This window comes from Idiotropiscis lumnitzeri, chromosome 5, assembly GCF_059441095.1.
Source record: "Idiotropiscis lumnitzeri isolate Australia: NSW breed Sydney's pygmy pipehorse chromosome 5, RoL_Ilum_1.0, whole genome shotgun sequence".
In the NCBI taxonomy this organism is placed as follows: domain Eukaryota; kingdom Metazoa; phylum Chordata; class Actinopteri; order Syngnathiformes; family Syngnathidae; genus Idiotropiscis; species Idiotropiscis lumnitzeri.
Genome location: NC_142395.1, coordinates 9,691,469 through 9,830,208, shown reverse-complemented (window position 1 = coordinate 9,830,208; position 138,740 = coordinate 9,691,469). Strand labels below are relative to the sequence as shown.

Here is a 138,740-nt window from a genome sequence, read left to right as displayed (position 1 = left end):
GCCTTGGAGCTGTATAGTTCAGGTCTTATTTTCTCACGAGCACAAAAAAAAAATTATTTTTGTTTTTATGTCTTTATTTGTGTCAATGCTTCATAGCTGCGCTCAATCAGACCAAACACAGCTGTTCGTCCTTTGTATTATAAAGGAACTGTTGCTGGCGTGGCGCTGCAATTTATTTATGCTTTTTTTATGCATCTTGAGGCCAATGAGTACAATAACATCTTGTAATACGGTGATTCACAATTCACGTGAAAGGGCTGTTTGGAGGACTTGCATGACTGACCTGGTTGTCGTAGTAATCCCAGCCCAGTTTTGCAGTTGTCCAGTACGGTCAAAAGTACCATGAAGAAGTGGATGGGAGAAGCTCTAGTGAGAGCCCCGCAATCCAAACGGGTCATTTTGGCAGCACAGAAAGATGAAGTTTACATGACACAGTTAACACGGTGCCAAATGATAAATCAAATCAGTTCCATCGTGGCCCGGCCCAGCGTTCGCGCGCACACTTAAACTGCTCTCTGCAATTCAAGATGCATCGTTATCTGCTGCTGTTAGTGTACTCCTCGTGCTTGGCCTGTTGTTTGTCGGCCTTCGGCTTTGCTTCCAAACGCCAGTGCCTCCATCTACCTCTCGCCGACAGCCAGTGACAGCTTGAAAACTTTGCAAACTTTCGCAGAAGAACCACCCCCACAGATGGGTGGACCCAAGACAATGGGCTTTCTCTTCAACTCGACTGCAAGGCGTTTTAAAGGGGACTCCTCGTAATCGGAGCCTACCCAGATGCATATAGGACAAGGGCTTTAACGTTCATCTGTGGGTCACTTCAGGACTCCCGTTTTCATGCAACACGAGTTTCCCGGCGACACACAGCAGTACCAGTACAGTAAATAAACAAAGTGTCCGCAAATCTTTAATCTGCACTAACCCAGCCACCAAAAAGACAATATATTTGCATAGTTTAAAAAAACCGTTTAGACGTCTACTGTCTTCGTCTGCCATCTAGTGGAACAAAGGAGGAACTCTCCAACCGTCCGCCCATCTGTCCAGAGACCGTCTATCTTTCGATCGATCAAACTAGCCAACTTGCTATCTTTTGTGTCTGTTGATTATGCAGGTGGTGGAAAAACGTGGTAACTCAAGGCAGGGCGAAATGAAGACTGATGCCAATGTCTATGATTTGATTTTATCACTTTCAACATCATTTGTTACCATGCGTATAATTTGACAGGCATGTGTTATTTTACAGGGTGCTATTATAAGGCAACATACATGGGCTGTAAAATAGGTTTCGCATTTACACGAAGCCCTTCTATCTTTTCACTCTTAAACCATATGACTATACACACATTTTAATATGCAGTACTATGTATTGCTGTATATAACATATATGTATTCATAGCTACACTAAGGCTGTTTTGTTTAGTTGTTTTTTAAGTTTGTTTGAATCAAAGATCCACATTTGTCATTTGTCTCAATTAATTCCGTTATTTATGTATTTAAATGAACGCCGTTTTGAAGGACTTTCCAACCCATGCGCGCTTTTTACGCACACCCTTTCGCTATTTTAGTTCTCAATGGGAACGCTCTTTCTTATGCGGTATAATAATCCAGCATGAAGTGAGATGATGATGATGCGCACTTGTTTATGAAACCCACGATTCTCTTTACCAACCAATCGTGGCTCGGCAGAGACACCCAACCCAATAAAAGCGACGCTGCCGTCAGCTGTCTCTCAAAGAGAAGTGGCGATGGATAACAATTCTGACAGGTCCTGATCGAGTGGCATGCTTGGTCCCGTGTTGTGTTTTAGTTGAAGTTGAGGATGGATATCATATTAAACCTGAGTGATGTCTTGAATCAAAGCGCGCCTGACGAGGAGTCGTTCCGTTTCGATGACATCGAAGTGGGCGCTGACGGGAGTCCCTTCCTGAGGATCCTCATCTCGGTGGTCTACTCGGTGGTCTGCGCCGTGGGCTTGGTGGGGAATCTGCTCGTCTTTTACCTCATGAGGTTACGACAAGGTCGGAAGAAGTCGGCCATCAACTTTTTCATCATCAACCTGGCGGTGACGGACTTCCAGTTCGTGCTGACGCTGCCGTTCTGGGCCGTAGACACGGCTCTGGACTTCAGCTGGCCCTTCGGTGACGCCATGTGCAAAGTGGTGCTGTCCGTCACAGTGATGAACATGTACGCCAGCGTCTTTTTCCTCACGGCCATGAGCGTCACCAGATACCTGTCCGTCACTTCGGCGCTCAAGAGATCCACGTACAGTTTGTCGAGGTGCGTCAAATGGGTGTGCGCCGTGCTGTGGGTCGCGGCCACGGTGGCCACAGCTCCCACGGCGGTCTTCTCCGCGGTCACTGTGGTCGCCGGAGAAAAACTGTGCCTCCTGAAATTCCCGGAAGGACACGACTGGCTCGCCCTTTACCACATCCAAAAAATACTCATAGCTTTCATCATCCCTCTATTTATCGTCTCAGTCAACTACCTGCTGCTTCTGCGATTCATTAAACGCAAGAGCATGTGCACCAGCAACCGAAACAGGAGATCGAGAGTCACAAAATCTGTTGCCATTGTTGTTTTATCCTTTTTCTGCTGTTGGATGCCAAACCACGCCATCACCTTCTGGGGTGTTTTGGTCAAATTTAATGCAGCCAATTGGGATCGGTCCTACTACATGGTGCACGCGTACGTGTTCCCAGTCACCGTGTGCTTGGCGCACGCCAACAGCTGCTTGAACCCCGTGCTGTACTGTCTCATGAGACCAGAGATCAGAAAGATGCTTAGTGCTTTATTCTGGAGGAACCCCAGTCCATGCGCCAGCAACAACAGAAAGGGCAGCGGGGCGCCCTCGCTCACGCACGGGCACACCCAAGCCGTTCGGACTACTGACAATGTTGCGTTCAATTTAACCGCGGTCGATCACAAAGGATTTACAAGCTCCAGAATTAATGGATCCCTTTAATTCACGATCTGAAAGTTTACTTTAGAACGTTTGCGCACTGTGAATGTGATCATCGTGCGTAATGCTTTTGAAATTGGATTTTTAGCTACCGAGTTCACATCATTGGCGACATTTGTGATCCTGTAAATCATTTTTTAGACATTCCTACAGGCGACGCGATTTCAGTGCATTGTAGTTCCAAAAACTGTTATTTTGCCTGGAGAGGTCGAGGGGGAGATTTGTCATAAGGGAGATAATGACAAGTTACATTCTGAATGTGAAGGGAAAAAAAGAGGTACTTTTCTATTGATGTACACTTTGTAAATACAATATGCAAAAATAAATTACATTTTCATCTGTGGAAATTATTTTTCTTTACCAAAGAATATATTGAGCTCAATATCTTTGTCTGGGTTTTGCGTTTGTTGCTTTTTGTGGAAGAAGCATTTCTCAGGCCCAGTCATGAATGGGTTGATGCTAGGGCTGGGCGATATGACCTAAAATCAATATCGCGATAAATTAAACAATTTTACCTTGATAACGATAAATGCACGTTAAATTTCCGCCCGTGGACCAAAATCAAAATAAATGCAGGAAATGCATATTAACTGTTTTTTATTGACCAATTGGTACACATTACTTTCACTGAAAAATAAAATTATAATAATCATTTGTATAAACATTCCAAATAGCTTGCTTTGCATGACTTGAACAATGTCACAAAGAACAGGAGAAAAGGAGTACCTCACGCAAAATCTTTTCTGCAAATAGATTGCGCCAAGATGCTGTAATGCCATTTGCAAAGGCCTAAATTTGTGTAAAGGTCTCTTGTAAACAATATAAAAATGCCATGTGCAAAGGAGCAAGTGTGGCCGGCAAATAAAATGCAAAATAAAATGGGGAAAAAAGTCATTGCAAATAAACAAGTGTGCATAATCAGGAAAATGTGCTGTTGGACGCGCTGTTTTGGGTGCTTACGACGCACTTTACAGTTTGTGTTCTTTTGCTCAAACATTGTCTTTATGGAACCCAAAACATTCCGAAACGACAGATGTCGGATTTCTTTTCGGTACAAGCGCAACAGGAACAACTTCAACTAACGTTACTTCGTCGTCAGCCGCTTCTTGATTTGAATCGCCAGCTACGACCGCGTCTGTTTTCTTTTCTTTTTGTTCAGCTGGGTGGAGTCACGTGACTACAGCCGCTGTAGCCGTCTTAAAGGGGCATCAACATAGCCACAGACAGACAACACTTCTTTTTTTTTAAACACCGAATTTACCGACATGGGCAAAATGATGTCGGTCAGTGTATTAAATTTCGGTAACGGTAAATTTTCGGTTTATCGCCCAGCCCTAGTTGATGCATATGCAAATGTAAATTTTCTTCACAGAACGTGGTTTTTTTTTAAATTGAGGAACTGTCACAAGTCGTGGGTTCTTAAGATCATGGTGGTAAAACAAGTGGACCCAAGTGCGCGGAAGTAAGGGGGTTAAGGATGAAGTGCAGGATGTACTCAAACCAATTGTAGTGTATAACAAGGTTTGTCTAATCAAAAAAATGAAATGAATATGGGCCTAAGCCCATAAAACAAGACACAAAGTAGCAAACCACTACTGGAATAATGAATGGACTCCATAAGGGGAACACGATAGAACTTCTAATAGAAGTCAGAGAAATGACAAAGGGAAAGAAAGCAGGGAACTAAATATAGGCAAACTGACACGACAATGAGGAAAACCTGGAAAAGAGCAGATTGATAGATAGAAGGGACCAGGCTGACGAGAACAGGTGTACACACATCCCTTGCGAGACAAACAATGTGGAAGGAAAATGTGACAAAACTAAAAACCTATCAAAACCACATCAATAAAAACATAACAAGCTTGTGTTTACTTTACAGGCTTTTATAATTTATTTTAGAGTAGACCATGTCGACCACCTTATTGGCTATTCGTTTAAATATAAGTATTTGTAGATTTCCATAATGCAGAACGGCACTAGATCATCCATCACATGATATCATTTAGCTTCAGCGAGGGACAAATATATGACAGGTCAATCTGAAAAAAACAAAACAAAAAAAAAAGATCCAATAGAAACAGAATATACAAGCAGAATATTTGTACTGCTCTTGCATTAATTAGATTAAACAAACAAAATTATATTATGCACACTTCAAACCAGAATTTATGAAAAGCATTAAAATGAAAAGACACCTAAGCCGAGTAAAGGAGGTCTGTGTGCAGCAGATATTATGTTTACTTGCAAATCCAAAGGTCTGTAATTTATGCCCCCAGGCTTTTCTTTCATTCTTATCCAATAACTCCATATATTTTTAACAATATTCACGGCAGGGATGGAAACAGGGGTCAAATCAGCCTATTGTCTCATTTCAGTACTTCACCAGCCAATTCCACAACTGAAAAATGCGAGGGGGTGTTATTAATGCTAATATGGGGCAGTTGGAAGTCAAAAATTGCAAACAATTAAACACAATAATGGCTCATGAGTTCCATCCACCTTGTTCCGACGCCCCATGAGCCTTGGCGTGAATTATGTGGGCAACTTATGGTATGAACCACAACGTTTTTTTGGTTAACACGGTAACTGTTTGTGTAGTGAGTCCACTTTCTATGACTGTTACAGACTTAAAACAAGGCAAAAACACCAGTTGTTGCAGCTTAATAGAGAAAACATTTTAATCCTGTTTCCTGTCAATGTAGCGTGATAAGAGGATGACTTAAAAAAAAAGTGCCCAGAGACAACATGCAGAGGCATCTTTGGCAACTTTTTTTTATTTTTTAACTCTGTCACTTCAAAGTGTGAGGCAATGAGCAATCTCAAGCTCTGAGGCATATCAGAGCTTAAACAGTAATAAAATTGGTCGTGTTTTGTTGGAAGAGGTCAGACACAGTTTGAACTGAACTTTTAACTTAAGGCAGACGTAGGAACAAGCAAATCCCCCTCTTTCCCACTGCAATCCAACCACATGACCGCATGAGTTTTAACACTTGATGTCAGAAATCTGCCAGCAATTTCCTCCAACATTCTATCTATACTTACGTCGACTTGATACACTTGTGAGCACTCGGTGAATCTTCTCCAATAGTTTGTTGCAACGCAAACACAAAGCTCGACGAGCATTTTGCCCGTTCTCTCTGTCCACAAAAAAGAAAAAAAAAAATCACAGATTTGAGTCACTCAAATCTTGAGTCACTGCACGATGAGGAACTAATGTGAGTCCTTCCTGGTTGGTGCCTTTGTCTCTTTTCATTTTTCATTTTCAATTTATAAGAATCAGATACTGTAATGAGAAATGTCAAATATAACTGAATAGCAATATTCTTTAATGCCGAGGTCATTACCATGACAAAAATCATGGACTCATAGCTAACATTTGTGAAAGTGGTCGCGGATGTTAGGATGACTTGCTGTCTACGATATACAGATTAAATCTCCTCATATAGTACACTGGAGCACATTATATGTGTCATTTCAGAGTTGAAGAACAATTTAGACACCAATAATTTTGAAAAATGACATTTATTTTATAATTTATGTTTTCAAGAAAAAATGGTTAAACAATTCAGCTCACCCATCAATGGTCGACTTTTTATGAGTTTGTCATTGACCGAGTTCTCACACACCTGAAAACTACAACTTTAAGAAATACTTCTGAATAAATCCATTTTAATTAAACAGAGAAAGTCAATATTTAATTCAATACTATTTTAATTTCATATAAGGCGTGGGGACCGGAAACCTGGCTGCAAGTAACAGGGCTGCAAATCAATGCTCAAGTTCTTGCTCATGACTGGTCAACAACAGACTTAACTACTATATTATGAAAAAAAAAAACATACAATCTTGTAAACCCAAAGATATGTGTAACACAGTTACATCGGTTTGAGTGACATACAACATTATCATCGTAAACAATTGTGAAAAATAGATGACAGGACATAACTTCGGTCTACCCATTGTCAGAGTAATTCACTTACTGATGGATGGATGGATAGAATGTTTAGTTGTGCAGCCGTAGGCCGACTGCCAAAGCGTTCCCACAAATCAACAAACTGCCCTCTCCTCCTTGCAAACAATATTCTTATTATTGTGGTTGTAGTTTGTAGAACCGAGAGTCAGACTCAGATGTGTGTCTAATATTGCTCAAGCTCATATTGCTAAATGAGCCAACCAAAACCTTAGTGCAGTTCTAGGATAAATGCGTTCTGGGCATTGTCAGAGGCAACATTCTTTCTTACTAAAAGAGTCAGCGTGATTACTGCAATGTTGTACTTTATGGTCTTCCTAAATTATTCATAATTTACAATATATTATGTAAAATTCACCAGCCCATCTGCTAACAAGTACCAGAAAGAAAGAGCTCATTGCACCGGCCTTGGCTCCCTGCGTGCATCTGAATTGATTTTAAAGCTATTTGATTTGTTTATTCATCTTGGCCCATTTTATGTATATCGAAGTCATTTTTTTTTCAACCGTAGCCCTCATGGACTTTCAAGTTCGTTGCTGCCAACCTTTTAGTAATAATCAGATCAGACACAAGACCCACGGCAAGCTCTCAATTCACGTCTACTGACCTCTTCCGTGGAACAGCCTCCAGAGGAGCTTACGGCCCCAGAGAGCATTGATATTTTTAAGGGAACTGTGATCGTCTCTGACTGAGGAGGTTGCGGCACCGTGGGTAGAGTATGTATGATTCTGGGGTGCGGGGCTTCTTGCCCCCATCGGCCTTGGATGGGGCAGTCCTTGTGTGGCACTGTCTCTTCGGCTTACCGGCTGATGCTGACAGGCCTTCTTCACGCCACTTTGTGCTAAGAATTGAATGATATATTGATTGATTGATTGATTGATTAACAGATCTTGGGGACTTACAAGGAAGAAAATGGAAAGCAGAGACCTGGCTGTGCATGCCGCATTAACGGTGATGCCAACGGGTGAGGAGAAGCAACCCTGACCTAATTTTATAGAATTGATGGATTTCTTTGCACATCGTGCTGGAAGGAACGCATTGTTTTGACTGCATAAAAGTCAAGCCCACACTACCAATCGCTTGGTTTCAAAATAAAAACAAACACAATAAACACAAAATTCAACATGACATGAACACAACGTAAGTTGATAAAAGAGCGAAACAATTTTGTGTGCAGGGATGGTTTTGTTATTTTGTGAACTTATCAAAACAAGTCCATCCATCCATCTTCAAGACGGCTTTCCATGCGACCGAGGAAAACATAATAGCACTGTATTTAATTGACAGGAAAAAATACATTTGTAATTAGGTACATTTCCGAGTTTGCACCTCTTTTACGCAAGTAAAAGTGTTTAATCAATATTTCTACTTTTGCGCATCTCTCCCACTCCCCCAAATATGTCCTTTTACTTTAGTACAGATTTTGAATACTTTTGCCTCCTTTGGATTCAAATACACTCATATTTATCCCTTACAAAGATTTACTCTGCAGAGTGTTTCTGGCAGTATGGTATTAAAATGATTCCCACAAATAAATTTGCCATTTTCCCGTGTTTTTCAGATCCACAAATATATATGCTATTTTCATATGTATTTTGCAGAGCTACAAATATATTTGCGATTTTCATGTTTTGATTTCCGATCCACAAACATAATTGTGATTTTCACATTTATTTGATCAGATTCCTAAATACATGGGTGATGTTCATATCTGCGTGATTGTCAGAAATTCGGAGTCGGCTCCTATCTCTTCTTATACTTCCGTGCAGCAATGGACAGAAAAAAAGGTCTTCTGTGAGAATGCAAAACGAGCGCGAGGGAAACAAATTATCCTTGTATTTTGTTTCCCACCTTGTGTTAAATAAACACATAATAGAGGATTATACAAAAGCTTGTTCTCCATTTCCAATGTTTAAACGAGAAATGGGAAACGTCACATTCTCGTTCAATGGAGACAACAACAGCCTCTTAACAGACATTGGAGGGGATGGCTTTTCCAGTGTCAATTCCTGAAACCTGCGTGCGTATGAATATTTTGAAACGTTGTGACGTTTGATCCACAAATGCACATTTGACATTTTACAAACAAAATTGAATATTTACAAATGATAAGTCGTGCTAAATGCACACACTTAAAAAAAAAAAAAAGAAAAAAACGAACAAACGTGAAAATCATAAAAATATTTGTGAATTTGAAAAAGAGATGAAAATCAACAATGTTTATGGATCTGAAAAACTTAAAAATTGTATTTGTGTTGTGTCATCTTGCACACACTAACAAACATTGCAATAATCAGGAGTTAACAGGATATATAGGGTGCTGTTTGTTTATCACAGTCTATCAACCAAGTCCAACGCTTTTTCCACATCCATCCATTATCTGTACCACTTTTCTTCACAAGGGTTGCAGGGGGGTGCTGGAGCCTATCCCAGCTGTCTTCAGGCAGTGGGCAGGGTACACTCTGAACTGGTTGCCAGCCAATCGCAGGGCACACAATAGACAACTAACCATGCGCGCTCACACTCACGCCTAGGGGCAATTTAGAGTGTTCAATAGGCCTGCCATGCATGCTATTGGAATGTGGGAGGAAACCAGGGTACCCGGAGGAAACCCACGCAGGCACGGGGAGAACATGCAAACTCCACACAGGATGGCCGGAGCCGGGATCAAACCCACGACTGATGCTGTCTCTCACTGTGAGGCCATGGTGCTAACCAGCCGGCCACCGTGCCGCCCTATTTAAAATTAAGCCATATTTTCTGTACTTACTTGCTGTATTCTGATTTTGGATGCACATTTGGACAGTAGTGGTTTTCTGTTCTGAGAAAAGGGTTGAACATTGGTTCATTAGTATAAAGCAGCAACCCACTCTACATATAAAATGTTTGTTGAGAAAGTCAGCATCTCACGCAGCTCGGACTCATGCCACGCATCTTTGCTAATGATGTCTTTCTCTGAGTCTACCCAGACCTTTATGGTCTTTATCATCAGTCAGTGGTTCGTTTTGGGAAAATCAGTTGTTCAAAGACAGAAAGTCTTTGTCATGGACACAAAATCACACAGTGGAGGGCAGACCTCCACAGAACAGGCAGAACAAACCCATTTTGTATCAGTAGCCAATTTTATTTTCATCTCTAGTATAGACTTGTTTGTTATTCACCAAAGTTGCTTTTTAAAGTGTGAGACAGACCTCCACTGTGGTCCAACATTTCTTTTAATCCCTTGCAAATGTTAAAGGAACAAAATTATTGATTTTAGAGAGAGGCAGGTGTTGGAGGCAGGAGGAAAGAGCTGACCAAACGCACCTTTCTACTCCTAAGTAATTAAGGCAGCTCAGCTCACTCCTGTGCAAATGAAAAATAATAAAAGATTATCAAAGTTGTCATGGCATAAGTCACGTTTTAATTAAGAGACTCAACATTTTGCAGTTCCAATGCTGTGTCTTAAATTATAAAACAAAGATTTTTGATACTTACATTTGATATGGGCAAAAACTGTAATTCCAAAAAAAAAAAATTACTGGGAGGGACATGGTGCAACAAGGTGGGAATGCTGGAAAGGTGTGTAGAACCAGTTCTCAGGGCAATGAATTACAATTGGACAGTTCTGGTTGATTTATAATAAGTTCAGACCTAACACAAAATGTCACATTGCCCCAGAGTTGCTTTGAGTGTAGTCGAGGAGGGGTTCCTCCTTGGCCTCCGTCAGAAAAAAAAAAGTGAACATCGCTAGTCAATTAGTGGCAATCAATCTGCTCCTTTTTGGCTTGGTCCTGACTGACATTGGAAGCTGACCGTGTAGTGGGCTTCTCCGTCCCACAAACCGCAATGATGTAGTCCCACATTGTTTCTATTTCACCAGGCTGTTGGTGTGTCTGTTTTTTTAACTTGAACTTTATTTGGCAAAATGGGTAAATGAAAACAAAATCTTCACTTAAAAACCTTCAAACACACTGCCCGGCATGCAATCACGTTTGACTGCACAAGTGGCATTCATTCGGTTTCACAGCAGCATAAGATGACATTTTGCCTGTGGTGATTGTGAGTATGTGGCGATTGTGAGATGCAGCGTGGATAATGGATGAACGAGAATCCCTGGACTACTATCATGTTAAAAAAAAATATATAAAAAAAAGCAACCAAAAAAAAGCCTTGTGACAAACAAAGCAACCTTGGTTCCTCATGTTCCTCCGCCATTAACCGTCTATTCCAACAAACTGACTCACTAAGACAGCCCATGGAAAAGGGATCAGCTAGCAGTGTTGGTCAATTTTTCAATAGCAAGCTCACTTTACTTATTTGTTTCATCAGGGAAATTATATTAGCTAACATTTTCAATTGTATTGTATTTGTTTAGGAGAGCGAGGGTGGGCGACTGATTAGCACGATGGCCTAACAGTGCGCAGGTGCAGCGTTCGATTCCCAGCTCCGGTGTCGGTACTAGATGTGATCGGCTTTCAAGATTGTATCGCCGTCCTTTTTTTCCAGATATATTTCTTTGCCTCAGTGTTTTTTATTTTAACCCTTGTCTGTTTTATTTGTATATTTTGATTCACTAAATAAAAAATTGCAATTAAAAAAATGCATTACTGCCACATTGGCAAGGAAGCTCTTACGTCACTTCCGCCTATGCCCAAAAAGTCAATATGGTATGCTCCAACTGCCCTTCTTGTTAAACAAAAGCAGTGCAACGTTTCGCAACGGAACATTCACGTGATGTCATCGGTTGGCACGCAGGACACCGAAGGATGATCCTTGCAAAAGGAGCAGGAAATGAACTTTAAAAAAAAAAAAAAAAAATTAAAAAAAAAAATTATATATATATATATATATATATATATATATATATATATATATATATATATATATAATTGCATTATTTAGTAACTCCAAACATACAAACACAACAAACAGGGATGACAAACATGGAGGCAAAGAAATATATTACAAAAATATATTATAAAGCGTGACGTCATCGGTAGGCAACAGTTGATTATGGTACTCAGATAGGCGATTAAGACACTTGCAAATCCAAATGAACCTGCAAAGAGAGACATAGTGAGTCTTTTTAAATGAGTCAATCACTAAACCTGTATTGCTATTTGACCAGTGACAGGAACAGGCATGTGTATGCGCTGATGAAAGCCGTTTGAGCATACCGCTCGGGTTTATGAGGCGCCGTTCGGGACATAATTCAGGAATCGCTCTCACACTCACTAGTAGAATGCGCTCATACACATAGGTGAAATGTTTTCGCTCATACACACTAGTGAAATGCGCTCATACACACTAGTGAAATACGCTCATACACATGGGTGAAAATGTTGTCGCTCATACACACTAGTGAAATGCGCTCATACACATTACTGAAATGCGCTCATACACATGTGTGAAATGCGCTCATACACATGGGTGAAAATGTCGCTCATACACAATACTGAAATGCGCTCATACACACGTGTGAAATCCGCTCATACACATGTGTGAAATGCGCTCAGACACATGGGTGAAAATGTCGCTCATACACATTACTGAAATGCGCTCATACACATGGGTGAAAATGTCGCTCATACACAATACTGAAATGCGCTCATACACACGTGTGAAATCCGCTCATACACATGTGTGAAATGCACTCATACACATGTGTGAAATGCGCTCATACACATTACTGAAAAGTGCTCATACACACTAGTGAAATGCGCTCATACAAACAAACACTATGACACGCTCGCTTAACAATCCAACATTTAAAAAAAATAATAATTTATTTAACATTTAATGGATGGGCGCCACGGCGATCGAGTGGTTGGCACGTCTGCCTCGCAGTGCAGAGATCCAGGATTCCAATCGGGGATGCGGCCATCCTGTGTGGAGTTTGCATGTTCTCCCATGCCTGCATGGGTCCTCTGGTTTCCTCCTACAGTCCCAAAAAAAGTCTCCTACCACACCGTCGAGTTTCCTCAATGACCATGGTGCTTGGTTCTTTACGCTGGGAGGCTCGCCATCAATGCACAGGAATCTTCAATGAAGTTTTAATGCTTCCATAAGACATGACCTGTTTATTATAATTATTTATTTATTTATACCAAGACATTTGTTTTTCGTCTCATTTCTTTAGAAAAAGCTACATTTGTCTGCAAAAAAACAATCGACGTAGAACCATTTTCGATAATAATACAATATTACACAATTTTAGGTTGCAATTTCATTTAATAAAACATTGACAATTATCTTTTGAAACACCATGTATGACTCACTTTTCATTTGTTATTCAACAAGCAAAACAGTGGCGATCAAAGTCGTGCCAACTAAATGACATCTCATATGCATCTGACTGCAATAGTATCTCACATTCAAATTTACAATTACAGGTGATGGAAATGACTACTGGTGACCTCGATTCCACTGCATTTCAGTCAGAATACCTCAAACATCATAAAAATCAAAACGTTGTGTATTATTTCTCATTCTAAACGTCTAAAGAAATACTGTATAATGGCCTGGCGACGTTAGCATAGTTTATAGCATATAGCATAGCTTAGCTCGTCTGCATCAAGTGAGTTACGCGCTCTTTGACGCCGATACAGATCAAAATAAGGCTGTCTCCGTCTCACGGTCACTTCTGCTCACCCCAACAGCCTTCCCCGTTGCTACCACATGGAGATTCGATGGGTTTTTTTATTCGCCTCTTCAAAATCATGTCCGATGGTCTTCTCTGGCTCCCGTTTTAGCCTGTCAATCAAATAACGATGTAGGCGGGACTTCCGGTTCAAAATCGACCTCAGAATTTTCTCTATTTTGACATGACTTTCGTTGCAATTACATACTGTCGCATGAACAATTTGCTAACTAAAGCACTAATAATAATAATAAAGTAAAAAAAGAATGCTGTAGTGCGTTGCAACAGCATATGACATTCGTGTCGGCAAAAGAGGAGGAACATATTACATTCGTGTCGGCAACTCAAGAGATGTTTGAAGGAGAAACGATACGAACAAACATATCAGATTCCACGGTTACCAAAGACTATTGTAGAGATCTAAAGTGAAGCTTAATTCCCCTTTCCTTCTTTGCTTTTAAAATCTGCAGCGGACAACCGCGGAATCGGCTGGTCCGGTGGTGCAAGATAAATCAGAGGATTGGCATGCTTGTGTGTGTTTTTTCAGCAAATGTACCATTATTTACCCTTTTTGATAAAATAGGTACAAAATTGCGACGGTCATAAACAATGCGCACACGTCGTTCTACTTTACGTAGAGTTCCCATTTCATTATACTAAAAACAGCACACCCGGGAATAAGGAACACGTAAGGTATTTACAAAAAGTAAAAAGTCATGGGAGTTACTGACACCTAGGGGTAGAAACAGCGCACAGCTCTGGTAGAAATCTGTCGAGTCCGCCTTCAGCCCACCCAGCAAATAATTTATTTATGTATGTATTTAAGTTTAGAGGGTAATGGCAGCGTGACGTCAATACGTCGGTAGCGCGTCCTCGCCAGTGTGACGAATAAATGTTATATTCATAAGTTTGTGGGAAGGAAGTCATGCTTTGTTTCACTTACTAACGGGTTCAAGCAATGTATTTTTTCGTCCAGACATTATTTTAAACAGAAACCAATTATTAATTATTTGATCCAAACTTTCTGTATAAAGTGTATTTTCAATATTGACTTTCATCCCCTTAGCGTTTTGTTCTTTTTATGAGAACTGTTGAATGTGATTTTATTTTGTTGTATATTACATGTTAAATACTTTTTCAGAAAGGGTGTCTAATTTATGTACAAGCTTGCTGACGAAAACAATTCAGTATTGTATATGGGCGCATTTCAGTCTTGTTTATGAGCAAACCAATTTTCAGTTGTGTGGTTTTTTTTTTTTAATTTTCAGCGTTTCAGTATTGTAAATTAGTGCATTTCACTTGTATTTGGGAGCAAAACGAAATCAGTAGCACGTATGAGAGTGTTTCGTTGTGCGTATGAAAGCGTTTCAGTAGTGTGTATGTGACCATTTCAGTTGTGTGTATGGGAGGTTTTTTCACGTAGGTGTGTCAAAGGATTTCAGTAGATTATATGCGCACATTTCAACGTGTTGTGTGAGTGTGTTTCACTTGAGTGTGTGCGCGTATTTCACCATAGTGTGTGAGAGGTATTTATATATGACGTCATCGGAACTCCTTTCCTTAGTCTTTCAAAGTCAAACATGTCCGCTGCCCAAAAGTCATGAAGTGGCCGAACTCAAGCAATGCCATAACTTGGTGACATACTGCATAGAATATATATTTAATATAATCCATATTTGTGTTGATTATTCTCTTAAAATAACGCTTTTGCTCATTTAGTAAACATGCATGCTTTTAATTTGGAGGTTGCATTTTTTTTAAGACGATCGGGACAGCCAATAGGAAGTCGTGTAGTCGCTGGCGTTCATGTGACGTTTGAGGATGGGCATTCTTTTTTTAATTTATTATTATTATTAGTGCTTAAGTTAGCAAATTGTTCATGCGACAGTATGTAATTGCAACGAAAGTCATGTCAAAATAGAGAAAATTCTGAGATCGATTTTGAACCGGAAGTCCCGCCTACATCGTTATTTGATTGACAGGCTAAAACGGGAGCCAGAGAAGACCATCGGACATGATTTTGAAGAGGCGAATAAAAAAACCCATCGAATCTCCATGTGGTAGCAACGGGGAAGGCTGTTGGGGTGAGCAGAAGTGACCGTGAGACGGAGACAGCCTTATTTTGATCTGTATCGGCGTCAAAGAGCGCGTAACTCACTTGATGCAGAAGAGCTAAGCTATGCTATATGCTATAAACTATGCTAACGTCGCCAGGCCATTATACAGTATTTCTTTCGATGTTTAGAATGAGAAATAATACACAACGTTTTGATTTTTATGATGTTTGAGGTATTCTGACTGAAATGCAGTGGAATCGAGGTCACCAGTAGTCATTTCCATCACCTGTAATTGTAAATTTGAATGTGAGATACTATTGCAGTCAGATGCATATGAGATGTCATTTAGTTGGCACGACTTTGATCGCCACTGTTTTGCTTGTTGAATAACAAATGAAAAGTGAGTCATACATGGTGTTTCAAAAGATAATTGTCAATGTTTTATTAAATGAAATTGCAACCTAAAATTGTGTAATATTGTATTATTATCGAAAATGGTTCTACGTCGATTGTTTTTTTGCAGACAAATGTAGCTTTTTCTAAAGAAATGAGACGAAAAACAAATGTCTTGGTATAAATAAATAAATAATTATAATAAACAGGTCATGTCTTATGGAAGCATTAAAACTTCATTGAAGATTCCTGTGCATTGATGGCGAGCCTCCCAGCGTAAAGAACCAAGCACCATGGTCATTGAGGAAACTCGACGGTGTGGTAGGAGACTTTTTTTGGGACTGTAGGAGGAAACCAGAGGACCCATGCAGGCATGGGAGAACATGCAAACTCCACACAGGATGGCCGCATCCCCGATTGGAATCCTGGATCTCTGCACTGCGAGGCAGACGTGCCAACCACTCGATCGCCGTGGCGCCCATCCATTAAATGTTAAATAAATTATTATTTTTTTTAAATGTTGGATTGTTAAGCGAGCGTGTCATAGTGTTTGTTTGTATGAGCGCATTTCACTAGTGTGTATGAGCACTTTTCAGTAATGTGTATGAGCGCATTTCACTAGTGTGTATGAGCGAAAACATTTCACCAATGTGTATGAGCGCATTCTACTAGTGAGTGTGAGAGCGATTCCTGAATTATGTCCCGAACGGCGCCTCATACGGGTTATTGGTGGCCGTTTTATGTAAAAACCGGATGTCACTAAATAATCAGAGGCAATCATTGCTTTAACTAGAAGTGTTGTTGTTGTATCGCAGCTCTTTGGAACCCAACGGCCACTTCTCCTTACAATGTAATCATGGGTGATAAAGTAACAATTCATCCCATCCAAATAAACATTCGATTTCAAATGTAATTTTTCCGGTTAACTTTTTAGTAAGGGAAATAAGATCAAAGTGTCCCCAAACAGGGAAAACGTTCTCTTACTAAATGGTTCCAATTGCAGTGGTCAGTTGATAACAGTATTCGAATTACAAACATCTCACAAAACGCCGCTTAAAAACGAAACTGAACTTCTTGATGCGCTTCCTGAATTGGTCACGTGGTGCGGCCGATGTGGCGGCTTCGACCGTCATCACAACGTCACGACACAGAGGCCACTACAACGAGACGTGCGCTTCCTGTTCCAGCTGTCAAACTTGCGAGGAAAATTCGACGACGAAACAAAACGAAAGCCTCTGCAAGTCTTCACATGAACAAGACTCAACTTCAATCGGTTACTCCTTAAACGGTTTGTTTGCGCGCCGTTCAACACGCACACACAAACTATTTTCGGACAGGACAACTTGTTGCTGGTTTATTTTGATGTTTGCCTGCGCGGTTGATCCATTTTAAGGCTACAATGAACGACAGTTAAATTCAACAAAACCAGACACACATAGTCTCCAGTGTCATTTACCAGGAGGATGTCATTAAAAACTCGTAACAGGGCTGACTCTGTGCTACAAATCTTCTTGAAACCTGACTGAAAGACCTCCATGACGTTATGTTGACATCCAAGAAAGATTTTAACTAGATATGCACCACTTTTTCAATATTTTTTTAAATAAAAGACAGCTTGGAAATAGACTAAAATCTTACAGTACATCTTGATCAAGGCCTGTTTTTTTTAGCTAGGGTTTCACCAAAGCATGTTTAAATTGGTATGGCACCAGAAGACAGATTGGTGTTGATGATGGACAAGACTGTTTTACCAATACTTGGGAAAACCTCTTTAAAGAAATGCAGAGGAACAAAGTCGTAAGGGGGATGTTTGATAGCTTAATCTGTGCAAATCACATCATCTCAAAATGTCAAAGAAACTGTGGTGTTTGAAACAACAGTCTTAGCTGGAGAAACTTTATCAATGAAAAATGTGGCTTCAAAATGTTTTCGGCCACTCCCGGCTGAATCTAAAACAAAAACAATTTGAGTCTACACATGACACTCCTAACTATGCCTGAGGCAACTCCTCCAAGATGAATGCAACAAATCATCAAAACGCCAGTGGCATGCTAACGGCTAGCTTCCACAATGGCTGTGTCCTTTTGACGTTTGACGGCATTTGTTTGTTTGGTTCCCTAGGCCAAGGGAGCCAGCATGTCTTCGCTGCCGCCGCCGGAAATCATGTCTCTGTCTTGGGGTCGCATGACGGTGAAGGGGGCGCCGTTGCCCTACAAGGACTGTAAGGTTTGGCCTGGGGGCAGCCGGTCGTGGGACTGGCGCGAGACTGGCACACAGGTGGGCGAGTGTGTGTGCGTTGCATTGTGACGCGTTGCGTCTAAACCTGATTGGGCCTCTGCTCGCCAGCACCGTCCCGGAGTTCAGGTCGCGGATGTGCAGGAGGTCCTGGACAAGGGAGTGGACTTGTTGCTGATTGGCCGAGGCATGGACATGGCCTTGCAGGTGATGCAGACAGATGAAGCGCACATGAGGGAAGGAGGGAGAATTAAGATGAAAATTAAAAGTGTGTGTCTCTAAATTGCCCTGAGGTATGAGTGTGTGCGCGGATGGATGTTCGTCTTTGTGTGCCCTGTGATTGGCATGCGACCAGTTCAGGGTGTACCCCGCCTACTGCCCGATGACAACTGGAATAGGCTCCAGCACGCCTGCGACCCTAGTGAGGACAAGCGGTTCAGAAAGCGGATGGATGGATTTCAAGTGTATGTCATCAATCCGCTTTTTATGTAGAGTGGTTGCTGGGGGGTTTTGTGCTGTAGCCTATCCCAGCTGACTGCAGGCGAAAGGTACAATACACCCTGAACTGGCCGCCAGCCAATCGCAAGGCATACACGCACACCGTCACTGAGTGGCAATCCCACGCTGCTGGCACACATGTCAGGCGAGTGGACCGCTACACCAAAAGTGACTGGGTTTAAAAGTCCAGTTTTCAATTAGGGTTAGGGTTTTAAAGTAGGGTAAGGTCACGCGGTAGGGTTTCAAACTAGGGTTTTAAACTTTGGTCAAGGTTTACAACTAGTGGTGAGGATGCAATTTTGGGTTGGAGTTTTTCAAATGAGGTTTAGGTCCAAGCCGCCAGTCTCGGCAAAATGAATGTACTTTTTGGCATCTCTACCCGTCAATGGCAGTGAATGAGTTAAATGTCAAGGAGGTATTTGCAAAACTTCACGTTTTTTTTCGAGTCGCCTTCAGCATTTTGACCCTTCTTCATGGTTCATTTTTATTTTCAGGTTCCACCGTCCACGGTGGAGCACGTGACGGCGACTGGTGTCCAAGTGCGAGTCATGCAGACGGAGGCCGCCGTGGACGAGTACAACCGCCTGGCCAGAGGTGGAGCCAATGTGGGCGGAGTCTTCCACTCCACGTGTTGAGAGGATGCTGTTTGATGCCCGCCGCCATGCTTGGCTTTATTTGGTGAACGACGTGCTGTCGTCTCAGCTCAGTGTGACCGCAACAAAATGAAAGCGATGACAATTCTGTGCCGCCTTCAGTCACTTAACATTGCAAATTGACTGACTAAAACGAAATGAATGCAGCTGCCAATTTTCCATTCTAGAAAAAAAACCCTCTCCAATATCATGCTTAAAAAAACAAAAAAAAAGAAAAAAACGTACGAAAGTCCACAGTTTGTGCGTCATGATTTCATGCTGCTCCTTCTACTGTTCCCGTCATGGCCACCAGGAGGCACTTGTGTCCCATTCAGTGGCTTGAAATATCTTTGACGAGCAAATGCTAAATGTTAGCATGTGAGTGGCACTTTTAATGACTAGATTGCATTAATTGGGGCTTGTTTTTGATTGGCACGTCAAAGTGCCGTTTGTTGTCAAGTGAGTTTGGATCTCGAGGCCGCACGGCTGACCAACAACAACCACGTCCAAAGAATTTGCTGCTGGCGACAGCTGCAAATAAACCGACGATGTCATCGTTCCGATTTTCACGATGATGAGGGCGGTCGTCATTGCACCTCGCCGTCCTTTGGTGCTGCTCGCGTTGGCATTAGCTTCTAGCAGCCTAGGGCATGAAGAAGACTTTGACGGGCTCATTGAAGGCGATGGATACCGCCACGGTGCCCCCTGCTGGCAGAAGGCAATCCAGGCTGTCGTTCCACGCCAGCTTGGAGTTGCCCGGCGAGGAGGAGGATGACAAGCTGTCAGCCAGGAGGGGGCGCACCTCCACCTGCGAAGGCTCCAACGCAGGCAGCGAGGGAGGAAGTCACGCATATGCGCTCTCAACCACTGGAGCCTTTTATGTTACAGATAGGCCCATGTGTTATTTTTTTTTTTTTGCAGGGCTCAACAGTAGTAGTCAACGAGGCCGATAAGCGATAAATGTTTGAGGAAAAGAGATAAGAGTCAACATTTTGAAGAATACAACAAACACATGATTAAAAAATACTTGTGTTTCTTAAAGTGGAAGTCAACCCCCCAAAGTTCTTTGCAATAAAAAGTTTTATTCACGTTTACTACTCGAGACAGCATTCTGATTGATATATCAGTGGAGTGTGAATTAAGCAGCAAACAGGCCATCTTAGGAGCGTCCATTTTGTCACCTGACGATCCAAAATTACATTACAGTTATCAGGGCTCAGTTAACACGCAATCCGGCTCACCTCTTTTCTAAAGCTGAGCCGTAATTGGTCGTTACTTTGAGCAACTGTGACGTCATTTTCAGTCAACAGTGAGTGACCAAATGGCCACGTACTGAGATGTAAAAAAAAAAAAGGCTGGATTTTACTACTTAATTCTTATTCCACCAAAACAATATCAATCAGAATGTGTTTAGACTTGCGGTCTGCATAGAACTTATTATAGTCCAATATTTTGGGTTAACTTCTATATTAAACGGCTTTTCAGCTTTGGAACATATTCAAAGTGTTTTGCAATTCTAACCACAAATGCGGAAAGGGAGTTGTACGGCAGGTCTTAGAAATTTCCAGGAAAGCTAACCTTGAGCCAAGCGCCCAAGTCACGAGTAAAGCAGCACAACTGCTGCAGGAATGTCGTCCCATCGATTTGGGCGGGGAGGATTTTTCTAATCTGAAAAGATGTTGTTCCCGTGACCTTTTAGCCGTGTGCGCTGATTATCTCAATGCAGGGCAACACACACACTATTCAAAGCCAATGAAAGGCATTTCAAATTGAGTTGACGGCAAATAGAAAGCAATTTGTATGGTTGCCTGCAAAGTCATTCTGGATTATATATATATATATATATATATGTATATATATATGTATATATGTAGTCCAGGGAGTGATATCTGGTGAACATGTCTGGCCCATCCCTTCTAATCCACTAGTAGTCTGGAAATGTTTGATGGAGGAACCCATGAACATGCAGCCAATGTGGTGGTGCACTATCTTGCTGAAAAATGATGGTTGGTTGAAGGTCATTCAGTTGTGGAGCCACTTATTCAGTTAAAAGGTCAAGGTAAACATTTGCAGAAATTGATATCTTGTTGAAGAAAAATGGACCAATTATTCAATTGCACACATTCACCTTTGGACTATTGCACTTAGTTCATTCAACGTCACCTCTTTCACATACAGCAGGGGTCTTCAATCCTGTTCCTCGAGGGCCGATGTCCTGGCCGTTTTCCACCTCTCCCTGGTGCAACACACCTGAGCGATCGTTATCTAGCTTCTGCAGACCTTGCTGATTATCTGATCATTTGAACAGGATTGAGGACCCCTGACATACAGGATCCCTGAAACACACAAATGCAGTGCCATAAAAAAACTTAAATAAACACTGAATACAATACTAATCAATTGCATTTTAAATACATTTTTGAAATGGCAAAGACACTTTATGGACACCCTATATATATGTATATATATATATATACATATATATATTAGGGCTGTCAAAATTAACGTTCACTCAGGTGATTAATCCAAATTTTTTTAACTCAGTTAAATATTTTAACTCAATTAACTCAGCTTGATTTACTTAAAAAAAATGTGCATACTTTGCAAATATTGCACCATATTAGCTGTACATCTTCAGCAAGTCTCAGAACAAAACACCGTGTTCAAGTTCCCACTGGGCCTTGCTACACTGCTGGAGTTTGGTGCTTGTGGGCGGTTTTGAGAAACGTTTTGAAGAAAAATGCCTGTAAAGATGTCTCCATTTAGATCAATCAATCAATCAAATTTTATTTATAGAACACTTTTCATACATAAAATGCAGCTCAAAGTGCTGTACAATAAAAACATCCAAATTACAACAAAAAACTAAAACCCATTCCACCCAACATAAACACAAGACACATCCACATACACCCCTGAACTCGCATACACACAGAACACTCGCATTCACACAACTTAATAAACCATCTTAGTAGAAAGACAGAAAGACATGGCAAGGCATAGAGAAACCATATGAGAAATCCGCGCTGAGAGGGATGACGGCCCACGGCCACAGGGAGCTCCGCCAACACACAGACCCCTGGCTCAGACTGACCGGGGTAGACCCTACACATAGTGCAGAGGGCCCCGATCCGCCGGGCCTAAGGAGCCTCCGGGATGAAGCCCCCTTGTGAGAAGGCCAGCCACACCTCCCAGCGCAGAGGCCCCCCTTGAGGAAACACTGGAGCTAAAATATATAAAAGAAAATGATAATGCTAAAAGAAAAAGAAGCTAAAAATTAAAAGACAATAATATAAAAAGACGAAGCTAAAATATATAAGAAAAATTATGATACTAAAAGACAAAGAAGCTAAAAAAAATTAAAGACAATGATAATAGATAAAATGACAGTCCTGAATTAAAAGACTAAGATAAATTCTTTAAAAGCCAAACAAAAAAGGTGAGTCTTGAGCCTCCTTTTAAAAATATCAACAGTCTCTGCGGACCTGATGTCCTCCGGCAGGCTATTCCAAAGACGAGGACCAGAATGGCTGAATGCAGCCTCGCCATGTGTTCCAGTCCTCACCCTAGGAATAATTAACAGGCCGGTGCCAGAGAACCTCAGGGTCCGCGAGGGTTGATACGAGAAAAGAAGGTCAGATAAATAAGATGGGCCAAGACCGTTAAGGCATTTAAAAACTAATAGAAGCACCTTAAAATCAACCCTGAAACACACCTCCCTCAAGCTCTTTCCAGAGGCCCCCATTCAAGGTGAGGGGGGGACACGTGTAGTAATGATGTGGCTGAGGGAGTTTATTCAATCAGGATGGCCTGATTATGAGAAACAGAGAGTCAGTTGAAGATTTTTACCAAGTAAGAGGGGAGCTGTCATTGGTAGACGGGTTAATCACCAGAGGAAATCGTATCTTTACTCCCAGCTCGATGAGAAATTAAATCATAGATAAGATTCACGATGGGCACCAGGGGTTGGTAAAATGTAGAGTGTTTGGGAGGCTATTTCGCTGAATCCGTTTAGGTGTATAAGGGGAACAGGTCAGGCCTACAAACGGGCGGGCATTAGTGCAACTGTGCAGTCCTAGGATGCAAAACACACTACTACTGTGTTTTATCCAATGCTGTACTTAAATATCGACCAATGCTGTATTTTGTTTACCATTACAGTATTCTTATCATTACAGTACTTTTATCATTGCAGACAGACATTAGGAGTGTTTCCTTACACTTGTACATGTTGTGGGATGTAAGTGTGAATACTTGGGGATTTGTGTATATACGTATATACTGTGTATGTTTGCATGCTTTTTATGAATGTCTGCTGCTAATGTTATACATTAAGGGCTACGTTACGCCGCCACCTCTGTGTGATCTATATCTTTGCTGCTGTAACACTGCAAATTTCCTCACCGTGAGACTATTAAAGGACATCTTTTTTATCTTTATTGGTCAGAATACAGGTTCGTCTATGTGTGCCCCGCGATTGGCTGGCAACCATTTCTAATACCCGAGGATAGCTGGGATAGGTTCCAGCACCCCCGCGACCCTTGTGAGGAGATAATGGGTGGATGGATGTTTAATCTCTGCAAGGAATGTATCTGGATTGCAGCAATTGTGTTGGTTTGATATTTCTAAAGGCAGTTATAATTGAGTATTATCCAAATAACAGTGAAAAAGGAGATCAATGTGTTTACAGAAAAATTAAAACACCTTAAAAACCTGTGTGAGTTTGATGTTCATCGTTCCTTTCTTTTCAACACCAACACCATTACAGCCATTTATCTCAAAGTCTGCAGATTACTTTTGTAACAATTGCACTTGATCTCTCTCTCTCTCTCTCTTCTATATATACACACTATGTGCCATCTTGTTCATTGTTGATGTGTGTGATTTAAACAAAGCTGTCTGTCTAATTACTAACAAACAAGCTGTTTGACAAGAACATTGTCACCATTGTAAATAATTGTCTCGCACAGCTCTGATCATGCGTACATACAACACCTTCTGGTAGAACAGTGAAATGAACGCAAGACAGAGTTAACAAACCACACACATGGTACCCATTTCCCCTCATTTTAAAATGTCATATTTCGTTGCACAATTAAAAATGATCAGGCGATAAAAGGCAGCACAGCACGAACAGCCACATTGAAATGCATGTGGGAGGCTTTCCTTGAAATTCTGGAGGACTTTGAGAACCGTGCGCGCCGCCGGGAGTGTATTTTCAAAGAGCGTGCTGATCCTTTCAGTCAGAGCACAGAGTGGCTTCTCAGCAGATATCGCTTCCCCTGATATACACTGCTTGGTGTGTGTCGTGATTTGGGATCTATGTTGGAGCAGGAGACGAAACGCGGCAGAGCAATCCCTGTGCATAACCGCCCCCTGTCAACGATGGGAATTTTAAGCACCGAGACATTTCAGCTGGAGATTGGAGACGCGCGGCCTTTCTCAACCAACAATAGGCCAAATAATAGCAGCAGTGCTTTATGCAATTTTCTCTGGCTCCAACTTACATCAATTTCCTGGACAAACATCACCGTCAAGTCAATGTGAACAGGGCTGCTGCTACCCATGAAGTTGCCCTGAACTGAAAATACAATCCAATATACAATACAAGACGGATGCTCCCCACCCGGATATAACAATTTTTTTTTGTGGCCCGAATTTTTTTTGTGCATGTGTGGTGGGGGGTGAGGCCGAAGAAAACATGTGATTATGTAATGCAGGTATATGTCGAAAAAAAAAAAGGCAAAATGATGTTTCCTTTTATGTATTTCCCCGTTCTTTTTCTTTATGGCTGAATTACCTGACCACAATTCACATGCAAAGCACAAGAAATGTGAGGGTGACTCTGCTTTTTTTTTTTATACACAAAAATATGAATAAAAAAATGAAAGAATCATCCGCCTCCCCGATCGGGCCAACAGATTCTCTCGTTTCTGATTTGTTCGACCGCAAAAATTATATGCACCCCTAAACTTCAAATTCAAGAATGCAAAGCAGTGGGTGGGCTTCGTACCGATTATCTGAGATTGATGCTGGTTAATGAAGGCAGCAGTATCACTGCCTGTAAGGACTTGCACATTGGAAAGATACGGCTTTGCAACCTAGTATTGATTAAAAAAACAAAACAAAAAAAAAAACATTTTGCAATTTCACTCTGAATTTCTCTGAGGACGGCTGAATGTGGTTCTATGTGTGATGTGCACATGGGTGTCGATCTGGGGGTCCCAAGTACAGGGCCCCTGCGAAGCCCCCGTCAACACTCGACCTCTTCCCTCAACATGTTCCTAATAATACATTTTACATCAGAATCTGTAGTCTGTTTCATAAACTGAATTTCAAAAATGTGGATGGATCATAATGGTGGAGGGAACAATGTGACTATTGTCTCCGTCTCTAGGGGAGATTGCAAATAGATGTAGTCAGTCATGCTATTATGAAGAAATAAATAAAAAAAATCCCTCCATCCTGTAGGCACCATATTTCTCATTTCTTTTGTATTATTTGAGTAATCTCTTTTATGAACTATGCTACAGTTCCATGACTTATTGTGTTCTTTTAATAGATGATCAAATTAGTTTCCGATTACATTGCTAATCCATTCATAACACCAGTAAAGGAAGAAGGCAGTGGGCCGTAGCTGGGTCACCCAATTTCTTTTTGGAATTTAATAATCCAGAGCATTACATCTATGGCTCTTTTGTTTACGACGCAAACATGAGTTACAGCTGCCCAAATTTCTGATTTGATTGTCATATTCTCTCAGCAGAATTTAGATGCAAAACCTCCTCAAATGATCACAAAGCAAGTAAAATAAAATAGAAAATGGGCAAATGTTTACAACGCTCCTGCATGGTGTCAGGTCTTGGTGGAGAGGACCCAAATGAACGGAAGAGAGGCAGGAGTAACTTATATGGTCTTAAATTTAAGGAAAATAAAAAGGAAAACAAGACACTGCAAAACACTAAAAAACAAAGTACAAAACAAGGATCAAAAAACAAAAACTAGCGAAATAATAAAAACGAAAAACAGGCTGGCGAACGGACGACAAACACTGGACAGGAGGCATAGACATGGACGCTGACAGGAACGTTGAACCAACAAGAACTGAAAGCAAGCAAGGAACTGATTACAAACAAATTAACAAGACAACGAGGAGCACCTGGACAAGACACAAAGGGTTGGAAGGAGCGTATTTTAGGTTCAACTGACATAGACTGCTGTGTTACCTACACAATTAAGATGTGATTTTAGAAAAACTGTGAAAGAATTACAAGTGCCAACAAACAAAATGTGATTTGGAAAGAAAATGGACTTCAAAAATTTAAAAGATCCATGTGCTCCCTTGGTCCCAAAAACAAAATCAGAACATTTGTCCACCAGGCACAATAACCACCATTGTTTTATTATATTTTGTAACCTTATTTATTACGTGTTGCACCTGTATGACCCACTGCCTAAATCACTCGTCTTCAAAATGTATCTCTACTTATGCCCACATCAACTTGTAAAAATATTGCCCCAATATTTTGCCTTTTATGGATGTTTCTCTCATTAAATGACACAAGATTTGTAGTGTGCGAAAGTGAGAGGGAAATATTTTGTTGGTTTTATCTTTGAACACAGTTATTTGTGTGTGTAACTAATGCGTGGTTCATTTTGTGCACTAATAAAGTTTAAAGACGTTTTGAATTTGAAAAAACAAATTCCAATTGCGAAGGGTTGGGTGAATATGAACATTGCGCAGTTCATCACCTGCTAGCAGTTTAAAAACTGCCAACTTCTTTATATAATAAGCAAAACTAGCACTTTCTTTTGCAACAACGACAAATCCATATTGGTGAGGAACCATCTACTTCACCTCCAATCCAGCGGGAAAAGCCTTCAGGTTATTTCCTGGGTGGCTGCTAATTGTATTCACTGATATCACACGTTCACATGACCTCTTGAATAAACACAATTCAAGTGGGTCAAGTATACAATGTGCGTCAGTCAATCATTTTATCTTCTCATATTTCCGTTTACAGGGTATCTTGTTTTGTTTTTGAAAATGTCGGCCTCATCTTCCTGTCATGTTACTTCTGTCAAGACGATGTACGCAGTAGGCTTAGATTAACGGTCCTTGGAGTGAAAGTCAGAACATTGATTAATGGAATCGATCCATACAAAGCGAAGAAGGAGGAATTCTGAACTGACTATGAAAACTTGCCAATTATCACGTGTCTGGACATCATGAATTATTTAGTGAACACTCTAAGTGTATACACAAGGCTTACATATCACTTGAGTTCTGTACATCCATTGATTCTGTGGGTGGGTGAAAGATGTTCAAGGTCTGTGACAATGATGAAATTCTCATCATTTTGAAGGTAAGCCTGACATAATATTTCAAAATTAAAACAAACTGTATGAGATGTGCATCTCTTCATCAAAACAGACCATTTATTGTCAGCCAAGTCAAGTTAATTTTATTTGTATAGCCCTTAATCACAGATATTCTCAAAGGGCTTTACATAACCACAATCGACATCCCCGATCTTAACCTCATTAAACCTCATTAGGGGAAAAGTGAGAAACCTTGAGAAGGGACCACAGATGGGGGAATCCCCCTTCCAGGATGACCAGGCTGCAATGGATGCCAGCTGGGCAACATTTGACACATACAATGGTGCTATGCAATAATAGATGAGATAATGTAAGAGTCAATTGAATGAAGTGCTGCAGGAAGATGACTTCAGTGGAGTGGGTCCTCATCCAGGGCCGTAATATCCATGGCAGCATATCCGAAGATGAGCCTTCGATCTTGTACCGGTCAGTTGGTGTAAATTCAGAACAGCCACTTCCAAGTGAATCGCCATCACCTAATTCGGGGAATTAGGAACAGAAAAGAAAGAACAGAAATAGTGAACAAGCCAACAAGTAGTTCAACGAAGTGCTGAAATATAAGGAAATCAGAAGAGGCGCTGCATGAAGACGACTTCGGCAGAGCAGGTCCCTCCCTGGTTCGTCAGTGCCGTAATCTTCAAAGCATGTCCCCGTCACATAATTCCCAAGCAGGGGAAGAGGGGGCAGAAAAGAAAAGAAGCGGCAATAAACAGGCCAACAAATAATTAAATTAGATGCTAAAGTATATAAATAAATTGATCAAATGTCGCGCTGCAGGAAGACGACACTGGAACAGGTGCATGCCCAGTTGGTCAATGCCTTCAACTTCCTAGTGGGTCACCGTCACCTAATCCCCCAGCCGGGGGCAGAAAAGAAAAGAAAAGAGGAAAAAAAAACAACGGTAAACAGGCCAACAAATATTTCAACTAAATGCACAAGAGTATAAATGCGTCTTTAATAGTGTTTTGAACATTTCTACTGAAGTGGCGCCTCTAATATCTGAGGGTAGTGCATTCCAAAGCATTGGTGCCCGAATAGAGAACGCTCTAGAACCTGCGGACTTCTTTTTGGCTCGCGGGATCACTAAAAGACCAGCATTTTGTGAGCGAAGGTTTCGGGACGGAACATATGGTACCACGAGGTCAACAAGATAGGAAGGTGCTAAGCCGTGCAATATTTTAAAAGTAAGTAGCAGAACTTTAAAATCACATCTCAAGTGGACCGGAAGCCAACGCAAATTGGCTAATATCGGGGTAATATGATCAAACTTTCTCGTCTTAGTTAAGAGTCTAGCTGCTGCATTTTGAACTAACTGCAGACTTTTAATACTAGACATGGGGAGACCCGAGAGCAAAACGTTACAATGGGCGAGGCGAGACGTAACAAACGCATGGATTAAGATTTCCGCGTCACACGTTGATAGAATTGGGCGAATTTTAGCAATGTTACGCAGATGAAAAAACGCAGTTCGAGTAATATTTTTAATGTGCATTTGAAATGACATAGTTGCGTCAAATATAACACCGAGATTTTTTGTTGAATCCTTTTGGGTAATATTACATTTATCGATACTCAGAGTGGTGTCTTTGAAAAGGTACCGATGACGCGCTGGTCCAATGATGAGCATCTCGGTTTTATTTTATTGCTTGACTTGTGTAAACTCTAAGTAATATGATTATGGTTATACTTTTTTAATTCAATTAATTTACAATTTAATTTATTCTGGATAATAATGTCAGAATTCCACTCGCTCTGGTAATGCCGGTAGCAGATTGAGCTCGTACTCAACAGAGAAAATGTATTTGTTGTTTGTAAAGAAAAAAATCTCTTTTGAACCAGATGTCTTATTCATAATACACAAAATGGAAGAATGCCAACATAATAGGCAGGATATTGATAAATATCATCTCTAAGTATTTGCAACCATCTTCCTGATTATAGTCAACAAAATGCTTCGCGCACACTTTCATATATATTCAGATATCTTTTCGATTTATCACTGAAAGCCACGCGTTCCTCTCTGCTCACTGAATTCCTTTGTTCATTCACATTCGTGGTGTCGGAAAACTGGCATTCCAAAGAAGCTTCTTTTCACATCGTTGCCGCACCCGTGAATGACGGATATGAGAAACATTGCAAAGTGACTTTCGAGAAAAACGTCAGCCGCAATTCATTCTGGCGGCTGGACTGAACCGCTTGACCCATTAGAAATATCAGAGACAAATGTACATTTAAATACATTTTATTCATTGACGTATTACAGCTCTTTGCACCGCGCCCAAGAGGACAGAGTAGCATTCATTGGCAATACCAGAAGAATTGTGGCACACTGATTCAATCTATTTCATCATCTTATTACTTTTTCTCATGCATGAGAAAAATGTTGCTGCAGTGTTTTGTCCAGATGCAAGGGATGGTCGAAGGTGCAAAACAATCTCGTTCTCGTTTTCTTTTTACACTTAATGCCACGCGGAATTAAAATAACATTTTATAATATTTGAAAGGGTATAAAAAAAGTACACATTTATTTACAAATTCAAGTTAAATTTGTACAAAGTAAAAGTGCATCAAATATAAAATCATCCTGCATGTTTTCAAGGATGAATGGAATGAAAACAGGACATTCCGAGAAAAATAAAACTCTCTCTGTCTTACGTTAACATAATTAATTTTCAACTTAAGTTTTGGGGCGACTTTGGTACAGTTTTATATCATCATACATCATGATGAAAGTCAACTGCTGCTTTTAAATATCAAATTCAAAATACAACAATATATCTTTACATTTTGGCAGCTTTTTGGGTGACATGTTACCCTTGAGGTTTTTCATGTATTATACATTTACCATCAGAGTTAAATAAATATTATAGAAAAGAAGAGAAGATCCAAAAAGATTTCCGAGAAATTCTCCCCCCCCAAAAAAGCAGTCAACACTTTCTGTATTGTTCGTTCGAAATGATTTGAGAAAGCTCCAAAGAAAGAAGAGCCCCAAGACTTGTGAAGGATTGACACTGAGGACGGCGGGTTACATGGACCAAGAAGGTCCTCATGTCAGAACAGTGCAGTCAAACTGAGAGTGGCAGTGCTGACTGGTGGCGTGGGACACATCCAGTGCGCTATCACATGGAGCTGTCTCGAATGTTGGAGAAAGAAGGGGGCGAAAGGAAGACTGGTCCCTGAGTGTCGGCTCCCCTGTGGGAAAGGTGTCTGTTGAGGGCACCTAACTTGCGTTATCTTTCTTCAGCCACTTTTCCATTCATTTCCCGCTCATCCTCATCTCGCCGTTTCTGCCTCTGGAAGAAGCCCAACTGGGGGGAGAAATAACAAATGTTCACACGTACACTGAAAATTCTGTCGGGTCAGAAGTATTTGGACTCACACAAATAATTGGTCTTGGATGTCAAAAGCAGACTTTTGTACGATTTGTAGGAAGGAAGACATTCCTTTTTGCAATTATGAACGACTTCAAGCATTCTATTTTTCCGATCATACATCCTTTAACAGAAATAGTAATTGAAACTAAATCTGCTTGTATTGAATCCTATATTTTTTTGTATATATACAGTGTATATTGAACATCTATAAGTTTCACTTTTCTCTCCTTTAGTGTTAATTCAATTTGAATCAAGGTGTTAAATGTGATTTGCTTTTCTCTTGTATAGTACAACCATTATATGCATCCAATATACAACAAAAAAACAAAGACAAACAACCATTCACACAATCACACCTTGGGACACTTTAGAGGAGGGGTGGGCAAAAAAAAAATTGACAGTGGGGCCGGACCAGGTGCAGATGGATGGAGTGTTTTGGTAACCTCACCTCATCGGAGAAAAAAAAAATACATTTCATTTTAAATGAAAATGGACAAAAGCATTACAACAATATATAGGTCTTTGAAAAACCAGAGTATTGAGAATATAAAACATTATCAAGGTTTATTCATTAAATTTTTTTCAAGTTTGGCGGGCCGGATTAAAGCGTTTAATGGACCGCATGTGGCCCCCGGGCCATAGTTTGCCCACACCTGCTTTAGATTTTTCATTTAACCTGAATGATGTCCTTAACAGTCCCTCATAGATGATCGTGTGCAACGCATAACGTGTAATCTGCGCTTCAGGAGGGGCAGCCTTCGTGCACCCATCCACTAAACTAAAGTGTTAACTCCTTCTTCAAGGCAAATTCCTAACTAACCCTCACTACTCCCTTTTCTTCTCAACAGAATTTATTATTCTAGCCCAGAGTGGATTTTTAATGGCATTGAGTTTAAAAAGAAAAATCTAAATCATTCAATAATTTCATCGCGTCCCTGCAATGCCGGTGTTTCTGCACTAAATGGACCTTTTGTGGGTGTGCAGTTTCTGGCAAGCCACACCCACTGTCTTTCCTCCAATACTTATAATTTATTTACTTACATTTAGGTCAAGCCGCACAACTGCACAAGGAATGAAGATACCACTAATAACAATTAATTATTTGTTTTTGTTCCTTGTTTAACTTCCTTGTTGTTGTTCATTGCAGCGAACTTTGCTTCAAATTGTTTGTAATCTTAATGTGTTTGCATTATTTATTCTATATTAATTGTGAAACGTTATGTCTTTATTTTTACTCAATACTCTGGCTCATTTGATCATTTTGTTATGAGTCACTCTTTCAAAATTTAAATTCCAATGTGGCCCACAAGGCAAAACGTTTGCCCACCCCTGTTCCAGCCTAATGCAAGAAAAAAAATAAACAAATGATTCATAGTAATATTTTAGCAGTGAAAAATGTTGAACATTTGCTGTATTTTTCTCACTGCCGATTGCACAGCACTTACCTTCCAGAGTGCCAAACTGAGCAGAGCTAACAATAAGAGTCCTCCCAGCGTGCTCCCAAGGATTATCCAGGTTGGGATTCTGTAATCTCCCTCTTTTCTTACTTCCAGTATTATCTATCAATTTTTCACAAAAGAAAAAAAACATAGTGCTTTTGTTATTTGATTTTGCACGAGTTAGCATGAAACAACCAATCATCTTCTCAGCGTGATACTGACAAACAAACCTTAATCAGAACAGAAAATGGAAAATATTCTTCCATTTTGATTTACAATTACTGTGTTGGAGGTGATCCATCTCAAAAATCCCCATTACAAAGTCATTTCAGATATGAGCAGTCTGCACAAAATGAGGAAAAGCAAAATGAAGCATTGTTTTTTTTTCTGTGTGTGTTGACCAATAGATGGCAGCACAGACTTTTGCACGTAAGGACAGACTTTGACGTGTTGCGCTGTTGGTCCTTTCGGTCCCTGAGCACCACACGACAAATGAGCTCCTGTACCAGCAGTCACACTATACTTCTGTTTGATCACCAACTTCAAAATACAGCAATTGTGAATAACATATACAAAGAGAAATTATGAACATGTGTTAGAGGTGAGTATTTGTCAAAACGAAAACGTTTAAATGATGTTTAAAACACATTTGAAAAATTACGTTAATCCTGAATTAAACTGCAAAAAATATTTGACATACATTTGTAAGTGTTTTTACTTTCACATTTGCCATACATCCTGCACTTTATGAAGTTGGTGACCATAACAATTGTGGAAATAACATGCACTTTTGTCATTCATTAATTAGGGAGCAATCAGAAATCTAATCTAGCCTAAATCTACTCTGAGACTGTGAATGTTCCGAGAGGCAGAGTAGGCTCCCTTTCTTTAAAATCATGAATGTTTTGTGCCCACAACCGTCGTAACGCTTCCATCTTGCCCAGCCTGACACTCTGACTCTCCGTGTCCCCAGTCGTAGTGGCCAGACTGCGCTCGGGTCACCCCAGAGTGTGGGGCTAGTTTCTGAGTAACACAACAGTACGTTCCAGCAGCACTGTGAGATTCCGAATGGTCCCAGTGTAGCAGAGCATGTTTGGAGTGCATTTCTAAAGGCACCCTTATCGATACTTTATGAGCGTAGTTGCTTCCCAAATGATACTCAAGGGAGTATCACTTTATTGATACCACAAAATTAATTCGGCCATTGCTCTGCTTTTGCAGCCAGGAATGACGAGAGGAGAGATGGAAATTGATGGTTTCTTTGGCACGTTTAATGTTAATTTTTACAATAAAGAACTTATTGAGCCACCATGTAAGATGCTATCTGTCTTTGGACTGCTGACGTGAGGATTTAAGTCAGCTTCTTGGCCTGGCATTACGTAACACAGGCGAGGGTGTCAAACCTAACATTTATAAAAATGACAGAATATGCCATCAAAAACAATAAAAGCTATTACTGTTATAATGCAAAGGCACTAAAGAGATTTTGTGAGGGGGCATTCCTTTCTTAAATTTTTAAAGACTACTGTAATTTCCGCACTATAAGCCGCTACGTTTTTCCTAGATTTTGAGCCATGCGACTAATACAGCGGTGCAGCTTTTCTGTGGCTCTATAGTTCAGAAAATACGCTAAATATATCTTGATTTTTTTTTTCTTTAGAGTCTATTCTGTTTTAATACAGGGCACTGTTTTAAGAATCTGTTTATGTACCTTTATGTGCATTCACAGTACAAAATCATTCTGTACATGCAGTAAACAACTATTTTATTTCAACATAGAAAACTGCGTCCTAAAGTCTGGTGTGGCTTGTATATCATTTTTGTTTTTTGCTTTTGAGACCTATTAGTGTCTGTGGTGCAAAATAGTGCAAATATTATTGATGAAATTATATATATTGATATACGCTTGACATCCTTGACATCCTCTTCGTCATGGGGACATCAGCCATTCACAAGTTCCGGTCTGAGAGCATCTTTTTATGCCTAACACGGTTCTCGCCAGCCTTCTGTTTAAAGTCCAGTGTACACCTAAGCACTTATTTTGGGTCTTTACTGACTCTGTATTTCATGTTAGCGTACAAAATCAACCAACATAGATATTGGTGGTGTTGATCATTCAGTTACCCAGTATATGAATATAGTTGTATTGAATTTAATGTCATTCATCAATTGAATGTAATGCAGCGATTGCTAGTTTTGTATAACTCTATCTGTTTCATATCGAGCATTATCGTGTTTTGATAAATAATTTGACATGTCTAATGTAATTATTGTACATGTGTATTGTTTTGTGTTTAAGGCAATTATTAGTCAGGGATGAACTTTTGAATTGTACTTAGATGGTACTGTTCTGTACAGGCCAGGCATTTAATTGATGATGGGATCTAAAGAAAGGAAAGACTTCTAGCCCAAGCAGATTGAACTCAATTCAAGCCGTTGGAGATTCCTGCCAAAATACACACACACAACCTGCTCCGTCCGGGCCGGTAGGAGGCTCTCGTAGCCGACCCTTACGCACTCTTCTCAATTGCACTCTAGTCTATGACCTTGAATTCATTCGCACACTCTCTCCACATCCACTCATTATACACACATCCCTCTGGACAATTGAAACACCAACCTGAGGGTCATATGAACTGTAATTCTATCTAGTACAACTAAACTGACTGTGCTGAACTCAAATGGAACTCCGCCCTTTAATGTGATAACATTGTATTTTTCTATATTATTTTACTATTGAATCATTGGCACATTTTGTGATTTTTTTTTTCATTGAATGGTCATTCATTTCTTCTATTGTTTCTATATTATGTTTATTTGTTCACATGTTTTCTTCAATATAAGGCGCTACCACCATACATATTGGAAGTCTCTGCCTTCTTTCTTCCTGAGCCGCCTACAAGACTTTTGATTTGACATTAAGTCCATTATCTATTTTTATCATGATTATTATTACGAAATGCAGCAAATTGGCTACAATCAACATTAGTGCCTTTTCAGACAAGGAGTTTGTGCCAAGCAATTTTTTGAATATCAGGTCAGTAATTTTATGATCCCGGTTGTTCATTGTCATTCATGTGCGTTTATATAACCTATAATTCATTGAATGTATGTTTTATTTAACTGCCAGCAATCATTTGTATTTCTTTTAAATCTGAATCCGGACTGTGGCCTCCCAGTCAGATTCGCTTTATACAAAAGCCAAGTTAATGACATCTTAGTGACTTGCTGTTTAAGTACTAAGCTGCTGTGATGTTGATGTCCTAATGTGTGTTAAACATGTGACAGATCACGGGTTGCCCGTGTGACTCGAAGGATGGGATTTGCAAATGCGCCAAAATCTAATCCATGTGTTAAATGGTATAGTACTTGAACAGCACAACATTTTATTCACTCACTTGTCTGACAGGTCTCTCTTCATGTAAAAACATGTGACTGGAGGAGGGCAGCTCCACTGACGCACTGGTGACCAGTTCAAGGATTTTAAACTTCAGCTAGACAGGAAAAACAAGCAGAAGATGCTGTCATATTCTCCTTTTACAAAACTCTGGACATTCCAACGACTAACCGACAGACAAATTAGTAGAACGCTTTCATGTACAGAATTTGAAAAGGTGATTGAAATGGGATACTCACTGCATGTAAAGTATCTACTCGAAGTGCTCCTGTGATTCTGACTGTTATGTCTTTGTAGGAGGCCACGTTGACTGTGCACTGAATTGGCAGAATCAGGGTGTTGGTTCGATTCTGCGAAATCGGACATTTTGAATTAGGGACATGTTGCATCGTCATCTCTGGTGAACGAATTTTGGGACTGTACTCTACCAAGCGAGAGAAGCGGGTGAGGTCTTCAGGTGACGCTCTGCTCTGTGCCACATGCTGTGGTGGTACACAGTGTGTACCATCTCTCTGTTGCACATGTGAGGGAGAAGATTTGTTACAATCATACATCTGAAAATACTTCCCCGCTCTTCTTATTGCTGCAACAAATGCGACCTCAACTGAGCCAGTGAGTGTTTGTCATCAAATGAATTTTGTAGGACAAGCATGATTTCAAATTCAAATTATCAAACGTACCTGGTCAATATGCAAATTAGATATCTGCAGTAGTTGGTTGCCATTTTTGGTCATTTCTGGGACCGCAATGTTCAGCTGTAGATCTTTGACAGGAAAGTAGCCAAGATTCTGGATCTGAAGGATGGCAAGGAGTAAATTGGATGTTTGTGCACAAAGTTCTCAGTCACGGTAATTTAGTGTTGACTGCACTGCAAACTCACCTGAAAAGTGAAGTTAAAAGGAGGACCAATAACTCCAGGCTCCTCCAGCGAGAGCTCTGATTTGATCTCATATCGAGTTGGATTTGAATCCCTTTTGAAGTGGATATGAAACACATGAAATATGCATTGTGTGAGAAGTAATGAGCTTAGATTCATTGCTGGCACTTTTTGAGTATATACATATACTGAGTTGCATTTGAAAAATACAGTAAAAAGGAACCTTGTGAACAGAAGGTCTGCCTCGTATTTCAGTGAGTAATATATATCATTGAAGTTATCAGCTGTACTCATTTCCTCGCCATTGCTGTGGGGAGAAAAAGTTCAAAGCGCTGCGGACTGGAATGACATTTATTGAGACACAAGCACAATTTATGAACAGAATGACCTCACCTGCTTGCCTCGAGGATGACTCGAAGATGATCTAGGAAGACACTGCGGCTGAACTCAAACTCTAAACGAAATAATACCTATCCAAAACAAACACATTGTCAACGACTCTTGTACAACTTCAAAATAATCAAATGTCCTCATGTTTTCCGCGCAAACTCGCTCCTGACTCATGGTGTCTTTTGGACGACACGTCAGCCAGCGCATCCTTCTGATTGGTACGAGATGTCAAGTGCTGTCAGCGCAGCTGTCATTTTTTCTCTCTTTCCTCGAGATGATTTGGTGTTCTACGAATGCCTCGAATTGCAGTAGCACGCTATGTACATCCAAAGATTCCTATCCTGCAATAATGTGTACTTCCATGGAACATGAATTTCCTACACACAGTGAGCGTTCAGCGTTTGAGGAGGCGCACAAAAAGACTCAGACTAGGTTGCAGATTTGGATCTCGGCGTTGGTCTTTGTACATAAGGTTAATAATGATATATAATAAATCACTCCGCGTACTCCAACTTAGTCCCACTGTCCAAAAATATTAGGTTAACTGAAGAATAGAGTTAATGCTTTTCTATCAATAAGTATTATTTTTATTATAGCTATTTTCTCACCGGCTAGCCCGACTGGTTTGCACGATGGTCTCACGGTGAGAGACAGCAGCGGTCGTGGGTTCGACCTCGGCTCCGGCCTTCCAGTGTGGAGTTTGCATGTTCTCCCCGTGCCTGCGTGGGTTTCCTCCGGGCACTCCGGTTTCCTCCCACATTCCAAAATCATGCATGGCAGGTCGATTGGACACTCTAAATTGCCCCTAGGTATGAGTGTGAGCGCGAATGGTCGTTTGTCTCTGTGCGCCCTGCGATTGGCTGGCAACCAGTTCAGGGTGTCCCCCGCCTACTGCCCGAAGATAGCTGGGATAGGCTCCAGCACCCCCGCGACCCTCGTGAGGAGAAGCGGTACAGAAAATGGATGGATGGATGGATATTTTGTCATCGTGGGCAATTACACCCAAAGGATAAATTCCTCCATGAGTGACAATCCTCCCGACAATCAAGTTGCAATGTGTCAAGCTCCACCCTTCTCTATTCCTGCGGTCGCCTTGAAAACTCAGAGATGGCGTGGATCAAGTATTTTATGATTCTCAGCATTTTCTCAAAACAAATTGAACCTATTATTGCTTGGTCAAAGCTGATAATTGATGACAATGTCTTATCTGCACATTTCCAATTAGCATTAGCAGTGGTATGCAGACTTTAAGTTGCATGGAAGAATACAGGAGTCAGATATGGCCGTTGCTGTGAAGAAAAGGAAACTCCAAGCGGAATCCTAAAGAAAAACAAAATGAGCTCTCGAGTGCGCATGCAAAGTTGGGGAGACGGTGCAAGCATAGCGGAGAAGAGGAGAGTGCGGTCGAATGGCAGCAGGGAGCAAAGCTGTGCGTTGTTCGGGGTCCTTCGTGCCGTAATGAAACGCTGAGCAGTTTCATTTGAGCAAAAAGGAATGTAAAACAATATTTACTGTAGCTTCCCTCCTCCACATAGCATGACTCATCCCTGACAGACCACAGACAAAGTACATAAACAAACCAAGAACTCTTTTCCTCCAACCCCATCTAAGCTGTGGAAAATGACCCATGATACCCTGGAAAAAGAAGGCTTATCTTTTCCTTTTCGTGGCCCCCTTCAAAAGACTGGGATGAATGTGTGGAGGGTTCAAGCGGAGAAAGGAAAGGTGGAAAAACACTCAAAATGACACTTTTGGGTCATGTGTCTAAGTGACAATGAATCTTTAGATTTATTTTTTTGCCACACACAGATTACAAATAATTAGAGTGGGCTGTTGCCTAGATGCGTTAATTGAATTTGTTGTCTTACTGAAAAAGCAGTGGTAAAGTTTAGAGGAATTACCATTTTTACTTGGGCAGACCAACGATTTGGGAGGTTTGGCAACACGAGCAACGCATTTACAATAAGCCTAGTTTGACCCTATGCTGCATTCTGGAAGGTTCTCCGGATGAGAGCAGAACGCTATTGTGGCTCTGGATGTTGTTCAGAGTGAATGAGTAGATATGATTCACTGGAAGATTTTAACAGTGACAAGAGAGCCTCTCGGTTTAGTTTGCTGGGGAGTGCTTACGGAGAAATGCGATATTTTTGTTACCCAGGGGATAACTGCTGTTTGTGATAATAGTGTGGTTGGGACATTGCGTAAACTCTTTCAATCACTGTCTGGACTTCATTCCTAGCGTCTTTGTCAACACACGGCAACCATGTCCAGACATCAATAGAGTAGATGGCTTATGTGTAAGCTGCTTTCAGTTTAATATCTTTAATTGCCCCATTTGGAGTGCCATCAGTGTCATCCTTATCTAAACTAATTCAAACATCGCCTTCTTGAAAGTGAAACCCGACACCTTTTTGGAAAGCGCAGTGGCTCATAAATATACAGCATCAGATGTTACAAGCATTCAGAAAGACTTGGAAAGAGCAAGAATTGAATACAAGAATCAGAAACAGATGACGAGTGGATTTCATTCACTCTCACCTGATGAAAGAAACGTTGGAAAAATGGTTCCATTGAGTTAGATGTATAGTCCATGAATGTTATACGACAACAAGACAGTATAGGAATGATCTTTGTCATGGAAAGTCAGAAAGCGATTCAGACTCACATATGCCGATGAGTGCAGAAATGAAGGCAACTTGGCAAACAGTAAGTCGCACGGCATTCTCAAGCTTTTCCTTTCTTGCCACTGATCATGTCGATTCTTTTGCAATAAATAATAAACATTGGAATAAAAACATCGCCTCTGATGTTCGGCTTTGACCTTTGTCACACAAATCAAGATGGGGGCTCTTTCCCTACACCTTTTATCCATATATAAAACTATTCCATCTTTCAAAAATAGTACTTGCTCTCAAGTAGACACGTATATATGATATACTGTACTGTACAGTCGTTCACCACACTTCAACTTTATACACAAGGTCACATAATGTAACAGTAAATTTAAAATAAGTAACTGATGGCAAGGCACAGGGCCAATAAGATTTTTTTTTTTTATAGAAAAATCTTTACGAAGTACTTTTGTACGAATGGACTTTTACTGTAGAGTGAAAATGAATCGCTCGATAGTCCAAGAATTTGAATTGGATTCTATTCAAAGTCATATATCAGAAAATTTGTGCAGCCAGTGCGGGTTTATCATAATGTGCTCAATCCATGTGGGCTAAATAATGGCCAGTCATCATTTCATTAAAAATCCTGCTAAGAAAATAATTTATGCTTTTCAGCTCGTTAACAGATGTGATCAAGACCCGACAATGTCACTGATGTCAGAGGACATAACAAATTATATTTTTGAGTCGTGCCTGCGATTTGGCTTGATTTGTGCTCATTTGCGAAGTGAAGGAGACAGAATACTAGCCTTACTCATTCTTAGGCGTGAAAAGAGCATATGTGACAGCAACATGCAATGAGATCTTCATCAATTACTGCATTTTTACTATAGTTAGTTCCTGCATAAGAACGAAACAATAGCTCACCTGTGCATTTGACTTCATAAATGGAGAACTGACATTACAGATCTTCTCACGTTTCAGTTTGTCTTCAATGTAGCAATCAATTTTGATATCAGCATTGTCCTAGGATCAAGAACATTATAGTTGACAAAGTATGAGGAATTTTCCACACAATAAAAACTTTACCCGGCATAATGAGCACAAACCTTCAAAATTAGGCTTGAGAAACGCAGATTGGGGGAATAGCTGATATTGAGGCGAGCATTGTACGCATTTTCTCCTTTGTTCTCCAGACGAACATCAACCACCATTCGTCTCCTGTTTGCTTCTAGAACCCGCAGAGATCCTTCCGAACCTTCTTCATTTAGATGGCGGCAGAAGGCACCGCCAGACTGAACAGCCTGTGAACAGAACTGCCTGGGAGGCAGGAAGGTGAGAAAAGAAAACAGAAATCATATTATAAGTAAATCATGAATATCCATTGGTACCTTATGTATGTTGTGATGGATTAAGTGCGGCAAATAATTATAACATTCTTGACTTTGGATGTTTGCCAAGGAACAAATAAATCGTCTCTACTATCCTTTTTGCAAATCCTTAATAGTTTAAAGCCGCCACATGAAAACTCAAACCTTTACCACAATTCACCATGGTCTTTAAAAATTCCTTTTCTGCCTTGGCTGTATGTTTATGGCCAATCCAAAAATCCATTGACAACCCATCATCAGCAAGATCTTACAATAGACTACCCGAGAGCAAACGACAGCTATTTTCTACTTTTTTTCCTTCTCACCTTGCTTCTTGTAATGACTTTTCTTACCATTCCAGTCAACAATCCTTTGTGATTACGTTGCCAATTGTGGCAGAAAATGTATTAAAAGAATACATTGATTCTGTGTACAGGATTCTTTTATACACATAATAGGAGGCAGTTAGTCCATTGGAGCCAGAAATGCAATTTAAAAATTCGGTGACCATTCAAACTTCGAATATCAGCAGGCGATCAAAGAATTTTTCCCTCCACTGTATGAGTGTACTTACTTTTGAGTCATCAGGTCTGTCACACTATGCAGTGCAAGGTCTGGCATACAACGGTCATCCTCATCACAGCCGTTCCAAAAAGGCAACTAGAATCACAAATGTAAATATTAATTAAAAAAAAAAAAGCAAAAAAAAACAAAAAAACAAGAGGGTGAGAGAGTGCTCAGGTTTGTCTCTGACCTCATTTCTCGACACAGTTGGCCAGCTTTCATCTAGTACTGGTCCATTGTCGAGATCCCACAGCCCGACTTGTACGGCAAACACGATGGGCCTCGCGTAGTCAGTTGTCTCCTATAACACATAACATCATTTTGACAAAAGTCTCGAAATTTATTTTTATTTTTTTTTTACATAGCATGCAGAACAAATGATTTGTTATATGACTGACAGACATCAATGTGCGCAAAGTGCTATATAAGGTACTGCAAGCAGTCCTCCGCTTGTGGATTATGTACAATGGACGAAAGAATGTAACCCCTGTGAAGTGGGCACTCCGATCTTTCATGTCCGTTTGCGGGTATCCCCCCAACCGGCGAATCTGAATCAGTCTGTTTGTCGATATAAATATTGACAGTGATTGAAAAAAATATATATTTTTCCTGACCTGGTTGCCAGCCGATTGCAAGACACACAAAGATAAACAACCAACGGCGCTCACACTTATACCTGGGGGCAATTTAGAGTGTCCAATCAACCTGCCATGCATGTTTTTGGAATGTGGAAGGAAACCGGAGGAAACTCACGCAGGCACAAGGAGAACATGCAAACTACACAGGAAGGCCGGAGCCAGAATCGAACCCATGACTTCTGCATTGTGAGGCCGTCGTGCTAACCAGTCATCCACCGTGCAACCCCACACGCACACAATAGAATTGAAATAGAACAACTTTGAAATGAAGGGGTTGAAGTCTGTAGAGAACTATGAAAGCAGACCAGGAAGTGGACAGGGAGTGAGGATCGCACCTCAGTCCAGCATGGTTAAAACAAATTAGAATATATTATGACTTATTAAGTAATTTCTCGATTATTCTTTGCTATTTTTCTTGATAGTCACTCCTGACCCTCATTGTGTACTGTATGTGAGGGTGTACAGTGTGGTTAGTGTGGACAACATGGGGGTAAAAGTTTGAGAAGCTCTGCATTGGCAAATTCTGAAGTATTTAATTGAAATGTCATGTACAGGGTGTTGACTCGGGTCCGGGAGCAATGTAGAAAATATTGTATTCATAAAGATTCTCACTGACGTATTTTATGAGGACATTCTGACCAAGATGTTCAGCATCACCACCTTGATTCAAAACACATTTTGGAATTGTTTATTTAGCCTGCCGAGATTTATAGACTTGCAGAATCAGTGCGAAACTCCCTAACTGAGGCAGTTAGGCCAACTTGTACCTATTAACCCATCTTATGTATTCAATAGGTCTTGCTCACGAAATGTTATATGACAAAAGTAATATTGTCAACCATGTGTGCATTTATTTGTTTATTTATGCATTAGTGATTTTTTTTTTTTCAATTATAGTGGTCAACAGCAAATTTTAATCGGATTCATATCATAGCTGTTTCAGAAAAAAAATCCACCTTTATTCATATATTACTAAATATTTGGAAAACAAGAGAATTATTAAAAATTAGAACACTCATTGGAATTTTTGTTATTGATTGTTATTATTATTGATAGTGTAAAAAATAAAAATAAAGAAAGACAATCTTCTAGATGAGTGAACGAGTAAGACCCAATAAAAGTCAATGTGTCAATTTTTATTTTTCTTGTTTTCCAAATATATCAAAAAATTACTCGGGTAATTATGCTACAGTATGTAGCTGACGATATTATATGTTATAATGTTATCATGAAAATTTGATGTGCTTGAGAAAAAAATTAAGAGCAGATTCAAAATCAGCAGGAAAATTTAATCGAGAAAAGTTTACTTGAATCTCGGAAATTTGGTTTCCACGTACACTATCAACTGTTAAAGACATGGAACTAATCACAATCAAAAATTTGTCAACAGCAAGACATCTGCCTCGAAACAATGATGCAAAACATTCGTAGCACATTAATATCTGACATTTGGACTTCTTGCAATAAATTGGCCTTACCATGACATGGAAGTAAATGTGCTCACACGATTCATCTCCAGGAAGAAGAGTGAGGTTTTGAGGGTGAGTCTTGCTTGGGTTGTCCAAAACGGCTCGAGGATTGAAACGTCGCTCCCCAATGGAGACATTGTACCTGATCCCTAATGGGTCATAAAACGAATTTATGGAGTTAGTCAAGTTTCGAGATTATATTTTTCAAGAATCATGTACATTTATCAAGTGAATGTAAAAATGCCAAAATAAACCTCTGGTAAATGCAACAATCTGAAACCAACAATCACAAACTTCCAGAAATTATTTGGGTAAGATCAGACCGATCAGTCAGAACATAATTTAGAGGCACTTGACAAGATCGGCATTGATCCTCATTTTTGTGTCCATTTATATACATTGATCCTTGTACTATTTTGACTTTATTCTAGTCATATTTCTAAAGTTAAAAAATAAATCCATCTTATACAAGGAACTATAAACATCTCTTGTAGATGCGCTTCAATTTGGATAATTTAAAATTTAAAATATAGACAAATTGTGGCAATGACTAATGACATCACTGTGGTGGTCCACTGCAATTTTAGCTTAACACTGGATGACTGTGAGACCAATTTATAAAAAAAATATATAAAAAAATGAAATCCTTTCCAAGCCTCAATGTTTACACAAATTTCCATGTATCGTTTTGAATCTTCTTGGTGAATGGAAAAAGTGACTGCTGCTAAACTTGAAACTCGGCAAGACCCAAAAATTAAAAGCTCTACATAGACCTTGACTTTTTGAAAGCTTGCCATTGGCATTGCTATTTAGGACTGAAAGGGTATTTCTTAAGACGCTGTGTTTACAACATCACTTTGAAATACTCACAATACAAATTTGAATGAAAATTTCCTTACCTTTAACACTAATGCATCACAACTGACAAGCATTACTCACCAGCCAAAACAATGAGCAGCAAATCAAATAAACGTGTTTGCAACCTAGGAAAGACAAGACAACTCCCTCTATTCTCCTTCCACTTAGTTTTCGTCATGCCTGATTTATTTGAAAACGATTTATGGCATACAGAGGTTAACTGAGAACGCACTTCACCTTTATTTCCGCTTCCTAGCCATCTTTCCACATGGAAACAGAAACTGAAGATTATATCTCTTCAAATAAACTTTACGTAAAGAAGCTGAACCATCAGCAGTCTGACAGATTGAGCAAAACAAATTGACTTGGACCAAAGGTGAGATTAAAAAAAATTACATTTGGATGCAACCAAGTGATTCAGCAGTTGTAGGTGCAGCAACATACTTGGAGACAGCGGAGCGATTAATAGTAAAGCTAGCAATGATTTTTTTTTTTTTTTAGGGGATGCTACACACTGCGCAGGAAAGCACACCCTTAAAATCCAGATTCCGGCAGGACATTAGGATATACTATCCTGGGTTTTATGGTCTTTTCCGTTTGAACAAGCAATGTTTCTTCCTGTCATGTTTCATCAAGTACAAAATAACAGCTGACCAATGTGATACTGCAGCGACACAACAGAACACTCGTCAGCATTTTATTTTTCTCTCAGGAGCAAACAGAATTTGACTTTGTGTTAGACCTTTAAAGATTTTTCTCGAGTTTTAAAAAGTTTTATTTGAAAGCCAACCAAACCAACACAAGTGAAAAAAAACTGAGAACTTTACTAAAGCACTTGGACAGCAGTTGATTATTTGCGCTGGCTTACCAATTTCCTCGGTGGCATCAATGGCTGTCCTAGCGGTAATGTTGAAGCAAACATTGGCTGACATGCAGGTCACGTCCTTGCCACCCCTCTGACAGTCTTTCACAAAGATGTTGATTTTACTGGGTTCAAACCTGACAGTGGTATATATCCGGACAACACTCCTTGACCTGTGAACACAAACAGAAAATATATTAAGTAGTATAGACCACATGTTTCCAGAATACTATAGTATTTAAATTTATTTTTAAAAAAAAAAGCGCAAATCAGACATAATGAAGCATGTTATCCTGAAGAATACCACTAAAAATATTTAGCTTTTTTTGGAAATGTCACACGTCATGTAACTTTATATGTACAATAATGTTCATGTCTGATTGTATTGTCAGGCCTTCTGTGAGGATTTTCCCAACTTCATCCACCCGCATTACCACCATCCATCCATTCTCGACACCGCTTATCGACACTAGGATCATGAGCCAATCCCAGCTGAATTTCAGCGAGAGAGGAGGTACACTCTGAACTGGTTGCCAGTCAATCACAGGGCACAAAAAACAACCATAGACCCTCACTTTCACACCAGCGTACAATTTCAAGTCTGTTTTTGGAATGAGGGACGAAAATGGAGTCCCTGGAGAAATCTCACACAGGCACATGCAAACTTTTCTTTCACACAGGATGGGCTAAGAGACTGAATTTGAAGGTGCCAACTCTGTTCTGTGAGGCAGATGTGCTAAGATGCCACTCTTATCAGCTCTATCATGCTGCAAATTTAGAAACCATCAGTAGAAAACAAAACTAATGCTGACATCATCTGGAGAAGTTCGGAATCAATATTTGTCCTAATTTGACCCCCCAAAAAATTTAATAAAATACATCCGACTCAAAAGCAGTGTCGAGTATTAAATTTATTTTTTATTTCTGCTCATCGAACCTGGCTGTAACAGTTTAGCCCTGCTGGCGACCATTCAATTAGAGGACGGGAAAATGCTGGTGGTGTTTTTGGCCCGCAAACTGGTCCACTGAGGCCAATTTGGAATCTGTTTGGTTAAACAAAAATCATTGCTAATATTGTTTAGGATATGTCGGCCAGCACTACTGATTCTGAAGGCCATGGGCAGATTGGTAAATCTGTTGGACAAAAAAAAAAATCCAACTTCCCGGAATCATTGGAGCCAAGTGAAACACTGTGAAATAAAGCAATTAGACTGTGTGGGATAAGGGAAGATATTTTCATAAACCAAATATTGGAAATTTGTCCATAAATGAAGACAGGTACTCCTTAAAGCATTTAGAGCATCAAAGAATGTTTTACTGGACCTGACAAACGACGATTGCCATATTGTCATTCATGAATTTCTATTTTGTTAGTGGAGAACAAAATGCCAAATAGGAATTACCGTACTGACAGTTGTTTCATTAGTGTGTTTGGCATTAGAGGGGTCAACTCATTTGTAAATCTTGACGTAGGACTTTCCAGCAAATGTATTTCAGTTATTGTTCAAACTAATTCGCATTATATTTTATAAAACACTATCTCTTGCAAATACTAGACTGCATTAAGGCTTGGACACATGAAAGAAAGAAGGGAAAGAGGTTCAGCATTTGATGGATTTTGTGGGAGAAAACACGGAACAATCATTGAATTTACAATTGCAATTATTCATTTAATGTTTTGTTTGTGAGGGCAAAAGGAGAAAAATCAGGATTATAAACCGTAAGTTCCCATGACATCAAGGCTTTATCGATACTGAAAGTGATGCGTTTTTCAAAAGAATCACTTGGTGAGAGTATAAACATGTCAATTCATATCTTAATTTTAAAGATTTTTGGGAATCAGTGTCTGTACAGTAGATGAAGACACTAACCAGAGGAGAACAGCTGCACCAAGAGATCCCACTGCCAGGTCCACTAACCCATCATTGTTCATGTCCATCATTCCATGGATACTGCGGCCGAAGTACTGCAGACCGGTTGCCAATTCAGCTGCTGCTATCCTCTAAAAAGGAGAAAGAAGAGCAGATATGCACAACAGGAAGATCTAAATGTTTTTACTCTGATACACGCATTGTCAAAATTGGTGGTACCCTTCCTTAGAACTGACTCGGTGTCCAAAAAATATTATTTAAAATAAGCAAACAAAAAAAAATATTCTCGGTGTCCAACAAATATTATTTAAAATAAGCAAACAAAAAAAACTATTATGGTGCCCTTAATTTAATTTTCAAACTTGAAGCTGTTGAGACATTCACACACAGCAATCCAACAATTTCTGTAGCTCTAAATCAGATTTATGCTCCTGCTAGCATGAAATGTATCCATCCCCTCGTTATGATAAAACTGCTCCAGCTGCCTCAGATTTGATGTGTGCCTTCTGCAGCTGACATGTTTTAGCTCCTGCCACAGAATTTTCATTTTGATTTAATTCGGGGTTCATAAACCAAACATACAGTGTTGGTGAAAATTTACTCGGTATTAGTAATAGCTGTCTGAACATATTTCTTAATGTCGTGTTTATATTTGGATGAAGCGAAGAAGCTCCAGAAGATAACCAAGCCACCTCAATGTTAACCAGAAGTTAGTGATTTTTTTTTTTTGCGTTGTTCTTTTTTTCCTCAGGAAACATCAAGATGATGCCAATTTGCAAAAGACTCCAGTTTTGTTTTATTTGTCCAAAGGACATCCCAGAGGCTTTGTGGCTCGTCAGTATGCATTTTGGCCACGACCGTCAGTTTCAAATAATTCCACTAAGCATTGTGGGTTTTTCAGACAGAACCACGGTAACATACATTTTTGCAAATAATACTTCTATTGTCACAATGACATCTGGAATGGCATTTTGTGTTGGATTTCATTTGATTATGGTTGAATTTGTATTCTTTTTTTTCTCTGGAAGCTATACTTGATTCCATGTGTTTGTGTTTTACACGAACTTCTCTTCAAGCACTTTCATGACCTGATATTTTATTTTCCCTGAGAACTTTGATACAGACACCTTCCTTCAGTTACACGTGTCACATACCTCGGTGAGTAGCTTGACAGTGTGCTTACTTTGACTCGCACACCATAACTGTTCGGTCAAACCTCAAATTAATGTCAGGCTGCTCATTACTTTTGTGACAATCCAGGTATTTCATTAAAAAAGTACAAACACGTTTGTAATAAAAAGTCATCTAGAAAAAGCCTCCAAAAGGTAACCACATACTCTTGCCAAGTCGAGTGGGAGAAAAGCATAAACATTCTTTCAATATGTTTACATTATACATTTTTTTTTGTACTGCTGATTGAAGGGTTCCGATAAAACGGCTGCTCTGGCACCATTGTTTAAATGTTTTTATGTGCATGGCAAAATGACTTCAAACAACTTGACGTATCTACCAGTTCCAGCCGCTTCACAAGGTCAGTTTACCGTTAGTTTGTCTTGGATGTTTGACCTAAGTCTGTTTCTTGATGATTCTGAACAGTTGCCTCCACTTTTCCATTCCTAACTTGAGATCTTCTTTTGAACTGTCACCAAAGTCTTCAAATTCTGGAATACTCTCTCACTTATGACTGTGATTTTACGTTTCTAAGAAAATCTTTTTATGAGGTACCATAGATCAATTATATCATTCATTCAAACTGGCCAACTTGAATAGACACAAGGTAAAAAATAAATAAATAAATGTATATATATATATATATATATATATATATATATATATATATATATATATATGTGTGTGTGTGTGTGAAAAAACATGAGGCATGGACATCAATGTCAGAGGAATATTTCTAATTTTGTATTTTCTGGCACGGCAGTGCATGCCGCTAGCACGTCTGCTTCACAGTCAAAGGTTCTGGATTTGATTTTGATTCCGGCGGGTGTTTACTAGAAACCGCTCCAGAGTTCTCCCACAAAGGCAGCAGGGATAGCATATAATTGCTCAACATACCGTATATCATGCCATGACTCTAAGCATATATCAAAGTTGGGATTTTTTCAAATCAAAACAACATTACATAATCCATCACCCACATCAAATACACCAGATTACTGTCACGATTATAATTTGGTCTATTTCACATATTTTCACAAATCAATAACATTGTTCAGTCCCCACATTGGTGTATATGATGTGAGTGCAGTTCACATTACAACGTACCTGTTTGTATTTACGCAGAATTCTGTTCTGCTGACTGAAGAAAACATAGATTGCTCCTTTGTGATCATCTTCTAATGGAGCCCCGACCACCAGGTCACTGAAGCCATCTCCATTTAAATCAGGGACTGGTGCAAGGGACGAGCCAAAGCGAGCATTCTGGCCGCCATTATGGATCTCTAATGCACCCTCAAAAATGTAGCGGTTCTGAAAGATTTGGGAAATGAAAGTCATTTGTTATATCTCTCTGGTGTATTTTTAAGTCAATTAGAAACAGACAGTAACAAAAATAACCATTGGTGATGACTGGCTATCGATGGGACATAATGCTGACATGATCTTGAACAGGACGTGCATTGTCACTGCACATCAGGGGTTGACGGAGCAATTTGAGTTTGTACATTTACAGCCCAGCATTTCATTTCAAAGCCACATGTAAATACACTTTGAAAGCAAATTCTCTCATTGTAGGACTGTAGTCTCAAATCTAGTTTTGCATTGATGATTTCATGGACCTGAATCCATCTCTTTTTCATCCTTATGGACATAACCCACATTTAATTAATTCAGGAAAAGTAGCAGGTTTACTTATCTTCTATGTGAATTAACCGAATAAGAAATAAAAAAATCTTTTTAATTTGCTGCGATTTATTCAGACAACATTAAATCTGTCTGTTTGATCTTGAACTTGATGATTTCTAACATCTGTGAATACAATACAATACAACTTTATTTATTTGGCGCATTTCACAACTGTGAATAAATTAGGAGTAGTAAACACCATATTTTAGTGGACTCATTAACAAAAAACATTTAACGTGGTGATGGTATGAACTTAGAGTACCTATACTTAATCATCGACCATTCTTTTTGTCTATCAGCATAACAGTCTCATAAAACATCAAAACAGAACAACAGGAAATAGGACACATGGAAAAAGTCACATTACACTTTGAAAAGCACTTATGTCAGCGTCTGGGGTTAGTAGACTTGATGAAGTACAGCTACTGATCATGACGGAGATGAGGAATTACGTGTAGGCACCAAGAGACTGCAAATGATGAAATGCCTGAAAAGACAATAATATCTGTCTAGGTTCTTCTTCATCGCTTGCTCAACTTTTCCGTATCAAGATAGGTCAACAGCTTTTACTATCGGCAGAATCCAATTATTTACGCTCGGTTCTTTAGTGAGCATATCATGATGGAATGTATAGGAAGCTGAAGAGTTAAACAGCCACAAATGGACTTTTGTAAAATCTAGATCAAATTTGCTGACTAAACAAAGGGGCTGTTAAATCTGTTGGAGGGGGGGAAAAGGTCCGGAATGACTCCAAGTAGAAGGTCAGATGGAAAATACCCAAGTTTATGGAAGTAATTAACTGACTGGAAAATGTTTCAAAGAAAGCATTCTGACTGAATGGAGAAAAGTGCAACTCTACCAGTAGTCAGGCATGTCATTGCCCTACTTGGCTTTTCAGTCCATAATAAAATTTAGCACAGAGGAAACATGAGATGACCATTTTTTCAGTTGAATAAATGCGAATGAAGTTGATTTAGGAGGGCAGCTTTTCCTTCTCAGCTACCTGATGAGTATGTAGAGTGAGAGTGAAAGGTATATTCTGAGCTGGTTCAGTCATTGCTTTAGTTCAGGATGGTAAAAATCAGTTCAAAAAGTAACTTATACAAGTGTTTAAACACTGAATAGAATATTATTTTTGATCAGCCACCAGATTTCAATACGAAATTTGGAACGGACACGATAGTAGTCACATATCATTCTAGCATCCTTTGCTTTATATGTATAAAAAAAATGATAATAACCATGTTTAAACCAAATTGGCCAACCATCTGATTGGCTATTGTTTTAGTAGTATCACTTATCACATAAGTAAAAAATATTTGGATTGCAAATTGCCATCCATCTAGATTTCTCTGTTAAGTTACATGTGGTTGGTCCATACCATACATGCCCCAATGAATTTATTTTTCCAACGAGCAAGACAGACCTGGAACTGTAATTTCCTTCAATTACAGAAAGTTCTCGCCTTCAATGATTCGACTGCAACAGGTTTAGGAGGGACCAAATACTTTCCTGTTGAGTTCATTATGAGGCGTCGCAAAGTATTTTCCTTTTTGATCTACGTATTTGATCTGGTCAAAGTCATGGGGCAGATGTCTGCCTGCAGTTAACTGCAGAGCTGGAATGCTACAATTACAACTTGAAGCCGAGGTGTGTTGTGAAATGATGTCTGGAGATTGAACAGGTGTGGTCCCGTTTTACTAAAACAGTTTACTCGGCCTCAACTAGACGAATGCCATTAGAGTATGTGGTCTGGCTCTTTCAGGCTGAAGTATTTCCACCTACCAGTTCGGTCACTCTGTAGATGTATACTTTTCCTTTCTCCATGCCTCCACTGAAGAACATCGGTGCCGCCACCAAAAGGTTATCAGTTATGCCGTCTCCGTCAATATCCATTGGTGCAATCTCACTGCCGTAATAGGAGCCAATCTGAAAATATGACATATGTTTGAGAATATTTCAAGATGCACATCAACATCTTTATGTGTACAACTAAATAGTCTGACTGCTTTGTAGGTTTGTTAGTCTAAGTTGGCTCTCTGTCCTCAATATTCCAAGCAAATGTGGGTTTGTGTTTTGTGAATTTAGCTGTTATGACATATTTGTCAATGTTCCGACTCTGGGAGCATTACTGGATCAGTCGCTGCATGGAACAGTATCTAACTGGCTTTTGATTAGAAACATCTGCCCCCCCAAAATAAATAAATCAGTGGAGAGGAGGAATTAACAAGGTTTCTTTCTAAAATATCAACTGTTTGTGATGAGTTGCTGCTGCCGAGGTAAAATGTAAACTAGTTGAGGATCATGGTCTCATGCCAGCTTCGAGTGGTGAGCGGTCAAGAAGACATTGCCACATCCGCTTGAAAAAGTCGTTCTGATCATTTCATACAGTATGAGTTTACTGTCCTCATGACCTCTCCAACAATGACTTGTACAATTAAAATGAGTTTGGACATGACTTATATGAAGTATTTTAGATATTAGACACCCTGATATTTTTTAAATATCAGTCAGTCTGGTTGCCTTGCTGTCTGATCTGATCTGGTCAGATCCGATCAAATCTCGGCTGGAATATACTTGTGCCTAAACTCCAGTGACTAGAACAGGCATGTGACATTCTGGATGGAAATAATGTTATATGATATTTACCAGTAGGAATACTGCATAACACAAATTATCATTCTTCCGTTCACATTCTGACAACTATAAAAATAAACATACAGTAGCTCTTTGGTTTTCATAGCCAGCTGGCAGTTTCCCCAGAAAGTGACATCAGTTGAATCGTTTCCGCAATAATTTAAAGAACTTAACAGTGGTCAACCAGTCAACAAATGTTTTAGACTGTTGTGTTTTATCAACAGATTTAAATCGAAGTTAAATATATGAGAAAATGCCAAATATAAACACCACACCACTTTTCTTTGATTCAAAAAGTGTAAAAGAGTGCCACTTAATAATGTTGTTTACATCAAAAGGCAACATTTTATTTCCTTTTAAAAATGTTTAAATCATTTTAATCTCCAAAAATGTAAAATTTTGGGCGCAATTCGGTGGCTTTCAAAGCACCCATTGGCAGAGTTACACATATGCACATATACACAATGCACATATTTGAATTTAGGTTAATGAAAATAAATGTGATTTGTAGATTACCTTAAATTATTTATTTCATTCACCTCAAAAAAGTCTTTAAACTCAAATTTACATGTTTACTTGGCTTACTCCACAAAGAAGACATACTAGAAAAGTGACAGTATAATTAATCAAAGTTTAACTTTTGAAGCAATTTCTATAGTCTCCTGAATGGAATAAAAAAATTAGGCTCATTCGTAGTACACAATTCAGTGTAAAAACTCAAGTAGTTCAGGTTAGTACCTGCTGGCCTTTGAGGGAATGGAGGATGGTGAGGTTACCAGGGGTCTTCAAAGTGAAAATGATCACTTTGCCAGTATGGTTAAAGCGAGGCGCTCCGGCAACAAGTAGACGTCCATTTTTGGCTGATACCACTGATGTCACTGCGTAACCTGAGCAGAAATAAAACATTGACCATAAGATAACCTTTGAAAATTCAATAGCTCGGTCAATCTGCAAATCAAGAGACATTCTTGAGGCAAATCGCATTCCATACAATACATTCATATAGAAATCAGTTTTAAGGGTAAATTTAAACAGATGCTCATCGGATTCCCAGCACAGCAATGTGCAGAGCTGATATTGAACAAATACTCTGCTTTTTCCAGTATTATATTTTGTGTATTCCCACTGAAAATTCCGCTTGATCAACATGTACTTTTCCACCTCCATAATACCCCTTGTCTAGAATTTTACTTCCACCTCATATTACGACTCAAGCTACTTTAGCTGGCAGCCTGCTGGATAAGCTTAGTCAAACAAACCACTGATGGTAAAAACACCGGTTTTGTGGTGGAGGAGATAGATGGGGCTGGACGGGATGGAAACGACTGAGTGGTAGGGCACTGGGGTCCATAATAAAGACAAATCTGTATACCCCCCCCCCCCCAAAAAAAGGGGGCTCTTGATTAAGTGAATCTTTTAAAACTGAAACCAAATGGACCTCTACAGAAATTGGAAAGCATATTGTCATATGTCAATTCATAGCGAATTTCACTCTCACACATGTAAATAATAGAGACCAAAGATGACCAATTTAACGTAAATACAGTCCACAGAGTGTAGGTAAACATACTATCAAACTGAACTGAGTTAAATGCATTCATTCATGTCAATGGCATAGTTTGTTTCTAAAATAAAAAGCTGTGTATGTGAATTAATAGAATTGGAGGGATACTGACCCAAGTAGGCGCCATGGTTTTTGAGCTCTTCCGGAAACTCCTGCATGTAGGACGCTTTTGGAGGCACCACCTTCCCTTGTCGTGTTTCTTTTAGCACTGCCCCGTTCCAATCATAAGCCCCAACAGCTCCCACCAGAGTTCCATCCTTGAGGAGACATTTCATACCTTTGTCAAAACTGACTTCAAAAACTTTATAGATATATTCATTTAATTTGCGTATCGTGTGAAAAGAGAATAATACTAATCAATCCAAAAGCAATTGATTTTGCCTCAATTTTTCTGACTTTGATTGGTCGAATTAAATAGCAGTGTAAGGAATTTATTATGTTCTCTTTATAATACCCCAAGCAAATGATAAATCATCACACATTTCTTTGTTTCGCTCTTAAGTTCAAGCATCAAAACTATTGATTACTTTACAGCGGATGTGAAGACCCACCTTACCAATTTAAAAAAAAAAAATCACATGCAATCCATCCATATCCAAACAACGTTTTTTTTTTTACTCCAAGTTTAAGCTTACAAAACAAACAACAGCTGGATAAACCATAAATATTGATGTATAAAATGTCTGGTAGTATATGACATAAGCAGCTTGCAGTCTCGAGAAAAACATCTGGGCCTTCAGGACATTCCTCCTCTTTTAAATCCCAACATTCCTTCCGATAAGTTATCCTACTTTCAACCCTCAGGTTGACTGCTGAGGAGCATCTACGGAATCCGGCCTTGTGGACTGAATTCCCGACCTTTCCTGTCATCCCTCTGCAGATTCTCAGCTATTTTCAGCAGAAGTGGGATAAATGGATTTGTCTCTTGACAAATCCCACTGTGAAGGGAAACTTAAAAGCTAAAGGATTAACCCATTGAGTTAGCATAGAGGTACTCTATAGGTCCCTTGCACGGATCTCAGAGCAAGGCATTCTGGGAGGTCTTTTTTTCCTGTCGCAGCCATCATGGGTGGCTACACATGCGCTGCTTGCATGCACACACAGCTGTTAAGAGCGATCATTAATATGCTGATAACGCACGTCTGACTCCTGCGACTTTAACGACAGGGGAAAGACAGATTAATGAAATGGACATTGCACTGTTAATTTAACGGTGGCTTTATTCCATTCCACTTCAGCACCAAACAATTTGCTATTTTTGTATCAATAGCGGCTATCATGAAATTAGCTTTCGGCTAACGTTGCACTCGTCCGACTGCTAGCTTCTACTAGCTAGCTAGCAGAACTGGGCACTTGACGCTTTTTTTCCGGTCAGTCCACTGCCCTTCCGGCCGCTATGTTGTTGCCGTTCCTGGCTCGAACCTCCTGCCTGATTTATAAAAATTGTTGGCCCCTCTTGCCCCCCTTGTAATGGTATGCCCCAGTAGCGGCGGGAGGTGCGGGTTACGTGTTGTCAGAATAAGGAAATACAGGCACGCTTGAACGAACACTGCTGTCTCACGTCTCTTCATACATAAACAGTTGGTAGTGGCGCTTTTGACGTGTTCTGAGGCAATTTTTCTCGTTTTCCCATTTCGCAAGTGGGTTCATCAAACGCAAGCGGACTAAAAATCAACCTCCGACCTTTGTTAATCGAACCCTTTTTCAAAATTTGTCACTCCCAGTCCCCCGCCCGAAGAAATGGGCGTAAAGCCAGGCCGGAGGGCCGGACTGTTTCGCCCCTGTGTTCCGCCCAGCTCTGCTAGCTAGCTTGCTCATGAATCCAAAACATAAGCGGCTTGTAGTTTAGTATTATTGCATATGACATATTTTTATGGTGGTCTATACAAAATAATCTCTCATATCATTACAATTTTAAAAGATAAACAAACTGAGTGCTCACAAAGTGATTGCTGCGCACACAATCCTAAACTATCAATTGGCCATGGAGGAGGTCTGCACAGGAGATGTTACTCAGCCACTCCGCTTGTTGTGTTTTAGACATTTCTTCTGTTTCCTGGCACTGGTGCATAATTATCATTGGAAACATTGATCTATAACACCCAATGATGCAGGAAGATTGCACCATTTTAAGAGCCACCGAGAAGCCTATTATGCAACAAATGCAAACAGTCCACTTCCATCCACTCAAGATGGTGAGCTAAAAAAAAACTAATAGTACAAAGCGGAAGTGACTTCACGTGCAAGTGACTTATGGTGTTTCCAAGATGTGAGACATACCTCAACTCCCCCCTTCTGCTGTGTCACCCAGAAAGAGATTGCAAAGCAAAAAGCCATATTGCAACAAAACTGACTGTCTCAACTCCTCATCATATGTATCCCTGGAGAGAAGCAGTGTTTTATTTCCCATCCCTGCATGGCTGAAGTGGAAAAGACAATCTGTATTTTCTGCCAGGGGCCCCTAAATCAAGATCACCTAGACCTCTGGCACCTCTGAGGGGAAGTGAAAAGTGATAAATGGCGGAGTATGAGGAGGCGTTATGATACCATAAGAATTGAGACAATGCTCCATTTGATGACAGACGGTATGAGACAATGTGATAGCATAAGTACGACTAACCTCAACATTGTGGGCGGAGAATCCAGCTTGAGACATCTGGAGGCCAAATGCTGTTCCATTTTTACTGGTTCCTGTATAAACAAATACGTCATGAAGGCCTTTGAAGCTAGCACAATTAATCTTTCATATCATATGGATGTGGAGAAATTACAGTTGCATTTTGAATATCTGATTTTGAATCCTTGATATGTTCAATAACACACATGCCTACAAAGTGCTATGTTTTGATTATGAAAAACAACCTATTTGTTGTTTTCGGACAGGGGTGTCAAATATATGCCCCATGGGCCGGAACTGGCCCGTTCGGGGATGTAATCCAGCCTGTGGTATAAATTATGAAAGTGAAGAAATGCATGAAAAAAAACAAACATTTTTATTTTATTTTATTATTCATTTATTTTTATGAAACGCAATTCCAAAATGATCCACCAGGGGCACACTAATTTAGGAGTAGGGGAAGCAGCACTGAACAGCGCATGAAAACTGACGATAATGGTGTCCCTTCTGCTAATTAAGGTGTTGTCTAACCTCAGTTGAAAAAATGTCCGTCAAAAAAGTGAAAAGTGGATGCTGACTATCGAGTTTTCCAAGAAAAATGGACAGCTTACTTCAGGGGAAAATGTGGGCTTAGTGCGTAATCAACAAGTTTCATAAGGAATATAATATGCGGTGCTAATATGAGACTCATCATGGCGAAAAACTTGGCTGTTTGCATGGACGGGGAGGGAAGATAAATGGGATTGGTGGTTGGTCTGAGGAAACAGCTAATGAAATAGCATCAGCATCAAAGCCGTATTTACATGGTGCGTTGCGTGTGTTAAAACATTCATGCTGAAAGCAGCAGAACTTGTGTGCCCGAGAAGCGACAAGCCTCTGCCAACATTCGTCGGCCAAGGAATAATGTGGTAGAAAGGATTTTGGAACTCTCAGATTTGGCCAATACAAAGTCAAGTCATTTTTTGCTTCTGCTGATGAGAGCAGTGACATTAATGATGTTGCTCAACTGGCCATATTTGTGGAGTTAAGGAGACAGTGACAGTCACTGAGGACTTTCTTCAGTTGAGAACGGAAGGGAGGTGGGAGGAAGGAAAGAGGGCGGTAAAAAAAATAAGGAAGGCGGGAAGGAAAGAGTATGGAGGGATGAAAAGGTAGAGAATGGAAGGACCGGTCGAAACAGATTGGCTCAATATGGCCCATAAGGACAACAGGAGGAGTTCAAAATGTATTCATTATGAGGTTGTTTTAGTTTTTTGTATTTGAGTCGTAATTGTACAAACACTGTGACAAGATGTAAATGATAATCAGAAGCAAGTGGCACGTTTGCCTTAAAAAAAAATAATAATTTCTTGTTCATAATATAATTTTGGAAAAGCATATCTCGTTAAAAAATATAAAGGATTTCCTTATGTACTTCTTTTCATGAAACCAAAGGGAACAAACATTGACTTATTGTCATTTATACGTAATTATGCTATTACTAGCAGTCTGGCCCGTTTGAGATCTAAACAGGTAATATGTGGCCAATGATCTATCATGAGTTTGACAGGCTGACGAGAAGAGTGTGATTACCTCAACAAACCCAACTACTTCCACACATTTTTGTTCTCAAAGAAAATTGTAGGATGCTCGAATAAATAAAGGATCATCAAGCAAACCTTCTAAACTGAAGATGCGTTCGCCAAGAGCATCCACAATGTCCTTCAGTGCCGACTCGTCCGTCACATTAAAAAAGTGTTTGTCATCTGGGTCGCTGGCAATGTATTTGATCTCATTGAGGAATGCTTCAGGATTAATTCCTCTCCGGTTGTAGTAGCCAAGAACCTGTGAAGATGCGAGAGAATGCTCAGCAATAGATATAAGGAACAAGCACTTCTGGTCATGGAATATGCAATGCTGTTAACCAACCAAATGGAAGTTAAATTCATCTTGAGAAAGTTCTCAAAAAATGTCTTAAAATGAGGATGCGCTCACCAATTGCATTTTGTTTTTGGTCATTAACTCAAAGAATAAAATATGTTTTTAGCAACAAGCAGTAGAGGCCAACAAAAGAGTATTATGTGGTCTGGACCACATCATTTACACTTTTAATTGCATATCCACTCAGATGTTTTGGGGTTAATTGTTTTCCACTGTTAACATAAGATCCCGAAATAACCCGATGAGGTCATTACTTTTAAACATGCCGGTACTGCTTTAAAGCTGCACTCAAAACTCAGTAGCCACCAGACAAGAAACCTCATAAAATTGGAGTCCAAACCTAGGTGAATAATTGGTCTAGCAGACTCACAGCAATGGCGTAACGAGTGATTCCATCCTTCTCACTCTCCTCTATGGCTGGCTGCAGGTCAACACTATCATGAGACTCTCCGTCAGTTATCACAATCATCACTTTCTTGGCCCCACGTCGACCTCCTTGTTTGAAAGCTTCAGATCTGCGACAATAACATACAGGATAGTTTCACCAAATGACATTCTGAAAATGAGCGAACAGTAGATGGTGGCGCGTACCGTGCAATGTTGATGCCAAGAGCCGTGTTGGTCTCCTCTCCGCCCCGCTGGTCAATACTGCGTGCTCTCTTTACCACTTCCTCCACAGATTTAAAATCATTCAGTTTGAACTCGTGTACCACTTTCTCACCATACTGTACAACTCCAACCTGGTCGAAGAGACACAGTAACAAACCACAGTTAGCACAGGCCCAGTTCAACAACGTGTTCTGGAAATAAAAAAGGAAACACCTGAATTTGACCTGGTCCAATATAGAACTTCTGAAGAATGTTGATGAGAAAAGCCTGCACTTCATACCAAGGGTAGATGGAGTTTGAGCCATCCAGAACGATCACTATGTCCATATAGGTCTCACATCCTAAAAAACATTTCCAAATGACAAATGAAATAAATGCTGGATCAGCATATATCCGTACAAATAAATATCCCTCTTTGGGTCAGGGTGTGTTGGGTTCAAAACGTACGTACTCTGAAAGGCAGGGGCAATCGTTCTAGAGAACTTGAAGCTAGCATTGACTCTGGAACATATACCAGTGCTGTAGTAAGAACTGCCACACTCATAAGACCAAAGTGGGCCACAGGCCTGAAACGTCAAAGAATAATATTCAAGTCATAAAATGGTCCTATTGTAATCAATAATTGATGTTTGTCAGGTTATTTTGTATGGTATGTCAAAATACTTATCCCTGAAATTATTTTGACAACAGAAAAGGCAACAAATACATTTCTGAGTGTTCATTTAAAGTACAGTTGTCTGAAACTGGAATAAATAGATATCTTTGATACAATCAAACCTCGGAAAGAAAATGATGGTGATGAAGGAACTGCAATTTAGCAAAACAGAGAGACATTTGGACTGCCACAAAATAAGTAAACTCAACCGCTGGCATCTTTTTAATTAGTTTTGAGTCAATTGTCTCAACAAAAAAAACACATAAAATTGAGAGTACAGTGAACAAGAACATGAATTATCCATTTCTCAATCCATTATTTATGCTGTGTCTGGAGCAGAGCAGGTTTGTGGTAAACTGGATCCTGAGCCAGCTGAGGCAGGATCTTGAAAAAATGCTCAAGTTTCATCTTGCAGTTTTGAGCGTAAGAAAACAATTGCTCATAAATAAATCTGATGACCAATTCAATATGCATGAAGATGGCCTCACCACAAAACTGTTGTCTTTAGGATTGGTTGTAAGCGACATTCCCAACCTCATCTTGTCTTTCCGCTCAGATACATTGGTCAGAGATATCCTTCCTTGATGGAAAACAAGAGATGATCTCAAATGCTCATTTACAAACAAAACAGACTGCACATGCACAGAATACTTTCACTTTCTTGGACTTGGGTGTCTCCCTGGCCACACGCAGATGAACAAAAATGAACAGGGCCAATTTTGAAACTTGTGTGAATTGGCATGCCATGTGGTACAAAACACACGGAAATATAAAGAAGCCATAAAAGTGTAAAATGCGCAATGACTGCTTTAGTAATGTCTGTCTCACACATGCCACCATGATGTTTAATGAGTCACATGTAAGAGAACATGCAAGTCAAGGGCGCTGTTGTATCTTAGTGATGATGTGTTACTTTACCTAGATTAAGCTTGGTGCAACCATTTCCATTGGTTCGTTTGGTAAGGGAACATTTATATACATCCCCTGTCTGGTAAGCACCGTTCATTTCATACGGTGCGCCGACTAATAACCTGCAAAAACAGAGCATCGAAAAAAAGTCAATTTTTAAGTGCGTCCTCCTCTCACATAGGAGAGCAGTGATGTAAGCAACGTCCAGATTTCTAATTATGTTTATAATACGTCACTGAACATTGCAACAGATCTTGCAAATGATAAGCTTTACCTAACAAAGTCATTATTGTTTTAATTTACTTGATTTGAAAGGACATAACGTGAATTACATTTAAATATATATTTGATCACTTCAAAGCTTTTAGCGGGCACATGTCCAAACTGTTCATTGTTTCATTACTTTTTGCAAAACGTGCCGTTGTCTCAAGCAACAGCAAAATTCACAACTCGTGTTTGAGACATAAATGTACCAATGAATTACCATGGGAATTTATTGAACATGCGCGTTCAATTAGAATTGGTAGTTAAACAGTTCTCTTCATCCTCGTGCTTATCGTGTCACAGAGTGTCATCAGCATTATGCAATACACATCCAAAGAGACTGTACGAGTCACAAAAGGCATAGAGGCATCGAGCGGTTCAGAGCTCAAATGCCTGTGTTGAGGTTCATCCTGGAATTTCACCTGAAAGTTGGGGATTCTTAATTTTTTGTGAGGAGTGTTAGCATACCAACTGCAAGAATGTTAGCAGTTCCGTATCTTTTAAAATAGCACCTGATCACAGGGCACATTGTACAATCCTTATTGAACTTTAGCACGATTCTACTCCACTTGTTAGCGTATCAACCATTTGTATATTAACATTCTAGGCTTTAGCATTACAGCCCATGCGCATTGAGGCACGAGATGACCCAGGTTGTTGTTGGTCATAGACCACACTAGCATACTTTTAGGTCACCTCTAAAAAAAAAAATACTTTTCAGTCCAATACATTCTTCCATTGCAGGTTATGGTCTTAAAAAAAAAAAACTTTAAAAAGCCAGTCACACGCTTCACTTCACGTTGGGTCCCCTGTGTGGGATCAGATTGGGCTCATAAATGTCACTAGAAGGCAGGGCTGTCCAAATCTGGTCCTTGAGAAACACAAGTCTGCACGTTTTAGTTGTTTTGCTCCTCCAACTTCAACACACTTGATTCAAATGATCAGGATCGTCATCAGGCTTCTGCAGCGCTTGCTGATGAGCTGATTATTTGAAGTGTATTGGCGGGGGGAAACATCTAAAACATGCAGGATAGCAGCCCGCCAGGTCCACATTTGAACAAACAAACAAAGTACCTCATAGGAGCTTGAGTTATAAGAAAAAAATGAGACATTTTTTTTCATGATGGTTTGATGTTTGCATGTATATTTTACAGAGTCGTAAATAGTGCACAGAATGAATTTCTAAACGTGACCGCAGTAGCCTGACAGTAACATTAAATAGTGAATAATATCTTCATAAATAGTAAATGGCCTTTCACCAATCTACCTTCGGTACTCAAAGCGCTTCACACTATTACCTCATCTACTGACTGATGACATACCATTAGAGGAACTGGAGGTTCAGAATCTTGCTCACAATGATCGGGGTTCAAACCCACAACCTCTAGGTTGGGAAACAACCACTCGACCACTGAGCCTCACCACCCCGGCAAAATGTTTTATAGACTGTAGCTCTTGTACAGTACTGGATCTCAATGAATTGCTCAAGTGGTTAGAATGTGGCTGGATAGTGGTTTATGCATTTATGGACTTGCATCAATTATCGTGAAAAGGTTGCATAAATATGTTTAGAATTCCAGGAAATTCGTTAAAAAAAAAAAAAGATTTAAGATTAATTTGAACAACTAAGTAATTCAAAGAAAATGACAGGATAAGCACTGATGCACAAAAATGCTCCACAGGAATGATACTTGTCACCACTTTATTGCAAAAGCAGACCATTACCAGCTGTCTGAGGACTTCTATGTCAATAGAACTTTTAAAGGGTCTCAAATGTTCATATTTTTGTGGCACATGCTTTTTGGGTGCCCCCAGTTGTTTCAAAACCTCAAACAAGCATTTTCCAGAAACGAGGACAGGCAATAGTATGTCTTCTCTCGGAACTGTCACTGCATTATGGTGAAAGAGTTTGGGTGTCCCAATGTTTCTTGGGCTAAATTGTTTCTGTGCCGCAGTCAGAAAGGGACCAAACAAAGCATGACTCAGAGCCCCCTCTCAAGAGGACCAAAAATTGAGTTTCTCTTTGCCCAGACATAGGTGCACATGGCCTCCCTCTGGAGCCAGGCCAGAAGGTGGTCCCACTTTTATGAAAGGGCCTGAAGGTAGTGCAACTATAGAATTTCTAGGTATGGATTTTGTGGTCTCACAAAATGCTGCTTTTTGCAGATTATGTGGTTCTGTCAGCTTTTTTAGCCGTGATCTTCAACTCTCACTCGAGTGTGAATCGATTAGGATAGCAATGAACACCTCCAAATCTGAGACCATGGTCCTCAGTCGGAAAAAGGGTGGAGTGCCCTCACTAGGTCAGGGATGAGTCCAATGCGTGTTCATTTTTTTGTGCTCAAGAAGAAAGGGTCAAATAAAGACTCAACAACTGATTAGAGTTCCGATATTTAGTTTCTTCAATTTCTGGAGTTCAGGAAATACTTCAAAGACAGATATCTGGGCGGCTTTTTCTTAATCTCACAAGTTGGTCAGGAAGTCCGGGAGCTAGTTCCTCAGTGATGGACTCAGTCAAAGAATGTTCAGTCTTTGCACCAGGTTCTGTTGGATGATGGTGTTGAAGTTGGAGTAGAAATACAAGAACAGGCTTATTAAGGAGTTCCTATTTTCAAGGAGGTTGAGGGCTGTATCGAACAATGATGGGATGACATCATCAAAGGAGCGCTTCTTTGTTGAAGTACTGATGAGGGTCCACTGTGATGTTGACGGAGATTTTGATTTGCCCCATGATCATGATCCCTTCGTGACCATTAGAGTCAGTAGCTGCTTCACTCCACATTTACTCATTTGAGCACTGAAAACTGTCTTGAAGCACAGAGCAGCATCATGGGGCCACACCTTGATGCTCCTGACTGTGGGCTTGGACTTTTTCCCCAGTGGTTTTTAGGCTGGGGCCAACGGCATGGAGATGTGGTCGGAGAAGCCGCAATGGAGATAAGGGAGGGATTGTACATGTTTTTGCAAACACATTCCAGCGTAAAGAAGAGTGGCCGTCAATTTTACGTCGTTAAATCACCTGCGACCACATGCCTTTGGGTGCTTGGATTGTAGGGAGCTCATGATGTCATAAAGCTCCATATTGCCTTGCTAGCATTAGCATTAGCATGAGCTCTGAGACCTATGTAAACAGCGGTGACTTACAGTAAGCAGCCGTTAACTTGCGAGGAAAAAAAGGCACATTCACTCACTCACACACACACTAAAAACCTCTCAGCATTTTGTCAGAGTCAAGCTTTGAGGTTTGAGGTTGATTTTATTGGCAGCTGAAGCCTCTTGCATACAATACTCTCTTTCATTTCAATATACACACAAGCAAAGGCCATGACTGGCCCAAGCTGCCTAAGGGTGATAGAAGATTAATAACATGAAAAACAGTCAAATAAATCAGCAAAGGACAGGACAAGAAATATGTTTTTCCCCTGAATTCCTATGCAATTATTTTACCATTTGGACCGAAGTGCATTAAAATAATATTTTTAATGTGTGATACATTCTTAGTATTGCAGCATTTACTCTTGGTTGTTGTATTCTGTTGTTACTGCTATGAACAATTAACAGTGAATAACTACGTAATAATAATTACGTTTTTAAGAAATATATGCATAATATTCTTTTGTGAACTATAATCCCAGTAATGATTAAAAATCAACTTTTTTTCTCAAGGTTAATTAGTAAACAAATAATGGTTGGAGTGGACTTCAGTTCCCTTATTATCCAATTATCCATTTTTCCCAACACATTTTAACTCCAAGCGAACAGATTGATGAAGGTCCTTTTTGTTTGCAACATTAGCCAACGAGCGGTTTACCAGCACGAGTGCAAAGGAGTTTGGTGTGGAAGAACTAGATTAGTCCACGCCGAAGACCAACTTCAACTCTTACAAATGCTCTTCTGAATTCATGAAAAAAAAAAGCTTTCAGCCTACATCTTCAACAGAATCAACTTCAGTGCTTTTTGTTTGTGTTCATGTTCACTTCCTGTTAGGGAAAGACGTTTGTCTAAACATGCTTTATCAATGTATACTAAGAACAATCATTTGATTGTTATTTTCAATTTTCTTCTTCAATTTAATTTTTAAAGGGAAAGAAGAATTTCATTTAAAACATTCAGATGTTCTGAACTTCTGTCTCAATGCCAATTTTCGCAGACGAGTGGAGGTCTATGCGGATTGCGGATATCTATCAGCATTCCAAAGCGGACATTATTTTGTTCTTCTCTTGTCTCTTTTTGCCAAGTGGTGCTGTCTATTTTGCTGAAATTGTTTCAATACACAATAAATAATCAGTTCGACCAAGTGTTTTTTGCAAAACTAATTCATTAGTATGCTTTACTGCCCTTTTATGGAATGATCTGGTGTACTAATATTATTTGACGAGCAGAGTTTGCACGTTTACAAGCTTGTGAATTCATCGGCACGGTTTTTAGTGTAACAATATAAATATCTGCCTTACATATTTTCTTAATCACAAGAGCATATCACTGCAATGGAGCAGAATTCTCGTACCTCAAAAACGCCAATTTTTCAGGTATTCCCCAAAAATCGGCCTGTTTGTTTAACCATTGACATCGCATCGTCAAAAAGAGCAAGGCATTTTCCCGATATTACTAATTTATTAACTTGCAAGGGGTGTTTTAAGCAGAAATACAAATTATCCTACACCCCCTGTCAAAAATAATGGAATCAACACTCTCAGGGGATGTTACATTTTTAGATCAAGCAGAGGGGAAAAATAGGGAATCACCCAATTTTGAGGAAAGAATTGTGGAATTACCCTGTAAATTTCCATTCCCAAAACTAACACCTGCGTCATATTAGATCTGCTCATTCATCTGCCGTTAAACAGAAGTGATCACACCTTGGAGAGCTGTTGCACCAAGTGGATTGAAGTGAATCATGGCTCTAACACGAGATATGCTGTCTGAAACAAAGGAGAGGCTTACCAAACTTCATTAAAAAAAAACAAAAAGGTATATTATCACGCAAAAGATGTTGGGTGTTGACAGTCAGGCATGTCTACAATCTCGAGACGAAGGAAGATGTTAAAGTGTCAAAACAGAAAACTTGAAGTATTACTGTATTTCATGAAAAGAGAAAACGCACAGCAAAACAAATGGGAGGAAACTCGAGTCGTCTGTGACCGAATTGCGACAAACGACCTGAAAGAAATGTGATTTACAGAAATGCTTAATGAACACCACCATTAACGACCAAAGAAAAAAAAACAAGCAATCGTGGACTGTGGAAGACTGGACGGTGATGATGCTGGAACTTTTTGTTTGGCGCCATTCCAATGAGATTCATGAAGAATGACTGGCCTCCTGAAGTAAACATTGTAACTTTTCCACAGTCCTGATTCCTCTTAGTCTTTCTTAAAGCCAGAAATGTGCCGTTTGGAAAGACTTTAGTTTTGTGTCACGTCTGTGATCTGCTTTTCTACAAAATTAAACAACTGAATGAAAATCCTGATTCCATAATTGTTGCCAGGGGTTGTATTCGTCAAGCCAATCTGGGCCTGGCGGCAGAAATACTCAAGATGCAGATCCATAAAAATCTATTAACAGAACTAATGTGTTTCACACACGCAGCGCCACAACTCATCAATAGCACACTGCTTTTTGAACATAGTTTGAGATGCCAGAAAGGAATTTTAGCCATCCCACTGTGCCAGTTGTCGAACTGATGTACGTGTGTGACTCGGGGAGTATGTTTGCATCATGACGTAATATGATAAATGTGAAGCATCCAGCACCAAATTCATTGGGGAAAAGGGCAGAAATGAGTTCACAAAACTGATAGACAAAATCAAAACATTAGAAATAAAATCCATTTTCCTTTAGTAACCTTTTATAATCGAATGATCGACCTGATCAAGATCTCAGAAGGCAAAGGTTAAGAAAGAATGGGGAGCTTACCATTTTTCTCCCCCAGACGCCACATGTTGCTGAACAGTGTATCCAAACTGTGCTTGCTTTGGACCTTTTATGATCTTGTGTTTTGTTGTGTCAATATTAAAGCAATCGTGGCATCCTAGAAGAAGACAAAATGAAAATGCTTTACTTTCATTCACCAAACACACAAATTAAGGACTCAATAAACAAAAATATTCATCTTTCAGTGAAGAATGATCATTCTTCGGACACCTCTTACCATTTACCACGTAGACAGAAGGCCAATATTACCATCCACTTAATTATTTTCTATATAGAATATGTCATAAATCTCAGTTATATTGTACATTTTTCATATCAACCTACATTCTCCGCCTTGTCCGCCCGTCTAAATTCACATTGCAGTAGAACTTCTCAATTGACATGCCTTAATGGTTTTACAGTTAGCATTTTCAGAAATGTGCCTTCACGGCCACAAAAGTCTTTACGTGCGACGTCAGCATGTCACAAAATACCTCACTTGAGATTAGCTCAGCCAGCAAAGGATTAATGTCGTGTCTTTTGTTTATTTTATTGCTTTTGACGCATTTTCGCAGCACTTAGTGCAAGAGTAAAAGTCTCAAGCAAGGGTGGAAGAGAACGAGAAATATATACAATGGGAGTTACAGGTCACCTTGGCGGCCATTCGGTGAGATTGTGAACAATTTTTTGTGGATATGTGTAAATTGTCACGTCGATCTGAGCCTTTGAGGGCAGAGTAGATGTGCAAGCGTGAGAATATTTCATTGTTATGTCAGGCGAAGATGACGTGATGTCGAGCCAGGAGTTTACCACCGGTAACCAAATTGATGACTGAGCAGGATGAAGCTATGCAGAGAGGAGATGAAGAGAATTCATTGGCTGCTGATAGATGTTGGTTTGTAGCGCTAATGGTTTCAATTACATTGTCGCTCACTACTTTTGACTTCTTACTCTAACAAAGTACTTCTATTCTGCAGTCCTCAGCCCTTATTAAATTTCAGAACATGTGTTATTGTATTAGAGTTTTATTGTATTAGAGTGGTCATTTTAATATGTTTGAATGATACTTTGCCTGTAAAGTAAACAAAAGTTTTAAATTGCCAATAGTAGGATTAATTGATTAATTTATATTTTTTCCCGGTGGCAAAATTTCTTTCACAAGGTCACAGAACAGATTGTGCTGAACCTTGGAGGTTTCACTCTACATGTTTTAGCATTGCAATAGTCATAAGCACATACGTGAATGCCCTGAAATTTGTTTCTGACATTTTGACGGCATGTAATATTTTATGAAACCAAATCTACATGACAAGGACAGAAGAAAAAAAATGGTGGAAATAACAGTACTGGGATGATAAAAAAAAAAATACATCAGAAATGTACTTGAAAAATAATGTGAAAATATAGCATAGTCTAGAATGTACTGTACTGTGCTTACGGGTATTCGAACTACATGTGGTGTGCAAACTGGGACGACTGGGACTAATCATTTCATCGGAACACATTTACACAATCGAGGAAACATGCTATATGTTACAAAGCGCTTTGCAGTGCTGCAGTAATGTTAAGGAGTTGCTCAGTTTCAGTCAGCAATGTTTAGAAACACAACCATGGAGAAACCTTCGAAACCTCAATGGCACTTGGGTTTTCTTGGTGTGATTGCAGATGAAGGCAAATATGTTTTCTCCATTGCTTACTGTTACTCACAAATGCTGACAGCTTTGCGGGTGGTAGAAAAGAGCAGTAAGCCTGTTTTTCATCAAAAGGCCAGACACAGGAGACAATACACTTTCAAGATTTGACATGACACGCACACACACACACACACACACACACACACACGAGAGCCATGTACTGTAGACATTTGCATCTGAGGACTAGAGCACATTTTGAAGAATTTAGTCTGAGGTGGAAACCAGCAACAACCATTCGGTGCTGCTCGCAGCCTAGCTCCCACCACTCATCTGTCATCGATTTAATCTGCTGATGGTCTTCTCACTGGTTGCCAGAAACTTTCTGTCTACTGTGCTGATAAGAGGTCAAGGGCCCTACTGACTTTTACAATTAAAATCATAGTACATCAACTTACACTGGACACTGATTTCAGCACAGTTAGTCAAACTACAGATCAACAATGTGCATCAAAGGGAATCTTGAGACGCTGACTAGGATTTTTGATGACGCTGGGAAGGTAAATATTGCTTAGTCCTAACATTTTCTCAATGTTCAGTGGCATTGTGGAATAGAGATCAGAAAAACTCTCATCTGGCCTAACCAGCACAAACTCCCACTTGGTACATCTCAGCAGTTCTTGTCCACACACTGTGCGGCTTATTCAATCACTCACCCACATGTTAAACATTGTCTCAGATCTCTCTCCCCATATGTGAGGATCCAGGGTCAAGTCAAGTCAAGTGTGCCTTTTTTTTCCCTGCTAGGGGAGTCTTTACGTTGAATGCAAACAAGGGGAAGGAATGAAAACGAGCAAGTCAAATTGGGTTACAGAGTGGGAGGAAAAGTGGAGAAAATGATATTTTGCATTAATGTAGCCAATTAATAATGGATTAAAAAAAATAAATGGATGCATATTTGTGTGTATATCAGCTTTTAGGTCAATTTTCTCTGAAGTCAGTATTCTGGTTTGTCAATATTAAAGGTGCACCAGATTGCACTTTAAAAACATAAAAAATAAAAACATTTTTATTTTTAATTTAATCTGTTGTCACAAAGCTGTATGTTGCTAGTGATAGAGATGCACAAAAAGGAATAAATTCCTTGCAATGGGCAGTTGTGCTGCTCATCTCTCAAATGCATATCACATTTATTTGCAATTTGCATACCATTTACAAGGGAATTAAAATGATTTTCCAAAAGAATATTGCACATGTGTTATGTAAAATGTATAAAAGTGAGAAGCAATGTCACAAGATCCACTAAACCCATATGTGTGATCTTTTTGTTGTAATTCTATATTTAGAACAGTGCAGTGATGTAATTGTGTAATAAATGTGTAAATACTGGACTTCCATTTGTATATCTTAAGTTTGAACTGTACTGTATGTCTAACTTCCTGTTTCTGTTGGCTCACTGTCCAAGGACACAAATTTATTTGCAAGTTGGGATGCACTGTGCATTATGCTTTGAGTTTTCATGTGACAAATCTGAGTGAATCTGTTGACCAATGTCGTCGCAGTAATTATATAATTACAATTATGAGTCAGTTGTTTTCATTCATTGACACATTGTCACAGAAAGAAAAACTGCAAATCTCACCATGCAGAAAAGTACAGCTGTTTTCCAGGTCTGTAACCTACTTAAGTTGTTGCGGCGTCACCATTTTTGTCCTTATAACAACATCACGGCTTGGGTTGTGGGATGTGTCTCTTTTTCTATGCCGATATAAGTTGTCATGGTATGCAGAAGAAACCATTAGTTACTTAGATGAAGGTGAACCTGTGAATATATAACAATTGAGCTATTCCAGCTAACTGACGATAAACGTTTGCAAATGGCCTACAGTATAATCCTGTTTAACATGATCTGCTGCAGCTGTGCAACCATTTTTTAAGGACCACTACATCTGAACAGATGTTTGACACAATGTGCATTCCTTAGATAGCGAAGATTTAGGCATGTTGGTTTTATAAACAAACAGAAACCTAAACATCTATTTGTCTGGTATCTTTGCAAGTGTTTAGAATCCTCGTTCTCCGCACACCATATTCTAATATTTGTTCACTGTACCGAACTTTTTATATTATAATATCATTGGCAGCCATTGTGTCAATAGGCCATTGATGTTGGCCAATCAAGTTAGTAAAGGCTGCCACAAAAGTTTAGCTTGATTTGTTTAAAAAAAAAAAAAAAAAATCAAATAAAATCTCCACAAAAATAAATAGGCCTGATTATCTCACCGCCACCACTGTGATCTCTTCACGTAAATATTGACACATTCTCCACACACTCATTTCCCGTTGTACGAATGCGTTCCCATGTTAAACTGGCATTTGATCTCACTCGGTTTATTGCGAAACAATAAATGTTTATAAAAATCAAGGCAAATCCCCTTGATAGATTGGTGTCGATTCAATCACAATCTCATTAAGGATTCTTTTCTTTTTATTTGGTAGTAAGATCAGAAGTCTAGTCTGAGTATTTCACGCATAGAGACAGGAATTTCCCCAGTAACTATAATGTGCTTCCATGAACAGAGTGAAAGCTTAGACATAGACAGGGGAAAAACTAAGAGCATGTGAAAATATGAGAATGGATGAGGATTCCAGTTTCCATTCCATGCTGCAAAAGTGGCAGTGCAATTTAATATTCCAAGAAATGTCAGCATGTGTTAAATGCAAGGTCAGAGTCTTGCTGGATTTCGTGTGTACCTGCTTTCATGCCCAAACAAATAAACCTAAAGCCAGTGGCTGTCGATGCGACCCGCATTAGTTCAACTCTGCATTTGGCCCAAAACCAAGCTGTAGGAGCTCTACCACAGAGCCAGTGATGCAAAGCAGCCGCTGGAGTTCATCATGTTCGCCACTTCCATCAGACATACACGATTGTGTAGCAGGTAATTATTGTTGAACAATAAGCATATGGTTCACAGCTTTTTCTCTTGGTAAGTGGATGTTTACTTCCTGTCCTGGGATATCGATGTGGGTGTGCATGCTCCTGACATGAGGCGAAAATATAATCGGCTCATTCTCTATGTGAACTCAACTTCAAAGACTTCAGGGTGCACCGTTTTTCTACTGATCCACTGGGTCTTCTATTTCAATGGTTTTCTCCCGAAAAAACAGCGAACAATACTTTGTATTAAACATTTTGGCAACTTATATTACTATTAATCGACGCCAACGTAAATACTGTGAGAAATGGCGTATCTGAAACCAGATGTTCCTGACACACAACAGCCAACTGTGCTCCGCTTAACAGGCTATTAACCTTGTGAACCACAAAAAGACACTCCAGCCGTTTCACCCTAAGTTTAAAAAGAACACATCCTCAAACCCATACGAAAGAATAAGTCAAATGCAATTTGCCGTTACCAATATCACAACACAAGGACGATGAACAGCCTTAACATAAGGGAGTGTGGAACTGTCAACTAGTTGGGGGGTTATTTTCTCCATTATATATATATTTTTAATTAATCCGGTGATTAAACGGAAATCTGCATTTTTTTTATGCCAAAATCAGCATTAGCATCGGCCGCAAAATATCCATATTAGTCATTCCCCATAAAAAACATCAGTATATTTATTATTTATTTATTTTAATTATTATTAAAACCTGACGTGTTAGCAGGGGAAAACAAGGGCAGATTCGTAATCAGTACAAAAAAAACCTTAGAGTTAATTTACATCTCTGATTAGAATATTTTGTGAAAATTTGTTGACCAGAAATGGCTTTGTTGTGATGGCTGCACACAAAAGCAAAAATGTGTAATAAAATGTGATAAAACATTGCAAACAAAGCATTTTTTGGAATAAGTGTTATAGTCACATACTCGCTACTGTAGAATGATGCAATTTAAAAAAATATATACATGGAATGTAGCGTGCGATTACAGTGAATTTTCAAATTTAATATGCGTGGTCGAACTTTCGAAGAAATCATGCAAAAATAACTCAGGACCTTGTGGCAGAAAGATTAGTATTTCTTTTCTCTCAAAGAAACATGGCAAAGTGTGTTGTGAGATATAATTCACCACACAATTAAGCAAGTCTTCATTAATTGTCACTCAAAGCTGTGATGGAAAGACTGCGGAAATCAGAAAAGAGGTTGGAAGATGCTTGCAGAGGCAGAAACATTGCTGCAGAACTGGCTTGCTAACTTGACTAAGGGGCTGAGAGAAAGAAAAAGAAAAAGAGAGCACGGGAGTGATCTGATGGCACTTGAAAGGGCTCCAGAAATTTCGGAAGGGAAACTGTCGTCTGAGCCTGAGAACTTGTCTCCTCCTTCAATGTTCTCACTTGCTGTTATCAAACGGGATCATCCCGCAGCCCCAGAAAACACAAACAGTGGACCAAAACCCAGCGTCGTTCTTGTTTGATGAATATGTTTGACAAAACATCCATCCTCCCACCACATCCAGCATCCTCTCCCTCTTCACAGACTGAGGAAGGTCAGATGGCACAATTCCAGTTCCTTGTTCCCGCAAATTCCAAAACCAAGCTCAATATTTGGAATAGCAATTTCATCTCTCGCTTCAAACCCTAAACATTTTGTATCATTCACTGCTGTTAGAAGTAAAAATTCTTAACTTTTAAAAAATGCTGTTGACCTAAACCTGGATGAACATTGGAAGAACGCTGCTTCAAGAAATTGGATAATACTTGAAAGGGAATATGCAAGGAAACAGCAAGAACGTATGAGCAGTGTAATAAATTATGTTTTATATTTTAAACATTATGGCTGTGGTACAAATCAGTTGTGTTCTAAAAAAACACATTCTTTAGAAATCTTTGTTCTATGTGATCAGATATCTGATATGTCACACTGTCTGTCTTACTGTCTAGATTTTACTGCCACAGTGATTTCACTGGTAATTGACCACAGTTCTGGCTGAGAACCAGAACCTACACTGTCACTGGAAACTTGACTGTGAGAAGAAGAGCATCAACTTTCTTTTTAAGTAGAGACGTCTGCTTCCAATGAGACACAGGGCATCGCTGTCCATGTGAAACAGTTAACATTCTCTCAGTCGTCTCAGCACTCTCATCCATGCTGCACCCATTCTACAAGGTCAAGATGTCAGGATGCTATTCACAGTCATAGGCACTAGTTCACAGAAGGTATTAAATAGTATTCTTTAAATATGCCCAAGACCAACACGCACAGTTCTTTATTCAGGAGAAAAGGAATTTGACGTTATCAATGGTGCCTTTAAAAAGTTCTGTGTTTTGAGGTAAAAAAAAAATGTAAATGTTACCCAATGTGGTTTGAATTGATCAACCAAAAAATATATATATATATAAGAGTAGTACCATAATTAAACTACTAAAATTAAACATAAACATGAACATCTAAACTTTCACTCACCTAACAGCTGACTGCAGATCCAGAGCAGTAGTAGGTAGTAGTACTCCATATGATGGCTGGTGCATGCATGCATGACTGCTGTGAGTGTGTATGAGAGGTGGACTGAGGCAAAGAAATCCAGTCGAAAGCCCTGTTAAAGATCCCACTCTGATTGACCGCAACTCTTAGTTAAAGCGCTGCCTCTGTCTCACAGAAGTAGGAGGGGACTGCAGCTGCACAAGGAGGAGGTCCACATCTGCAGACAACAGGCAGGAAAAGTCATTCAGCGTTTTACTACAATGAAGGGATGGAAAAAGATGTATTGTGAATATGGATGTGCTAGAAATTGCGCTTTTGTTTTTTGCATGATGAAAAAAATTTTTTTTAATGAGTTTGAGCGTTAGGGATTATCAAATACTAAGCAAGAGTTCTACTTGAGTTACAGATTCATTGCATCACACACCTGAGTTGTGAAATATGCGGTGAACTATATGGCAAGTCATTTGAACATTTAATAGCAAGACTGGATATGTGTTGCAGATATCTGTTATTCAGGTTCAAGTCACATCCTTTCTCCCAATCCACAATTGTCACTTCAGATACCTGCAATGTCATTTTGCACAAAACACAATGGACTTTTGTCATTCACGTGTATTGGCTTTTTGGCATATGTGCATTTTTATTTTGAGGAGTCCTACTTGCCATTTTGACCGGATGGTTAGAAGGTATGAAATCCGAAACACTGCCGGTTCTAGATTTATGCCCAGCGCAGATTTGGCACACATCGCCGTCTAACTGTGAGAAGTGATGTGGTCCAACAAGTTTCTGGTATTTTCGCAGATGACTTACTTCGGTGTCAATCTAAGTGGCTCCTCTCGTTCCCTATAAAATCGGCGGTCGAGAGGCACGCAATCTTTCACTTGGCAAAAGCTGAAACTGATTTGCTGAAGACTATTCAGGACGTTGAAGACTTTGGTTACGTCCGCTTGAGAACGCTTAAAAAGGCTTGCGCCGACATAAAAATGAAGATGGACAATTTTTGCTGTTTATGAAAATAGAGCCCCGGAAATGCTCCTCTTTCACCTGCGCCATAACACGACTACAACAAAGGATGTTGAAGCTCAATTATTAGAGAGGATTAACCATAAATGATTCTGTGTGATGGTAAATCAATATTATTATGAATTATGTAGAGCAGCACCATTGAGCATAACCCCACAGAACCCATTTAAACATTTCCTTGTGTTACAAAAAAAAAAAAAAAAAAAAGGTTGAGGGCCACTGATCTCGAGAATAGAGCAAAGTTGGTAAACGTTCAAACATTTCCAGGGTCACAGCACTTTCCAAAGATTTGAGTGAAAATATCAGTACATCAGCATTGCCTCTCCCATCGCAAATGTTAAATCCTCTGGCTGACTCAAACTCTTCATCATGTTCCAACCACAACCTAATCAGACTATTAACAGCGGAGCACAAACATGGGCTTTGTATGTTACCTCATACGCTTGCTGTTAGACCATCCAGTCCTAACTACAGAATGCAGAACGAGAGTACTTAGTAATAAAGCATACTCAGTGTACATTAGTTTCCCTGAAATCCATTTGTGGTCATCTGATATATCGTCACGTCTTAACGTACATTCTTTCTTGCAAAGGTTTTGTGCTAAAGGCCTCCGCAGAGACGACGTGTCACTCAAGCTAAATCTTATAGCTAAAACGAACAATTAGCAATGTGAATATGAAAACTACTGAGACTTTAATTTTACTTAAGAGGCTTGCGCTGACATAAAAATGATCATTGATCAGGTTCGTTGAAACTAAATGCCAACACAAGGATAAAAAGTCGACGTAAGTAATAAGACTGAGAAGCAAACACCTTTAGCATAAACATTAGCATATTCATAATTTAAAATTGACATGGGCATTGTACTTTAATTGAACTCCAAAAAGTAAAACTGCACAACACATGATAATAGATACTCTCATGTCGACTAACTACTCGTAAATTGGGCGGGAGTTAAAGAGGACGGATGGGTTGTTTGTAATTAAAAACATAAAAGCATTCTTCATGAACAACTGTTTCGTAATAAGGACTGTTGTCATCCTTTGTGGGTATAAAAACTAACTTAAGAGTCCCCGAGAGCTTGCACGATGATAATGATGATGCTTACTGGGAAGTATACTAAACGGAGTCATTTTTAACACTTTCCATTGCAAACAACCCAAACAAGACGAAGGGCCAGACTGTGCGTAGGTTGAATAGATCTCAATACGCAAAAGGAATGGTACTTACCTCACCTTTCTAGACCCTCTTCAACGGCAAACCACAACTGCAAGCAATTACCTCAATTACCCTGGATTATCTGTTTGAGTGCGATATATGACCGTCTCCTCAGGCGAGAACGGTAGCTTTATCCAGACACAAGAACACAAGAAAAGCCCTCGAGGATCAAAAGCAAAGAAGCAAAGTGCTAATCCCCATCAGAGTTCATGTTGGATGCGTGCCTCATGTTGAGGCTCAGCATCCATTACCTATCATAATGTTGTCAAGTCTGAGCTCTCCAAACCTGATGTCAGTCGTTTGGACACATATGTGTCTGACGGCTTTTTTCCCACGATAACTTCACTCAAGCATTAGGTCAACAGTTGGGATTTGGTAAAGGGATGCGCCAGCCATATGGATCTTTAACTTCGGTTTGTATTTTCAGAATTTTCATTGATTCTGTAATTATATTCATGGCTTGTGTGAGTGGGGTGTTTTTTGAACAACAAGTAGTATAATTAATGTGAGTCTAATCGTACAAGAAAGGAACGCACAAGGCCATCAAAATGAATGCGTGGGCTGAGAACACTCACAAAAAACCCAGGAACAATGTTCATGTTTTTTCCTGCTATATTTAAAGTTCAGATTGGTGGTCTGTGAAGTGTTGCACGTGATCATGTAACAGTGTCACATTGTGATGTGACGAAAGAAAATAATCTGCCTTCACAATCAGAAAAGGGAACGTATTGTCTATTCTGTTTGAGTTCAACAATAATGAATATTCTAATGTCCTTTATTAGTAACATTTAAAGGAGATGGGACCGGTTTTCAACCAATCAGTAAGGATGAAGATGTGCCCTTCAACTCACAGATGAGCCAATTGAAAGAACAGATTCAGAGTTATAATCCTCTGCCAATTACCCTTGTGATATTGGCACCAGCATTACGTTTAATGGCTACAAGCCCATATCCTGTTTGTCTGAAGTTATGACCAGTGTGTCCTGCCAGTGGTAGAAACTTAGAAATCATCCATCAGACATATAGAGTAACTGCACACCGGAGCACATTGCCGCCAATGCGGATGTCACTTTCCACAAATCACAGCCAAGTAAGGCTGGATGAAACAATGAATGATTTGATGGAGAGCTACCAAACAAGGTTTGTGAGGACAGCAGGAAGAGATTACTGATCCAGAAGGTGGCCCTGAATATTCATCTGGAGAAAGTGTTATAGGGCATGTAAGGACATCTGCAGAAGAAGCATTTGCTCCACCGCTAGGTATTGCTATTTCTATTGAACAGTATGTAAATCAAACAAAGGTAGGATAAAAACAATATAGTTTTCATCGGATGGATATAACATTGTACAAAGTAGAAGGTAATAATCGAATACAAGATTCTCAAGTGCGTTACGTTCCTAAGTATCGTATCGACAACTACAAGTTTGTATTATGACTAGGGCTGTCAAAATCGAATGCATTTTTTTTAATTCACAATTAAATATTTGAACTCAGTTAACTTAGTTTTATTTACTTCAAAAATTTATTTGTAAATTTTGTGAAGCCAAATTCAAATCAAACACTGTACCATATTAGCACATCATCTCAGAACAAAAGACCCTGCTAAAGTTACCACTGGGCCTTGCAAACCATCACAGCTGGAGTGTGGTGCTTACAACTAAATGGACTGTATAAGTTTGGAGAATTGTTTCTAAGAAAAATTCCTCTTAAGATGACTCCATAGCTTTGTTCGGAAGCTATTCGAACAGTCTTTGATTTAAAATACACTTCATATTTGGTGATTTTACATTGATCACAAGATATTATTCAAGTCAATACCTGTTAAAAACTTTACGAAAAATTGTTGTAGAAAAAAAATTTAATTAATCACAATTAATTACAGAATTTGTTGCAATTAATTATCCATTCCATCCATTCTCTGTACCACTTCTCCTCACAAGGGTCACGGTGGGTGCTGGAGCCCATCCCAGCTATCTTCGGGCAGTAGACGAGGTACACCCTGAACAGGTTGCCAGCCAATCGCAGGGCACACATATACGAACAAGAATCCGCGCTCACACTCATATCTAGGGAGAATTTAGAATGTCCAATCAAGCTGCCGTGCATGTTTTTGGAATGTGGGAGGAAACCGCACAGGCACGGGGTGAACATGCAAACTCTACACAGGAAGGCCGGAGCCGGGATCGAACCCACAACCTTTGCACTGTTAGGCCATCGTGCTAACCAGTCGCCCACCGTGCCGCCCCTGCGATTAATTAGTTTTAAAAAAAAAATAAAATAATCGCTTGACAGCGTTAATTATGACATTTAAAGAAAAAGTAAATTTGCATCACGTCTCTAGCCGAAATAAAGAAATAAAAATGAGATCATCTTTCAGGAATGGGATGAAGTAGTTGACCGCTGTTGTGGTTACGCAAATCAGTGCATGGAGAGTGGAAGTGGGTAATGGGAATATGACTGACAGTGTGCAGGCTGAGAGGAATTCAGTGGTTTCATGGCCGCCATGCAGGAATATTTCACCTCTGCATCATGTGGACTGGATTCAATCTCCATTCAGTATGCAAATAAGCCAGCGTCAGGTTTCTAATATCAGTTTGCAGCCGTAAACTGCAAATGCCAAGCAAATGAGCTTTGTCGTTTGTAGTGTTTTGTGGAGTGACCTACTTAATTGCTAATAACATATTAAAAACAAGAGTTCATATTTTTCTTGAGAAAAAAATTAGTTCAGTCAACAACAACCGAAACCAATTTTTTCTAGTAGCTAAACTGTAGACTATTCTTCTAGAACAGTGTGTGTGCACTGGCGGCCCCATGCCGCAGGCTAAACACAAATTATCTAAAGAAAGCCCCGCCCCCACCCAACTTCTGCAATCTGTCTGATATCTTACAATCGCATCATCACTTTTCCACTCCTGCAAAACTTTCATCAGACTTGTCCCCAACCTCTTGTATCCCATTCTCCTCAGGGACTCAGCCTTACAAACAAGTGACATACAACAGAACACTTGCGTAGAGATTGCTTGCATTCAGTTCTGCAGTCATTCTGAGGTTTCATATCCAATGCAGCCCAAAGCCCCTGGAAGATTTGTGGCTACCCCGTCATACATGCCTGTCTAGACCCGGCCTTGAAAATCGCTACAATATCCACATAGTTACTTACATCTCACCTTGACTATTGCAATGTGATGCATTTTAGTCTTCCAATGTCTAGTATGGAAAATCTGCAATTCGGATAAAATGCAGCAAGACTCTTGACTCGGACAAGAAACGACAGGACCACTTAAGTCCACGTCCAGTGCTTCATGACATTAAATGGACTCTCATGTGGTCTAAAATAATTTTGAGATTAATGTTGCAGGCTTGGCATTTATTGCATCCTGGTAATCTCTCTCACAGGTATCCTTCTTTCTATGTCCCCTTCTCTTGGTTCCTTCCTCTTTGCCCGAATGGATTTTGTGGGAGTTTTTCCTTTTTGGAATAGGGAGTTTACACCAGGGGATGTTGTTTGTCTCTGGAACTTAGGACATGTGAAGCCCTTTGAGACTCTGGTGATTAAGGGCTATACATAAACTTGAATTGGCCACAGAAATGGAGAGCACCAACAGGTGGCTTGTGGAACATCAGGCCAACATATAGATTCTGATAGTTTGGTCTCAAGACACAGGGGACGCTGCTGGGGAGATGGGTCTTTTAAGCGCTATAAAGGAATTTTTATTTAATTATTATTTTTTAACTATTTTTTATTTACCTTTAATTTTATTAAGGATTTTTTTAAATTATTTTTTTGAGTTATTTTATTTTTTATATATATTTTTTTATCTATGAACAGCACTTTGTTTCTTCTAAGCTTGTTTTATAATAATAATAATAATGCCTTTATTAGTCCCACAATGTGGAAATTCGAGATTCGAACCCAGGCCTCCTGGGGAGACTGGGTCCTGAACGCGGCGCCTTAGACCACTCGGCCATCCTGGCAGCAGTTTTCTAAAGTGTTCAAGCAAATAAATTAAAGATTAGGATATTGGTGTATTCAAAGAACAAAATAAGCACACGTTTTCTATCTAGGCTATGTAATTTATAATGTAAAGCCTTTTTTTTTTTACTTAATTACATTTTACTTTCTCTTGTTCGAGACAAGCATTTGCCTGGTCAAATGTTGCCGGGTTAGGTTCATAGGAGTGAGGTAGAGATCCAACAATGAGATCAAACTCAAATAGATGATATCTAACTCTATATACTTTGCACTCCAGCACACTCGGTTCCATTCTGGATGAATCTTCATCCATCCATAGTTTTTTTTTATCTTCAATGGAAATGCAGGAGAGCTGCAGCATATCGCCGCAGACTTTGGACCAGAAGCGGAACACACACTGGTCTAGTCACCAACCAGTTGTAGGAGCCATCGAGACTGTTAACACTCACATTCACACTTACCAACAATTTAGAGACTTTGATTAATCTGGCGTGCGTATTATTGCAACATGGGAGAAAGATAATGTGCCCAAAGAAGGCGCATGCAAGCACAGGGAGAACAAAAAACAAAAGCATGATAAAGGGCCTGATATTCAAATCCCAAATCTTACAACTGTGAGGCTGTGCTAACCACTGGGATAATCTCCCACAGAGAAAAACAATTACACTGTGGCCAATAAAATCTCAGTAGCTGTCGAATTCTTGGAAATCCATATATACAGTACACATGATGTGAAAATGTTGAAGAGCAACATACAGAGAATGAGAAAGGTAAATGTTTCTGTCTGAGTTTGAGTGAGTCATTTGAACTTTTCCGTATCTCTGCCAGGTTGACTTGTGCCAGTAGAAAATAGTGGGGAACGAGACTTATATGGAAATTTAAAGCCACACGCCTCAAGATGGACGACAACGGAATGCGACAGAGCTCAAGCATTCACCCAGCTGAGCTGAGAAATTCACGATACCATTAGAAAGTCAACATCAAGCATTTGTTGTAAATTTGATGCTGTATGTAAATAAAAGAAATTCCTCATTTGATTTATTTTGATTGTGTTGCTTCTTTTCATTATGAAATATATATGTTCTTTACAGTATGAATCATTTCCTGATCTTCGCTTTAACAGAGATACGATAAAACTAAATATGAAACATATGTCCACGTTGATCTTATACAAGCCCTTCTCTTGTCTATTACTTTCCAGGGCAAAAATGTTGAAAAGAAAAAAAATGAATGTCACCACATTCATTTATCCAATTATGCTGCTCATAACAGATGCTTAGGTCATGCCGTCATGTGGTTTTACATAAAGTCATGCTTCGTTCATGCCTTCATCATTGGGGAACACACACACACACACACATCTTCTTTCGTTTCGCTTGCATTTGGATGAGACAGATGGAAAAAGTTGTAGCCGGATTGTTTGTCCTTTTGGAGTTCAATGGAAAACCAAACAGTCTTCAATATGCAGCACACAAAGATTACGCACAAATCCGAGACTTTTTAAATGGAATACTTACGACAACATTTCACTCCTCCAAAGATGTGAGCCAATATTCTCTGTTGTTCTACACCCTTACAGCTGGCACTGTCTAAACTTATGATTTAACGTTTGTTTTTCAACCAGTCTTGACAGTTTGCTTGGTATGGAGAAGTATTTTTCAAATAATTGCAAACAGAGTTTGTAGAAATCCAGTCAAAGTTCGATGTATAGTGACTGATGGTTTTCCCGTCGTGCCATTCACCTTTGGATGCACAAAGCATTTTTTTTTCTGTTTGGATGATACATATGATAGCTACGTCAAAAAATGGGGAATTAGTGTGAGTTTGGTTGACTGCAAAAATACAGGTGGGAGGAACAAAATCTCATATCATTGTTTACAGGCACCACTTTGGACATTTGTCATGGGAAAAACATCAGCGATGGCGCTACAGCGAAAGCTAGGTGGCGCTGTCGGAAATCTGTTTAGCCCCAGTTAAACACTGCAGCATTTAATTTGAGACTCTAAAATAACTTTTTTTTCTCAGTCGCCCACCACCACCCACTAACTACCCAATCACCACATGTATCGATCAAGCCACACTTTACCCCTGGGAAAGAAAAAAAATCCTTGATGCAGTTTTAACTTCAGCAAGACAAGCTCGCATATAATGAATAAGAGGCCGGAACCATACCGAGATAGCGGCCGGAGGGCGGGGGCTGACCTACAAAAAAGGGTTAAGTGCCCAGCCCTGACAGTATCCATGACGAGTCTTAAAGGTTGACTGGCGCACGATGGCTCAGAGCAAATTGTCCTGACCTGGCCCAGCACATTCTGATGGGATCCCTTACTTTTCTCACTTTTTCTTAAAGGTCTGACTAATATTTGCAGTTCTTTTAAGACTTTCTACAACATCAGAGAATGTTTTTGAACATACCGTACAAAAAGCCGACATGAAAGCAAGACTAATAATTTATGATGAATAGTTAAAGGTTATACTAGGAACATTTTAAAAGTGTAATTGAAATAACCTGTTCATTATACAGAGATGTGATGAATGTAAATGTTTGAAGGGAGATGAGTATTTGCGGGACGTATGTCTGGAATGAGTAAAAAGTCTCCACCGGGACCTCTTATTACCAACGATCACCTTTAGCCAGCAATGGCCCTATTGTCGGAGGCCTCTGGACACTGGGGAGTGTTAAAACAAAAATGCGAATGTGTTTTAAAAAAAAAAAAAAAAAAAACAGACCTCAAATGCAAACGCGCCAATAGACAGACGTATTCAGTAGCTTGTTTGACTAGGAATATAGTATTATTCTAAGATACTGTCAGTGCTCCTTTTTTTATACAGGCTATAAAACCTACTCATCAAACCATCTTCTTATTATTATCCTATCCTGGGTCACGGGGAGAGAGAAAGCACCACAAAAGCAAGAAACTATTCAATGGACTTTGGATTTTGGACAAATACTAACATGTGACACCAACAACCCCCTTTGATTTATCGACTTTATCTGTCAATCAACAATGAGTGTGAGGAGGTCAGAGCAAAGGTTTTAAACTAGTTTTCAAGTACCCCTAAATCTGATGAACTACAGAGGATTTGATTTCATCAGACATCCTGGAGTTGTCGTGAGAAAGGCTGAGCCATTCAGCACAGACACGCAAGACTTGAACAACCAGCAAAAGAACATCAGAAAGACATCGATGGAAAATGGGACACAGAGTGTACCTATACCGAAACCGCTGAAACAGCTGGCTGGTGCCCCAGTTTCCTCAGCCAAACAGCTGGTGTCCAGGAATGAGATTTTTCGCTGGAAATACAGACTCAGACTTCAGCTTTTTCAACACTACCCGCTGCTACTGTGATTTAGTGTTAGCAGGCTGCTAAGTGTCTTCCCTTTGCCAGTTGCAGGTTTATTTGCCCCCCTGTGGTTGTGGACAACTGGTGATCCTGTTCAATAACATTACTTTAGAGTTCCCTTCTGTACACCAAATGTGTGGGTTCATGACATTCTCTATTTAGCTTCATATCACTGGTCCCTGAGGATTACTTAAGACGCGGCATTTTCTCATTTCTAAACCTCATCAGGCCAGATCAAGAGCGACAGCTGTTTGTGCTTAAAGCTGCTGTATGTAATTTACCGCTACATTGTATTTTCGCCCATGCTACTACTACAGGATATGACACAATGCTGATTAAAGCCGATCACCTCCACTAAGATTTTGGTGCATTTTTTTAGCTTTTATATTTCATGTCGACTGGCGCCATTCCCACATGGCCCACTTGATGGCGCACCAAAAATGACATAGCAGAAATGACGCATTTTACCAAAGAATAAACAGAGCATGGCCCATTGGCTACCATTTTTATTTAGAACATATTTTACACTTCTGTCTCTAAAAGAAAGAGAACCCCTTAGCTCCCCAACAGGGACTACGTTTCGAATCAGAATGCCCTTTATTGTCATTGTACTCAGAGTACGAGATTGGAGAGCTCCCCTCTCCGGTGCAATATAACAACTAATTTAATTAAATAGAGCAATTAAATTAATTAAAGACTAAATAATCAAAGAAAAAATAAATATGAAATTAAATAAATAAAAGTTCAGCATGGAGATGGCTCTCAGGGGAGAAACTGATTTTCAGTCTGTTAGTCTTTGTTGTGATGCACCAGTAGCGCCTGCCAGAAGGCAACTGGTCAAGGTGTGAGCACAGGTGAGTATTGCATGCAAAAAACCTCAATAAACCCTTGAAAACATAAATATTGACAGTTTTCTGGCTTTTAAACGCCATGTAAATGAGCGCAATAACCCAAATGTGCCCTTAATTGGGTTTTTAAAATTCGTAATGCCCCAGTTATTCCTTTTCAACCCTGAATATATGCACATGTGTACACCGATCGGAATATCCCGATTGCAGGGGGATACTGCGTATGCTCAACCGCAAGGAATCTTGGTCTTTATAGTACGAGAAGTGCTGGTATGCGCGGTGTTTGGTGTTATTCCAAATGACTCCGAAATCGAAATTTTGTCCTTAACCCGAATATTGACTGCATGTAACTGAAGTCACAGTGCCTGATTTAAATCCACAAATTTCAGCACAAACTCAGCAACAATAGCTAATGACTCACTCTGTGTCATTTTACTCCTCGGGTTGTTTCTGTCTGACATGTCTGATGACGAACACAGCCAGGCTTTTATGTTAAAAAGAAAACAACAACTGCTGCAAACAAAGTCCACATGTGTTCTCCTCAGCAGCCCAATTAAGATACCTGACTGCAATAAAATACAAAAATCTCTACACTGAGCCACAAAATACAGCAATGACACATAATTCAAAACAATGGGCTCTTCAAAACAATTCTTAGAAATATGAAAGACCCTGGAGAAGAGTGTTGTTTATAATCCTAAAAAATGTGAATGAACGAAAATATCAAAATACATGAAATTGTTAGATTAGGCCTCTTTGGCACGTAAGTAGAAATAGGTTTCTTGAATTTGAATGGCCATGATGGGCTTTCAACTGTCACTCAAATGCTTTTTAGCATGAACTATACTACAGGAATATATCACACGAGTTCTAGCTTTTGGACTCGCTCGTAGGGTTACAGGGTTCTGGATCTACACAACAGAGTCACTTCAGGGAAAGAAAATTGTTTATTAAATACAGCGGCAAACTTTATTCAGTCTGCGGCTCACATAGACTTACATTTAATTCAATCCAGCAAGTTGTGAGATGCCGAACTGATTTTCATTGTTTCTGCAACAATTAAGTTATATTCTATTGTGTTCTATATCAGATTTCTTTCCATCTTGAAATGGTCTCATTTTAGGGGACAGATCTGTCTCAGGCAGTGCGCTCGCCTTCATAACATCCCATAGACTGCTGGTCCAATGACAAGCGTGTCTTTCATTAGATTTAAAACCGGTGAGCCAGATTTCGTTTGGCTGTCTCCTCTTCCAGCTTGCTTCTAACAACAGAAGCAGAATCCAGCGTTTGCACACATGTGTGCACCATGACAATGAAAGCATTTTTGTGACGCATAAACATACACAAACACAAACATCCCAGGCCCCCCAACAACTGCCAACAATATTTACAGAACAATCAAGCTCATCTAAAGCTAATATGTGAAAGCCATAAAACACACTTGATGGGTAAGCAGTCATTGAGACCTTTTGTGAACAAACATTACAGAGACAAATTTCCAAAATATAGCCCCTTTAAAATCAGGTTTCAGCTTTAAAGGGTTTCAACCTTTAGCTGAATATTCTTGATGTATTCTCTCAAACAGCTTTATCATTTTCTGATGCCACAAATATCTGGCAAGCCTTCCGGCCTCAAGCCGCCAGCCTTATTCATAAAAATTGTCAGCCGACCAGGTCTTCAAAAAAATAAAATAAAATAAATAAGGCGTCCGTGCATGATGCCGCCGTGGGGGAGATGCTAATGGCAGAGGTTTATTTAAAGATCGTTATCTGGCTATTTTACTCAAATGCGCTTAACTTTTCATGGTGTTATTATGGGCTTATTCGTCTCCTTCTTCTTCGTCTCATTCTTCTTCTTTCTTCTTCTCCACGAACGTACCCTATGTCTTATTTTATGTTAATAAAGTCAGCCAATCTCATACACGTCGTGCTGCCCACTGTACTGCTTTATTCGACTTCTCTGTCGCAGCATCTCACATCGAACAACATAACATTTCACTCACCCGTAACATGAGCCAATCACCTTCGTGTGCACTTCAGGGACTTCATGGAAACAAACTCAAAGAATACTACCAATGCAAATCACCTTTGTGTGCACCTCGGGGACTTCACGGAAAACAAATTAAAAAAATATTACCCAATGCAAGTACGAAGTTCACACAGTTGGTAGTGGCGCTTTTGACACGTTTGGAAGCAAATTTTGTCATTTGCCTAATTGGCCGCGACCACATCACACAGTCGAAGGCTGATTCGCGGGCCGGACAAAAATCCCCCTCTGGCTGTGATTAGTTGAACCCTTTTTAAAAATTGATCACTAGCCGCCCCAAAAATGGACGTCGAGCCGGACTGGACCCGCCCAGGACGGACTGCCCAGCTCTGCTAATAGCCAATCACAGAACTCATTTAATCCGACGGCCCGATCCTATTCTATATGTTGACTCGTCCGAACACTCTGCACAGACAAAGTGCACACACAGAAAGTTGCGAATTGCTTCCACCATTCTGCTGTCACTTGTTCCATGTGGTGGAAATATGCCACTGGCTTCAGGCGGCTGGCAGTAATCATGAGCTCCCACTTTGATTACCAGGCACAATCAAGATGGGAAGTTGCAATGCAATCAAAAGCAAGCAGTTGAGATTCAGATTATTTTCATGATTCCAACGATTCAGTAGAGAAGACAGTAAGGTAAGAGACAAATTCAAACGATCCAACAACAACACACATTTTGATTAAATCGCCAGGAGACATTACTATCATGTCACTCCAAGGTGGATTTAAAGACAATTCAAATATGTTGGATTCCTTTGCGTCCACTGTTACACATTTATAAATCTGTATCTAAAGGTTCAATAGCATTCCATTTCTGTTTTAATAATCCCAAATCTGTTAGTGTTGAGTGAGGGAGTGAAAATGTCAGATTTGCCAACAAGCTGTATAAGCAATGGCAGGAGCTTCACTAATTGAAGAGTTTTGGATTTAGTACTGAACCAGAAGCGAGCCTTTGTTTTCTCGACACACTGGAAAAAAAGAGGACCACACAACAACTTGCACAGCACGGGTGTTTTTGTGACATTATCTCAACAAAAGGCCAAAACAACTTCCTCAGATTACATAAAAGTGAGCGACACCAAACAAAAGTTGCTGTAAATTCTGTTGTAGAAACAGAAATGAGTGGTCACATATTTCAATAATTGGTTTACAGAAAAAGTTATAAAAAACAGCAGTGTTGTATTGTTCCACTAACAATGCATAAAAGAAACAAGAGCAGAATTGTATTAAATTAAAATGAATTGTTAAACAAACAAACAGACATTCTAACACAGACACACATTGGTGGGGGCTGGAGATGGTAAAATAAAAATTGAAGAGTAAATGTTGGTATCTGATGTACAGTACCGTGAAAAAAAATATTTGCCCTCTTCTCAAATTCTTATTTATTTGATCTCATTGGGCCCCTTGCAGCTGTCACAACTTAACGATTTCAATATTTCAATAACTGACAAAGAACCGTTCACATCTCTGTGGCGCTATTTTGGCCCACTTTTCTTTCCAAATGTTTTTTTTAATTCAGTATCACCACTAAGATCATGCCACAGCATTTCAGATAGATTCAACTTTGAGTAGCACACTCCAGGACTTTTTGAAGCCATTCAGAAGTTGACTTGTTTCTGTGTTTTGGATGGTTGTCTACCTATAGACCTAGTCACCCTTGAGGTCACAAATTGATGGCTGAATGTTCTGCTTCAGAATTTTCTGGTAAAGAGCAGAATTCATCAACCCATCAATCACAACAAGTCGTCCAGGTCCTGAAGTAATAAACAGCCCCAGTCTATTACACAACCACCATCATGTTTTTTTTTGTTGTTGTTTTTTGCTTTTTTTTTTTTTACAAAACTACAACAATGGCAGGGTTGTCTCCTCGAAACTCTGCCATGGATGTCATTTTTGCCCAGTCTTGAGTCATGAACACTGAACGTAACAGGTGTGGGACGCCAGCGGTTCTTTAGACTTTGTCCTGGGTTACTTTGTGACCTCCCAGATGAGTCATTGCTGTGCTCCTGTGGTAGGTTTTGTAGGCCAGCCATTCCTGGGAAAGTTCACCACTGTTCCATGTTTTCTCCATTTATGGATGATAGCTCTCACTGTGGTCCACTGGAATTCTAAATGTTTCGCTTTGTAACCCTTTCCAAACTGATAAATGTCAATTACTTTATTTCTCATTGTTTGTTAGTTTGTTTTGGATTGTTGCATTTTGTCACTGCCTTTTGGGAGCATTTGGCTGACTTCATTTTTTTTAGCCAGGTTCTATTAAGTGATTTCTTAATTGAAGCGATCTGACGGTAATCAGGCTCCATTGTGGTTAGTGAAAATGAATTCTGCTTCCAAATAAATTTGATTAACCATAGTTCATTCAAGATTTAACAATGGGTTTCCCAGCGAGGTAATTAATGTGTGTGAAAATAAATGGTGCGAGACATGAAAAGGAGTAAAGAATGAATAGTCATTGCATAATTGTGACTAATTTGAGCCCTATTGTAAAATAGCAGACCCACAACACGAGTGCACGGCCCACTTCATTCAATATACAGTTAATATTAGCTTTGAAAATCCAACTTTTAATTGCAACAAGGGTACCTTCTCAATAATTCAGAGTGTCATGAGAGTTGTGAGGCATCTGATATTTTTTCCCCTATTAGATGACAAATCAGCAAAAATGACTGCCAGGTGAAAAAACAAGCGGGTAGGAGAAAACAAGTGGCTCTGGAAGGGAAAAATTGAGAGAGGAGCCATATATACGTCAGGAAACAGTGGAAAATGTCTCAAGAGATGGTGACAGTTCAGTGATACGATAAATCCATAAATTATGGACGGGTCAAGGCGCCTGTCAGCAAAATATGAGAGAAAATGGCGTTAATCTCGATGGCGCTCACTACTACTGTCTCGCATGCTTCCTACTTGTGTCAACCTATGTCACATACTTTCCTCTAGCTGTTCTTTTTTTTCACAGCCTTACTCACTCCATTCCCCTTTCTTCCACTCCCCTCTTTTCTTCATTTTGCTGAGGCTAGAGGAAGTGTTTTTGTGTGCAGACTGCGGCTGACTGGAACTCTGTGCCATCAGCTCCAGAAGCTGAAATTTGAGGAGCTGTACATTAAATGTTCCAATAGAGCAACAGTTTCTCTGAGGGGAAATAGTGTGGGTGTTGGCGAAGTGGGGATTGAGGGATTTAGGATTGGAAGAAGAGGGAGAAGAGGAGGGTGTTTTAAGAGGAGCACAGTTCATTATTACAGCCATGGAAGTGGACCCTCTGGTGGTCGCAGTGCGAACTGCAGTATGCTTTTAGAATCCGTGATCTGCTTTCAAATCTGAGAATATACCTTGCTTTTTTCCTTTGTTGATTTCCATTACCCCATCCCTTTAAAAAAAAAAAGCAGTATGCAAGGTGATGAAAAATACTGATACATTTTTGAGTAGGTTTCTTCAACGATATAAAGCGCAGTGGCTCCAGCATATTAACTTTGAAAAAAAAAAAAAAAGCACATTTCAAATAGCTGGGGAAAACTCAGCAGGGATTAAGACTTGAGGCCTTCAGCATTTCAGAATTCTTCAGATCTCTTTTTGATGTTGTGTGTGTATTTTGGACCCACATACTGAATATCCCGAGGGGAACCTTTGATTTACAGTCATTTCGCCACCAGTGGGTAGATCGACCGGTAAATCGAGAGGTTCGCCTTTCGACTCAGCTCCTTATTCCCCACAACAGACCGATACAGAGTTCGCATCAGAGCAGTGCTGCACCGATCCGCATGTCGATCTCACGCTCCATCCTCCCCTCAACCGTGAACAAGACCCCTGTCAGGTTGTCGAGGAGGTTAAGGAAGAGGAGGACCCCAAAATGCAGGGAAGCGAGGCAGGGCAAACATAAATGGTATTTAATCAACGAGGAGCGCCTGGACAAGACACAAAGGGTTGGAAGGACCTGATTGGTTAACACTGGGGCTTACGTAGACGAGCACAGGTGGACACAATGAACATGATGACACACACCAAACACAAGGAAAAAACATGAAACTAAATGCAAAACCAAAAACCACAAATACAGATCATGACACCCCCAAGATATTTGAACTCCTCCACTTTGAGCAGGATCTCATCCCCGACCTGGCGAGAGCACTCCACCCTTTTCCGACTGAGGACCATGGTCTCAGATTTGGTGGTCCCGACCGCTTCACACTCGGCTGCGAACCACTCCAATGAAAGTTGGAGATCACAACTTGAAGAAGCCAACAGTAACGCATCATCTGCAAAAAAAACAGAAATGAAATACTGAGGCTACCAAACTGGACATCTTCAACGCTTAGGCCTTTCCTATGCTGTCCCTCAAAGTTATGAACAGAATTGATGACAGAGCGGAGCCTTGGCGGAGTCCAACCCTCACTGGAAACAAATCCGACTTACTACCAGCCCCATCCTTTGTGATAAATCTCGGCTAATGCTCACATTTTGATTATCACTTCTACAAGAATCAAAGAAAATCACGATTTCCCATCACCGGTGAGATGTTTTATTTATTTATTTCTTTTTTTTGCAACCGGCCAGTAGGCTACTTATGTGTTGCTTTGGGGCTTCATGGTGCCCATGAGCACCACGTTTTTGACCCCTGATTTGCAGTATTGTCACTGGAATATTATAGCATTGTTATTGGAATATTAGTAGTAGACCATTATTTACATTATCTACATCTTATTTTATGTAGTTATGTATAGAGATTACTACTCAAATTCGTGCATTGCTCTCTGTGTTGCAGCAACTCTCCCTGTCTCAGTCTTTTCAAAATTGAATCTCATTAAGACTTACCCAAATAGCACAAGAGCATCTAAATGGCTTGGCGCTCATAAGCATCAAATATGGCATGACTGCAGTTATCATACAATGGCTTAATGACTAATTAAAATTCAGACATGTTTCTTGCACGCTTACTATATTTGTTTATTTATGTGTGTTATTTGTTTTATTTAATATTAATTGATTTATTGAATTTTGTTGAATTTGTTTTTTACAGCTGTTAACTGTTCATAAAGGTTGCCAAATGGCATGTTGTATTACGGTCATTTTCTGCTTATGATACAATTTAAGGTGGTGGGAAATTTGATGGAGGAGGCCCTAAATATAAATTTCCCTTAGGACACCATTTTCGTCAGGGATTGCCCTGCTTACAATATATATTACTAACAGGTTCCACGTATTGCCCTTTGTACTAGATTTCCTAAACACAACATTTGGAGTTTTGCCTATAAAGTTTATATGTTTAACAGTGTAATGACCAAAACAATGAAACGGGCTGATGCGAGTTGTGAAATTTTCAAGTCTCGAGCGTTTTAAAAAGGTTATTGTGAAAGATGACGTGTATTCGTGTGTTCTAAATGCCATTTTATGGTTAATGTCACAAAAGTATTGAACTTGATCAAGGACGAGGTGCAGTATGTCGCACAGCAGGCGGGAAAAGAGACACAATAACTGTATGCCGTGAATGGCAAGAAAAGCAAAACGACAAGGAGCAGAGGATGGATGGTTGATATTAACCAGTTCAACTGCATTAAGGTAATAACACAACTTCACCACGAGAGGTCAGCAAACGGTTAGTTATCGGGGTAGTTCTAATGGTAAATGCCCTTGGCAAATGGTACAGAGCAGTGGTGTGCAATTAATTTTGCAGGCACATGAGAAAGTGGAACGGTTGCTTTTTCTATATGATATTTTTATGTATTTATCATGGATGTAAAGCATGTTTTTCTCCAAAATACCTACTAGCCTCCCCAAATAAATTGCTACCTATGAAATTGTTGGGTCAAAAGCAACCCAATTTGTGTCCAAAAATGGATCGATATTTGGACTCAATTTGACCCAACTTTCTGGCTTGTTTAAAACCATAAAATTGTCCTGTTTCAATTAAAAAATATATAAATATAAAAATTAAAAAAACACCAAAAGTTAGGTCAAATTGACCCAAGTAGGAGGTTGGCCCATTTTCTGAACAGGTGTGTATCGTTACAATTAGGAAATGAACATTTTAATAAAAAAAAATATATATATATATATATATATATATATATATAAACTGTACTTAAAATTACATATTTCATAAATTAGAACAACCCCCAACTCATATTAGCCGTTCCTAGTCAGCAGTCCCAAATACTGTGGATGGTAAAATATTATTGACGGAGCTTTATAATGATACTGTGAGACTTACAATATACCCAAGACGAACGATGTATAAAAATACTATATTATCAGGCCATTTTTTTTTTTTTGCTTCTCTTCCCTCCACTGTGCAGCAAATGACACTTTAGACAGAAATTGCAGCTCGTGCTCGCTACCTCACACGTTGTAGCGTCCATAAGTGTGCCCATAAAATATAAGCATAACTTTCATAATAAAAGTACTGTTTATTTTACGATTTACAGTCAGAGACTGTGGAGAGGCGGGATGTGGCCTAGTACAGAGAGTAGATGGATGGATGGATTAAAAAAAAAAAAAACCTCAGCATGAACGTAATGTAATATAAAACAGATTTACTAGATTGCTGAAGTTCACCAAGATGGAAATGACTTGCTGATGACATTCATACATAATACATTTCCAGCAGGTCTTTCCTCTTTAATTTTTGGTGGAACATATGAGACAGGCATACTACTTTAGAGTCAGACATTCGCGTATCTAACACCTCCACCCAGTTGATGCCTATTACTCCCGCACCTCATTTTATTAGTGTAACCTGGGAACAATACTTGGGCGCAGAATGAAAATTTCCCCCATTCATATACTGCAAATGAGAACATTCTCGTAGTTTAAATTAGAACACATGGTGAAGTAGTGGCTAGCACGTCTGCCTTACAGTTCTGAGTTTTCTGGTTCATTTACTTGCTCTGGTCTTCCTGTGAGGAGAGACTCTTAATTGAATGCGAGTGTGAATGTTGTTTGTCAACATGTGCACTGAAATTGGCCGGCGACCAGTCCACGGTGTTCCTAATTTGCCGGCCGAAGTCACGTATCTTCCGTGACCATAATGAGGATGAGCCTTAGAAAAAGTGTTGGACTGCATGTCTAATGAGCAATAGTGAGGTAACGCTTAGCCCTGTTTTAATAAACTACGTAATTTGTTTTCTAAATAATATGTCCAAAAATCTGTCCCCACTCAGGAAATACTATTGTTCTAAACAGTAAATGCTTAGGAATGTTGCCTCAAAGCAGAACGAGGGAATGATAATGTGTGTGACAGTTGAACTGCAGTAAGAAAACATCTCCCTCAAATTGTAAGAGAAACAAGGCTCACTGCCAGCAACACATTCCTAAAAAGCTGGCACAGGGGCAACAAAAGACTGGAAAAGTTGAGGAACGCTCAGAGGTGTATTAATGAAGTATCCCGAAAGGCACAGTTATTCATAAGAAATAGAATTCATTGTGAGCGAATGCATTTGCAAATAGTCCAACAGTTTACAAACATTTCTTATCGTACAATTTCAAGGAATTTAAGAATTTGATGCTCCATAACATCTTCAAAACATTACAAATTAAGGCTGTAAAGCAATATTGAATGCCCGTGATCTTCAATCCCTCTGACAGCACTGCATTCAAAATCAGTTTTATTGTGTCATGGATATTGCCATGTGGACTCAGGAGCACTTGAGAAAATCATCAGTTAACTTAGTTCATTGCTACATTTAGAAATAAAGGTTTAAACTCAACCATGCAATGCAGTAGCCATACACGTTATCAATAACATCCTGAAAAATGTCGCCGGCTTCTCTGGGCTCAAGCTTATCTTCGACGGACTGACGCAAAGTGGAAAAAGGTGCTGTGGTCTGGTGAGTTGACATTTCAAATAGTTTTTTGAAATCATGGATGTGTGAATCATGGGTTTCCCAGGCCAAAGAGGAAAACTTTTTGGATTGCTATTGGCACAAATTTAGGATACAGCATCTGTGATATGGGAGAGATTAATGTCAGAAGTATTCATGTAAATACGTCGGCAATTTTCACATGTTTTTCAAATCCACAAATATAAGAGCAATTTTCTCAGGTTTTTTTTTTATTTTTGTTGTGTATTTATTTATTATGTTTTCCGGGATAAGGCAAAGCAAGCCTCATGATAAATGTACACACAAGAATTAAAAAAAAAAAAAACTTGTGAAAATTGTACATATATTTGTAATCTGTAAAGCACTAATATATTTGTGGATCTGAAACTTCGATAAAAATCACGAATGTATATGCACAGAATTAACTCTGAAAGGGGCATACGGGTTTGTGAGCAAAATATACTACCGCCTAAGCAAAGTTTTTTCAGGGAAATCCCTATTCCCGCAAGACAATGTCAAGCCAGACTCTGCACGTTACAACTGTGTGAATTCGTAATAAGAGTACAAATACGAGACTGGCCTGCCAGCAGTCCATACCAGTCTCCCATTGAAAATGATTTTGGGAGAGCGCTCCGGCCTTGCTTCCCTGCTTCCCAGCACTTGGTTCCTCAACGTGTCAAACAGTGAGAAAAATAAGGCGACCAAAAATGGACCCCGCAGAATCAGACACATTGCCCTGTGCTATTCTGCTAGGGTTTTTCTACAACTATCGTCCAGTGAATTATGAAGCATTTGAATTAATATATGCAGATAATATCGCCAAAAACACTTTGGATTTCATCCTTGTAGTATTGTCATCAGACATGTATCAACCAGTTCCGTGTATGCAACCAGCCATTAATCAGGCGGTACTGCAGTCATGTTGAAAAGATGCAGTTTGCAATGGCATATTCACAGCATGTAATTACAGTATAATGATTCTTTTAATGAGATTGGAATAATTGCAGTAGGTCTATACAATAATTGTACATGCATTTTCATTAGAGTTTGTATCCTGATATATTGCTACGCAAGCTAATATTTTTACACTCAAAGCTGGAAAAAAGCAGAATAGTTGTAAATCATATCTTCTATCAGTTCATTTTCTGCACCAATTGTCCTCATTTGGATACCAATGCAAATGAGCAATTTTTAAATCTCAAATATCAAGTGCTTTGTTTCCTGCTCTGAAGTGTGAATGAAGTGCATGAAAGTGTCGAGGCATCAGGACACAAACTTGGCCGGGTATCATATTACTGCTCCTTTTTGTGCAAATAACAAGCAGGTGCTCATGTAGGAAGATGGATTAATTCTATCAGCCACGCAGTTGCAGTGAGCAGCAGGCAGGGTAGAAAATGCGACACAGCATTTCCCACCTTCCGGCCAATCGTTTTGTTTTTGCCGAGTCACTCCTCCTGTATATCTCTGCCTGACTACCCATCCATAAGCTGTATTAACCCATCACTACTCATATGATGATAATGAGTGAGAAAACAGAGCAGTCGGACCGTGTAAGTGTGTGTGCATCAGCCCAGTCCGTGTGTTGTTTCTTTGCGTGCATGTGGCGAGGGAGAAGAGGAGGGGTGAGTCCTGCAGAGTGCGGGGAAGCTTTTCCCTCTCTTAGTAACCAAGCGCACTCAGAACGCCAGCCGTGACTTCACTGCAGCAGCAATCAGCCTCTCGGTACTTAGAGGGCTAGACGCACTAACCTGTCTGTCCCCTCCTCTTTTCCCTCTCTGCTCTCTCTCTTTCCCGAACTGTTTGCATTTCCAGCAACCAGAGCTGCCCTCCTCTCCTCCTCATCACTCTGCCACTCCTGCAGCATTGATCTCTGTTTGTACGGGACACGGGCCTGCAGCTCACTCATTGATTCTGCATGACTGTCACAAAGGTAAGAGGTGCCGTGTGGTTGAATTGCATTTCAGGATGACTCGGATGATATTATTGCTTATTGGGGCAGGAAGGCGGATTCTGTGCGCTGTGATTGATTTCAGTGATGTGCATGAGGAGAAGTTGCCAACATGGTTACTGTTGACATAGCAGACACTGTGGTTATGATACAACTGAAAGATGGCAGTTTCTCATCTGTAATATATCACTTTCATCACAAGTTTTCTTCTCCATAAACTGTTTTTCCTTTAAATCGTTGTTTATATGCAGCAGAGACCTTATTTGTTTTGCATGCAACCGTCTGCCTTTTCTAATACAAATTACAGTAGCTGATGCTGAAATTATTGGATTTAATTACAATAATTTAGTTTGAGTTGTTTCCATGTGGGATGTTATGGAAAATTCCAAGGCCCTCACCAAATTTCTGGAATTCTGATGAAACTGCTTCAAATGTTTTTTGCATTTATGGGGTAACTGTTACTCTGTGCTTTCAAAAGTATTTCCTCTGAGGTTGTATTTACTTTTGGAATTGAATGGCTGGTTGAAATGCACTTGTGGACTGTTGCCCACCCATTCTGTGAAGCAACCCAAACATGTCTGGGGTGAGGCTGAAGTTGAGGGCAAGGGCTACGCCCCCTCAAAGACTCATTGATATAAACCAAGATTCTGGCATCTCTCTGGGCCTCCTGAACTGTCAACAGCCAGAAATGGTTCGTACGGGTCCCATGTTGAACTGTTGGAGCGTTTAAAGATGTGCCTTTGATTTGTCATGGATATCGGCCACCGTCAGCCATCTGTTTTGGCCCGAGGCCCTGGACACATGCTTGTGTTGCCTGCCTCGTTGCAACATTTCTGGTCAACAACTGTGCGTAAGTCAGAAGTTGATCTGACTGTTTAGGTGGAGTCAAGATTGTGCTTTGCGCTTAAGACTACAGCAGGAGGTTGAATCCTCTTAATCAATTAACCAAGTGAGAGAAGGACAGGCTATAAGAGAGGAAGAGTGACAGAAAGACAGATAAAGCAAATGAGAACTCCGGCACCCAGGAGGTGAATTAACCGGAACTAAAATAGATGCCCTAGTGTAGACGCAGGACAATGGCCTCATTTGCGGATTCTTGTGTCCCATACCTGCAAGCTGGTCAGAGATGTTCCCTTTAATACAGAATTGTGTCTTTTGTTCCTCTTATACAGATAAACATATACTCACAACTCTCATACTACAAATGATCTTCCTGTGAGTGATTGTGTGGGAGGTGTAAGAGCTGCTGCTACTGCGTAGGTTCTCCACAACTGAAATAGGAAAAGGCCATGTGCTCCTTTGTTCGGAAAAAAAATCCGGCTCCAGACAGGATGTGTATTAAATTTTCTCATTTATTGTGCATAGCAATCCAGTTGGCCGAAATTTAGAGGGTGGGGCGTATGGGCTGTTGTTATTGTTGTCTACTGTATATGTTGATGAGTGGGAGGAGCAAACAGAGATGAAAATGAGCCGTTGAGCTGAAAAGGCTCTGCCTGCCAACAGCAGAGAAGTCACCTTGGGGCAGGATGCAGGACAAGTGCTACCATGCTGACTGTGCTGAATGGCCCTCCAACCCTCAGCACATGCCGACAATATTGAATACAGGCTTTTTATTGCACTGTTATCATTAACACCACATTCATTATTCATGATGATTTTCCTTTAGAGTATATAATGTCAATATTAGGACTTGGAGCCCCACAGAGAATGGCACCCATTGCATTTATGATATAATGAGTTACTGTCTCCATTACTTAGTTTCAAATTGCTTTTACATGCAATTGAAAACTCTATGAATCTTTACAATCTGCCTTTTAAACTGGAATAGAAAGAATGAAAAGTGTGAACAATAAGGCTGACAGGTCCGTTGTTAAACTCTCTTCGATTCCGAGCCAACGTGCACAATATCATCCTCAGCACCACTCATCCTGAACATTGTCTGGTGTGCGCGCGTGTTTGTTGCTGGCACCTATCCCAGCTGACTTCAGGCGAAAGGTATACCTCTCATACTTGCATTCGTTGGTTCTGTTAGTGTGGACTGTTTGAACAAAGTTTTGTTGTTGTTGTGTGTTTTTCTAAAATGGTGAGACAATGTTTATAGGAATACACGCATTTGTACATTCATTGAGCAGAAAACAAAACCATCCAGACAAATATTTTCTTCCTCTTTTCTGAGGACAGTCGCGGGTGCAGCAACCTAAGCGGAGATGCGCAGACTTCAATCACACCAGTCACTTCGTCCAGCCATTATGGGGTCATCCCAAAATGCTTCCAGGCTAGCCGAGACACACGGAGCTCTATTGTCCTGCCCACTCCAAGTCTGGTTTATAGTGTGGTGTAAATTTTGGTATTTTTGCAGAACCAGGGATTTTGCGCTGTTGTGGGTGTGAACACGTTACGAGGGACACTTTCTCGAAGTTCATAAAGAACATGGATACTGGTTGAGTAAATTAGACAATCCTGTTGAACATTTTGAGGATCGATCCCGAGAGCCAACTTCAGTAGCTCTGGATCGAACCGCCAATGTCCGTGCCACTTGACAACTGAGCATCTTGGCCCCTCCCACTAGTGGTGAGCCCATAGAAAGGAGGACCCGTGTTATTTTTCAGTCAAGAGTAGAGTACATTTTACGCTTCAAAAGGCTTTATTTGGTCCCTGTGTAAACAGAGTAAAATTTTCGAGTAAAATATTTCGAGTAAATTTTAAGCATGGTGTCACTGACTTGTCTACACAAAACCTAAACAGAACCTAATTATATTTCTAACGCTAATGAATATTGTACATATGTGTTGCTTATTTCTAAACTATCACGATGACGAATAGTCTGACTTAATAAATGATCAGCCAAACGAATAAGAAGTGAATGCATTGGCTTGGGTTTCAGTGGCTAAAATTATAGCGCCGTGAAAATAGGTCATTACTTGTTCAACAAGGCCTTTGATTGAGTCGTCTGTGAGACAGACAGGAACTTAAGCTCTTTAACCTTTTAAGACTGACGCTTTGGTCCACTTTCCTCTGGCCTAGAGCTTGAGCCAGCGGATTGCTACCAAACAATGTGTGGAAAATCATAAATTGAGCTTGTGATTACTATGTAATTATTGGTTTGTTAAATGAAGTTATAGTCACACTAAATAATCATTCTAAAAATGATCTACAGACATTAAAATGAAAATAGAAATAAATTACTCCTCTTATTACCTTTACTATTATTACTACTAAGAGAACTAGCACTTGAACTGAGGACTGTAAAGAACAATACTGAAATGAAAACCCTAGTTTGCTAAAACCTATTCAGTTATTATTTAACGCGTTTTCTCCGCAATGTTCATTCTCGGATTTTTTTTTCTCCTGAATCAGAAAAAAGAGAATGTGTTGCTTCCTGCTGTATACGTCATGTGGTGCCAAGAACTTCACAAACCTCAGGGCTCAGCATGACAATATCGCTCTACTACAGTAGGCTGCTTTTGTGTGCGTGCATATGCATTTGCATGCTTGTGTGCGTGCGCGTGTGCGTGCGTGGGTGCGTGTGCGTGTGTGTGTGTGTGTGTGTGAGAGAGAGAGAGAGAGAGCGAGAGATGGGGCGAGCAAGAGGGAGAGAGGGCACGACTGTGAGTTGGTGGATGAATAAAAATCTGTAGGTGGGCAGATTTCTACTGGTGAGGTCTATTGGAGATCATGTGATCACAGCGAAAGGACCATTATCCAGTTTTATGACCTAAATCTGTGCAAGCGTGTGTAGACATCCTCAAGGCTTCTAAATAAAACCCCGGAGCTTGCATCTGCTGTCTTACGTAACAGAGAAGTGGGAAGAAGGAACCCCATATGGTGTTCTCAAATTATTTCAGTAAGAATGAAAGTTTCCTCCATTAACAAAGCCTCTTTTAGTGCTGATTATTGCGCCCAGTTATCTTCATGTCATTTTAATTAAGTTTTCTTTAAGTTTAGAGAAATAATGACCACACCAACACTTTTCTGATTACCAAAGTGTTTCCAGACATCTGACTGCAAATCTTGTGTGAGGGAATTTGGGTATTGACGAAATGAACTGGCTGAAATGTGCGTCATGTCCAATCCAATTTCTCTTCATTTAGCAGCTATTCAGAAGTTCCATAAAGCTCCATGGTCAGCTACTCGCACAAAATGTTGCACACACGCCATTTGAAAGCTGATATTTGTGCATGAAATCCTAAAATGGTCCCGTTGTTTTGTGAGGGGCACTACAGAGGAAGCAGTGTGTTATGACTGATAGAGCAATACAATGATATGATCATTGGAAGGATTCTAAAATAAGAGAGGCATGGCAGACGGGAAGGGGACTGGTCTTCAGTGTATCCTCTTTCGGGGGCAAAAACTAGAAAAAAAAAATTGTATGAAAGTATTTTCAGTGACAACTTCAAGAATTTGAATACAATCGTCTTTTAAGACCAAACCAATAGTCTGGTCATCATAAGTTTTCTTCCTGCTCCATGGATGACTTAAAACATTTGCACCTTGATGATAGTATTTATTTCCAAAAATTTTTTTATTTTTTTTTATTTTAACTAGATGCTAAATTAACTTGAGATTGTTTGAGTATACCACATAAAATATATATAAATGTATTTATGACCAAATAAGCGACAGCCATACATTTTTGATTTCCAGCCACTTCTTCCAACTCTTCCAGAAGGTTCCCCAAGCGTTCCCAGGCCAGTCGGGGGACATAGTCTCTCCTGCAGGTCCCTCCTGCCTGTGGGACCCCCGGAACGCCTCACCAGGCAGGTGTCCAAGAGGCATTCTAATCAGATGCCCGAGCCACCTCATCTGGCTCATTTCAATGTGAAGGAGGAGCGACTTGACTGAGTTCCTCCCGGATGACCAAGCTTCTCACCATATCCCTCAGGCAGACTGCAGCACGGTGGTGGACTGGTTAGCATGTCCGCCTCGCACTAAAGCGGTGCAGGGTTCAATTCCGGCTCCGGCCTTCTTCCTGTGTGGAGTTTACATATACTCCCCCGGGCCTCCAGCTACTCCAGTTTCCTCATGGTAGGTTAATTGAGCACTCCAAATTGTCCCTAGGTGCGAGTGTGAATGTTTTTCGTCTGTGTGCCCTGCGATTGGCTGGCAATCAGTTCAAGGTGTACCCCGCCGTTATTGGTCGTTACTTGAGCTTTGATCAACTGTGATGTCAATTTCAGTTGACAGCTAGTGGCAAAATGTGTTATTAACTCATTCACTGCCAGCCGAGTTAAAAAAAAAAAAAAATTGGTCTTTGACGTCTTTAGCCGTCAATGGTAGTGAATGAGTTAAAGGTATTAATTGTACTTGAAAAATGATTAATTTACCATCAAAGATTGGAATTTCATCCCTGGGATGAAATGATCTGTCGTGTCGTAGCAAAAATGAAAGTGTTTCCCTGATGGCTGCTCTGAGAAAATGGCCATTTATGTTTGGAGAGAAGGAATGGTCTGAGATTGGTGAATTGAGAAAAACACCATTTTGGTGGTGATTTTCATGAAGAATTTGTAATTTAATATGGCTGATAGTTAAAAAGGCGATTTGGACAACCCCAAATCCCTTTTAGCTTTAATCCTCAAATTAGAAGCGGTACCCTTGAACTGCATGTGATTGAAGAGCGGGGCCCCACATTGTGGTCCCATTTGGGGGAAAAAAATGTATGAAGTCCTCCCTCACAAGCATAAACACATTTGTTTACAGCCAAAGCTTCATATCCATCTCAGTGATGTGAGTGCTGTCGAATTCAGAGTGGGCTTCCATCTGTGTTGAGTGTGTTTGCAATTACATATCAGCAAACACTCTAATTATGGAGGAGGCTTCTGCCCTTCTGATGTCATTCACTCATATGTGGTTGAAAGAGTTTAGAAGAATGTGGTATGGTAAAGCCTCTGGTAGTTACTACAAAGTTGTTAAGACTTTTATCTTAATTGAAATAATACAAGTTTTAATATGTTGCAGTCTGAGGGGCTCATAAATTTGAGGCAATTCTATCAGAGAATTCCTATGGGAACTGTCAACGTTCTTTCATAAATAAATGTAAATATGGTTTGATTCAGGCACCTGGCTAAATGACAACCTGTTTACTCACACACATTTGTTCACACACTGGCACGCAATAATCTGCAAGCTAAATCGGTAACCTAGCAAAACATCCTTTCTCTGAGTTTGAAAAAGATCACCAGTGAAAGAGATTAAGAATATTAAATCCAGAGTTAATCTTTTGTTTTTATTGCCAGCCGGAAAAGAGCAGATAAAAGACACACGCAAGCAGAGAGAGCAAGTTGTGCAAATGAGTCGACTAAAAGTGTGAAACAAAAGAGGGAGAAATGGTAAATAGTTGCGAGAAAGCCACAGAAAAAGCTTTCCGTATTGGAAAATATTCAGATCTCATGAGCTCATTGCCTGTCAAAAAAACGTCCAATCTGCTCACTTTGTGCAGTCTGTAAAACCGTACATTTGAAATCCGTCTGAAAGGGCTCAAGTGCATTTCCATATGAGATGGTGAAAGTGTGTCTGTGTATACAATATCATTCAACCGCATGCTGAAAGCATTCACATTATGACAGTGATAGACTTTCCTTTGAATGACTGGAACTAATTGTGAAAGCACTCAATGGAAATGGTTTGTAACATGTTTTTGTGTTAAGTGTTCATATTTGCATTTTAGTAGTGGACGTCAGAAAAATTGATTACTTCTTCTACGGGCTCTTTATGTTGAAGTGAGAGCTATATACATTTTAAAATCAAATTAGCACTAATTGAAGTATGTGGCTCAGTATACAGATCTGCACACTTTGTGTTGTGCGGAAAATGTTGGGAGGCCAACGACCGGACTATTAAAAAAAGCAAATTGAGCAGCTGCACATGAGTTTGTCGTTAATGAATCAATGATACAACTCTTGTGGAAGCTTTTGTTTGCTTTAATATTTGTACGTGGAAAACAGTATGTGTGGCTTATACAGGCCAATTTTTTTTTACGGTGCATTTTTTGCCATAATGATGCATTGATGGGTTCGTTGATGGACCATCAGGGTGGTTCTCACCCCGAAACAGTAGTTGCCTGATAAGTCGTTTGGAATCTGCTTACGTAATTTGTGATTTTTGCACGTGCTTATGCAACATCAACTTGCATTTGCCTCATATCTGCTACACGGTTTGGTTGTCGGCCATGATTTATTTTCTTGTTCGACTGGAACAAGATTTAAAAGGAAATATAAAACGCATTCTAACATGCATTATGGTGTGAGCTGCCAGCGCCAGAGAGCTGAGTGAACATTAGTGAATGCTGAGTGGGGCAAGGAGAGCACATCAATGTGAATGATCCTACCGCCCCACACAAGCGCGCACACACTCACGCACAAAACTGAAGTTCATTCAGGTCAAACTCAGCCCTGAATTCTGCCTATGGGCTTTGATAGCAGTGTAAATATAGATATTACTTTCTAAGCAGCACATAATACAGTTTTTTCTGTTGTTGTTCTGCTCTCTCCTACTTTTGTGCTGGTTTATATTTCATTGTCTCCACGAAATACAAGATAATCTATTCATTCATTTTCTAGAAGCTTAGTTGTGGTGCACAGCTGTTTCAGCTTTAAGCCACAACTTTGGCATGATGTGTCAGCAGTTTGTTCGATAGGTTTGGTCAAAGCACAGCCTCCTAAGGTTAAAAGTGGTTTGAGGTTAACTTAGAGGTGATTAGATCACGACCAGAAGTCACTGAGTGTGTCAACAATATTAATGGAGTCTCCTCCAGACACAATCATCAGGGCTCAAGGAAAGGCTTTAAATGTATCAGGAGTCCTTGTGATGTTTTTCCTGACTGAGAGTTGATATGGTGGACTCCAATATTAGCAAAGAAAATAACTAACTAACTCACCATCTACGGTTGATGCCACAATACATTTTCCTCGAATGATGCTGAACAATATCCAAAACAGTCCCAAGTGAGTAAATAACTGATTGACACAATAATCACGATACATAATTTCCAAAGCACTTGACGGTGCCATCATAAAGGGAGTAAACATAACCACAAAAGAGACACATAAAGTATGTAATAAATTACCAAATTAAACATTTGTCGTAAGGATATTGTCCTTTATCTTATTGTATCTTGTTTATATTGCGCTACAAATTGAAGACTAGATTACCCTCTCTCCTGTGCTTCAGTGCGTTTCTCTTTGCTTTATACTAATATTCATTCATTCATTTGGATGTGCACTAGGAAGCTATAAATGAAATAGCCTTGGGATAAACAAAGTGACTAGCATTGCAGGGTTAGTGTACTGTGGAAGTCCAGTATGACAGGCAGGCAATTAATAAAAGGGTTAGAGCAGATTGGAAAGATGTGCATGAGTGACCTTGTAATCGACACAGCGTCAGTACTGTGTGTAAAGTCAAGCACTTTCCTACCATGGGTGGTGTGCATATAAACTATTGGTCTGCAACCACCGGCACAGAACATTTTGGACCTGGCTGCACCGATGAAAAAAATAAAAGAACTCACAGAATTTCCAGTTTATTTATCATTGGAAGCTGACAAATATTTCAATTTGAAAAGAGACGGGAGTCTCTCCGTTACATTAGTCTATGATGGACTCTCATCTCGCTCACGATGCTAAGTCTCGTAACTTAAAACATGGCAAAATGAGTAAAAATCGGATTTGGGAAGTCTCTTTGCCAGAAGGAATAGGCCCAATGATGAGACGAGTTGCATTTCACAAAAAACATCAGGAGACTTACTTGAAATATGGATTTACCGCAGCAGGTGATCCACGCACCAAGCCTGCTTTGCACAATACACAGCGAACAGTTCTCCAATGGGCCAGTGAAGCGTTCTAGACTAATTCGTCACTTGGAGACCAAGCTTCCTGCATTGAAAAAAACAAGCATGGCGGAGTATTTTGCAAGAAAACAGAGGGAACAATGAGTACATTACCAATACACTGGTCAACAGCAAATCTTAATCGGTGTTTGCGTTACGTGCCTCTAAATGTCTTTTTGATGCCGATCTAAAAAATATATTTTTTCCAACACATCAGGTTTTTGAGGTATTTTAATGTTTTCGTTTTAAATTCGACCTATTAAAGGTTGTGCAGTGCAGATTTTACCATGAGTTGTAATTTATAGCGATGATGTTTCAGAATAAAATTGCAGCTGCTGCTGCCTTGATTCATAAATATGACTAAATATGCGATATAGGGACCACTGGGTTAGACCACTCATGATTGATAAAATAATGATAAGAAAAGGGGGTCCAGTAGTTAGTCATGGAAATTGTGGAGTGTGTTTTTTTTGGGAGCGGGGGGCATATTGACTCTCTGAGATTCTCATCTTAAAAACTGTTCTGCTTCTCCCCTCGAGGGTCGCAGGCATGCTAGAGCCTATCCCAGCCATCTTTGGACAGTTGGGGGTACACCCTGAACTGGTTGCCAGCCAATTGCATTTATCCAAATTAAATGGACTAGGTCCATTTCCTGTGATTATCAGCAAGCAGCTTTTGAAACTTGATTTTTTTTTAAACATATTTGAAAAGTGACCACTCTTAATCTAGTATAATTTCTCTGGTCTATGATATATGTCATAATCTGATCAAAGTGCTGCTTTATTTCCTGATCCTTGGGGATGTGCCATTTAGCTTTAGTTGGTGAAGCACTGCCAGAGGGAGATTTTATTTCCAAAATTAGAATTACATACAAATTCAGTACTATGACAGAAGTACTTTTTCTATAGAGGGTACTCTTTCTGTACCTCTCTTTAAGGAATTTTCACATTCTCTTTGTGCTTGCATGTTTTCTCTTGGTAATCTGTCTTCCTCACACATTCAGTGCGATTGGTTGTTTGTTGGAGAGCTGCTGGAGACTTGAAACATTCTCTGAAATAATTGCCTTTTTGAATGTCCCGCGACTCCCTGGCAATGCGGCTGGTCTCCAAGATGTCGTGAAGACTCGAGTCGCCATCAGGTCACCAACGATAATCCAGACCCGTGAGAGAAGTCCTCTTATGAGACAAATGCAGCACAAGATGAATGAATGGATGGATGAATGCTTAGATGTGTACTCTTTCTACCAAATCGAGTGTTTATGTCTACTTATTAGTTTTTTTTCCGGAATTAATACCGTGTTTCTGCTTCACAATGGGCAGATGATGGAAACAGTCATATTTTTACTTTCTCACTTTGACCTTGGTATTGTTTTTCTTCCAGATTTGACTCTAGAATCAATGACAGCCTACTAGGAGTTTTTATTAAAAGCCAGTAGAAGTACAATAAAGCTTTTAGGTTTTAATTTTAATTAACTGTCAATAGAATATACAGTGGAATCCACCTATATATGAAAAAAAAATTAATAATGTATTCTTTCATTATTTTGGTTCAAAATCTCATTATTTTTGCCTGACACAGGAATTTCTTCCTCCACTTGTAGTTGTATGCTTTTGCCTTTTGTTTCCTCAGGATGGGTCCGTCACCACGCCAGCATCAAAACTATTTTGTGTGCAACTGACATTATTATCCTCGAGAATACATCGGCAGAAAACCCCATGGGGGTCACAAGATTACGAATTTTGATCTTTTCTTATAGCAAATACTTTTCTGGAACTATTTTATGACTTATGGGTGTAAAATTAGTTATAATTGGTGAGAATTTCAGATGAGTCAAAAATACAACAATACTTTGAACAATAAAGCTCTTTTACTCCGACTGGTGATGAATGGCTTCTAGGACAGCCATTCTTTGTGTCCTGCGCAGGACGTCAGTATTTCCTGTTGCAACCGGGGTCATCTTGTGGCCTGAAACGCCATGAGCTCTGTTTTTGAGTCTTCTAGAATTGTCAGGTTTCAAAGTCTGAACAGCGATACAGAAAAGAGATTATTTCAACCGAACTAAATTCCATACAATACAACTCAGTGCTGGATCTTGGCAGCGTTAACCACTTCCCACTGCTGAACTGGGCTTGCACTTTTCTCTCTCCGGCACTTGAAGTATTTTAGCACCTCATTCACTTATTGATGAGAGCATCAAGGGCGACCGAAGGTTCAGTATCAAGCTTGCTCGGAAACTACTTGACTGATGATCAAACCCACAACCTACAGATAGTCATGACCGCTCCACAACCAGAGAAAGGAATCTTCTGTCCAAGAGCACTTAAATACAAAAAAAAACAAAAAAACTACCACTTTAGAAGTTGAAGCGTGGTAGAGTCACTGCAAAGTTTACAGATAATTTCAAACCCTGTTATTAGGCAAGATGACTCTCTGTGAAGGTTCTTCCTTTCAAGTAGTACAAATTATGTTTAACAAGACAGCATTTTTGAAAGTACAGGGCAGGGAACATATTTATAAGGTCAACTGGTGAACATATGTGCCTCACACTGCAGCGGTTGTGGGTTTGAATCTGAGCTCTTGCCGTCCTGTGTGGAGCTTGCAAGTTCACTCTGTGGCATGTCTGTGAACTAAGCAACCGTCCATTTTAAGGTGGCTTTTGGTTTGTTCAACCGGACTAGACCACAAATCCTGTGCTTAACTGAAAACCAGTCCAAACTCAGCCGCGTCAGGGTCTAGTTCCCCCAATGATCCTGAACAGGGTAAGTGGGCATTTTGATCATAGTCCAGATGGCAGTTTGGACGCTGATTTGAAAAATGACTTTGATTGTTTGTAGTACATAAGCTTTTTGAGATTTTTTTTTTCCATTTATCATTTTACTGATATTACCATGCATCGTTGTTTATAGCTATGACGTTGTGAAAATTTGATGTGCTAGAGAAAAAACAAGAGCATATTCAAAATTTAGAAAGGTTTGCATCTTTGAATTAAAAAAAACAAAAGAAGTAAACACTGAACGGTAAAATGGATTGATAGATTGACCCAAACTGGAAGAATGGCAAAATTAAACGGCAACAGTCTCATAGCAAGGCTTAACATGAACTATTTCAGTTCAAACTACTTTTTTTAATACCTTTTTCCTCTTTTGCTTGTCTTCAGTATACCCCCGGTTGGGAGAAAAACAACAAAGAGAAAGTCACAGACGAAAATGCAGCGCTGCTTAGTCTCATCTTGTCGCCTTGCACAATTTTTGTTGTATATTTCATTAAATGGACTTTTAGGCCACATTGTCCCTTTTGCAAACAAATGTTTAGTTATTTGACCCCTGATCTGAGAATGTGATGCTTTGACTGTCAAAAAGTTTTTTGAACCACATGCAGTCAATTACCATGGCAGCAAACTACTCAAGCCAAACTTGCAACACTTCCTCTGTAAATGAATAGGAAAGCCATTTCACCCTGAGCAAAAATTTGGATTTGGCTGAAACAGTGGCAGCACTTCTGTGTTTTGTGAGGTTTACGCCTCACTGGGAAGGGAAGTCATGATAATGACTGCATACTGTCACTGAGAGGGAGAGGAGGCAAGCTAAGCCGAATGACAAATGACACAGTGGCTTGGCTGAGCCTTGCTCCATTTAAATGACAAGAGTTATTTTCATGCTGTGGATTGCTTTTGTATGTCAGATGAATGTAAGATGTCAGATGGCCAAACTTAGTTTGGGGACCACAATCATGTCATGTGTATATATATGACCATTTAAGCCTGTTTCAATCATTGTTTTTAAGCTGTTTCCTTTGTGTTTTGCTCCATGTCTGCCATAGCTTTCTTCGTATGTTGTTAGCCCCGCCCTGCTCTTCTATGTCAACCAATCAGGAGAATTATGCACTTTGTGTATTCTACTTTTTCTCCTTTTTTTTTTTTTCATTTAAAAGTTAAGGGAAATCAGAGGCTCGCTCTCTGAGGGAAACTATCATGTTACCATCACTCCATATTTGTCACGCTCCTTTTCCTCAGCTGGCTTCCTCTTGCTATTAGAACTACTACTACGAAAAACAACGCCAGATATGCTGTCTCTCTTTTCATTGTGTTTCCCTGAAGTACTGGAGTGGCATACTGTAATGTGATTTGAGATTGCTGTAACAGACGCCGATAATAGGTAATAAAATAAATGCAGGGTCAAAACCGGCTAACAGCCATGGACAGACTGTGTGATGTATGTGGCAGGGAAGAAGAAAGCAGCTTTATGAGTTATTAAAAAAAAAAAAAGGGATGCAGAAAGATAAGGATTGGCTGTTTGACAAGTCGCAGTATCCTCCGGCAAGTTATACAAAAACCAAATTAAAACAAGCTGGTTCTCTGCAGTTGTCTGCCTTACAGCTATCAATGTTATAGCAAGAGCACATGTCCACTCGCTCGCTTGTCATTGTTCGGGCTAAAGCAAGCCGTGAGGCTGCAGGGGTCTTGACGCTTTTCAAACACATTGGAGACAATAATCAGGGGATACTATCTTGTTGTTTTTTTGTTGCCAATTCCTACTTTGATAGGTCCATCTGACCTAGGGATGTTGTGGTTATTCTTTGCCAAAAGGTAGATGAAGTTCAGGATCCCTGAAAAGACTGCAGTTACCAATTTTAGGTCTGGGATCATTCACACAAATACCTCTAATTCTACAACATGCAATGCACCGAATGCAAAAAAAATGTCATGGATATTTTCAAATGCATTGAAACATGACTCTGAAGGAAGTGTGTTTTTTAAAGGTATTTTCAGCTTGCTGGGAATATTAAGTTGCTCTCTCAGTCTTCCACTGTTCGCCCTGTGACAGCAGCGCAATCATTTTACAACAAATTTAACTAACCACAAATTATGATGCCTTCTTTAAGGAGAAAATGTGACAGGATCCCAGGAGCAATGAACAGAAGTCCTCAGGATTAATGCAAATGGAAGGAAGTGTGAGTTTAAAAGCAATGCATGGTAAAAACATGACAGGAGAGGCAGAGCATGAACAAGCTGTCTGAATGAATGTGAAGGAAAAAGGAGAAAGTCAGGTCATCTCAGCAGCTGACCTAGAAGAAAAGGTGGATGTCTGAGATCTGAGAATATCTCTGCAACTTTGCGAATCCAGTGTCACTTGAGGAACACTCGTATGCGACCCGATTATCGTTATGCTGAATATGAAGAGATTTTTAAACTTTGTATAGAAGTGTTGCGTGTGTCTGTGTATTAATTTGCATGTATGGGCCATGCAAACGCTTGTGGGATGACACACACATCCTCAATACCAGACACACATGACCAATGAAAGAGTTCTTGTCAAGAGAGATAAAAGCAGATGAGTCTCTAATTCCCCTCTCCTCAGTCAACTACCGCTTGCTGATACACTTAATGCATTATCAAGCTGCTGTCTGGGCCTGATTTCTGACTTGATGGCCTTAGTTTAAATTTGAAAAACGGGACAAATTTCCCCATTGTGGGACTAATAAAGGACATCTTATCTTAAGAGGCGCTAGGAAAGTTATTTAAGTGACGTTAGAGTTTAAACCTCACTTCATTTCATTATTTTTCATTTGTGAAGCTCACAAATCTTACCAATGGTATTTTCAGGCCCCTAAAGCTGAAGTCAACCCAAAAACTTTCTTTACAAGAATATGTTTTATGCTGGCCCACTAGTCGAAAAATGGCATTCTGGTTAATATTGTGTTTGTGGAATATGGGTTGCGGCACGGTGGCCCGACTGGTTAGCACGATGGCCTCACAGTGAGAGACAGCATTGGGCGTGGGTTCGATCCCGGCTCCGGCCATCCTGTGGGGAGTTTGCATGTTCCGGGTACTCCGGTTTCCTCCCACATTCCAAAAACATGCATGGCAGGCCGATTGAACACTCTAAATTGGCCCTAGGTATGAGTGTGAGCGCGGATGGTTGTTTGTGTCTGTGTGCCCTGCGATTGGCTGGCAACCAGTTCAGGGTGTCCCCCGCCTACTGCCCGAAGATAGCTGGGATAGGCTCCGGCACCCCCGCGACCTTACTGAGGAGAAGCGGTACAGAAGATGGATGGAATTTGGGTTAAGCAGTAAAATCCACAAATTTTCATGCAATTCACGTGGCGGCCATTTTGACACTTCTGTCGACTGAAAATGACATCACAGTTGCTCAGTGCTCAGCTCAGGACCAATCGTTGCTCGGCTTCAGAAAACAGGTGAGCTGTGATTGGTTGTTTCCTGAGCCTTGAGTAACTGTGATGTCATTTTCAGTCGACAGAAGTGACAAAATTGATTTTTCTGCCTTATTTATATTCCACAAACGCAACATTAATATGAATGCCATGTATAGACTAGAGGAGGTTCATAGAATATTTTTTTACAAATATTTTTGGGGGATTTGACTTCCCCTTTAATTTTTATCCCAACCAAGGGATTCAATCAGTCCCTTTCTGACTGTATCAACCAATCAGTCTCACATTGATTGCGTATTTCTCACCACTTCATGTGTGACTTTTATCAGACACGCACAGATGGAGCAGCCCATCTTCCAACTGTGGCTTTGTTCAATGGAAATGTGACAAATTATTTCTTCCGCCCATCATCCACTTAATAATTTTTTTGGAAGACACTGAAACTTTTACAAAATGCAGAATTTAAGGTATTGGTAGTGAGCCAATGTTGGGAGCAATTTACCTGTAGATTTGCAGACTCACCCCAGACTGTTGCCTTTTGTCAAATATTGGACAATTATACAAATGCTGTGCATAACTAAAAATGCTGAGTTGTAGGCAACCACGATGTTTCTCGCAAGGCATCCTCAAGGTTCTCAACCGGTTCCTAAACTCACATAGACTCAATTGTCAATTTTGAAACAATCTGAACTAACTTTGCACTCAATTAGAATCGGTTTGGCTTTTAACATATATTACACCATATATGTGTTTAACATCCTCTACGTTCTTTTGATGTCAGATGTCATGGCGCCCGGCCTACCGAAGCTCCAAGTTTCGAAATGTCTACGGGAAGGTAGGCAGTCGGGAGCACTGCTACGATGGAATCCCCATCACCAAGAACGTCCACGACAACCACTTCTGCGCCGTCAACTCCAAGTTCCTGGCCGTGGTCACTGAGAGCGCTTGTGGGGGCTCATTCATCATCATTCCTGTTTCCCAGGTAACACTCGTTGTTCAAGTGCTGACTCCAAGCATTGGAAAGATGCATAAAACCATGCTTTGACTTTCGGAAATTGAAAGATAGTCAGTTTTCCCCTGTTAAAACATTTAAAGAATAACCTCAGCATGTTTCGAATCAGAGCATCAGCAACTCATCGGCACGGAAATTTTAATAGTAACACTGGGAAGTGCGGAGGGAATTGGGACACTTTATGGTAATGTATGTAAAATCGTTTCTTTGAATGGAGAAAACCAGATGGACAGTAATTCAGGTTTTGTGGTCCTTCTTCTCAACGGATCCCAATTTAAACCCAAGTCCACCCGCTTTTCACTTGCACATTAATATCAGACACAGTATAACACTGTGTTAATCCATACAGTGGGATGTCTGTTAAACACATACATCTAATTGAGGGAAGACAATTCTGTCCTGTGTCAGTCTTGAGTTTTTTTCGTATTCACAGAGCTCATTTATGGTTTAATGTTTAGGGTTTGGTGTCTATTTGCATACAATTGCTTATTTGCTAAAGTGTAAGGAACATGGGAAAAAAAGTTACCCCAAAAACTTTTAGTGTAGTCCAAATGATACGATTCCAATGATTAATTTGGGAAAAACACAATGAAAGTTTTCTGCATTAAACTGTCCTTGGCTTTTGTGTGCTGTGAGACTCAGTTAATTAAACAATAAAAATGGAGCGACCAATAATTACATACAAATGTCCTCGCCATCTTCAGGGTGGCCAGTGGGCGGCCACGGCTCTCGAAAAATATCACTTTATTGGATCTTTTTCGAGGCCTTTTCATTGTTTTGTTTTTTGTTTTTTTACACTAAAGTAATCACTGTAATCTTATAATTTGTTCTTCAACTCCGTCTTAAAAATCTTTTAGGTTTAGGTATTTTCATGTCTCTAACATTTTACAAAACATCTATGATGAAGCAACATCACACGTGCTTGTTTCCTTTTTCAAGCACATTCATCTGCGCAGAAAACATTTAAGGGTATGCCTTTAGAGTACGATGAAAATCTGATAAAATATTTATTTGTTTGTTCTTTAATCACATACAGACAACAACTAATGTCTGTTCACAGAACCCGGAAAACAACTTGAAATATTCTAAAACACAGCACATCCCAGTTCAGTATTATTGTATTATACTTCATAAATTAAAGAAACACATGTGTGCCAGTTGTTTGTCCTCTCATCTTTTGAATCACATTCATCAGCAACAGCAAATCAAGACTTTTCTCATGAATGTGATTACAGCACAGTAGTGGCAACGTAGAAACTACAACATGTACAAGTGTTTTGCCATGTGCATGTTTTCCATCACCTTTACACTGTACTTCACACGTAAAAAAGGGTTCTGGAGCATAGCTGCAGCTGAAAATAAAGCTGCCAAAGCTGAGTAAGTGATGCAATTGCCATACACAAAAGTGCATCACATCCATTATATAGTATCATTTGTTCCCTGTCCTTGAGATGTCGCTTGACACAGTCATGACGATACAGAGAACGATGACAGCGGAAGTGACCCGAAGGCATCCATCCATCCATTCTCCAAACCGCTCATCCTCACAGGGGGTGCGGGCACACCAGAGCTTTTCCGGGCACCCTGGACTGGTTGCCAAGGCTGTTGAAATAAAATATGCAAGTCGCAATACTGCAGAGAACGAGAGTGATCAAATTGAGTGATACGTAGCTTAGTTTTCTAGGTCTCCATGATGCGTTGGTACAGAACGTAGCTTTTAGTGCAACAGCCTTTTTCCTCCTCGGGTGTCGACATGAAGGTTATGTCCTTGAGGGATGCTGACATATGATGACAGCCACTGTGATGACCACACAGCTGTCTTTCAGACAATGCCACCAGCTGGATGAAGGGCTACTGCTGGCACCACCTGGCACACAGAAGGACCCAGAATGTGACACACTATAACACCTGAGACATGACGTCCTTGTGATTCATAGTTCCTGCCGCCGTCCGTCTCTTGTGACAGGGACTGCTGCAAACACAAAAAGACAATTCAATTGTCTATCCACCTGATTTGTCTTGATTCCGAGACAAACAGCCCCGATGCCTTTCTAAGACTAAGGAGCAGAAACATGCCTTTGTCCATCTGATAAGCTAGAGCACCAGAATAGTAATTAACCTCTAGAAGCATGACTCAGCATATTCATTTTAGTCTAATGAGAAGTGGCTGGCCATGTGGGAGAAGATGCCACAGAATATTTATAACCTGCTCTGAAAAGATTTGCAGACTGTTTTATTAGAATATAAAAATATGAAACTGCTGCAAAGTTGTTGAAAACCACATAATACAAGAAATGCATACTACTAATTATGAACGCGTGTATGTTTTAAAAATGTCAAATGAAAGGTTTATCTCTCTCTCTCTCTCTCTGTCTCTCTCCCGCTCTCTCTTTATTTATATATATATATATATATATATATACAAATTAAGAAGATTAATTTATTTTTTTAACACAGTTAAATATTTTAACTCAGTTTTATTTACTGAAAAAATAATTTGCTTACCTTTCAATTTTTTTTTTTCATTTTATGGAAATAAATTAAAATATATATGCTTTTATCATTTTATATGGCATTTAAGAGTTCTTTATATTTTATCACAGAGTGTATGTTTTTTAAAATGAGATTATTTCTTTGTAAATGGTGCTTTTCAAAGAGAATGATGATTGAAGACTGGTTGATTCAGAAATCGTTTCAGAACTCTCATCCAACTTTTGCACAAAAGATTGAAGTTTCATTCTCCCTCCCATAGCCTCTCATAAAATTGATGGATACTGTCTTCTCTACAAAAAAACTTTTCGGTGCTAGTTTTATTTTAATATATTGCCATAGCAATTATGATCACGATTTCACTGTTGTGAACCTTCCAATACGCTTTCACGTCATTTTATATCGTGGTAGAGCGGTACCCTTCAAATCAATTTAAATGACATACATGAGGGTACTAGACAGGCTGTCAAAAATATGTCGTGTTCATCCTGAGAGTTCTGCAAGGACAGCGCATATATCCACCCACACAGTCACAAACGGAACACTCACAACCCTGATATGACCGAGTGCAACGTAACACAAATCTCTCAGGAATTAAAAAAAAAATGAGGTCAGTGGACTAAAGTGACATCAAACATTTATGACGTCACACACATCAAATACCAACGTCCTATTATTGTGTGCCAGTGCCCCACAGTGGACACAAAGTGTTATTGCAACAACAATTCTCAGTATTTTCAGTACGGTACCTCGTCTACCTACTCATGACAACACCATCAGGAATCTCATCATTACTCGCAAAAACAGTGAAAATCGGCAGTATAGAAAACTTGCCTGCTAAATACTTATTGCATGTATCTTGAGCACTGTACACCTTGAATAGTCAGCAACAGCAGTTGTAGCGTCTTATAAACTTTAAAACCATGAGAGTTTTGTGTCAATATGCACGTAATGCATCATTAATTTATCATGCGATTCCGTTTGAGTTATTTTGTAACGTAGGATACATGCTTGAATATGCATTTATTTTCCTCTCTTGCAGTCAGGCCGTCTAGACACTCACTACCCAAAGGTATGCGGACACCAAGGCAACGTACTCGACATCAAGTGGAACCCCTTCTTTGAAAACGTCATAGCTTCATGCTCGGAGGACAGCTCGGCAAGTTATTCTCGCCGCTTTTATTTCATCCTCTTCAGCAGATTGTTATTAAGCATGCTAGATTTGAGCTCAATTCAAAACTTCCTTTTTTTGTCTAGGAGGGAAATTAGAGCCAGATATTCAGGGCATGCAACAGCTGTATTGTGACCACAAGCCCGCCTGTCCCTCACTCCCATCCTTGACTGATTTAGCAAGTTTTATTGAGTGTTATGTCTATTTAGATAAGTGACATATTCTACAGTTTCAATTCTTCTTTGTCTTTTAGAAGTATTATAATATATTTTATAGAGATATTATATATACTATACGAGCAGGCATCATATGGCTCAATTCAATTTTACATTTTGAGCTACGATGCACGATGGATCTACAGTAAATTCATTCTTGCATTACTCCAACTATCACATCACGTACACTTCTCGATATCTGTTTCTCTTTTCCTGTCTCATGGTGCAATTTGACATGCGAATATGACAGGTGCGAGTATGGGAGATCCCAGATGGCGGTCTGAGGCATAACATGACCGAGGCAGCGCTGGAACTGTATGGTCACAGCAGACGGGTGGGTCTCATTGAGTGGCATCCGACCAGCAGCGGCATCCTATTCAGCGCTGGCTATGATTATAAGGTATCGCATCACAACCTCATTGACATGACAGGCTCATAACACACAATACATCTGAGCCGCACTGATACCCACTACACAGTCATAAAAGCATTTACTTTTAACTATGCATATGGTAAAGAGAGAAAAAAACATGCAAATGTTTTCCTAATTTGTTTCTTCACGAATATGATTTAATATACAATGCACAGATTAGTACTATTGCCAAATAAAAAAAATATATATTTTTTAAACTTAAAGATCTTTGAAGTGCAGCTGAAGATCTGTGGACTAATACGCTATTTGTCCTCATTAGCAGCACTTTATTAATGAGGCATAACTCTGCACTAGCTGACAATTGTCTGCCACCAGTTCTAGTAATATTATAAAACTGACTGAAGGTATTTATCAGATGAACAAGCATCTATACATCAATTTCCATACACCGTACTTCCACAGCTAGAAAAATAAACTGCCTGGTAATTTAGTTAGGCTGTCACAATCCTGGTTGAGCCTGGTCAATCGATCAGCTTCCACATCTGTTTGTGTGTGCAAATAAATGTTGTGACCGTTTTTGCGCATTCAAACCTTTAGTTTTGTAAATCAGGATCTTGGTCTTTTGCCAGAGGTCGTCAAATCAAACACACAAACAAGCCATCAAATCCACTCACACATCCCTTTTCGTCAGATCCTGATCTGGAACTTGGAGATTGGAGAGCCAGTAAAAATGATTGACTGCCATACAGATGTCATCCTTAGCATGTCCTTCAACACAGACGGCAGCCTGCTGGCCACCAGCTGTAAAGACAAGAAGCTGCGAGTCATTGAGCCTCGCTCTGGCAGAGTCCTTCAGGTAGATTAAAGAGAAGGAGAGTGTTCTTTCATGAACACTCAACTGTCCGTGTATTTAAAATGGCATGAGGAAATGTGGATCACATGTCATCACATCAAAGTGTTTATTAGCAGAGAATTATTTATGTACTGAGAATTTTAAAGAAAAAAATGTGTTGTTCAGGTATTGAGGCTTGTAGTTGTCACCTCTACGTCTGTCACAGAAGCTGAGGGTGGAAAATACTTGTGAACATTGGCAGTCAGACAGTTAGATCCTAGTGAGATTTTCAGCAATCAATTAAAAATATCCCTCGAAGGCAGCTGAAATGTATTTAAGTTCAAATCAATCATGTACTGCATTAAAAATTGATGAAAGATGATTTATTGTGGTATTTTATATCTGAAAAACCTCAAGCTAAATCGTGATAGGGTCACTTTATTCCAAATAAGCTTTTTTTGTAATATGAATTCTCGTTTTTAAAAAACTCTTCCCAAATTTTAAATCATTTTGGGTCTTATTGCCCCATGAAATTAATGTCTAATGCACTCCAAATTTTTTTATTTACTTTATTTAACCTTTATTTAGCCAGGAAAACAGAATTAAATGGGATTGTTGTGTTTTTCATGTAAAAAAGATCATTACCGACAGCCAAAATGCAAAAAAGAACATTTTGACTTTTTTTGTTAAAGCATCCCCAACACATCACTGTGTCTTTGTGCTCCTCCTCCAGCAAGCCAGCTACAAGAACCATCGGGTAAACCGAGTGGTTTTCCTGGGCAACCTTAAGCGACTGCTCACCACAGGCGTCTCTCGTTGGAACACTCGTCAGATAGCTCTTTGGGATCAGGTCTGTTAAACCGCCCGGTGGCACTTTCTGAGTGGGCGGAGCAAGTGTGTCCATACATGTTGCTCTTCCTAGGAGGATTTGTCCATGCCGGTGATGGAAGAGGACATAGATGGTCTCTCAGGATTGTTGTTTCCCTTCTATGACTCTGACACTCACATGTTGTACCTGGCAGGCAAGGTGAGCAAACATTTTCTGGTCGTGTAATATTTACTGTATTTTGATTGCCCAAATAACATGTAGTGGCATGCACATGTTCAACTTTAACAGAAAAAGAAAACCTTTCATGAATTTCCCTTCCCTCCACCTTTACTAGACAGTTTTATACTGGAAAAAGTAGGTTGGGTCATAACATAAAAAATACAAAATTTTCAGAACTGTGCCTGACTCCTCTACAATGTTGGTTGTTTTCCCTCCTTCATTCCTATCTTTTGCATTTTTCTACCCCAGTCACTTTCAGTCATGATCATAGTCAGCTATAAGTGCAAATAAGTGGTGCGCCGGTGTGCGTGAGCACTGGAAATTGAAAATTGCACTCCAGATCAAGTCCGTCATTGTCACGCTTTTGCGCATCCAGAATAGGCCAGACTAGCCTCAATTCGGAGTGCCACAACGATCGCTTCCTAGGGCCAATTTGAAAATAAAAGCAAAAGTAAGGAATTGCTATTACTTGTTTTGCTTTTATTTTAGAATTAGAATTAGAAATCCCTTTATTGTCATTGTACTCAAGAGGTATATTGAAGTTGGCCCTTCAATCACAAATATTTTGTCAATATAACAAATGAGAACAAACAAAAAAAATAGACTACAAACAAGCAGACTTTCGAGTTAAATTACATTTACCTAAACAAAGATTACATACTAACCTAATAATACTTTAGTAAAGTAGACGAATTCTTGACAGACTACAAATAAACAATTTAGAGTATATGTCAAAAACCTTTTTACACATTGTAGCCTATTAAGTGCCACCTCTTTGTTCATCTGTCAAAATATGTCCTAATGTGTGGTGCAAAAAAAGACCATGTTGAGAACTATGTTAAGCCAAGAGTCAGGTGGGCAATTAATTTTTTGAACAGGTCATGAATTGTGTTAAGTAGTAAATTAACATCTTTTAATAAAACAATAAACTGTATTGTTTTAAAATAAGCTTTCATTGTGAAGCTGTGCTATGATCATCTTGTTCGAATTAGGAAATAAGAACTGAAAACAGGGTGGGTGGGAGAAAACATGGCACTTGAAAAAAAGTTTTTTTTTTCAGTTGTATTAAAATAAAATAGCTACATATTAACAAAAAAACTCACCCAGAAACAGCCGCAATCTTTAAATTCATCCATGAGTTTGGTGGGCCGGGAAAAAAAATGAGATTCAAACAACAAACTCTGGTGCTCATTTGAGAACCATGCCGAAATTTTTATGTGCACCCCTTGCTGCAGATTTCCAAGACTGCAGTTTTTTCAACCTTATGTCGGTTCCCTTCAAAACCTTTGACCAAGGAAATGTGGAAAATGCTCAACGTGTTCAGAGACCGGTCACATGCTTCTGTCCGTTTTTTAGAATCAGACTCAAAATGTCTACCATTGGATCCCAAAAGGTAATCCAAGCTCACACATTTAATCTTTTCTGATATTTTACTAGGGAGACGGCAACATCCGTTACTTTGAGATTACAACAGAGAAACCATTCATCCGGTACCTAATGGAATTTCGGTCCCCGGCCCCTCAGAAAGGATTAGGTAAGTGATTTACTCATCTGTTATTATACATCATCACCATCATAAAAGAGCCTCTGACTACTTCATTATTAGTCCATTGTGACAGGAGAATGCGAGTGGGTCACAATAGAAATGTGTCTTGTATGAAGGTGGTCTTGAAAAGCAAAGAGGACTTGAACAGAAAGTAATGAAAGATAAAAAAGAGGCCTGTGAACCCAAATTGTCCATCACTGTTAAAGTTAGCTCTGCTTTCAACTTTTACGTGATCGATGTGTCCCATTTTTCACTCTTCTTTACAGGCGTGATGCCAAAGCATGGTCTGGATGTGGGAGCTTGCGAAGTATTCCGCTTCTACAAGCTGGTCACCCTGAAGGGCTTGATAGAGCCAATTTCAATGATTGTACCAAGAAGGGTCAGTAAGAAACTCAAGACTCGTAGTTTTTTTTCCCCCCTCAATCTGAGTGGACAATCCTCTTCAACAATAGCAATGGTGACTTTTCAAATGAATTCACCTAAAGTGGATATCATGTTTTACAGTCAGACACATATCAAGAAGATATTTACCCAATGACGGCGGGAACAGAACCGGCACTCTCAGCCACTGAGTGGCTCAGTGGCATCGACAGAGGTGAGGGGCACTTTAGATTTAAAGCAGATTCAAAACTCCCACATGACACTTCTTGCGTGATGAGATCATGAGCAACGATAACATCACTGCCGTGCTTCTTTTATGCAAACAGACCCTGTCTTAATGTCCCTGAAGGATGGCTACCACCGACCAAACAAGTTAGTGTTTAAGGCCCCAGTGAAGGAGAAGAAAAATGTTGTCGTGAATGGCATCGATTTGCTTGAGAACATACCACCCAGGACAGAAAATGAGGTAGAGGATATTAATTGATAGATCCCAAAAATATGCATGTGTAATGGTCTTAAAGGGGAAGTCAACGCTAAATAATTCTTTACCCTTAAAAGGTAAGGACCAATCATGGCTCACATGCTCTCTGAAGCTGAGCCATGACTGGCCGTTAGCTAAGCAACTGTGATGTAATTTTCAGTCGATATTAAGTGGCAAAATGGCCACCGCTGAGTTGAACAAAAATGGCTGGCTTTTACTGCGAAACTCGTTTGCCACAAATGCATTAACCAGAATGGCGTGTTTAGTCTAGCGGGACTGCATAGAACATGTTGCCATGACTTATCCCTTGACACTATTTTTGTCTTATTTAAAGAAATTACTTATAGTTTACCCTTTAAGACTGGTGTCAAATTCTCTCTAAACCTGTAAGTGAGAGTTTTTGAGAATTTTTCCATGAGAATAATATAAAAAGGATGTCGAGGTAATTTTGAGCCTTTTATTCAGTACTTGTATTTTATGAGAGAATTGTATTAAAGGATCAAAGAACGCTATTATTAATATTTTTGTAACAACATTGTAATAAACCATCCTATAATCCTCCCTCTTTTTTCTTTCCCAAATGCAGCTCCTGCAGATGTTCTTCCGGCAGCAGGACGAGTTGCGGAGGCTGAGGGAAGAGTTGAGCACCAAGGATGTGCGAATACGCCAACTGGAGCTGGAACTCAACAACATGAAGAATTTGAGTCCCAACAACATTTGACCTCCTAACAAAGCCACCTGCTTTGGACCTCCAAAAAAAGCTTCGGAGCCCTCCTCCATGTGTGACATTATACCATAACCTAACTCCAGCTGCCCACCTCACACATTCTCTTGTCACTGAACAATATTTTTTTTTGTTGACAGTACCGCAATATTGTAATAAAGACAAATAGGTTACACGCTAGAATAGGGGGTCATTGATTGTCAGATTGAAGGAAAGATTGCAATCCAAAATGTTATTTTACATGTTATAAATTCAGTGTATTGGAAAAGGTGATGAATTACTGCACACTTTCCATCCTGTCTCACTTTGACAGAATACAGCCAATAGGCCCCCCTCCCCCACCCTCAAGTATGAACAAGAAATAGCATTTTTATAATTGTTGGATAAAATACAATTGACGCATGCTTTTCCTCCAGGCCTGAAACAATACAGCAGCTTGTTTGCAGGGAGCTACAACATCATCTCAAAATGTACGAGTGTACGATGACTTATACTTCTTCCCAGCACTGACACAACTGTTCAAATACAATCTTCTTCTGAGGAGAGTCAACAGGTACCAAGCAGGTTGGGTCAAGAGCTAAGCCTTAAGGGAACTTTTGTTGGCACATATTTGGTTTTAGAACTAATTACAGGGATGGGGGTTGTATGATACATTTGCTATTTATGCTGTTTTCTCATACTGTTTAAGATTATGTGGCTGGGCAAGTCATGATTGTGATGATTGAAATTTCGCTGAATGTTTACATGTAAATGATACAAGATTGTTGTGGAAGTGGCTCTGTTTGTTGTTTATTGACAATGACACCTTAACTGCAGACAAGGTAGATATTTAGGAAAATAGGTAGCATTATATTATTAACTAATCCCTTTAGATATTAACTATGTCACTGTTACTATAAGCCATGTTTACTACAAGTAAATCTCGAACTTTGTTCTGCCTCTAATAGTATAAAGACATGTACGCTGGCTTTAAACCACACATTTGAAAATCTTGTAAAATATATTGTTTTCCTTTGTTGACTTACCTAATAGCCATAAAACTGCTGTTTGTTTTATCTTGGCGGTATAGAACATTTTCAAACTGATCCCGTCATTAGCGGGCATAGAAAGAGCAAAATATATGATGGTTACGGTATACAGATTGTGTAACACGATTGAAATGTGAACCTCCAATAAATTTTAGTGAAGGTCAATTCTTCTACACAGTATGTCACTTTGATCATCTTTTGTGTCAATGAATGACCAATCAGTACACCTGCATAATCCAATGAAATCCATCATAAGCATAACCTATTATTGAAATTGATACGTTTTGTCAGTGTGACACAAGACTAGCAATATTATCTTTTAGTGAACCTCATTAGATTGTGCAAGGGGTCGACTACCTTATTGTGTAGCCAGTTATCTTTGAAAAGCACAAGATTTTGTGAAGGGAAATGTCAAGTTGTCACTTTTGGGACTGTGGTATAACAGCCAGAACAAAAATGGCAAATGAGTCTTAGATGATTGCCATTCATAGATGAGGAAGAAGTTCATCATGTTGCAAAAACCAAAAAGCTCCAAATATAAATAAACTGGTTTTATTGTTGTAAATGAGAAGAGGAAAAAAACTATTTGAATGACAATTGATAAAGGTCTAGTTGACCATGTGGTGCAATGTGAAAATTCAAATACTGTAATTGGAGTTAACAGCTCGCCGTTGAACATTCATGGACCAACCAGACCCTCTGGTGTCCTCCCATCACATTTCCAAATCGTGGCAATAGTTTGTCACAGAATAAAACAGGAACAGACACAGAGAGAATTCTGATGCTGAATTAATCATCATTATGGAGAGATTATGCTTAAAACACTTCCGGATAAAGTAGAATACATCATTCATATCTTATTACCGTACAAGGTAGAGCTTCACATAGGTTATATAGTCAATGTCTGCTGCCATCATAGAGAATACAAAAAAATAGATTTGGTCAATATTTACAAGAACACGTAATATCCGAACTATCAAAGCTTAGGTTTTAACACGGGTTGACTTCTGCTATAATGCCTCAGAGGATCATCCTCAGCACACATTTCACATCAGGATAGCATAGTACATATTTATTTCGAGGAAAGAAACGGGTCAAAGAAATTATTTTATTACTGAACTCCAACTCACATGTGGGTACTTCTCAAGAAGTATGATCCAGCTGGACACTCAAAACGCTGAGCCACTGAGAGAGACAGTTTTTTTAATGACCAGATTTCACTGCTTGCATTATTGCAAAGATAAAATGGACAACTTTACTGAGATTTGTCGTCTCGTTAATGTATGAATGTATTTTGACTGGATAAAAACAGCAGTTGTGGCCACGTCCTCTTTGTGACATGCCACACCCATGTAATTGAGAGCCTTTTATTCTCTTAAAATACCCCAGTTTCAAAAACACCTGTTATTAATAATTGGTAATAAGAAAATTATATGACACGCGTTTCCTTCCATGTCCATGAGGTACCTCCCACAATTTACTACTGTAATGTAAGTTATATTTCCACCAGAACGACTTCGGTGAGGTAAATTAAAGTTCAATGGGTTCACGGTATAATACAATGCTTTAAAATTTTCTTTGAAACCTTTATTTATTCTATAGTAATCTACGTATCGAGCGCGGTGACCAGGGTCATTGGTAACGTGCGAGAAAGAAAATTTATATATTTTGTTCACTATAGTTTCATGCACTATTTCAAGTTATGGTGTCCATGTGATCCTCAAATGTCGCAATATGTAACATGACGGCCATTGTTTACCATTCAGAGGTAATTAAATAAAAAAAACTATGTATAATCGCTCATTTGTACCAGTTTTCCAACTGAATATATGCGAAGTGCTCGGGTACCAAGCGCTCCGATAGGAAATAAGCACGACATTCAACAATCTCTTGCAAACAAAGGGCTGAATGAACTATAATTATTAATAGCGTAGCACATTATAGGAAAGTTTGACTCAAAGCATGTTATTTTTACCTGGTTTTGAACGAGTTAATTTTTCAGCTCTCAGGTCGCACTCCTGGATCATACTATGTGAGAACCACCCATACCTGAACTACTACTTTAGACTTATAACAAGACATGTATTTTTTTTGGTTTAAATTACTTTTTAAAGTAAGGGGCTTAAAATACCAATGTATCCACAAACCGGTCTTATAAAAAGAGTGAGAAAACACGCTAAATATCTCCTGAAAGGATTAGCCTCGTCTAGCTTACAAAATGTGCGTCTGCAAAGTAGTTAAAAGTGGACTGTAAAGAGCATTAAAGGTGCAGCGCTTGTGATGAAAGGGCAAAGAACCAAAGCTCTCCTACTGAAGGGAAAAACACTTGGTTACTAGGAAGAGACTGGGACATACAAGTTCAAACAGTTCACATTTAACCTCAAAATGAGCCTCAATCGTCATCATCGTCGTCGTCCTCTCCTTCTTCATTCAGTTCTCGTTTTCTCTTCTGACCCCGGTCTTGTTCTATTGGAACAACAGTCAAATTGTTTAAGATGACAGAAGTTTTCCATTTAAAAAAGCATATCTGCATTTTTTTGGCAGGCAATCCTACTCACGCTCTTCCTCCTCTGCGTTTTCCTCATCATCTACTTCTTTGTCATTCTGGTCCTCCTCATCTTCCTCCTGATGATCAGATTGTCATATTATTTAAAAAAGAACCGGCATTTTCATCCAAACAAGGATTAGGGGAAAAGATTCAGACAAATAATTTAGATTTTATTGTAGCAGAGCAAAAACACTCCACTGACTGAAATTTGTGAGTTTCCCTAGGCAGCTAAAAGAATAACTACGGTATTCAATATATTAAAAAATGTCAATAATAATTCAAGTCTAACTTCTCCACTGAGGCCACCCTCTTCATTCTCCTCCTCATCGTCATCTCCCTCATCCTCATCTTCTTCTCCTGATGGAGCATCATCATCATCTTCATCTACATCTGGAAAAAAAACCAAAGGATTTTAGCAGATTGCACATGCATCGATCCGTACGGGATAATCTTTTGAGTGTAAATGTAAAGTTATTCAAACATGCCATCCTCTTCTTCATCGCCGTATTCCCAGCCTTCCGCGTAAAGCACTTTGTCATCTTTGTCGTATCCGTCCAGATAGATGAGCTGTGGTAGTAGCTTGAAAACACTGTCTCTGTATTCGCTCACGTTTGTCACCTCACAGGTGAACAGCTCAAGGCTTCTCAGGTTCCCCAGTTGTTTCTGTCGGAAGAACAAATCTCATCAACAATGCAGCAATGATGGTGATGTACAACATCTCAGTTTGATCACTAACATATGCAATGTTGACATTTGACCTTCTTGTTTGTATGCAAATAGTTGGGTCTTTGAAGTGCCTGCCCTCCAAGATTATTTTAGTTGAAAAAAAAGCAAAAGAAATATCTAACAAAAAACAAAAAAAACTGAAAAAAAAGATTTTAACTTAATAATAAAAAAAACTAACTGAAACTACATTTTATTTATCATAAAGCTAAATAAAACTAACTACAATTATCGTGAATATACCATTTGCTTTTATCTTTGTCAATTGATCTCATATGTGAGCTTTCAGAGTTTTTTTTTAATGTAATGCAATGTAATAACTTAATTTGTTTTGGTATTGCTGTGTGGCCGTACAGAAGTCTACCATGCCTCTGCAGCAACAGTCTTAAATTTCTGCTTGTTCTTGAGGCGTTTTCTCTTCATGTGCATTACATGCTCAATAAGATTCAGGTCAGGTGATTGACTTGGCCATCGCATAACAATACAATTCTTTGCTTGAAAACAAAAAAAAAAAAACTCTTTGGTTACTTTCGTACTATGCATGGGGGTCATTGTCCATCTGCACTGTAAAGCACCATTCAATGAGTTCTGGAGCATTTGGCTGAATGGGAGCAGAGAATATTGCCTGAAACACTTCAGAATTCATTCTGCTACATTTGTCAGTAGGCACATTATCAATAAATACAAGGCAACCAGTTGCATTGGCAGTGATACATTAATTCGCACCTGGCCATGGACCAGGCGAGCGGGCAATTGTCCCCATTACTTTTGGTATCTTAAAAAGTGTGAGGCACTGATTTGGATGGAACTCCTCCTAAATTAGAACTTAAAGTATGCTGTTAAAGTACATATTGTTTTTTGCATGTCAAATTCATTTGAGTATGAGGTACATGGCGTCCAATGGACTATATGCATGGAGTGGTGTGACACATTTCCGGTAAACTCTCTTGAGGTATCACCCTTTCCGTTAATAGGGAGTGCAGATGGTTTGAAGTGATTTTACCTCAGAGAATTTCCTTCAATTGTCAATATTTTGTGGTATATTTTTCATCATTTTTGATATGTGAAGGGTTGCATGAAGTCGTCAAGACACCATTTTTAACTCACCAGTGGTTCAATGGTGCTGAGATCTTTAATCCAGTTGCCGCCTAAATTGAGATGCGTGAGGTTGGGGCATTTCTCTACCAACACTTCCAAGCCACCTGAGATCTTGTTATCGCTGAGTTCAAGCTGTGAATAATACAAATAATCAGAGAGATGCACACGCCTAACAGGTTATTATTGGAACAAAACCAACCTTCTTGAGCTTTTTTAATTTAGGCAATTGGGCGACCGTGGTCAGTCCAACCCTCATTGTACTCAGGAATTCCAGCTCCTCAAATTCTTCTGTTAGGCCCTCGAGCTTGCCGTCATTGGAGCGACAGTTGTCAAGAACAAGTTCTTTGACCTACAGCGCAAACACATTACAGTCTGGTTAGCATTTGCAATCATAGAATGATCAATGATTAAAGTAAAACGAATAACATAAGGCTCAAAGCAGAATCTTTCTGACAAATGATTTTTGGGAGAGCACTACGCTGAATTAAGTGTTAATTAGTAGCACAGGGCAGATTTTAACTAATCGAATACAATGATTCTGTGTAGTATGAGAACCACTGGTGGTATGTGGGCTCCCTCTAGTGGTAGTCGAAAGAATTAAGGACAGTTCAGTTAACATAATTTTTTTCTTAACTATTATTTGCAATAAATTTTAATCAAATCATTAAAAAGTAGCAAATTGCATAATCTTACAGGGGCTTACAATATTAGTTTTGAATTTTAGACAAAAAAAAAGACAAAACCTCTCATTTTTTATGAACACTCAGACCTACGAGGCAACTGTGTTTCAAAGGGGAATTTCAAGTTTTAAAAAGTCTTCTTTATCATATGCCGTATGTTAAAGCTGTCTGCGGGACCTGACAGTAAAATATTATATTTTGAAAATAAATCTCTTCCCAACTCCGTATATATGACGCCTCTAATTTCATTTTTATGATTCGTGGCTCAGATCGGCTTTACTAATGTGTTCACGTGAGGGTGGAGAGACGGAGGAGTGAAGTTGCTTGCTTCATTCAAATCTTGTCAACAGTGAGAAAACAGCATCAGATTTCAAGACCTAGTGTAAAGTAAAATTGGCCAACCATGTTTTCAGTAATACTAACGGCTAAAACTATTGTAAGCATACTTTTGTTAGTTTATTTCAACGCAACCCACCAAGATTCGAAATTAAACCCATAGCAAGGTGCTTAACAACAAAAACGCTTATGTGAGGCAATCTCCAGTTTTCTTCGGGAGTGACGTTATTTAAAGAAGGCTGAGTGGCCAGTCAGCCAATCTACTGCATTGTTGATTCTCCCGTTTACCGCTCTCTGCCATCTTTATTACGTTTTTCTGGGAAATGCCTCAGTGCTGTGGTGTTGCATTGTTCACATTCAAGCCAACAGTTGTTTGAGTGGTCAAAAGATAAGCACGGAAATGGAGCAATTTCATTCTCGCAAAGCAAATTTAAAATATTTGAGAACCACTATTGTAATCTGTCTGGATAAGCAAGCAGCTATTGAAATATGAAGTGATACGTTAGACTTCATCTCAACGTAAGGTGGCTGTTTAGAGTACATCAAGAAGTGGGATATTTCATCCAAAAACTACAATAAGAATGTATTAAAGACCAAATTCCAGTATATACAGAGGGGAGCATCAATGTTTGTGTTCACTTTTCTTCTCAAAACTTGCAGAAGCCTACCACAAACTTTAATGCAGGGATGGGAAATCTCTTGTGTGAATGGTACCATTTTATTTTTGAAGCTGACAGATGAAGTTTAAAAAAGAAAAAAAAATGTACAAATGCATTTTTTATTGTATTACCTATATTAAATAAAAGTAAAATTAATTGAGCAATTATTTGAATAACAATAACCTAAAACCCCATATATATATATATATAATTCCCTTTATTAGTCCCATAATGGGGAAATTCAAGATTCGAACCCAGGCCTCCTGGGGAGACTGGGTCCTGAACACGGCGCCTTAGACCACTCGGCCATCCTGGCATGCCATAATAATATTCCCTTTATTAGTCCCACAATGGGGAAATTCGAGATTCGAACACAGGCCTCCTGGGGAGACTGGGTCCTGAACGCGGCGCCTTAGACCACTCGGCCATCCTGGCATGCCATAATAATATTCCCTTTATTAGTCCCACAATGGGGAAATTCGAGATTCGAACACAGGCCTCCTGGGGAGACGGGGTCCTGAACACGGCGCCTTAGACCACTCGGCCATCCTGGCATGCCATAATAATATTCCCTTTATTAGTCCCACAATGGGGAAATTCGAGATTCGAACACAGGCCTCCTGGGGAGACTGGGTCCTGATTTTATTATTTACAATAAATAAATTAAATCAAAATATTAGAAAATTATAAATACATAACCAAATTTAAGGGCAAAAGTACCTAAATTAATGTAAAAACAAAACGAAAAAGCCACAGTCGTCTTGGTATTGGTCAGGTTAAAGTCAAGGCCGTTTTCAAGTTTTATTAAACAAACGGGTCAATTTTAAAGGAAGTATACTTTGCTTGCATTTGCTTTAATGGTTGCTATGATTAGAGTCGTTATCTCAGAACTGAGCACAGCTGTGAATTCAGCGGATGGATATTCACGAGTGCTGGGACACCAATCAGCATCGAGAACCGGAACACAGTCCTGTAAAATATTGTTCCGCTACAGCTGTTCTTCTCGCGATGAATTGAGTCATTTAACATTTCGTAAATTATCAATGTATTCGGTTATCCTCGTGAAAATAGGTTAACGTAATTTGTTGCACTGAGCAGAGACGCGTGTGAACGATGTTGAGGGACGTTTGTCCGAACAAATCGGAGCCAAAGATCCTAGTCCACGGGGTCATTCGTAAGTAGGAGGGGCAACTAAAGCGGATTACGCAGCTGCTTGCTGAACGTTTCTTCCTGTTGTTTACGACAAACAAACGCAGATAGAATCGATGGGCGCTTATAGGTTGCTATTTATAACCGGATAATATAAAATCGCTTGTCGTTTATGTCAAATAAACGCGCCGTTCAAGTGTCTCAAACTAGGTACGGTAGTAAAATGGCGTCGTGTGTCCTACTTCTAGAAACAACCAGGCGCCGGGGTTCGAGCGAAGCGTTTTCGATGGATGGCTACGACGCTGTCAAAATGGCACCACGTCTTCAAAGAATACTCAACTGACATCAGCAGTTAATGCGTGCGAACGTAATGAGAATGTCGCCTTATTTTGTCTCGGGGTGGAGGCGAGCACGTAAACGGTGTTTGGCAAGCAACGCTCGCTGCACGACATTGTGCACAGTCCGCCTCACCATTGTGATTGTACAGTAAGTGTTGAGCCGCGCTAAGGGTGTTGGGTGGAGCTGGACAGCGACACCTCGATGGTTTAGTATTCATCTGTCATTTTCCGAGCCACATGGCTCAAAATGGTATTTCGATAAAGGCCAGCTCAGTTGCATCGTGTCAACATTATTCAGGGACCAACGAAAACGAGTGCCTCGCAGATCAAAAGTTAAGTAATGGCTTCTCGCGCCGCTTGCCTTTTACACGGCGCCACACCAGAGATGCGATTGACGCGCCGACAACAGGAACACCTGTCACTTGTCAACATGTTCGCAGCAAAACGTCCGCATCCTCCTCACACTTGACAAACTTTGCGTCGCTCTCTTTCTCTACCACGCCAAGAAAGCACACGAAAGCGATCACCGTCCGGTGCGAAGCGAAAGCGATGCTCCCCCTGTTAACTTACTTCAGACGGAGTACAGTTTCGCAGTTCCAGGTGAATTCTCTTCTTCATCTCCATCCTGATTCAGTTCGCCTTATGATTCACACTTTTAATAATTACCACAAATGCTCCTGGCACCCCCAGACCAAGGCTGTTGCAGTTCATTCAAACTTGATCCGCTAAGGTGGGCGGGGGCGCGGGCTTGGGATTGTCGTCACTGTCGACCAATGAGAGGCGCCGAATTTAGGGCGATCTGATCTACATACGCACAAACCAATGGAATGCTCCCCCCATCGAACTGGGTGTGGTTTTGTTGTCGATGCTGGATGTTTGAGATTCATTCTTTTACTCCAGTTACTCTGGAAAATACCCCCCCCCGCGCGCCCCAAGTGACAGTCCTGCAAAAAAAAATCTACCTAGTAAATTTCATTGAGTACATTTGATTCTCATAATGCTTTATTTGTTCCCTGTGTGAACAGTAACATTTGAGAGCAAGGATAGTCTATTAAGAGTCCAACGTACTCTACGAAATATACTGTGTACCCGTCTGTGTGCCTATGAAACATTAAATGGAACAATGGAAATAAGATGCACACCACTGGTACCGCACTAATTAAAAATAAACATTTTGTATGTTACAAAAAATCAAGTAAGTTTTCTTTTCTTTTCCAATTTGTCTCCGGTGGGAATGAGCCTGTCCCCACCTGACTGGACAAGAAGCTTTGTACAGATGGCCAACCATTCATACACACACACACACACACACACACACACACCTACGGACAATTAATTATTCATCTGAAATACAGGTTCTTGGAGTATGAGATGAAGCCCATATACTCAGTGAAAGCTGACAGTCAGGAGCATTCTGCCCCGCACCAGCGATTATAGACAAGTTACAATAAGGGTCTTAGCCTTGGGGCCATTTGTGGGTCACCAAATTAGATTTTACTGCCCCCTCATTAGCTGTTAGCGCAGACCACATGTTTTTGCCGTGTCATTCTCCCAGGTGTTTTGGTTTTATTTTTTTTAAAATCAATCATTGTGGGCTATCATATCTGAAACTCCTGACAGCTTTCGGCCCAACATATTGTCACCAACTGAAAAGAAAGGATATCCTGCCACCCAATAGCAGTCATGTCTTTTTAAAGTCTGCTGTGAAGAGAAAGGTTAGTGATGACAAAAGGCAATTTCAAGTAAAACAAGAGACAAAATGTTTTTTTTGTCAAGCCCATTTATATCACTATGATTAAACGTTACAGACAGTTTACATAAGAGGAATTGAGACCAATTGTTCAGTTAATGAATTGTGTGGAGTGAGGTTTAGTGAGGTTGTGTCAATACAGTATATATATATTTGGGGTCCCCCCCTAAATTATTAAATATTTCCGATTTCATATGCACTTGTGGCTAAAAAGTAGAAACGTTGTGTGTGAATGGGGCAATCATTTACAAGAGCCTCTCAAGTATCCACACTCTTCTTTATTTCTTGCCCATTTACTCTCATATTATTATAGTATAACTACAGAGGCTAGAGCAATTAGCGTCTTCCTTGACAATTGCACGGTTTGTGGGTCAATAAATAGTACAATTGTAGACCCTCAAAGTGTTCTTCCTTGATCCAACCACTAGAGGTCGCACGTTTTTTTGACTTGTGTATCCCCAACCCAATTTGTGATTCCATGAGTATGCCCTCACTCATATGTGTTTATGATGCTCCAAAAGTAGAACGTAACACAACAGATTTTTCAATGAAAATCATTTTATTTTGTTAACTTAATTTGAATGTTTAATTCTTGGGCTTTTTCACCATTGTTTTGGCTCATTTTTTAAAACAGAAATGACATTCTTAAAACTAAAAGATAATTTGGCCACATATTATTACAGTTCGCCACAATACTGCTCATTTGGCATTGTGTAAGAACTGCAAGTCAAATGCCTAGAATTTGTCACTATTTCAGAGGTCGAGCTACCAGAATACAATGATATATAAAACTGAAAAGAAGCAATTTCCCTGTGAAAAAAATTTACAAAAAAAAAACACAGCATGGACCAGCATGGTTTTGTTGTGTTCTCATGCTGCAAACAGCAATAGCCACAAACGCAATATGAAACAGTCCCAATTTGAGCACTCGAACCTTCCGTCATTGGACCACACGCTCTGTGAACTGAGCTGCAGCTGTTCAGCAGGACAACCCAGCCAGGAGATGCTGCTAGCTGGTGATGAGCTCGTCTTGGTAGCAAGGCAACGAGCATGTCATGTTTTTTTTGTTTTTTTTTTAAACTGGGTTCACAGTAAGAGCAGCCTCCCAAGTTTGACAATACGCACACTGGACTCATATTGCCAAAGGAATTGTAACCATTTTGTATTCACATAAAAAGGAACTTTCATGTATTACTGTAGAGAAAATAAGAAGAAAATGTATACCGTATTATGTACATATCAGAAATATGAACGCACACACACAAAAAAAAAATACATTCTGTATCTGGCCTACAGTGCTTTAAAGTTTCACAACTACAGTAAGACTTTGACTGGTTGCTGTCGTCACCTCGCTCTCCTGGCCACCATCCTCATCCTCCTGGACATAGATGCGCTGCTCTCAGTTTGGCCAGAGATTTTGGTCCATATTGCAGCGGATATTTTCCATAGCGATGCAGCGAGGGGAAAAAAAATGGTGCAAATGTCCCCTGCGATGTCCTTGCACGCAACATCCATTGCATGGAGCATGAACCTCTGGTCCTGAGCCAGAGGTTCACGCCATTCTGTTGTGCATAATTGCAATTGTGACAGAGAGTCTGGATTTGTTCAGTTTCACCTCTCAGTGTGCGACGGGTGGAATATGGGAGGTAGACTAAGTAGACCCAGAGAAATTCCATGCAAGCACAGGAGGAACATGCAAATTCTACACACGGAGGGTTCAATATTTATTTGTAATTAAAATAGGAGTGGCTGTCGTAATTTCCGCTGTAAGTATAATGAGAAAATTGCACACTTATTAAAGGTAATTAGCACATTGTCTCACAGTTGATTGGTTCCTTACAGGTTTGAACGTCAACTCAGGCCCTCATGTGTGGAGTTTGCATGTTCTCCTCGTGTTTGCCTTGGTTTTCTCTGAGTACCTCACTTTCCTTCCTCCCACATTCCCAAAACATACACATTAGACTCGTCATTCGGTGTGAATGAAAGTGAATGCGTATTTGTCTCTTTGTGCTCTGCAATTGGCTTGCGAACAGTCCCGGTTATATACCGCCTCTCGCCCAAAGTCCGCAGAAAGAGGCCCCTGATCAACAATCACCTTCATGAGCATAAGCGGTGTAATAAATTAATGGTTGTTTGTGGGAGAACTTAGGCTGGGACAAATAAACTGCAGACTGATCATTACAGCACAAAACCAGTTTTCTTGGTCATGGCTGCCAAAGTCTTAGTTATCCAACCACAACGCTGAAAGCATGAGTCTTTCCTTGTTTACTCTTGAAAGGCAGATTTTGAAAAACAAGTACAAGGTTAAAGTTCTTCCATTCCGCCTGCAGTAAGATGATTCTTTGAACTGCCGATGATTGGCAGAGGTAGTAAAATGTTAAAAATGGAGATTTAACTTGCATCCATTCAACGCTTGTCCTCATTAGGATCGCAGGTGTGCTGGAGCCTAACCCAGCTAATTTATGACGAGAGGTGGGGTACCACCTGGACGGGGCGCCAAGCTTCATTTAGACCAGGGGTGGGCCAACTTTTTGATTGGCGGGCCACAATGGGTTCTAAAATTTGACAGAGGGGCTTGATCAGGAGCAGATGGATGGAGTGTTTTGCTAACCTCACCTCATCGGAGAAAATAAATACATTTAATTTTAAATGAAAGTGAACAAAAGCCCTACAACAATATATATATATATATATATATATATATATATATTTGAAAAATCACAGTATTTAGAAAATAAAACAATTACAAGGTTTATCCTTTTAATTTTTTTGAAGTTCGGCAGGCCGGATTAAAACGTTTGACGGTCCGCATGTGGCCCCCGGGCCGTAGTTTGTGCACGACTGCTTTAGACAATCATTCACATTCACGTCTCACATATCTCTATGAGCGATTTAGAATCTTCAATTAATCAATGTTTTGAGAGGGTCGGAGGAAGCCGTAGCTGAGGTCTGATGTGCATAGCGCAAGACCATCATACTGTCACAAACCTGCGTACAGTTGGAAAAAAATATCAACAAATAGCCTCACTTAAATCTATTCAAATGTGACCAAAATCAACTGATTTATGCAGCTGCACCAGCAAATAATTACTGAATCAATCTCAAAAGTACTCTGTATTAATTCCTTATGCCCAGAAGCATTCTGTTCTGTGTGCACTTGTAGATGAGAGGGTGTACCACAAGAGGGTGATATGGATCAAGATACATCCTGTCAGGTTCGCCAATTTGACATATAGTGTTCGTAAGCTAAAAGGAGAGACACCCAGCTCAAGTGGAGACAGAAAGGTTAAACAAAGTTTATTTGACAACTTTATCTTCCTTCTGTTCCTCGATGTTTTTCATACATTCCCTTTTATAACATCGAGGAATCAGATTACACTTCGAGAAATCAGATTACATTCAAGGGTGGTACAGTTCGTCTTCTCAAAAGCTGGTTTGGTCCGGTTTATCATTGGTGTGTCGTCGTGGGTCGCAGCTGACTTTGACGTCAGCATCTCTTATCAGGACCTAGCACGATGTTGCTTGCTTCAGACTTTGAGGCCAACTTCTTTATCAGGACTCATCACGATGTTGTTTACTTCATCCTCACTTCTGAAGAAGTGCCACCGCCCTTCTTTTCAACATGATATGTGCACCATGTATTGAAATAAAGTTGCGTCATGGCAAATGTATAATAACCTCCAAATATTATTCTAACACATCCTCTACGCTAAGGGATGGAACGGTGATCCGGCTATGCAAAACAGAACTCTGAGTAAGATCACCAAAATCACAATGGTGCCTTTTTTATATGTCTTAGTGTGTGCCCATGTTGTTTGACATAAAAGTATATCTAATCTCAGTATATCAGACAACATGATAGGTGTTCCCACTTCCCACTTATGGAAACATGAATCTGTGGACCTCTTGTTGTCACATTAACCTAATTTTGAAAGCACTTTGAGACAATCATTCTGAAAATGTCATCCACCCTGAACCTATACTGCCAGCGAAATTTAAGCAATGTGCATGCGCAAGAACATTGGCAGCTATGACAAAATAAGCAGTGAACCATCAGCATCTGAAGACATTTATTATTCATCATAATTGATTTTGTCAGCTCGGAGACAGCTCCTTGTAATGCAAAACCCATCCAGGACGGGAAGACAATAAACACACACTAATCTTCTCCATCGTGCATCACCAACAAGCTGCTTCATGATCGCTTGGCTTCTTGTCATATCAATCTTAAGCTTTTAATCCCAATGGTGGTGGTGGTGTTGGGGACGGGGGGTGTTGAGGTGCATTGGCTGCTTTTGTGTGCTAATGTATAAATGTCAAGCACTTAATTCAGCAGTGAATTCAAAACATAACAATTATACTGCACTTGCCTGTATGTGCAAGGAGAACGGCAACCCTGGTCCACTTTGGTGGTCAATTGGTTTAACGGTCTCTATATTGAACATTTGGGGGTTTTGCTGACATTACTATTGTAGAGTTGTATGCAGTGCTGACTGCATACTATCATGATCAAACAATGTTACTTTTGTTTAGTTTAGGATGGACATTTATTCAGTGGTTTTTAAAAGGATCATCCACTTTTCAGGCTCAATTAATGTATTTTTTCTTTTTAAATGAGGAAAATTAGATATTAGCACCACATCCACTCCTGAGATGTCAGACGGTGCTCCAGAATTTCCTCGAATCGGTCCAGAAGTTTTTTTTTGTTTTTTTTGCGTGGCCTCACTGAACTCGAGTCTTTTGCCTCTGTGAGTGCCAAAGCCGTAATCCGCTTGACCAGCCAGTACCCATTAGCTGCCTCCGGAGTCCCACAGGCCAAAAAGTTCTGATAAGACTCCTTCTTCAGCTTGACGACATCCCTTACTGTTGGTACGAAGACAAGGAATGAAGGTAAGACTTAGATCATGTTAAACTGCAGCGATGGGCATTCCGTCCCAGGGAGGGAACGGTCCACTCGTTCTTCCCAGACGGACGGATGTTTATTTTGAGGGCAGAGGATGATACATTTTTTAAAAAGGATCGGCTAAGCAAGGGTGGAAGTGGGTTTTCATCCGTCCCTGTAATCACCCCAGACCAGGTCAAGTGCCCCTTGTATAGAATTCAAATATCGACACTCAGAACAGAATGAAATCTTGTGATGCTATTGCGCGTGTACTGGGCAAAAACACGGAAGTGATATGCGACGCTCTGTGAAGAAGCAATTTAGAGCCAAAATAGGCATCTACAGTTGCGTTTAATTTGAGCGAAGGGATGAAGTACAATAAATACTACTGTCTTTACAGTGCAACTGGTCTAAGATAATCAGTGAATTTGCAGTATGCATTGTTTTTTTGTTGGGGGAGGGGGTAAATATCACCTCCAGATGTTTGTATTATAAATAATGCCCCATTTAATACCGTGAAAGCTCGTCCGAAGTGGCCAACTTATGTAGAATTGCGGTTTTATGGCTAAATTTAACTAATGTTTTAAGCAGGTGTGTTTTGTCGTCTGGAAATTACGTTAAATGTTTGTGAATAAGAAATTATCCAGCGAATGAGCTTTAGATATTGTTTATGAATTATGAAACCTCTTTCGTTAGCCTTGTCATGCACAGATAGTTTTTTTTTGGGGGGGAGGGGGGACTAACTGGTGAAATGCAAGGATGGAAACACTCTTAAAAGACGAGGATGGACGTGGACAGAGAACGATTATTTTATGAATAAGGATGGAGGGACGATGACAAAAGGGTACCCAGGTCGTGGACAGAGGACGGACCGGCAAAATAGGGTACAGTGCCCATCTCGGCTAAACTGTGTGGCCAACAAAACTTGATGACGCTCTGCTTGCCTTTTGGTTTTGACATGATAATTTAGCTACATGGATGAATGGGTGAAGAAACTTGGGAGTTCAGAATGCTTCACTCATGCACACATTTTCAGAAATGGACATTTTAATCAACAAAATCTTTCAAAGCACTGACAATACAATTCGTTTAACCTCTAATTGTACTGTAGAGCATGATAGGAATCAAGAACAAAAGGCTGTTCATTTTGTCAGTTGCACATTGAATTCATGTTGCCACACAATTCATGGAAAACGACAGCAGTGAGTGTAGTTCAGCCCTTAAACGAGCATTTGTACTAATAAAGTGCCACTATGCTATACAAAAGGAAGAAGATTTTGGATTGGATCTCATGAGACTGTATAAACGTGTTCATAATGTCAGTATAAAACCTTTCATACAGCCCCCAAAACAATGGACACTTTTTGATGCTTTTGTGTTGTTTTCGCAAGTAAAATGGCGAGAATTAAATGAGTTTCCTCCAAGAGCCTTTTTATTTAATCACGCAGTTACTAAGCTAACAAGAGGACAAATGAGACGCACACTCATTTGGTCGCAGCGAATGAGGAAACAAAAAAAGATTGCATGCATCTTGTAGATGGTGAAGCACTCAGCCCTTAATTGAGGCAATTAAATTTTAATGAAGCC

General features: G+C 39.8%; 6 protein-coding genes across 7 annotated transcripts in view; 3 read left to right on the top strand and 3 right to left on the bottom strand.

Moving 5' to 3' along the window:
* Positions 1–979, bottom strand: part of adamts7 (ADAM metallopeptidase with thrombospondin type 1 motif 7) — a 79,233-nt gene extending 78,254 nt beyond the window's left edge. The window contains exon 1 of the mRNA XM_088296828.1: positions 284–979. Coding sequence (XP_088152954.1) covers positions 284–398 — 115 coding nt within the window. The 5' untranslated portion in view covers positions 399–979. The remainder of the gene's footprint in view (positions 1–283) is intronic.
* A 769-nt stretch (positions 980–1,748) lies between these two features.
* LOC148336866 (relaxin-3 receptor 1-like) lies at positions 1,749–3,114 on the top strand. The gene has a single exon (XM_088296539.1). It carries the CDS (start codon positions 1,820–1,822, stop codon positions 2,960–2,962), a length of 1,143 nt encoding a protein of 380 aa, XP_088152665.1. The 5' UTR covers positions 1,749–1,819; the 3' UTR covers positions 2,963–3,114.
* A 13,990-nt stretch (positions 3,115–17,104) lies between these two features.
* On the top strand, positions 17,105–20,466 carry aamdc (adipogenesis associated, Mth938 domain containing). The gene is made up of 4 exons (XM_088296623.1): positions 17,105–17,292; positions 18,126–18,281; positions 18,351–18,446; positions 19,232–20,466. Exons 2-4 carry the CDS (start codon positions 18,141–18,143, stop codon positions 19,370–19,372), a joined length of 378 nt encoding a protein of 125 aa, XP_088152749.1. The 5' UTR covers positions 17,105–17,292; positions 18,126–18,140; the 3' UTR covers positions 19,373–20,466.
* A 9,556-nt stretch (positions 20,467–30,022) lies between these two features.
* On the bottom strand, positions 30,023–87,140 carry itga11a (integrin, alpha 11a). 2 transcript variants are annotated; one of them, XM_088296001.1, is made up of 31 exons: positions 87,023–87,140; positions 74,461–74,695; positions 67,420–67,534; positions 61,249–61,361; positions 60,819–60,910; positions 60,127–60,241; positions 59,889–60,016; positions 59,658–59,806; positions 59,437–59,581; positions 58,805–58,970; positions 57,150–57,220; positions 54,642–54,786; positions 53,704–53,852; positions 52,114–52,257; positions 49,750–49,953; positions 47,473–47,603; positions 45,608–45,774; positions 43,891–44,030; positions 41,965–42,075; positions 41,785–41,870; positions 40,950–41,160; positions 40,768–40,866; positions 37,232–37,308; positions 37,062–37,145; positions 36,842–36,932; positions 36,642–36,755; positions 36,390–36,473; positions 36,201–36,311; positions 35,963–36,058; positions 32,571–32,684; positions 30,023–31,059 (listed from the first exon to the last, which is right to left on the bottom strand). In XM_088296001.1, exons 2-31 carry the CDS (start codon positions 74,531–74,533, stop codon positions 30,982–30,984), a joined length of 3,603 nt encoding a protein of 1,200 aa, XP_088152127.1. In that variant the 5' UTR covers positions 74,534–74,695; positions 87,023–87,140; the 3' UTR covers positions 30,023–30,981. The 2 variants fall into 2 exon arrangements, with proteins under 2 accessions (XP_088152127.1, XP_088152126.1); XM_088296000.1 differs by lacking the exon at positions 87,023–87,140 and adding an exon at positions 86,889–87,013.
* A 9,240-nt stretch (positions 87,141–96,380) lies between these two features.
* Positions 96,381–123,170, top strand: coro2ba (coronin, actin binding protein, 2Ba). The gene is made up of 12 exons (XM_088295451.1): positions 96,381–96,679; positions 112,471–112,671; positions 116,234–116,350; positions 116,828–116,977; positions 117,642–117,806; positions 118,516–118,632; positions 118,705–118,809; positions 120,268–120,364; positions 120,643–120,755; positions 120,881–120,971; positions 121,084–121,223; positions 121,825–123,170. The coding sequence occupies exons 1-12, from the start codon at positions 96,665–96,667 to the stop codon at positions 121,957–121,959; spliced, it is 1,446 nt and encodes a 481-aa protein (XP_088151577.1). The 5' UTR covers positions 96,381–96,664; the 3' UTR covers positions 121,960–123,170.
* Positions 123,171–123,526: 356 nt separating this feature from the next.
* anp32a (acidic nuclear phosphoprotein 32 family member A) lies at positions 123,527–131,262 on the bottom strand. The gene is made up of 7 exons (XM_088295452.1): positions 131,092–131,262; positions 127,559–127,708; positions 127,369–127,491; positions 126,024–126,201; positions 125,828–125,928; positions 125,549–125,615; positions 123,527–125,456 (listed from the first exon to the last, which is right to left on the bottom strand). The coding sequence occupies exons 1-7, from the start codon at positions 131,143–131,145 to the stop codon at positions 125,383–125,385; spliced, it is 747 nt and encodes a 248-aa protein (XP_088151578.1). The 5' UTR covers positions 131,146–131,262; the 3' UTR covers positions 123,527–125,382.
* Positions 131,263–138,740: the final 7,478 nt, after the last annotated feature.

Excerpts from the sequence above, each read along its gene's own strand:
- aamdc (XM_088296623.1), top strand. The coding sequence starts at position 18,141 with ATGTCTTCGCTGCCGCCGCCGGAAATCATGTCTCTGTCTTGGGGTCGC. Across the intron at positions 18,282-18,350 it reads GGCGCGAGACTGGCACACAG|CACCGTCCCGGAGTTCAGGT; the intron begins GTGGGCGAGTGT and ends TCTGCTCGCCAG. Across the intron at positions 18,447-19,231 it reads GCATGGACATGGCCTTGCAG|GTTCCACCGTCCACGGTGGA; the intron begins GTGATGCAGACA and ends TTTTATTTTCAG.
- anp32a (XM_088295452.1), bottom strand. The coding sequence starts at position 131,145 with ATGGAGATGAAGAAGAGAATTCACCTGGAACTGCGAAACTGTACTCCG. Across the intron at positions 125,616-125,827 it reads AGGGTGGCCTCAGTGGAGAA|GAGGAAGATGAGGAGGACCA; the intron begins GTTAGACTTGAA and ends TCTGATCATCAG. Across the intron at positions 125,457-125,548 it reads AAACGCAGAGGAGGAAGAGC|AACAAGACCGGGGTCAGAAG; the intron begins GTGAGTAGGATT and ends TTGTTCCAATAG.
- itga11a (XM_088296001.1), bottom strand. The coding sequence starts at position 74,533 with ATGCATGCATGCACCAGCCATCATATGGAGTACTACTACCTACTACTG. Across the intron at positions 58,971-59,436 it reads TCACTCGTTACGCCATTGCT|GTTCTTGGCTACTACAACCG; the intron begins GTGAGTCTGCTA and ends GCATCTTCACAG. Across the intron at positions 42,076-43,890 it reads ACATTTACTTCCATGTCATG|GAGACAACTGACTACGCGAG; the intron begins GTAAGGCCAATT and ends TATGTGTTATAG.
- LOC148336866 (XM_088296539.1), top strand. The coding sequence starts at position 1,820 with ATGGATATCATATTAAACCTGAGTGATGTCTTGAATCAAAGCGCGCCT.
- coro2ba (XM_088295451.1), top strand. Across the intron at positions 120,756-120,880 it reads CAATGATTGTACCAAGAAGG|TCAGACACATATCAAGAAGA; the intron begins GTCAGTAAGAAA and ends CATGTTTTACAG. Across the intron at positions 121,224-121,824 it reads CACCCAGGACAGAAAATGAG|CTCCTGCAGATGTTCTTCCG; the intron begins GTAGAGGATATT and ends TCCCAAATGCAG.